Genomic DNA, 121,896 nt, shown 5'->3' with positions numbered 1-121,896 from the left:
CTTGGCACAGATCTGGCTGTTGTGGCCATGTGGGAACTGAATAAGCAGGTAGATCTCTCTCTCTCTCTCTCTCTCTCTCTCTCTCTCTCATTCTCCCTCCCTCCCCCAACCCCTCCTCTCTCCCTCTGCCTGTCGTTCTGCCTTTCAAATAAACAAATCAATAAAAGGTCCAGATGCTTCATAGTCCTTAGGGCAACAGGATTAGAAGCAAATGAAATTGTGCTAATTTTAAGCAGAATGATCATTAACTATGTTAATGACCCCCACAAGCAGAGAGGGTGGGATGGAAGGTGAGTGGACAGATGAGACCCACCAGGCTACATATTTCATCCAAAAGAGTCTTTTGAAGAAAATAATTACAAACAGGGGAAAACAGAGCAGGGGCCTGGCACCTGGTTACCTGACCTCCACAATGGCCCCCAGGGATCTGACCCTGGAGGCCTATGGGTTCTTTAGAAGGCAACTGGGGAATGTACTGGGTCCAGGTGTGGTCAACAACACCGACCACCGCTTACTACCTACCTGCTACCCCCAGGTACTTTTCTTATCACTTCTAAGGCTCAAAGCAGTGTTTGAAGTGAGCTATCAGCAGCCTCATTTCACAGGGGAGGACACGGAAGCTCGGGACGCTTCACGACCAACTCAGGTTCACACAGTCTAAGTTGGTGGCCGAGCCGGGATTTGAGCCAAGACGGTGTGACTCAGAGAGCCGACTCCTTTGCAAATATATCGGCTGCTTGCTGTACATTACCCCCATGGAAATTGGAGTCATCGGTTTCCTCTCGTACACACATGACTCCCGCCTTGGGCCACAGAAGACTCTAGCACAGCCGTCAAGTGTGATTTCTCTGGACAGCACCTGTGTGGCTGCTCTCGCTCCCACACCCATTCATTCCCCGCCCGGTGGATTATTTTTTATGTCCGCAGCCACCCGCTGGATGCAGATGGAGGCTGAGAGCTGGCTCAGCTGAGCTGTAATTCCCCAGTCCCCTCTGTGGCGCTCACACGGCCGGGGTCACATCTGTGAGCCGACATCCACTCCAGCGCAGCGGCTGTTCGCGCTGACAGGTCCCACACTCCTGCCAAGCAACCGTCCGCATTTCATCCATGAGCTCCTGCCACTCTCTCAGGTGGACGCCATCTGCTCACAGAGACTGATCTGCACTTACTTCTTTCCAATCTGGCCTAGAACACCCTGCTATTGACCAAGGCTTGATCTAGTACCTGTCTGCCAGAGAAGCTACTCCAATAATCTCTGTGGACCAAGGCGAGGCAGCCATTCAGTCCATTAGTTCTTCACTGCTGGTCCTTGCCTCCGCAGGGCACATCTGCTAGCCAGGCCATCCTTTTCAAAAACAAAGCAAGCCCCCAGGAGGAGCTGGGCTTTGCTCTTGCGGTAGGATGCTGACCTCTCACTCTGCTTTGTGGTCAGGGTATCAGACTCAGGGCTGAAGTCCTGGCTCTACCACACCCACCTGGAGAGCTTGCCTGGCCAGTGCTACTTTCTCCCTCTTTGGGCAAGGCAAGCAGACCGCCCATCATGGAGATCGGGCCACAGCGACTGGCATGAGTGTTTTTCAAGCGGAGCCTGGAGGGGAGACTCTGTCATCTTACACACCATCCCAGGTCCTTTCTGGTCTTTTCTCGCTTCTGCAATAGAGACGGCATGTTTGGAGCAGGTAAGACTGACGCACAGAGAATGAGAATCGGCAGCTGTCACCCCTGCAGCTCCACCGCCGGCCTCTCTGGTTACATGAACCAATGCATCCTCTCTGTTGGCTTGGGCTAGTGTGACTGCAACCAGGCCAGTTCAGCCCAGCCCCGAGTTGAGTTTCCTGCTGAGTCTCTCCTCTGTGGTATCATGAAAGGGTCTCTTCTCATGAGATTGGTTTGAGAGGCTCTTGAAGGCTACACAGCAAAGTGTTGGCAGCCCAGTTATGTCTGGCTGTGCCTCAGAGGATTCTCTGCTTCTGTTTGGACAATGCTTTTCCTTTCTTTCAGTGATTCAAACTATTCACAAAGAACTTTCACACCCTGTGCCTGCTTCTCTAAGTGCTGTCAGCCACCCTTTAAGACAGGATTCTGTTCATTCAGTGAACAGCCCCACTACGTGCCAGTTACTGGTTTTGGTGCTGGGAACACGCCAGTGATAAGACAGCTCTTGCTATATGACTTCATGTTCCAGTGGGGGATGTGGAGTGGATAAGTCCCTGCTGTAAGTGTGGGAAGTGGCAGGGCTTAGGAAGGGCAAATGGAATGTCCAGGGGCTCAGGAACCATTTTCGACAGGTGACAGGTGCGGGTGGAAGTCTTTTCTGGAGGGTTGACATTCAACCAGAGAGCTGAATGAAGTCAGGGAGAAAGGCGATGGGAAGAGTATTCCAGGGAGATGCTGCAAGTCCAGAGACCCTGAGCAGGAAACACCTTGGCATAAGCTAAGGAGGCGAGGCCAGTTGGATCATGAGACATGAAGGTGAGTCTGGGCAGCCACCAGCCCGTTCGGAGCCTTCAAGTTAATTAGAAGAAGACGCACCTCTGGCAGACTAATCACCACGGAACATCATTGTTTGGGAAACACCTGGACAGCTGTACAGGTAATCATTAGCCATGGCTTAGCAGACACAGTGAGAGAGAAGAACCAGTTCCTAAAGGGAACATTGGATGGAACTCTAAGTCAGTGATGTCTATGAGAAACAGAACATGGGCCGTGTTTGTACTTAAAAATTTTCTAACGGCTACTTTTAAAAAACAGTAAAAGGGAATGGATGTCTTAAATAATTTTTTTAGCTAATATGTCCAGAATGTCAACATTTATTTATTTATTTTTTTTTTTTTTTTTGACAGGCAGAGTGGACAGTGAGAGAGAGAGAGACAGAGAGAAAGGTCTTCCTTTTGCCGTTGGTTCACTCTCTAATGGCCGCCGCAGCCGGCGCGCTGCAGCTGGCACACAGCGCTGATCCAATGGCAGGAGCCAGGTGCTTCTCCTGGTCTTCCATGGGGTGCAGGGCCCAAGCACCTGGGCCATCCTCCACTGCACTCCCTGGCCACAGCAGAGAGCTGGCCTGGAAGAGGGGCAACCGGGACAGAATCCGGTGCCCTGACCGGGACTAGAACCCGGTGTGCTGGCGCCGCAAGGCGGAGGATTAGCCTAGTGAGCCACGGCGCCGGCCCAGAATGTCAACATTTCAACATATGATCAATGTAAAAAAATATGAGATGTTTTAAATTCTTCTTTTGGGGTACTATTTTTTCTTTTCTTCTCAGAATTATTTCTTTATTGAAAGTGGGGGGGGGGAGAGGGAGAGAGAGAGAGAATCTTCTATCCAGTGGCTCACTCTCCAGATGGCTGTAACAGCCAGAGCTGTACCAAGCTGAAGCCAGCAGCCAGGAGCTTCATCCAGGTCTCCCACATGCGTGCAAAGGCCCAAGCATTTGGGCCATCTTTCACTGCTTTTCCCAGGTCATTAGCAGGGAGCTAGATTGGAAGTGGAGCAGCTGGGACTCAAACTGGCACCCCTATGGGATGCCAGTGTCAAAGGCAGCAGCTTTTTTTTTTTTTTTAGATTTATTTTTATTTATTTGAAAGACAGAGTTACAGAGAGAGAGGTAGAAACAGAGAGAGAGGTCTTTCATCTGCTGGTTCACTCCCCAGATGGCTGCAATGGCCGGAGCTGCGTCAATCCGAAGCCAGGAGCCAGGAGCTTCTTCTGGGTCTCCCACACGGGTTCAGGGTCCCAAGGACTTGGGTCATCTTCTGCTTTTCCAGGCCACATCAGAGAGCTGGATCAGAAGAGGAGCAGCCGGGACTAGAACCGGCGCCCATATGGGATGCTGGCGCTTCAGGCCAGGGCTTTAACTCGCTGTGCCACAGTGCTGGCCCCAAAGACAGCAGCTTTACCCACTGTGCCATAGTGCTGGCCCCTGGGTATTATTTCTTCACAATCTGGTGCATATTTTACACTTACAGATTTTTCAACTCAAGTACTAAGTTTTTATCAGAAATACCCGAGCAGTATTTAGATTTCTTCAATGTGTGGTGAAACCATAGCTTTACATAACCAGGTTGTTCCAAACATACTTAAAAGTTTGCCAGTAACACACTTAGTCATCAGTATTTGAGTTAATGAAAATTAAGTTAAAAGTGCTTTCCTTCGGTGCATGAGACAGATTTCAAGCGCTCAGCAGTCATGTGCAGCCAGTGGCTTCCGGAGTGGACAGAGGAGGTCTGAGAGCCGCTGGATGGCTGAGAACAGGGAATGGCATAATCTCGTTACCTCCTTTATTGGGAAGATCTTTATGGAACCTGTGTGAAGAACAGACTTGTGAAGGGGCCAGGAGGGAAGCGAGGAGGCCAGCTGCAACTGGCCGGGTGGGAGACATGGCCCTTGTAGGTGGTGGGACAGCTGATAAGGAGGGTGGTCCGGTGCACAGACTTTGTTGCTGGAATGGGCACCTCACCTGAGAGCGAGATCACAAGCTGGACTCTTGGCTGTCGGTGGGCTTCCTGAGAGGCTAACAGAGATGAGGCCTCAAGATCCCTTACTTGGGTCGATGCTGTGGCACTGTGGGTTAAAGCCACGGCCTGCAGTGCCAGTACCCTGTGTGGTGCTGGTTCGAGTCCCAGCTGCTCCAGTTCTGATCCACTCCCTGCTGATGTGCATGGGAAAGCAGCAGAGGATGGTTCTAAGTGCTTGGGCCCCTGTGCCCATGTGAGAAAACCAGAGGCAGCTTCTGACTTTGGCCTGGCTGTTGTGGCCATTTGGGTGGTGAACCAGCAGACAGCAGATCTCTCTTTCTTTGTCTCTGTCTCTCCCTCTCTCTATCTGTAACTAAGACTTTCAAATAAATAAACAAATTTTACAAAAAAAAATCCTTTACTTGCATGGACGGCTCCCCCTGGCTTGGATTTTGTGATGAATCAATTTTTAAAATGCTATTTACGGTGGGTTTTTCTCATTCTAAATAAATATTCACTTTTGTATCTGATTGTATTAATAATGCTCCCCCAACAGAGGCCACCAGATTGAATAAGCTTCAAGTCCCATAAGACCCTGGATTAGCATCTGCCCTGAGGTTCGATAAGCCATATGAAAAATGAGAAACTGAGGCTCCAGGTTAAAAATGACTTGACTAAAGCAAATCAATAAGTTCCGCACGTTTTTCTGTAATGAGGCACTGTTCATCCAGTAAGTTGTCTTCAGATAATCCTCTTTCTCCTGGGGTGATCCACTCTTTTTCACGCCTTCTTCACGTATTTCTAAAGCCAGCCTTGAACTGTATTATCCTTCTAAACGCAGCAGGGTAACTAGGAGAGCTGCACCCTGGGTGTGCTTTCCTCTGAGACACTGCACTTGTTCTGTGGTTAGGAGGGGTGTAACCTGATGCTAAAAAAGTCAAATATCTGGGCTTGGGATGCTGGCTGTGCCACCAACTCACCACGTGACCCTGATCAGTAAAACATGGAGAATAGCACCCACGAACAGGGTAGCTGTCTGGATTAAGGGAGATACTCCATGCAATAATGAACCAAGTCCCTTGCAGACAGTAGGCACTCACCTCTTGTTGTTATTGTTACCTTGTTGGCTTTTTGGTGCCTTTTCTTCAAGGCTCCCTGGTCCGCTCATCAATCCTTCGTCAAGGCCAGGGTCTTGGCCCATCTACCTGTCTGGAAAGAGTGAGAGAATCAGCCCAGCATGACCTTTATGCCACCTTACCCAAGTGATCAAATTCCTTCTCCCAGGGGTGAGAGAACTGGACACTGTGTGTCCCCTCCCTCATCAATACGATGCACTGAGAAGGTTGTATCCACCTCGTTCTTAACAAGTATTTAACCTGAACTAATCAGCCAATCCAGAGAGTGGGGCATTCTACTCTTAAAAAACAATGTCATGAAAACAAACAAGCAAAAAGAGGTGGGGAACTATTCTAGAATAAAGGGGTCTAACAAGCTCGGAAACCTAACACTACAAGGAAACCTTGATTGTAGCTGGGTTCAAGTAAAACATTTGAGAGGCTATATTAGAGGACTGGGTTAATTAAAGTTCACGCTAATAGGTGTGATATTGACATCACAGCTATTATCAGTCAGACGTGAACAGCAACGCCCTGTATAGCATAAAAGAGAAGAAGGTCCCTAGTTTTAGGGGATGCCTGATGAAGTAGTTAACGGTGATGGAGTCATTAAGAAGCAAGAGAGGGAGAGGGAAAGTGGTGAGCTGTCAACACTGTTCACCACAGAGTTGATGCCAGTGCGGCTACACTGCTAACACTGGGGGAAAGGTAGAAGAGGGCTTTGAGAAATTCATAGAAAAACTGAATTAAAAGATAATGAATATTTTGCAATGAACGTTTAGAAGCTCACATGTGTGTGTGTGTGTATGTGGTACCTTTCTCTCAACTGCTCTGTAAATTTGAAAATTAAATTTAAAAAGCCATTGTTCTTCACAGCCACTGGGCCCTTTCTGCTCAGTGAATTGTTGGTCCTGCCGTGGCCAGGTAGTGGGTAATGGACGGCTTCCATCAACAGCAATGCCAGGACTCATTTGATCACTTCACTGGTGCCAATCAATGTTTCTCTGCACTCTGTCATCTCCCTGTGGGCCACGGCAGCACGGGGAGAGGCACGGGTGGTGAATGCAACAAAGGTTTTTATTACATGAGATGGAGTTTCCAATCCTGGGATTCCCAGATCACCCTGTTGAGGGGTAAAGCCAGGTGCCCCACTGCTATTTTCTCCATCCCTCTCCAGGCAGGTTCCTCCCTCCATGACCCTGGCCTCCTTGTGTAGTTCTTGTCCTAGGAGCCCATCACACAGTTACCTGGCCACCAGGTCTCTGAGCTGCCAACTATATTAGGCTTCTACATGTTACCCCGGGCTCCTGGCATTGGGGTATACTCGGGTAATCCAGCTTTGTCCGACTTGTCTGTTCTCTGCCTACCTAATGTCCCATTGGATGGGGGAGATTCTGTTATTCCAATTGTTTTCTTAAAACTGCAAGACTTTCTTGCTGGCCTCCGTAACAGGAGACTCATCAATCCTCATCACATACTCAGCCCACACCAGCTGGCTTTCTCCCGTTTTACGTTTAGAAAATCTACTGTAATAAATGGTTCCTTTTAAACTCTTCTAGTGTAACCTTTCTTGGTTGAGTGGTGATAGCAGAAAGATCATCCGTATTATAATCCATTGTTTCTCTGTGTGTCTTCTCGTTTCACCTCCAAATTCTCTGGGAAAAGGGACTTACCCTCTGACACTCAAACTCTCTCTGATGCACAGAATAGTAGGAACTCAATAAATGTTCAGTGAGCAAAAGACTCATCCATTGCTATAACAACAGCCCCTTGCTAACTGGACAGTGGTGCGGAAGGAACAAGCATGTCCTCTGACATATCACACGGCTGACATTTCATACGGACCTGCCTGGCGTCTTGAGCCTTCCATATCAATGTGATGCAAAAGAAGTGTTGGGAGGGGACCTCCTTTGCTCAAGGCACAATGCAGCCTGTACTTCTTGAGCTTCTACAGGTCAAACCCTCATGCCCTCATGTAACAATCATCCCTGGGAGCCAGCGAGCCAGGAACCCCATTGGTGCCAAGGTTGAAGGCTTACTGATTGCTTGTAAGCAATTCCCCACGTCTTAGGGGAAGCTGACCCAGGTACGCAAGTCACCACCAGGTGAGGCAAGAAAACTAAGTGCTCCAAGAAGAAAGGCGAAAACATTGTCCCGAGTCCTGCTTCTGGAACGAAATGGACAAGCTCTCAGGTTAGGAAATCTACAACAGATCAGGAACAAGGAGGAGATGTGTAGAGCTTGCTCCCATCACAAAACATTCTGGCCAGTGTTGAGCTCCGCACCCTTGAAGCATACAGCATACCCCTCAGCTCCTCATTTGTAGAGGAGGAACCAACAAGGGGACTTGAAATTTGTGGGAAAATAGAATTACAAGGTAAGCTTGTGTTGGTACAAAACTTGTTTGAAATCCACGCATAGCTTTTTTCATGACTCACATTTTCCGTGGACTTTTTCAAGACCCCTTATTAAGGATCGTGGTGGGGAAGTTACTGGCCCAGGTCCCACAGCAGGTGGTAGCTGAGCCAGGACCCCCTTCGTCAGTTCCTCACTGCTGGGTTTGTCTATGGAGCTGGTGTGAGGCACAACTCTCGGTACTAAATATCAGACTCCCAACTGCTGACTCAACTGGCCAAGGGTCCCTGCTTCTAAAGCTCCCCATGTGATACTAAGGAGAACCACATGTCTTCCCATCCTGTGTTTTTGATGATTTGACATTGGCAGGTTTTGTGCAAGACCGGGCTCTGTAGACCATCAGGAGTCTGGATCACATCACTGATGGCACCCCCTTCCTCTTCCCTTCAAATGGTGGGCTTCCCTGTCACCTTGTAGACACAGTGGATGATTTAATGCATCATTTGGCTCCTGGCACTCCCTCACTCAAATCATCACCACGTTCTGCTGAGGCCAAAGTCCTTATTGTGGCCTGGAAAGCATTCCTCCCGGGGACTTGTGGTCTTCAACCTCTTGCTTGCTCTCTCCCACCACCTCCTGTTGCTCCTGGAACCTTCTGGAAAAGGCTCAATTTTCAGTGCTATTTCCTCTGCCTGGAACAACCCTACCTGCCACTGATCTGCCCTGTGGCTCAACCCCATGCCTCACCCAGTGCAGACAACCTGCCTGCCTTGTTCAACCATTTTCCCCCATCACCCATACCTCCCTTGACTGTCATGTATTTATTAGGTGTACTTCTTTGTCTCTCCCCAGCCTGGGAGCTTTGTTTGCTTCATTGATAGCGTCTAAGGAGCTGAAAAAGCCTGGTAAGAGTAGGTATTATAATAAATACTTGTGGGGGCTGGCACTGGGGCACAGTGGGTTAAGCTGCCTTCCACTTGTAACATCTGTCTTCCCTATCCCCTTTTCAGGGTGCCAGCAGCTCTGCTTATGATCTGGCTCCCTGCTAATGTGCCTGGGAAGGCAGTGGCTGATGGCCCAAGTACTTGGGTCCTTGCCACCCACATGGAAGACTCTGAAGGAGTCCTGGCTCCTGGCTTCAGCCTGGCCCAGATCTGACCGTTACAGACATTGGGCAAGTAAACCAGCAGATGGAATCAATTTCTGTGTGTCTCTCTGATTTTCAAATAAATAAATACTTGTGGAATTAATTTGCAAGAAAGGGTTTGTTGATCAAAATACCCTCAATCAAGTGAGCAACTTGGCTGGACCTATGTGGTCCTTGTCATGCTGCAGATGTTCAGTGCCTGCAGAGATCCATGGTGAGGACAGAGGGCATTGGTAACTGTGGGCCCCCTGCACCAGAGGATGGTTAAGGGGAGGTCTTCCGGCAGGAACCCTGGGAACAGCCGAGGGAAGGTTGCTTCTGCCCTTGGCGAGGTGGTGACGGACGAATACACACAGATGCCATGCAACACCCAGGGATGTGAAGGATTCTGGGAGAAAGGCATCATTATTTTGGTAAGGGTGGATGACAGGTCTTTTAGGGAGTAAACCATGGTCCAGAGGAAACATACAGAAATCATATTTTAGATGTTCAAAGAGCCCTGACAAATTCCTGCACCCGGATCCATTTTTAAAGCTTTAGTTGGCATGGTATGGGGCAGACAGTGTGGGCTGATGAAGTGGATGAGAAAATGCCACAGATGCAGGGAGAACAGGAAGAAAGGGGCAGCTCTGGAAGGAGCGGCCTCGGCTTGGGGACCCCCGCCAGGAACCCCAGAAATGGTCCCTCGTAAGGATTTTGCAAATGATCCAGAAGAAAGTGTATCCAGCAGAGTCTGCAACTGAACACTGACCTTGCACCTTCCTGGCTGGTGGGACGCCAGGGCAGTGGAGACAGACATCGGAGGTCATCAGGGCTGAGCATGTGGTGGGGAAGCAGCAGACGAGCTTCACTGGGCAAACTCTGGACATACATACAAGGGAAAATGGCCTGGAGACGTCAGCAGGACCCAAGGGAAGGTCAGAAGAGGCACTGGCACTCCCGCTGGACCACCTCAGCCAGGTTAACAGTGGATGCCGGACCCTTCCGGAAATGGGCATTGGTCATTAAGGGATGGAGTTCATTTTCCCACTGCTTTTTGAAGTTGGGAAATGTCTGCCATTCTCTCCCTATCTCCTGTCCTGAGGGTGCCTCTTAACTTCCCCCATCCCACTTCACACCTCTGGGCTTTCGATTGTGTCTTTCCCACCACCTTGTGAGCCCCCAGCACCCCTTCTTTTCTATCTTCCCCAACCACACTCACCCCTCACTGCCCTGGGCTCCCTGCTCAGATCTCTGTGGAACGCTTTAATATTTGCAAAAGGTATCTTCCAGGCGGGCACTCACTCACGATTAATGGGATGCATGATTGGATCAAGTCTGTGTGTTTCAAAACAGACACAGGGAGATGGAAAGACGCCAAGTCAGCCAGGGGAGGGGACGCCATGGCCAGAAAGCTGGGCTCCTCAGTCTGGAGTGAGGACCAGCGAAACAGGCAAAGGAGCACATGGAAACCCTTGAAGTGGAGAGGTGAACAGGACCTGGCTCACTGAATCAGAACACTGGAAAGACGAAGCCGCCAATTGTGTTTAAAAAATCCTTTCAAGCGAATGGAAGCCTCCTTGAATCTTTCTGAGTATGAAGCGTGATATTCTTAAAAATCAGCTGTTTGGGTAAGATTTACATACTGTTAAATACACCTGTGGTGAGTACAGTTCCATGAGCCTTGACAAATGTATACATCCGTGTAGCCAACATCGTTATTAAGATGTAGACCGTGTCCATCAACCCATGAACGTTCCTTCATGCCCCTCTAAAGTTAATCACTCTGACCCAATTCCTTGAGGAGCCACTGACTTGCATTTAAACAAATTTTTTTTTGTGTGAAGCACACACACACAGATGCACACACACACACAAAGACAGTAGATAAATATAGAGAGAGTTCCTATCTACTGCTCGCTGTTGAAGTGCCCACATGGACAGACTGGGCCAGGCCAAAGCCAGGAACTAGGAATGCAATCCAGGCCTCTCAAGGGAGAGGCAGGAGCCCAATTACTTGAGCCACCACTGCTTCCAAAGTCTCCATTGGTAGCAAGCTGGAATCAGGAGTGAGAGCCCAGAATCCAGCAGTCACTCCCACCTGGGATTCAGGCATCCAACCGCAGGCCAACAGCTGCTACGCAGTGGTCTGCTTTTCATCACTACGGATTAACTTGCTGCTCCAGCACTGGTACCCAATTTTCATGTCTGGCTTGTTTGTTTGTTTGGTTTTTGCTCAGTGTCGTATTTTTGAGGTTCATTCCTGGTGCTGTACATATCAGAAGTTACATCTTTTTCATTACTGTATATTACCTCATTTTGGCCATGGTACAATTTGTTTATTCATTTATCTATTATTATCTACTATTCCAGTTGTTTTCAGTTCGGGTCTATTATGAATAAAACTACTGTGGACATTTGTGTACAAGTCTTTTTTATGGATAAGACACAGTACTGATAAGTAAAATTAAAAAATCTCAGAGCTAGACAGAACACAAAAGAGGGATCCTAATGTGCTGAGTTCAGTCTTCTGCCTCCAGCCCTCTGCTTTCTCCCCGCCACCACAGTCCTGAGAGAACTGGATGTTTGGTCTCTGTTTGCCCCCTGCTAGGGAACTCACGGCCTTTTTTTTTTTTTTTTTACAGGCAGAGTGGACAGTGAGAGAGAGAGACAGAGAGAAAGCCTTCCTTCTGTTGGTTCACCCTCCAATGGCCGCTGTGGCCGGCACGCTGCGTTGATCTGAAGGCAGCAGCCAGGTGCTTCTCCTGGTCTCCCATGGGGTGCAGGGCCCAAGCACTTGGGCCATCCTCCACTGCACTCCCGGGCCACAGCAGAGAGCTGGCCTGGAAGAGAGGCAACCAGGACAGAATCCGGCACCCCGACGGGGACTAGAACCCGGTGTGCCGGTGCCACAAGGCAGATGATTAGCCTAGTGAGCCATGGCACCTGCCTAAGCCATGGCGCCAGTTTCACTGCCTTTCAGAGCTGCTTATCAGACACTCCTTCAATTGCTAGAAAGTTCTCCATGACACTGAACTGCAGATGGCCACTGGATAGGGCCCTGGTGTGGTGCTGCAATGAAGCCTGGTAGCATCCACACAGCTGGGTATTTTACAAAGGTCCCCCGAGTGACTTCAGGTCTTCCCCGTTTCAGTCCACATACCCTTTGTTCTGCCATCCACTCCACTTGAGACTCGCTTGAGCTGTGGTCAATGCCTCTTCAGCTGCCTCATAACAAACTGGACGCATTGCTCCAGCAACTGAACACCTGCCCAGCACTGGCCAGCAAAGCCCACGTCTGCACACAGCATTGCCTGAGGTTAGCTGGGGCTCTCCATCACCCATTGCTAACCCCACAGAGCTCACAGGCAGCCAGGCAGCCGCCCGCAGGCTCTGCTCACACGTGCTGCTGTTAAACCCTATCCCCCCATCCTGTGCTTCATGCAGTGGGCAGCAGATTTATGGAAATGGCACAGACCTGAAAATACAAATTGCTTCAGAAATGAATCAGACAACTTCATGGTTGAAAGACCCATAATGGCTTATTATGGCAAACTGGGATGTGTTGTGCTGCCCGTGCCTTGCTTTTCTAGCTGACAGCGGGATCAACAGCTATGTTGAACTCAATGGTTCTGGAAGCCCCTAATAGCTCCTAAAGTTTGTGATGCCTTCTCCTCCCACCAAATGTTCTTTGGTGCCACTGTCAGCAGCATGCAAAGCCAGCTGGGCCAGGGGCTGCCTCAGCTGTAATGTCATCTTAGAGGAGAAGTAGTAGAAGAAAGAGAAAGGTAAGGAAGGGTAGGGAGATGCGGCATTCCTGAAAATCCCAAATGTCACTCTGCAGGAGACGGGCAAGGTGTGTCACCCGCACCTGGGGGAAGACGGCTGCTAGTGCCACCCACATGTTAAGATGTTACTTTTTATAGTTTACTTTTTATTTTTGACAATGTGAAATGCATTCATCTTTGAATTCTTAGAAGTGCAGAAAAATTTTAAAGAAAGAATTCACCTACAATTCTGTACAGCAACAACTACCATTAATATTAGTGTTTCCTTTTAGTCACTTTTTATTTCTTTGCTCCTTAAAAAAGAGTCTTGAGAGACACATAATTTTTTTGACAGGCAGAGAGACAGTGAGAGAGAGAGACAGAGAGAAAGGTCTTCCTTTTGTCGCTGGTTCACCCTCCAATGGCCACCGCGGCCGGTGCACTGCGCTGATCCGAAGGCAGGAGCCAGGTGCTTCTCCTGGTCTCCCATGGGGTGCAGGGCCCAAGCACTTGGGCCATCCTCCACTGCACTCCCGGGCCACAGCAGAGAGCTGGACTGGAAGGGGGGTAACCAGGACAGAATCCGGCACTCCGACTGGGACTAGAACCCGGTGTGCCGGTGCCGCTAGGTGGAAGATTAGCCTAGTGAGCCGTGGCGCGGGCCTTTTTTTTCACATAATTGTTTTCATCTCTCCTTTGACCCATCCCTCCTTCCAATGTATGCCCACGTACTCCATGTTTTGTAAGAGAAAGGGGCATAAACACATCCCCCTACTTTAACACTCTCTTGACCATTTTCCCATGCAACTAAGAATCCTTTAAAAACACAAAGTTAATGATAGTGTAGTATTCTTCCATGATACACATAAACTGTGAAGCGTAATCATTCCTAATCTTACATACTTAGCTTGCTTCTAGTATTTTCCCATTACTGCCACTCGGAGACAACCGTTCCTATACTCAGAACTTTCACATTCTCAGTTATTTTTCAGTTATTTTAAGGATATACTTTTACCACTAAAATATATTTGAAATGTACTTTCTTGAGACTTTTCATTCACATATGTATACATAAGTATGTGTATATAGATCGATCGATCGATCAACAAATCACTCTCCACAGTCCTGATGTGGTCCTGCCATCCTACTTCAATCAGAAATTTCCAAAAGCAATGGCATGGATCAGCTGTCAGCATCACTTCCTAACTGAATACGACATAGAAGAGAAAAAGTAGAAAAACCCTAAATTTCTCTCCAAGGATCCTAAGCCCCAGAGGTGAGTGGAACATGAACTATTAGACAGAAAATAGGTGGTTAATTGCTATAAAGTAAACAGCCACACAACCCTGGAAAGCCAGAGGCACGGGGATGTCACTCAGTGAGACTGGCAGGTGCTGCACCCTTCACCCTGGCAGTAGCTGGGATTGGGCCTGTGTGATTAGCGGGCTCCCGGCCGCTAGTCTGCTAGGCCTGCCATGACTAAACACCACAGACTGGGTGACATAAACATTGGCCGTGGACTTTCTCAGCAATCTGGAGGGTGAGCAGGGCTGGTCTCCACTGACGCCTCTTTCCTGGACTTGGGGATGGCGTCTTCTCCCTGTGTCCTTACATGGTCATCTCTCTGGGTCATCTGTGTTCTGATCTCTTCTGATAAGAACACAGATTGCGTGAGGACCCAACCCAGTGGCATTATTTGGATGTGATCATCTTTATAAAGGCCCCATCTCCAAATGCAATTGTATATCGAGACTTAGGACTTCAACATGTGAGTTTTGGGGGGACACAGTTCAGCCCGTAGCCCTGACCTAATGGAAGTACTGGTGTATGAGGCGGGCTTTGGTTTGTAATCTGGACTCATCAGCCTCCAATGCAGGGATCCGGGGCTCTGCAGGTGTCCCTTCCTCCGAGTGGTTCTCCAAGTCCTCAGGGAATTCCTCGTTCCTCATCATGTTGTATGGAAGCTCAAGCCACTCGGAGAAGCCACATAAACGCACTCTGGTTAACAGTCCCCGCTGAGCCCCGTCTGAAGCCATCCCAGCCCAGCTACCTGACACGTGAGTGAAGAAGTTCCAGGTGAGTTCAGCCTTCAACCCTTTCCTAGCTGTGTTCTGGTTGAATTTCTGATTCCTGGAACCTGTGAGCATAGTAAGATGATGTTTTATGTCACGTTTTGGATGGGATTCTGGGTTAATCAATGTTATTCCACTGGGTAACGAAGACCGCACACGTTTCCATCTATACTTGCAACAACTGTTCTGAACAGCATCCTACATGCTCTCTGGGGCACTGGGGTGGCATTGGCATGTGACTCACAGTGCAGTCTAAGTGATGAGTGCTTCGCCAGAGGAAATGACCTGGAGCGATGGCACAGAAGCACCAGGTTCTCACACAGGTGACAGTGCGGAGTCAGATGGGTTAACAAGCACGTTGGTCCCTGTGGAAAATGCGAAAGCAGAGTCCCTCTAAGAGGGTACACAATGCTTGCTTCCCTCAAAAGTTGCCTTCAGCAGGATCAAGGTGCTAAATCCTGCTGCATGTTTTCCCCCAAAAGCTGCCTTTACCAAAAACCAAAGAGCCTGCCCACTCCTTAGGAGCTTCCAATCCTATCATGAGAATAGCAAGGGAGTGGGGATTCCACTCTTCTGAGCCCCCAGGTTACTGTAGAAACAAGTTGCCCACCCCACAAACACACTTCTGATGGCTCTTCCACGTGAGACAACTCTTTCATGTGAGACAAAGGACCGAGATCATCTTTCTCTGCTACCTTTTCACCCATAACAATAGCAGGAACAGTGTGCTGAGGTCAACCCCAGCCCTCCTCTCCAGCCGTGGGCATCCCTATGTCCACGGCCTGTTCCCAAAGGAATTGAAGGCAGTTTTGTTTTATTTTACATCAAACTTCCTCTTTAAAACAAGATGCTCTTTAAGATCCCCTCTACTAAGTTTTCGTGACGCAGCTTGGACAATCTTTGTCTCACCTACCCCTAAAGCAGAAGCAACGCTTTGCATCAGGGGACGCAGGTTCAAACCCCAGCCCGCCACTCACTGGCCAGGCAGCCTGGGCAAATCATTTAAATCATCTGAGCCTCGCCTCAGTCAAATGGAAAAACATGTGCTTTACCACATGGGGACTGTTGTGAAGATTAAAGGCTTATGTGAAAGTCAGGTGGAGAGATGTCTGCTGAATCCCTTGTTAAAGTCTCTCTCTTTCTCCAAACATCTCAAGCCATCTGCATTTTGCTCTGCCCTAAAGGATGCCAAGTCTCCCCTCAGTTGAGGTCTCCTCTCTCTCTCTCTCCCTCCCTCCTTCCCTGGCCACTCCTGAGCTGCACGCTGTCCTCCCTGACCGAGGCTAAAGCCCATGCAGAAATGCACGAGACATGCCCAGAGGCCGGCCTCCTGAGCTGTTACTCACCCCCTGGTTCCTGTCAGCAGGAAACAACCTCGTCTCAGTTCCGTCACCACTTTATCGTCTTCTGCAGCACCTTCGTGCTCAACTGCTTGGAAACATCCTCTCTCCTTGTCACTAATTTCTCTACCAGGGCTGTCACAGGGCCTGTGAGGATATCCTCATTGTGAAATCTAGAGGTCACTTAGCCCTGACGTCCTGACACTGGCTGCAGATGCCTTGAAGTCATTTCCTCTGTTTCTGCCATTCGGCATCCACTAAACATCCGTAGGTGACGTCTTATCTGCAAGTGATGCCCCAGCGGTGCATCACGGTTAGGAAGTTCAAATCCAAACCTCCCACCAACTCTGCATCTCCACCTGTGTTCCCTCTCTTTGGAAACCAGATGGACATTCCCCCAACCTCCCAAGCCAGAAAACAGGCTGCCAGCCTGGATGCCCCCTTAGCTCAGAGCTCCTTAGCCTGTCGCCTCTCCCCCGTCCCAGCCGCTGTTATTTCCTGTTTAAATTGCTCCCATGGTCTCCTAGCAGGTCTCCTGGCTTCCAGTCTTGCCCCATCTCGATCCATGGCATGGCCTGAATGATTATGTCTGAAAGCATTTTTCATTGCACAATCCCTGTATTGAAAACCCTCTTGGTTCTCCACTGTTCTCAAGCTGAGTTTCAAACTTGGCTTTGCACGTGCTGTTCCCTCCGCCTGGAACAGCCTCTGTCCACCCTTGTGTCTCCGTTTAGATGTTACTTCTGGAATACTACCTCCCTTATGCAGTATTCCCTTTGGAGCCTTTGCTTATCACACAATTGCTGTTTCTCTATTGCCTAGCACTGGGGCTGGTGCTAATTGAGTGTTCACTGGCTGAAAAGCAGGGATGGGAGGGATGACTACCTGCCAATGGCTTTTGAACTTGCCACAGAATCACCTGGGGGCCTTGTGAAACCGCAGGCTGGGCTCCCACCTGACTTCCTGATTCATGCCGCCCGGGGGAGGCACCTGCGGCTGCTTGTCAGGGGTTACGAACCCCCGCTTCCTGCAACATCAAGGTGCCTGAGGGTGAGGGATACTTTCAAAGAAAACCGGAGGTTCCGTAAAGTTCTGTACCTCTCTTCTCCATAGCTTCCTTAACGGTATTTTATGAGATTTTAGCTTCTGAAAATATTTTCAGGAAACTAGTTGGGCTCTAAGGTAACCAGAGCACATGCCCCATTAGGGCTCAAAGGCAGCACCTGGAGGCTCATTAATGGGTTGCCAGGCAACGGAACAAAGGTGAGGCTGAGGCTGGGCTTAGCAGTTGGCAGGGATCTGAGTGAAGGGCTGAGGCCTCCAGTCGGGAGAGTTCTCGGGGGACAGGGCCCAGGGACCGCTCTCAGGCTTGCCCTGCATGTGCAGTGGTGGGGCGTGATTGGCACACGGAAGGGCACAGCATCCCTGGTGGACAAGTTCTTGTTGTAACTTGGCCTCTGAGGGTTGGGGATTATTTTTCTCAGAAGCACTGAGAACCCATTGGGGATGTTTCTTAATGAGGTATAGGTAAGAAAGGACTTCTTTCTGCTCAACATCTGCTTTTTAAAAATAAGCTTTATTAGTTTATCTTCATTATAAAAAACAAACTTGGAAATTTAAAAAGCAAAAGAAAAGCATGTAATTCTATGTCCCCTGAAGGAAATCCTGTTTTGAATTTGACATCTATGCTCTAAGAAAAAAAAAAGGATTATTCCACATTATAGACATGCTCTTTTATAAGACAATACTTACCTGTTTAACTTGTTGATTTTATAAAAAAATACCTCCATAGAGCAAATATTTATCAATGTTTCTAACTATTCTTTTAATACTCATTAAATCTGCTCTATGTACTGTACTGTCTTTATGCCTTTGTGAGAATCAAAGACAATACCTATTTAAAATTTAGCAACTCCAGCATGGCTGTTTAATTTATATATTCACCAAGAATACATGAGTGCATCTCCACAAACCCTCTGCAGCTCTGGCCATTGTCTGTTCACATTTTTTATTGGCCCTATTGCTTGGGTCTTTTCATGTTTGGGATCCATTTCTTTGTGTCTCTTCAAATGTTTATTTTCCTTTGTATTTCTCTGAGATGTGCCTGTTCCTGTACTCTGTTTGTCATTCCATGGGCCTTGCTTGTGTTTTTCCCATTGATGTATAAAAGCTACCTATATGGCAAAATAGTACTGCTTTCTCTAGTTGTTTTTTCCACACGGACACAAAGATGCCTCTGATCTGTAATATATATACAGCTGAACTGTTGATGTTCTAGGAAGTTGCAAGCTTTCCTTTTAAAATCGAAAAATAAAATTAAAATCCTATCATTTTTGGAAGTTTCCTTTTTATCTCCTGGCCCATAAGAGGGAGGAGAGAACACAGAAGGAAGCCAAAGAGAAATGAGTGCAGAGAGGAGGAGAACACGAGCGAGGGTTCCAGTCCTCACATTACATTCCCAGGAGACTGGACTTACACAGGAATCACCTGGAGACTTGCTAAATGCAGGTATGATGCGGGAGGTCCAGGCTGCCTTGCTCACGGGCTCCCAGGTGAGGCTGATTGTCAGGCCAGCACCCGTGGGCTCAGGGACCACTCTGATTCCCCGGAAATTATCATAAGTTTTGAAAACTCTCTCCTCTCTCTTTTTAAAGCAGAGAGAATCCTAACTGCTTGCTGTGGACAGCCACAGGTCTTTTTTTTTTTTTTTTTCTTTCGAAAAGAAAAATATGTCCGCTTTCCTGGAGTAACATCCCTGTGCCTCCTAGCCTTGTAGAACATCCCACTAAAGACTTTCCAAGGCCAACGTGCAAGCATAACACGTCCTCTTCTCGGGTCTTCTTGTTGGGCTGGGTAGAATTAAGTTGAGGGGCCAGTATGGAGGTGCAGAGGGTTAAGCTGCCACTTTCGATGCTCGCCTCCCCTATCTGACTGCTGGTTTGATTCCCTGCTGCTCTGCCCACAGTCCAGCTCCCTGCCGATGCAGAGACAGCCGCAGAAAACGAACCAGGTTCTTGGGTCCCTGCTGCCTGGATGGAGTTCCTGGCTCTTGGCTTTAGCCTGGCCCAGCCCTGGCTATTGTAGCCACTGGGAGAGTGACCCAATGGATGCAGGTGCTTGCTCTCTCTCTGTCCTTCTGCATGTCCAATAAATCTTTTTTAAAAAAATTGAGTTAGAGATTAATTGGCCTTTTGGACAGAAGCAGGTTTTTTTTTTTTTTTTAAGAAGGAACAGCTGTCATTTAAGCTGCCCCTCCCCCTATAATGACCTAATGAATCTGGAAGCAGCAACACAGTCTGAGGACAGGGGCTCAGGAGAGGTGGATTCTGGTCCTGGCTCTAACACAGTTGTTTTGCATCTATTAAACTTTCTTGGCTCGACTTCTTCAACTGCAGAACGGAGATGATAATAGAGCCTTGCTCCGCGGGAAGATTTGGAATAAGAATTTCCCAGAGGGGTCCCTGGACTTTCTCTAGGAGCAGTGACGTCATCCATCTCTTACAACCACCCCTGCACCGCCTGGGCTTTCCAATCTCCAAGCAAGTTTCCACAAAGCTTTTGGCTAACTGCAGAATACATCACAGCAAACGAGGCTCCGGGCACTTCTGCAGGGTCCTGAAGCCAAGAAGTGGCCCGAGCCCTGCTCATGCCGGCACTGTACGGCTGGGGATACGGGCTCCAGCTCCGATTCGAAAGCACACTCATGGACATAGGGCTGCTGACCGAACACAACCAGTGGCTCTAGCAAGGCCACACCGGCACGAGGGAGGGGATGGAAAAGCAGCATTTATGGAGTGTGTTAGCTCACTTTCCTGCAACAATCCCGGGAGATAGGGAGTGTCCTTCACTCTGGGCAGCAATGGAGTCAACAACTGTCCCAAGGTCACAAGTAGGAAGACCTCAAAGCCCCGATCTGCTCCAGGGGTGTAGCCCAAACCTCAGTCTCACAGCAAAGCAGAGGTGCTCAGAGCAATGGAGACTGGGCAGCGGGGGGAGGGGACCTGCTGACCTTGGGCAGGTCATGCCACTTGGTTAAGGCTGAGGTTTCTCCTGCCAGCACCTCTCACACACAGGCAGTGAGACGGCGCCACTGCTCAGGGCTGGCCCACAGAGAGCCCACTGAGTAGCTCAGGGCTGCCGGCAATACCGACAAACAAACGACAGCCCACCCGTGCCCCCGTCTCATCTGAGGACAGCAAGGCGGGAAGACACAGCCCGTTTCGAAGCTCCACGATGTTGTCAGAGAACAGAGCATCCATCTGTGCCTGCCTTTTTTTGGTGTGTGTGTGTGTGTGTCCCTTCTAGCACGGCGTCGGAAGGGGGCAAGGGGCAGGTCGAGGGGGTCCCACCTGGTCCCACGTCTGCCTCCTCCACGTGGCAGCTGCCCCGGGTCTCGGTTGCCCCATGCTGGCCAGCACCCACAGGTGCTCTGCAGGCTCCGACTCCTTGGCCTGCTGCTCCCCACTCTCCCGCCCGGGGTCCAGATGCGGACCCCACCAGACGCGGCTGTCTCTCGGGGCGCACACCCGGGCCCCTGGCCCTTCCCCACTGGGTGATCTCACCCGGTCACCATCACGTGCCCCCGGGCTCCTCCCGGCTGACTCCCAGCAGCAGCAGGCTGGGTGTCACCTTCCAGCCCTCCTCCCGCCACGCGCGGGCCTCTCCGCTCCGGAGCGCTTACTTCACCCCATAAACTCGGCTAATGCTTACCACATGCTCGCCGGGCGGCCGGCCCGCCCTGGCGGGCGCTGAGAAACCCCTCCCATGACGGACCCTTACTCCAGACCCGGGAGCGGCGGAGGCGGCCTGTGCTGCCGGCCCCCAGGACAAACATGACCTTGGACGCCTCTACGAAGCCATGTCCACTCCTCTGAGCAGGCGGCGGCTTTGAACCAAACGGTGCCTTTTGTCCCTAGCGTTTAGGAAACCGATGGCGCCCGTTTCTCGTTTGCAATTACGGCAACTTGGCGCGGAACCCCCACGCCCCCTTCCACTGCGCCCCAAGCGCAGAGCCCCGGGCGGGGAGCAGGGCGGCTCCCAGGGCGCTCGCAGCGGCGAACCCACCCGCCCGCCGCTCCCGCAGGTCTGCGAGGCCCGCCACACCTGCACGTGCCGCACCTGGGCGCCCGCTCCGCCACGGGGCTCGGACGGGCGGCGCCGCCCTGCCCGCGCGCCCGGCCGTGGGGAGCGCGTGCCGTAGACGCGCCGCCTGCAGTCCCCGCCGCGGGTCCCTAGGGGGCGCAGCCGGCGCGGGAAGTCGCCCGAGTCCAGCGCCGCTGCCGGCGCGAAATTGCAGGCGGGCGGGCGCGTCGAGTTTGAAAACAAGCGAGGGCCGTGGGGGCGGGCCCCGGGAGCGGAGCCGCCTCCCTCGGCCAATCAGCGGCGGGCGGCGGGCGCGGGCGGCGCGTGCGGCCGGGCTGTGAATGGGGAGCGGCGGCGGCGGCGGCGGAGGGCGAGAGCCGGCGCGCGGGCGGGCGCACTTTCTCCTCAGCGCCGGGTGGGGGCGGCGGCGGCGGCGGTGCCTCAGCGCCCGGCTGGCCCCTCTCGGACAGCGCGGCGGAGCCCCGCGTTCCGGCCTGGCGGCGGCGGCGGTCGCCCCGGAAAGCTCCGGGCGTCGCGACGAGCGCTGCCCCCGCTGACAACTTCTCCTCCGCCTCGCTCGACCCCCGCCGCGCCCCTCTCGCGGGCACCCGGGACGCCGCCCCTCGGCGCTGGGCGCCGCGTCCACCCGGGGCCGTCCCGGCCGTCCGGTGCGGCGTGGCGCTCCGGGGGGCAGCTCCTCGGCATGGTCCGGGGTGCCCGGCCCTCGGTGACCGCCGGCGGCCCGCCGCCCCCGGAGCGCGCGGGGTCCTGGCCGGGCCCCCGCCTCGGCCGCGAGCGCCCGGGACCCCGCGCGGCGCCAGGCACCGCCGGGCGGCGGGCGGCAAAGTTCAGCCCGGGCCGCGGGCGGTGGGCGCTGCTGCTGCTCCAGCTGCACTTGCTGCGGGCGCTGGCTCAAGGTAGGCGCGGGCCGGGGCCGGGAGTGGGCTCCGGGGAGACGGGCGCCGCCCCGGGGGCGGGCTGCGGAGGTCGCGCGCCGCTTCGGGGTGCAGCGCGGCGAACTTCGCGAGCGCGGGTGCGCGGTGTCCCCTGCCGCCCCCCGCGAGCCGCCGGGCCAGGACTGCGGCGCGCGGGGTGCCCGCTAGACCCACCCGGGGCGGAGGAGGGGCAGGGGAGCGCCTCGAAGCCCACCCTGCAAAAGGAAAGCCTTGCAAGGGGGGGAGCCCCAGGCACCCGCTCCTGGAGAGGCTGCCCGAGTCCGACCCAGCGCGCCGAGCTGGAGCCGCTGGACGGGCGTCGCTCTGTGCCCCCGCGGAGTCTGGGCGGCGGTGCGGGGCTCGCCCCCGCGGACCCCCGACCCCCACCCCCCCACCAGCGTCAGGTGCAGCCGCGCCAGCTGCAGGGCGCCCCCCTCCCGGGCAACCCCGGCCTCCCGCAGCGCCCGCCTGCCCCGAGCCCGACCCCCAGGTGGGACCGAGCGGTCGGTGGAGCAAAACTTTCCGTGCCCACAGCTGTGCGGCTTGGCTTTGTTTCCCTCGCCCCGTGGGCCTCGGTTTGGAACACAGGGGTGATCACTGCAATAGGAAGCGGCGAGCTGCCGGTTCCAGATGACCTCTGGCACGGCGAGGAGGGGTCTCCGTGAAAGGAGCTGTCCCCGGCCGGCCCGAGCCCTTCGCCCGCCCCTCGGCCGGCACCCTGTCCGCTGCAGTTCGCTGTCTTACAAGAGGCGGTGGGGGAGAAACAGCCGCCGACATACCACCCATTTCGGATGAGGTCTGTAGGTTAGCCAGGCTCTTCTGCTGTTGGCAGCGCTAGTCCTATTAACTTTGGGCTGTGTTCATTAGCTGTATCCTGGAAAGCCATCGCGGTGAGGAACTGGGTGCTCGGAGGCTGACTGACGTGGGACAGCCTTGAACTCCAGTTCTGCGTCACGTGCGGATGATTTAGCTTACTGCACAGGAAAGGGTTCAAACGCACCAGCATGTTGAGGGTCCGAATTCAAAGCCCGCATGCCACAGTTTAGAAGCGAACTCAACATTTTTAAACTGCTTATCTAATAGTATCTGAATTGTGCCTCCCCCAGGGGTTCATAATGGGTTCCGTGAGGTCTTACTACGTGAAAACAAAACGTCCTGCTTATGCTCAATTTAACTCCAGCATTAGTTGTACAGTTTTCATTTCTATTTGTGCTTCTTGTTTAATATCTTAGTCTGGAAGCAAGGCGTCTGTTAAGTCATTTTGTAAAATGGGATCTGGATTGCCAGAGAAGCCAGGTTTAACTGAAGAAATTGAAATCACTTGATTTGACCTTTAGAATAGAAATGGTGTTTTATTATTGAGTTTCTTTTAAAAAGTGACTTTTTTTTAAAAAAAAAGTGACTTGCACTTTACAGTAAGATATTTGCATTTATGTGTTTGAAGATGTGCACAGATTGAAACAGTGGGGAAAATCGGTGGCTTTGTTTTGAAGTTTATTACATGGATGTAAAGTTTTGGTCATTGGCACTCTGAAGGCTGTTTGAAGTATTTTTACAGCTGAAAAATGAATGAAAATACGTTAATTAAAATACTAAGGCAACTGCTAAACTTTCTTAGGGAGGAATATTTTATTCCTTGTCAGTAAAAACATTGGTATCTGTTTTACATTTATATGGTTTGTAAAAGTGTACAGATCTTTTAGTGTAGAATTTCAAATAGATTGTCACAAATTTTAAATTCATTGACAGGTTTCTGTTCTCTGTGCTCTGTGAAATGTGTAATATATCCATCATTTTTTATATCATATTGAAAATTCATATTACAGAGGAGATGTCACCGTTTGACAAAAGCTCATGTATCTTGAAAATGAAAATTCTGGTGCTGCTATAGCGATTTCTGATGGGATGATGAGCCGGTCATATGCAAGGAGTGTGATCTCTTGAATCTTATCAGATACAATGTAATATTCTAAATGGGGTAGTTACCAGTAAGTTGCAACTGGTCATAAGCACCATGTTGTTACTATGTAGCGAGGTGAAGCTATTGGGTAGGCTGGGTCATATCATCCTGGGGGAGAATAAATGCATCCTTTATCAGTATAAGTTACATATAATCAGCAGAAGTTGCAAAAGAAGATATTGTTGACCCTGGAGGCAGTTCAGATCTTACCAAAAACAAAAACAAAAACCACCTTTTTAATGTTCTGGAGTAACTCTGTTCTACATGGTAATAAGGAGTTGCACACAGATTATTGGTGATTATTTAATTGCTTGTGACTTTTCTAGATACTTAGAAAGCCAAATCTTTAACTCTGAAAGGCAGGTGGCAATACACACTCTCTTTATACTTTCTGCTGAGAAGATAGGAGTGGCTTGGGAGAAGGATGGATCCTAAGTATCGCATGTGGTCAGTGGTACCTTTAGCTTGACTGCTGATGTATTGGTTCTGGTGGTTTTCAGGACACATCATAGATGGAGTTTGTACTCATCAGTCCCAGAGGGATAGGAGTGCTCTTGTCAGTTACGGTCCCTGGTTGTTCATAGCATGCAGTTTCTCCCTGCAGTTGTTTCCAGTCTCTGAGGCCAGTGGTTATCAAACTTGGAGCACACACTCTCCCCCACCCACCGGCTCCCTGGGGGATTGGTAAAACTTTAAGGGACCACCTCCTTCTGTGCTAACTTGAGCTGCAGCTTGCTTTCTCTGGAATTGTGGCATACACTTGAGTTTCAGAACCGCTGATGTGCACTGCTTTGTTTCTCCTCACTCCAGTCTGCTGATTTCCCCAGAACTCTCTAAGCTGGTGTTTCTCAAGCGTGGGTGCACATTGGAAGCACTTGGGAGCTTTCAGTGTTGCGCCTCCATCTCTCTTCTAGACTTTGTTGAATGGATTTGAGGTTTGACCTGGGTGTCGAGAGAGCCAGGCTGTCCAGGTGATTAGAATGTGTAGCCAAGTCTAAGAACCGCAGCGCTTAGCCTTTAAGTGAGATCACAGGATTCAGTTTTCCTTCAGACATTGTCCTGGGCGTCCAGTCATCCCCCAAGTCATTCCAGCAGCTTATGGACCTTAAACCTGTCTTTACTAACACCTGTCCCAGGTTCATGATCTCTCTGAGCTACTTGCTTTTAAGCTGCGAGTTCTGTTTATTCCTGTGCAGACTGCTGAGCTCCTACTTGGGTGCTCATCTGGAGCATGCATCATAGTCACCGGTGAAATCCTAAAAATAATTGAAAATTTGAGCTCCACTTGAGGTCTGTTGACTCTCAGAATTGGGCATTTTTTAGAAGTTTGACAAGTGATTCTTGTCTCTCTTGTTACATTTTTATTCTTGTGATGGTTGATCTCATAATCTCTGGGTTCTCTGCCACCCTAGCATGCTTTCCTGTGGCCAGGATCACTGTGTTAAGTCAGTTCCCAGCCCTGGGTGGTCTCCTAATTAGGCTTTTCTGTCAGTTGTTTGCTGGGGAAATTACAGCACAGTGTTAATCGAGGTCACTGCAAGTCTGGTTTCCTTTGAGCCCGCACTGCCTTCTGTGAATCGACAAGTGATTCGTTGCCCCTCTTCCTCTTATCCCTGGCCCCTTCCCCTCACAACTTTAACTTGAGTTTCTAGGAGTCCCAGGCTACCTTGCTTGGGCTGTTGCATATTTAACAGGTGGTTGTTGGCTACCTTGTTGGCCTTGCAAATCCAGTAATAGCCATTATCACCCTGTACATCCAGGAAGCTTCCTGTGCTCTCAAATATTTAGGTGAAACAAAGTGGAAAGACTGCAAGTTAAATGGGTAATTAAGTGATGAATGATAAGTCTTTCTAGTTAAATGTACCAACTGCCTTGTACAAGGGCACTTCAAAAAATTCCTGGAAAAAATGGAAGTATGTTGGCCAGAAAAGTTGTGAAATTCATGCATTTTTTTTCACCATACCCATAGCCATGGGCTTTTTGAGGAGCCCTTGGGTGGTTTTTGCTGCCTAGGATGGGGTGTGTGAGATGGCGTTGGTCTGTGGCAGGCAGTGTCATTCTGCTTGCTCTCTGTCCTTCCTCAAGGTGTCCAGGAGCCGGGAGACTAGGGATATTGCCTGACTACACATAGAGAAGGGAATGCACATAGCAGCAGGAGGAAACAAGCTGGATTGTGATGGCTCATGGCTTCAGTTTCTCTAAGCAACTTAGAAAATGGTAATTCTGAAAGTAGGCCCTTGAAGTCCAATTCATGAAAGCAGAGGGTGGGAATGAAAATCTGGGTGAAAGGGATAGTATGAAGAAGAGGAACACTTAGGTTAGAAAATGCAATACTGTTGATTTCAGTTTTATTGTTTAAATACTCTTGGTATACAATGATACATTGTGTGTAATGTAGCTGAGTATCTTAGTTCATGTAGTCCTTTTATTCTGATTTGACTTCAGTGGTTCTGTAACACATTTTCTTAGTTTCCCCTGAATTTGTACACTTCCCAATTAAAAAGTCATGAACAACTGTACCCATAATCCTGAGGGAGAATATACGGTTAGTTGAGCCTGCAAGTGGCACCTTCTGCCATCCTCTGGTGGCACATAGAAATTACAGTTAAAATTTTTAGTGAATTCCTGAAATGCAAATCCATCATAGTTTGACCATACCTGAGACCTGTTGTGAAGAAGTTTATTGCAATTAATCTTGGAACTTCATTATATTAACACTAGTTTTACTGTATCCAAACATACACACCCACAAATATTTGGGATCATTGCTTCAGGAATCTGTTTATGCATTTGCTGTGTTGGTATTTAGGTGATCTGGCTTCCTGACAGTTCTAAAGCCAGAGACTCATTGCATTAGGCTGGCCCCATTCCCCTGTGGTTATTGTGGGAATGAGAATATTTTTAATAAAGCTTTCCTAGAAACACGATGTAGTGAATGGAGAAGGCATTGGGCTAAGCGCCGGTAGCTCTGGTTTTATTTCGTCTGTGACTGCCTTGCAGTGTGAGCAAGTCGGGTAGCCTCTCTCGCTCTGTTTGCTCGTCTATAAAGAGGGAGGCGGTTAGACTCACTGTTCAAATCTGTTCTGCTCTGATTCTCTGATCTTCTGTATGTTGTCACATCCTTTCTGCCCTCACCAGACTCTCTAAGTGTGTCTCCTCTTTGGGGATTCTGTAATTCCATATGTCTTAGTCCCTGGAATTTAACTCTCTTCATTTTAGTTTGCCAGGTATGTTCAGTGTTGAAGACAGCATTTCTCCTGAGATGCTGCTAACACATGATGCACTTACTCTAGCCTTACAATGGTTCATGCTCAAAATTTTAGGTTCTCTAAAGCAAAGTAGTGGCATAATTTATCAATGTAAGCTGTAAATTTGGAGAATTAAATAAGCATCTTATTTTAAGAAAATTTATCTAAGTGGTCAGAAGAAGAAAGAGTAATGAGATTAATAGAAACCTACCAAAGGTAATTGATGCTCTGAGAGATATAACAAGATATGGGATAGGAATTGGTTGTAAGTGTTGCTGTTTACTGGACAGTGACCATAAGTAATGAAAGAGATTAGTAGTTGGTGTTTGAGTTTTCTGTGCTCAACCTCATGTTGTTTTGGCTTAATTGTCTTCATTATGGACTTTTAGTAAAGCAGAGAGTCCTTAAAATTAACACAAGAATTATTTTTCACTTTAATAGGCTTAGTTGACACTAATGCTCAGGCAATATCTAGTGAAGATACAGCTATCAATCCAGTTTCTTGACAACTGATATGATTTATTTATTTACTGATCTTTGGAGATTAGCTTGTTGAATGGGGCTAAGAAGGTACTTCTTGATGTTTTTGGCTTTGTTATATTTTAAAAAATATTATGATTTTTAATCGAGTAGTCTTTGCAGATGTGAGCTTTAGAAAATGGGCTAGACCCTGGAACTCATATTATGATGCAGAAAAAAAATCAGGTTTTGGTGCAGTGGTGTGCTGCTTTTTCTGAACTCTGTATTCTGGATTTGATTCTTTAGCATGTGAGATTTGCAGTGCTCTGTAAGTTTGATTTAACACAGGTGATGTTTTCAAGAAAAGAATATGGGGAAGTAACCAAAGAGTGACTGTGGTGGCCTAGGGGAGGAATATGAATCCTACTATTGTCTCTGTGACTATTGATAATAATTGGGGATGGGAACTTGAGTACCCCAAGAAATCTGAGTATTTCAGACATGAAATAAGGAATTTTTTTTTATGTCATTGTTGTAACCTAGTCACATTTACACAAGGTGGTCACTTCCAGGGGTGGTAGTGTCTGTGGGTTTGTTTTTTTTTTTTTTCAATGTAGTCATAAATTTATTTGTGGTATGTTTCTGATTGTCAGGGTTTTTTTTCAGAGTGAGGTTCAGTTCTGCCTTGACTTCTCCCTAGATGTTGGAGATGATGCAGAAAGAACAAGATAGTGTGTGACCAAGCCCCTCTGTACGATGGAAGTCAGTGTTGATTTTATATACAAACCACCAGATGGCAACAGAAAAAGTCTTCGCATAGAATATAATCTGTGGTTTCCACAACTCCATTGTTTCTTCTGTGGCACACTACTTTACAACATATTTATGCAATAGGTAAAATTTTTGGTTAAGAACAAGATGAGTTTATAATACTTGATGATGCAATATCACAACTAGGAAAGAGGATGGTGGGGAAGGATCAGTCACCTAGATAGAGTTGGCATTTATGCTGTGTTGTGTGGGCTGTACCCAAAGAAACAGGGACATAACATGATGTGTATTTGTTTAAATGATTATTTATTTGAAAGTCAGTTGAACAGAGAGGGGCAGAGAGAGAGAGAGAGAGAGATACCTACCTGCCATTCGCTGCTGGTTCACTCCCCTACCGGCTGCAACAGATGGAGCTGTGCTGATCTGAAGCCCGGAGCCAGGATCTTTGTCCGGGTCTCTCACGTGGGTACAGGGGCCCAAGGACTTGGGCCATCCTCTACTGCCTTCTCAGGTCTGCCATCCTCCACAGCAGAGAACTGGATCAGAAGTGGAACAGCTTTGACTTGAACTAGCACCCATATGGGATGCCAGCACTGCAGGCAGTGGCATTACCGCTTTGCCACAATGCGGGCCCTGATTTGTATTGTATAGTTATGCTTTTACTTCTGATGTAAATTGTTAGTACTTTAAATTTGAGAGGCAGGGAGAGACAGCTTGTGCTCCAATCTACTGTTCAGTCTTCAGATACCTGCTGTGTTTGGACCAAGACTGAAACCAGCCACCAGGAACTTTTTTTTTTTTTTTTTTTTTTTGACAGAGTGGACAGTGAGAGAGAGACAAAGGTCTTCCTTTGCCATTGGTTCACCCTCCAATAGCCGCCGCGGTCGGCATGCTGCGGCCGGCGCACCGCGCCTATCCAAAGGCAAGAGCCAGGTACTTCTCCTGGTCTCCCATGGGGTGCAGGGCCCAAGCACTTGGGCCATCCTCCACTGCACTCCCGGGCCACAGCAGAGAGCTGGCCTGGAAGAGGGGCAACCTGGACAGAATCTGGCACCCTGACCGGGACTAGAACCCGGTGTGCCGGCGCCGCAAGGCGGAGAATTAGCCTACTGAGCTACGGCCACCAGGAACTTGATCTGGGTCTCGCGTGTGAGTGGCAGGGACCCAATTACTTGAGCCATCATTGCTACTTCTAGGATTTGGATTAGCAGAAGCTGGGCTCTGGAGCCAGAGCTGAGCATTGAGCCCCAGTACTCTAATAGGGACACAGGTGTCTTAACTGGAAGGGCAAATGCCTGCCCCTGATTTTTTTTTTTTTTTCCAGATTTCATCCAGCCCTTACTGTGATGGTTTGGAGAACATAAAGGAAAGCATGGGCTTGACCTAAAGCATTTTATGTAACATCTTTAAATGGAAGAGGTGCATGAGTTTACAAACATAGACTGTATGTATATATATGCTAGGCAAAGGTATTTTTTACTTTATGTGGAATTTCAGTTTTTGCTTTGTAGGTATACTATAAGTGTGTTACCATAGTTCTTTCAAAGCCTTTTTCTTAGCAAAGAATCTTGGTTGCAAGCTAGAAACTTAGTCTGAACTACTTTAGAGAAAAAGGGTTTTTCTGGAAGGGTCCTGGGGTATCACAGTGTAATGAGAAAAATACCTTGAAATGTGGGCAGGTTTAGGTTTCTGCTCTGCTTCAGGAGTCACTGGAGCCAAGTGCTGAAAACCTCAGGTGCTGTCCTTTTAGTCATCATCTCTCAGTTTGCTCCTCTTTCTGTCCTGGCATCATTTTTGGCTCACTGCAAATTGCTTTGTTACTGAAACCCAGATGTCACCAATACTTGCATTCCTATAGTTTCAGACTCTGGAATAAAGATGGACTTAAAGCTATGATTTTGAGTCTCAAATTGATGAAAAAATAAGATTTGTATTTTTAAATCATCTTTTGGGGAGGATGTGCTTTTTTGGTTTGTTTTGCACAGTGGAGAATGGGTTAAAAATCATCAATTATTTTTCACTTTATGTTTCTGTGTGGGAGCAAACTGTTGAAATCTTAATGTGTACTAAACTGATCTTCTGTATATAAAGAGAATCGAAAATGAATCCTCATGTGAATGGAAGGGGAGAGGGGATGGGAAAGGGGAGGGTTGCGGGTGGGAGGGACGTTATGGGGGGGAAGCCATTGTAATCCATAAGCCGTACTTTGGAAATTTATATTCATTAAATAAAAGTTAAAAAAAAAAGGGAATATCATTATGTTCTTAGACCTGTAAATACAAATCATGTTAACCTGTTAAAAAATTAATTAAAATTAATATAAAAATAAAAAAAAGAAATGAGAATGCAGATGAGTTAGGCTGTAGCAGCTGGGCAAGGGTGGTTCTTGGGCTGGAGGAAGGTGGATGCCATAGAGGTTAGAGAGGAAGAAGATGGTCAGAATTTGGTCATAGGTTGCAGATGTAGGTGAGTGAGAAAATAAGAGTGATTTCTGGTTTCTGACTTGCATGACTGGTTGGTTAGTAAGTTTTTCACTGTGATTGGACCACCACAGCATGGGCAGTGTGATCCTGATTTTGGTTTTGAGTGCATTAGTGTGAGGTCCCTGTAGAAGAAACCAGGCAGAGCTTTTAAGAGGCTGTTTGGGGCTGGCGCCGTGGCTCACTGGGCTAATCCTCCGCCTTGCGGTGCCGGCACACCGGGTTCTAGTCCCGGTCGGGGCACCGGATTCTGTCCCGGTTGCCCCTCTTCCAGGCCAGCTCTCTGCTGTGGCCAGGGAGTGCAGTGGAGGATGGCCCAAGTGCTTGGGCCCTGCACCCCATGGGAGACCAGGAGAAGTACCTGGCTCCTGATTTCGGATCAGCACGGTGCGCCGGCTGCAGCGCGCTGGCCGCGGCGGCCATTGGAGGGTGAACCAACGGCAAAGGAAGACCTTTCTCTCTCTCTCTCTCTCACTGTCCACTCTGCCTGTTAAAAAATAAAAATAATAAAAAAAAAAAGAGGCTGTTTGGATGGATGGTTTTTACAATCACAGGAAGGGTAGGGGCTTTGGGTACAAGTGCTTGTGGAGATAATATACACTGTTTAAGAGGCTGGACTTGGTATAACATAAAACTGACTCAGCCTCTTGCTAGCTGTGTTTTCTTGAGTTGGCTACTTAATCTTCGCGCTTTATTTTCCTCATCCCTGAAGAATTGTGTAGTAGTTGAACCTTCTTCATACAGGTATTGTGAGGATCAACTGATAACAGGTGAGGTGTTTCGCACCTTATCAAGTACATAGTATGCAGTTAGTACTTGTGAGGTGGTGTTACTGTTTACACGTTGGTGGCAAGAAATCCACAAAATGTCTTCTCATAGTATTAGTGAATAATGAGTCACTGTATTGGAGATGGAGAATGTGAATGCTTCATATAAGGAGAGAGATTATAGGAATATTAATCTGATTATGGTTTACTGGAAGAATTATAGAGGGGAGAGTTAAGGGCATATATTAGGAAGTGATTGATAACATAGCGATAACAAATATATGACCGGGGCTGGTGCTGTGGTGGAGTGGGCTAAGCCACCGCCTTCAGTGCTGGTATCCCACATGGGCGATGGTTGAGTCCCAGCTGCTCCACTTCCAATCCAGCTCTCTGCTGTGTCCTGGGAAATCAGTAGAAGATGGCCCAGTGCTTGGGCCCCTGCACCCCCGTAGGAGATTTGGCAGAAGCTCCTGGCTTCTGCTGTTGCTACCATCTGGGGAGTGAACAAGCAGATGGAAGACCCCTCTCTCTCTCTCTCCCTCCCTCCCTCCCTCCCTCCAACTCTGCCTTTCAAATAAATAAATAAATCTTAAAAAAATAAATTGAACAGTAAAGAAAAAATGAGGTAGTGTTGGAATAGAAAAACTGGAATGATCAAAAAATATTGCTGCAGAGAGGTGAATGAGATGAGTACTAAAAAGACCATTGGATTCATTGATTAGATGGGAAATGGTGATCTTTTCCAGTCTTCTGATTTCACTAAAATTCTAGGAGTGAGATATAAGATGAATTAGAATTATTAAATGAGTAGACAGGCATTTGAAATAGTGACAAAATGATTTTAGTATGTCTTGGGAATTTTTTTTTACCCCAAATTTGAAAGTTGTTGTCAAGGCTGAAAAAAATGTAGGCCATTGTCATTGGCAAAATGGAAGTAATCATCACAATTCTCTGAAGTTAATGTTCCAGCTTCGTATGTTCTAACTACTGGAGGCTTCCAGCGACATTGCCAACACAGCTCATATGGAGACTGCCCATCTTACTCTCCTATAAGCACCGAAATTGCTGACAAAATATAGCAACAATAGTCCGAAGCATTTGCGAGCTTGACTTGTGCCAGAGGTGAAAACTGACAGCTGGGAGGGTACAAGTGCCACATCTTGGTCTGGAGGGTCTCTTGAAGGAGCAGAGGAGGTGTGAGGCCTGCATACAGTAGGAGGGTGGAGTGGAGGTCCTTCAGCACAGACTCATGGTGGGCTGTTGCATCTGTGAGAGAAGGCTGAGAACAACTTGACTGCTAGTCTGAGAAAGTGCAGAGAACCTTGTCCTTCAGGGCTGGTGGTAATTGGGATTAATAATAAACAGTAAACCAACAAGACATCTAAATTCCAAAGCTGCAGCTCACAATGGGAGTGAGTTCAAATCCACAGTTTCTTAAAATCTAACCGTCAAGCTGAGAAATTAGCACAGAACCTAGCCCACAACTGTGGACACTAGTAGAGCCCTTAGAAGGAACTGTGATGCTGTCCTGCAGAGCCAGGTCATTGTGTCTACTGAAGAAACAGCTCATGCCGAAGCTGAGCTCACAGTACACAACTGTCCAGCCACACAATGAAGTGAATTACTGTGAAAGAGAGCAGAGTATCAATAGGATAATTAGTACTTCAGTAGGTAGAGATGCTAGGACATGTGAAAGAGATTATTTATTTAAAATGATTGGAGATAAGAGGGAAGACCCCAGTGAAAGAGTGCAGATGAGAAAAAGAACATGGAAAAGAACCAAATTGAATTCTTAGAAATGGAAATTATAGTCATTAAATTTTAAAAAGTAACCTCAATGGGCAGGTTAAATAGTTGAGTAGATATAATCGAAGAGAAAACTATTGATTTTAAAGGAGATTGGATCAGACTGCTTGGAATACAGTACTGAGGAATAAAGAATGGAAAATGAGAAGTTAAAGCTCATGAACTTTAGAATGAGAGGTTCAGTATTACCTTCTGTGAATTTCCAGAAGTAGGGAGTAGGGGAGGAACTATTAGAGATAAATGGGTGAGAAATCTTTCACATTCATTGCAAGGCCCGAGTTCTTAGGGTCCAGAAGCGTAGTGAACATCAAGCAGGATTGAAACAAAGTCAAGCCTAGACACAGCGTAGGTGCAACACTAGGAAACAAACACCTGAGGACAGTGGATGTCTGCATCGGCAGGTGACTGTAGGAAATGACAGTGTATTTTGTTCTTGTAATTTGCTGATGGTGGATTCTAAGTGTTCCTGCTACAAAAAAGTTTGTGAACTACTGGGCATTGTAATTGACTTTAGCCATTCTGCAGTGTATATTTATTTCAAAACAACATAGTATACATGATAAGTGTGGTTTTTGTCAATTAAGGAGAGCATAGGTAATTCAGTTTGCTTTAGCAAGTAAGGTGTATAAGGCAGTAAAAGCATAATGATAAATAAAATTGTTTGTTACTTCATGGGGCTTACATTTGATTAGGGCAGAGATGCACTGATACTTAGATACTGCAGTGCAGTTCACCCTGGCTGGTGGAGGGGTTGGGGTGAGGTGGAAGCTTTAAAGCCACAGAGAGTCTGAGAGATCAGCTTTTGGGACATGAATGGGGTAGAAGTAGCAGGCCCTGCTTGAGGTGCAGCGATTTGGAGAACAGAGATGAAAGAGGAAGAAAGACTGAGCCAGAGGACTTGAACTTGGTGCTTATATAATAGGATTCTTGCTGAACAGGTGCCAAACATCAAGCCCTCCATGTTTAGGCAGTGAATTTCAAGTTACATTCTGAACTGGGGTTTTGCTGCCATGGATAGGGGAAGACAAAACTTGGGTCTTCTTGGCTTTCAGCTACTTTAAATGCCAAAAGGATAAGGTATTTTTAGCAACAATTCAAAGAAGCATATACATGGAAAAGTACATGGTTAAGATAACCTTAGTGCTTGAGAGTTAAGGACAGTTGAGAATGCAGTCATTTTCATTGATGAGGTCACTTGATATTTAGTTGGCTAATGGTTGCTCACCAACAACTCCTTAACTTTGAAAGTTACTTATGTCTAATGTGGAGGATTACAGTTCGTCAAAAATTGTCTACATTTCTAACTGCTGTTTTCTGTGCAACCAGAAGCATGAAACAAGGTGTGGTATGCTTCTATGTAGATAAATTCTTCACAGCACATAAAAAATTTAGCATTTATTAGCTGTGACTAAAACTTAGAAAAAAATTCCCAAGTACTTGGCCTTCAAAGTTTTTGTTTCTTGGATGAATAAACTGAGTTTCATTTTAGATACCCTTGGCAACAAAAGAGATTTTTAAAAAACAATGCCAACCTCATTTGGCATGTGAATAAATTATCCCAAATCAGTTAGTGAGGACACATTGGGCGACCTAACCTGCTCTGTGATTTTGCTTTTATGGTATAGGCAGGGTTGGCTTGAGTCCTCTGTCTCTTGTGTTCCAGTCAACACCAGGTGATCCTGGCCAAAATGAAGAGGATCTGAATCTTTCTGGCTGCTTTTTTAGTGGATCATATAGCATGTATGAGGACTACAGTACTGTGTAGGTTTTAGGAAGGGTGCTGTAGAGTGGCTCCAGTTGACACGAAAAGTGTTCAGCATATATGAGAGGTCTTGGAGATGTTCATGGAAAATGTATACTATGAAAAAACTGCATGGATTTCTCATTTTCTTTGTGTCAAAGAGCTCATCTTTTAAATTTGATTTTCCATGAACTTTTGAAGTGCCTCTGTACAGTGGAAAAGGATCTGGAGCCAGAACACTGAGATGGCAGTTGCCTCTTGGTGAGTAGGATTGTGGGTCTTTCCTTTTATTTGTCTCTGTTTTCTGATCTTCTTTGATGAGCATCTGTTGCTTTTTAAAGAAGGAATGATGTAAAATCTCAGAAAAACAAAGTAATGGGGATATAACATTAGGTAAACAGCAAGTAAGAAATTACTTGGCTTTTTATAGTGTAATGAGTATGGTTGAAGGAGTAGGCCAGCCTGCTTGACACAGTTATCTCTGTGTTGTAGAGGGGGAGGAATATTCTTTTCTTTTTCAATAGTCTGTTTCAAACAGTAAACATTTGTAACCTTTTTAAATTATGAAAGCAATTAAAATTGAATGCAATGTGGTGTTAGTGGATTTTAGGAGGAATCGGGAATTAAGGAGTTAATTGGTTCATCCTGAGAGCATGTGAGTGGACATTGGATTTTAGTGCTTGTTTTCTATTTGAGCTTAAATTAAATTCTGTTTGAACTTAAATTATTGTTTGGGGCCTTATTTTGTTCATGTATTTGAAAAAGGCATGCCATGCCGTTTCTTAAGTTACAGGCTCATTGTAAGAACAAAAAATTCCTTTGAAAGATGAATTGATAAACATATTTGTACCATTGATTTCTGGTTAGTGCTGTTTAATCTTTATGATTCTACTGTCAGATTCTCCCAATAACAACTCTGATATGGAATCTATGTAGTACATTGACTTTTTTTATGGTGGTATGCACAGTAATATTTGAAACATGTAGTTGTAAGTGAAAATTTTTGAATTTAAATGTTCATGAATTTAGTATGTAGAGTATTTGAGTTTTTTAAATATACAAATGTAAATTAGAGCATTTTTTTGTGAATGCTGTAGTGTAGTAGGCAACTACTGGGTGGCACCTGACTCACTACAATAGACCAGTTTCTGAGAGTGCACTAACACATGTCGGGGACCCACTGGCCATCTCTGCCCTTCATGACTTGCCTTGTTTCTATGGAGCTCTACAAATCCCTATAGCCTGGAGCTGGTCTGGTTCTTGTCTATACTGAGGTTTGGATGTTAGGTTTTTACTGAAGTTTGTTTTCCAGTGAATTCCCTCTTTATGCTTAAACTGTCCAGAGTTTCTGCTCTTTAAGCAAATAGTATTCAGACCTTTTAAAAATGGGTGGGGAGGGCACTAATAAGCATTGCCAACAATTTTGAATGAACATAAAATTACAGCAGTTCTAAAAGGTGAGTAGAGAAATGATTTTTTTCACAGCAACTTCTTTATTTTACATATATAAACTTCATGCATTTCATAAGTACAAATTTAGTAACATGATTCTTCCCTCCACCCTCCCTCCCTCCCTCCCAAATTCCCACCCCTCTTCAAGAGTATCATTCATTTCAACAGATGAAATTAGTCTTCAAGTGTTAGGGGTTTTGTTTGCATCTGGAAAATTCCATGTCCTAACCTTGCTTAGATGGTTCCATGCTTCATCTTCCTTATTAATTTCTAAATGTTAGCTTTGTTCAGTGACCATATTTCCCTGGGTCTGTCCTCTACCCATTCCTCTCTGCTTTGTTGACTATGTTAGAGTGGCCTTTCTTCTTTCCACGCCTCTGTCTAGGTTTCTGCAATGTCTTCTCTGGGGTCATAGGAACAGCCTTTTCCTTTCCATGGGTAGAAGCTGGTTTGGTCCATACTTAGGATGTGAGCAGTGTTGATGATGAAGACATCTAAAAAGGATGCTGGATTAAAATGGGCATTCCTTTGTTCTTTAGATTGTTCAGATTTTGTGAGCAGAGGCTGCCAAAGTGTCTTTTCATTACAGGATCTTGGTTTTAGCAGTTATTTTATTATGTATTTATTTATGAAAAATGACATGAGTTGGTTAAATTCTTACCATAGCAAAATGCAGTAGTAAAAGTATGTACTTTGCGGATTCTCAAACCCACAGTTGCCTTTATTTAAGGCTGCCACTGTTCCAGTCTCGGAAATGTTGGTTATTCTATGTGTATTCCCTCCAGTCCTTTGTCTTATACACCTGGTAGTATACTAGAGTGTGACTGGAGCACACTTACCTGTTTAGACTTACTGTATCTTAGACGTTACTTCATATTAGCACATACTGATTGTCGCTCCCCCTCTTCGCGGAGGAACGACACAGGACCCTGCGCTGTTCTTTTGTCTGCTCAGCCCTCCCCGGGTTTGCTGCTGGTCCTTCCCGGGTTGGCTGCCGATCCTTCCACCTCCATGGAGGGGCGGCTCCCCCTGCCACTTTCCCCACTTCCGCGGGGGAGCGGCACACCGCCGGCCGGCTCTCTCGGGGGCTGCTCAGATGTTATCTGGATGTTCCTGGTGCATGTTGTCTCTCTCCTCCTTTATAGTCCTCTTCCACCAATCCCAACTCTGCTACCCACACGCCGAGCATGCTGCTCTCCTCCAATTAGGAGCAAGATCAGCTCCTGCAGCTCAGTCAAATTGGCGAGAGGCAGCTGTGTAAAAGTTGTTTACTCCTCTCCCAGCGCCATATTGTGGGAGAGCAGATGCATAGAATAAGTCTTAATTCCAGTAACTTAGTCTAGTCTGAGTTGCTCCCCACACTGATACCTTGTTAACCTATGTACAAGGGCTGGCACTGTAGCATAGTGGGTAAAGCTGCTGTCTACAGTGCCGGCAACCCATATGGGTGTCGTTTCGAGTCCCGACTGCTCCACTTCTGATCTAGCTCTCTGCTATGGCCTGGAAAAGCAGTAGAAGATGGTCCAGTGCTTGGGTCCCTGCACCTGCGTGCAAGATCCAGAAGAAGCTGCTGGCTTCTGCCGTTGCTACCAACCGGGGAGTGAATGAGCAGATGGAAGACTTTGTCTCTTTCTCTCTCTCTCTGCCTCTGCCTCTCTCTGCCTTTCAAGTAAATAAATAAATCTTAAAAAACCTATGCACATAGAAACTGTGGTTTAAGTCAGGTTTTAAGTCATGTACTGTAGTGTGGTGTCATGAGTCTTAGAGCTGAATTCAGATTCTGACTCTGCCATTCATGAACTGTGTGACCTTGAGCAAGTTATGTAATCTGTGTTTCAGCTGCTCATTTATAAGACAGAGTTACTCTCTTTCACAAGGTTTTTCTAAGGATTAGAAGACATAATGTATGTAGAACACTTAGCACTGTGTCTTGCTTAATAAATCATAACCATTATTGTAGTCATTAATTTATCAGATCAAATGAGCCCCTAATACATTTCTCCTTCATCAACTAAAATAGAATACACAGGAGTCATTCTTTGTTACTTGTTTTGTGACCTTTTGACTGTGTTGGTTGTCCTTTTCTTCTAGTCTTTTGTTGATAGTCTCTTCCTCTAGCCTTCTGGCACTTTCTCCAACAAATGTTGGATATTTCTTTGACTTTTTGGAGTGTTTTGGGCTTGTTGGTGACTTTACTGACCTGTTGTTTCAGCCCTGCCGTTGCATTAGGTGGTTTAGTTAAACAAAGCAGAGAAGGAATAGTTCTGTTGACGAGGCTCTAGAGTGAGTTTAATATTGGCAATCAAATTTATTCAAGTCACTAGACAGTGTGATTCTTCCTGTGATTGGGAGTTCAGCTGGGATAGAAGAGAGATTTTGACCAGATGGCATCTGGCAGCAAGTAATAAATGTGGGCTGAGATGCCACAGAAGCCCTTCAACAGTGGAGGCCTGTCTGGGGTGGCCCCTGAGACAGATCCACAGGGGCCACTCACGAAGTGGGGTGGAGAATCGGCAGCCCATTGTTGAATACAAATTGGCATGATAAGTCAGGCTTTGGGGCCTCCCAGGAAATGGTAAGCATAGTATAGTATGTGTGTGTATGTGTGAAAAACAGAAATTTGTGGTGTATGAAACACAAGAGCTACCTCCCTAGCTGCTTGAGTGTGTTGTTGTTTTTTTTTTTTTTTTTTTTTTTGACAGGCAGAGTGGACAGTGAGAGAGAGAGAGAGAGAGAATGGTCTTCCTTTGCCGTTGGTTCACCCTCCAATGGCCACTGCGGCCGGCGCACCGCGCTGATCCGATGGCAGGAGCCAGGTGCTTCTCCTGGTCTCCCGTGGGGTGCAGGGCCCAAGCACTTGGGCCATCCTCCACTGCACTCCCTGGCCACAGCAGAGAGCTGGACTGGAAGGGGGGCAACCGGGACAGAATCCGGCGCCCCGACCGGGACTAGAACCCGGTGTGCTGGCACCGCAAGGTGGAGGATTAGCCTAGTGAGCCGCGGCGCCAGCCTTGAGTGTTGTTAATCATAGTGCAAGCAGTCTAGCTGTGGGCAGCCCCCACCTTTCTTCAGAGAAGGGTCTTCACAGGGGAGGGATGGGTCTTTCTTGACAGGGGTCTGCCAGGTGTTGTGCTTGAAGGAGATGAGACAGCTGCTCCCAGAATGGTTTGTGGAGGACCCTGTAGTGGCTGAGTGCCTGTGAGAATGACTGGATTTGATTGACATCAGTGTGATCTATCCACACCCACCAGCTGGTGGCTTAGATTTTAGAGGTGATTTTGAATCCTGTGGAGTGTGTTCTCTGGCGTCTTGGCCTGATGGGTTTTCACTACTTGGATGACCTATCTATGTGTGTTTGATAGTATTTTTGTCCATTTTGAGTTTCTGTCATTGTCTGCTGCAGTGATGGAGAAGGGTCTGTTACCTACTCCCAAAGGCATCTAGTGTTAGTCTGTTAGTCTGTTGACTGCTGATTCTAATGCCCTTTCTGCCATTCAGTTGCAGTCAGTGGAGGAAATGTAGTGCTTGAAACACATTTGTAGTGTCCTGTTGGAGGATTTCAATTTGATTGTTCTGGTTTCTTGTTTATATTGAAAATCTGTTTTCTTTTTCTGTTCAAGTTTAGCCCTTTCTTCATCCTTTGTTTTTGCATATGCTTTTCTTAAAATTTGAACATTTAAAGAGATGACAGCTTGTCTTGGTACCAGGGCTTTTCTGAGAGAGAAAGAACAAGTTCGATTTTGCCTAATAGAATTGCCCAGAAGTGGTGGAAGATGCCCACATGGGCTTCAGAAACTCCAGCCTCATGTTCACAGCCACTCTTCTCCCTCCCAACACAGGCACTCCAGTAATTAGGTCTATGAGAGACTCCAGTTTCCAGACATCTTTGCTCTTCTCTGAAGTTAGATTTTTTTGCTATTTCTCCTGTCCTTTGTTTACAAGTTCTCTTTTTATACACACCTTGGACTCTGGAGAAAGCTGCAAGTAGAGTGCATTTACTTTTTGAATAAGAACTCATGTTATTATAAATTGCTGTTTAGCATTAGCCTTATTTTACATTGATTTCAACCCCTCCAGATCCCTAAAAATAGGGCTAAAATCCCTAAAAATAGATGAAACATTCAGACTAATTTTTGTTCTTTACAAATAAGTAAAGATTTCTGAATCAAAGTATGATCTTTGAGATTTTAGCCAAAGAACTTCTGTATTTTAAGCAGTTGTTCTTGTTCTGTTTCAGTAATATTAAATATGGCCAGAAAAAGTCCCACTTGAGGTATGGGATTTGTCATTTTTCTTTAAAAAAAAATCTGTCATCTGTCTTGCACTGCTTCTAGAATGAAAGCAAATTGAGGCCAGTGTTGTGGCGTAGCAGGTAAAAAGTACGACCTATGGCTCCAGGCCCAGCTGCTCCACTTCCCATCCAGCTCCCTGCTACCTGGGAAAGCAGCAGAAGACGGCCCAAGTGCTTGGACCCCTGCACCCATGTAGGAGACCCAGAAGAAGCTCCTGGCTCCAGGATTTTGATCAGAAAGCAAGCAGGCCTTATACTGTTTATCCAAAAAAGTTGAAGGTAGTTATTTTTGTTGGAGCTTAAGAATTAGAGAAGCTATTACATTGATACTGTCAGAGAAAGTGTATTTAAAAAAAAAAAAAAAAAGGAAGACCAAGCAGTCTTAATTTAAACTTTGTACTCTATAAAAATTGAATGTTGCCCATAGACTTTGACAGAGACAAGCACAAAGCTCTTGAAGTTGGTGTATTTTTTTCTGAAATTTAACTCTTCATAATATACCATAGTATTTCATGATATCTCTTAGTTCTAAAATTTTAAGATATTTCAGAGCTTATCTACTGAAGGCTCTTGAAATGAAAACTAAAAAGTGTATTAATTGTATGTGAAAGAAAATATCTTTCTAGAACCCCCAAAGCCTTTAAAAAACCTGGAGGCAAGATGGTACTGTGGAATTTTTTGTCAAATTGTTTCGAAGCCTCGAAATCAAAGTAAAAGGAATTAGAAAGTCATCTTTGATTTTCTTGGGTCATTTAATTTGAGCTGATTTCTTCAGAGCATGTACGTTTCTTCCAGTGCAGTACTAAGGACACAGTTGTGGGTGGTCAGCCTTTGAGCAGTGTTCTTTGGCCTGTCCTGCTACCGCTGGCTGTGGGGGCCGAGCCGAGGAACATGAGAAGGTATCAGAACCTGTCTTGACGTCCTGAGAGTAACTCAAGGCACACAACTGATTGATGCTGAATCAGTGTGATGATAGACTGACAGGCTACATGAATGACAAACCATGCTTCTTTTCTAAATAGTTAAAGATGTTGTATGGATCTTACAATAACTGGGGTTACTTTCCAAAGAAACATTCTTTATATGAGAAAGGGACAGTTACTTTAAATTCATTAGTGGGAATGTAGTTTTTTTTTTTTTTTTTAAATTCTTTGAGTATTTTATAAACACATTTGCAGGACTCAAAGGCTAAACTGTGTAGGAAAATGTGCTTGGAAGTCTTGCATACATCCTTGCCCCTCCAGCCCACTTGTCTCTTCCCCTCACAGGTTACTATTTTTATTAGCTTGCTTCTTTTAAGAATTGTTTTGTTGGGGTACAATTCATACAGCATAGAATTACCCGTCCTGAGGTGAGTAATGAAGTGACATTTGATATGGTCACAATGTTGTGCTCTCACTACCTCTGTCTAGTTCCAGAATACACTCATCACCCCCATAGGAAACCCCATACCCATTAAGTAGTCATTCCTCATTCTCCCCTCCCTTCAGTCCTTGAGAACCCTTAACCTGCATTGTGTTTGTATAGCTTTGCCTTCTGAGATTGCACAGAAATGGAACAATACAGGACCTTTGGTGTCTAGCTTCTTTGTCCTGGTGTCTTGATTCATGTGTCATACTTCCTCATTTTTGTGGCTGAGTAGTATTCCATTATGGTGAGTGTGCCACAGTTTATCTCTTGAGTCCTACATTGATGGGCATTTGCGTTGTTTCCACCCTTTGGTGGTTTTGAGTAGTGCTGTCATGAACGTTCATGTTAATGTATTTGAGTTTCTGATTCAAATGCTTTTGGGTAAATACTTAAGAGCAAAATTGTTGGGTTTTACAGTACTTTTTAGTTTAAATTTTGGAGTAATGGCCAAACTGCTTTCTAGAGTGGCCGAACCACTTTATATTCCCATTGTCAATATGTGAGAATTCCAGTGTCTTTGTATTGTTGCAACATTGATGTTCTTTCTTCTTTTATTGTAGTTAACCTAATAGATGTGAAATGTAATATCATTCTGGTTTTGATTTTTACCTAATTCAAAAAATATTTGAGAAAGATACTAATCTGCCAATTCATTTCCCCAAATGCCTGGCAACTAGGAACTCAATCCAGGTCTCCTACATGGGTGGCAGGTACCCAACTATTTAAGCCATTTCCTGCCTCCCAGGATGCACGATAGCAGGAAGCTAAAATGGGGTAGCATAGCCGGTACTGAAACCCATCACTGGCTGGGCCATGGCTCACTTGGCTAACCCTCCGACTGCGGTGCCGGCACCCCAGGTTCTAGTCCTGGTTGGGGTGCCGGGTACTAGTCCTGGTTGCTCCTCTTCCAGTCCAGCTCTCTGCTGTGGCCCAGGAGGGCAGCAGAGGATGGCCCAAGTGCTTGGGTCCCTGCAGCCACATGGGAGACCAGGAAGAAGTACCCGGCTCCTGGCTTCAGATCAGCGTAGCACCGGCCATAGCGGCCATTAGGGGAGTGAACCAATGGAAGGAAGACCTTTCTGTCTCTCTCTCTCTCACTGTCTAACTCTGCCTGGCAAAAAAACAAACAAACAAAAAAAACCAAAAAACAAAAAAACCATCACTCCCATATGGGATGAGGCTATAATGAGTGGCTTCTTAACTGATATTCCAAATGTATGCCCCATCTTTCCCTCTAATATTTAGTGATGATAATCTTTTCATATGGTTGCTGGCCATTTGAATATCATCTTTAAAGAAATGCCTGTTCAAGTCATTTGCCTATTTTTATTGCATTGTCTTTGTTCTGGAGTTGTAGCAGTTTTTTATACAGTCTGAGCACTAAACCATTATCAGGTGCATGATAGTTTCTCCCATTCTGTTTCTTGTTTATTCATGTATTCTTTTTGTAAATACACATATTTTAATTTCCCCTAGTCTTATATAAATGGTAGCATTTCAAGCACAAAGTTTTCTGTACCTGATCCCCCCCCCCCCCCCCGCCGGACTTAACAATGTAGTATGGAAATCTCTCCAATTAGTACATAGGGAATGCCTCCCTTCCCCCCAGTCATATCCTGTTGTATGGATATACCATGGTTTATTGAGCCCAGTTGCATGGGTTATCTCCAGTATTTTGCTATTCTAGCAGCTGGTGCTCTGTATCTGTGCTACAGATTTCTAAATGTGGGATTGCTGTAGCAAAGCTGTGTATGTAGCCCATTAAACAGTGTCCTTAAGAAAACCTCATTCCTACCTGACTTTTATTCTATACTTCTTCCATTACATTTTTTTAAAAGATTTATTTATTTGAAAGGCAGAGTTACGAGAGGTCTTCTACCCACTGGTTCACTCCCCAGATGGCCGCAATGGATGTAGCTTGTGCCGATCCAGAGCCATGAGCTTCTTCTGGGTTTCCCACGTGGGTGCAGGGGCCCAAGGACTTGGGCCGTCTTCTGCTGCTTTCCTAGGCCATAGCAGAGAGCTGGATCAGAAGTGGAGCAGCGGGACTCGAACAACGCCCATATGGGATGCTGGCACTGCAGGCGGTGGCTTTACTCACTACACCACGGCACGGGCCCCTCTTCCATTACATTTTATCATCCTTGTATTTTTCTGGTAAGAATTACTATATAATGTCAGAACATTGGCTACCCTGAAGAGCATTCTGTGGAAAGCTTTGCTACATTTCATAGTCTGAAGCTCCACATGTAACAGATACGGGTCCTTCAAAAATAATTTTTACTTCCAAATGGATCTTTTATCTTCAACTAGAAATCTAAGCCTTTAAGTGAATGTTCATTTTGGATTTAGATTTTTGGTCATAGGAAAATGAGAAGGATCTGCATCAAAGTGAGCAAGTGCCCCTCTTTGTTGCCACAGCCAGTCTCTTACCTGCACTCAACTATCTGATCATTTTCTTTTATCCAGTGAGAGAAATTGCAAAGACGGGCTAAAATTATGGAAAACTCCACATAGTGTTCTTGGTTATTTCCTGTGATTCTATTCTCTTCTCCTTTGCTTACACCCCAATATCCCTTGGAGGGATCAACTCAGATATATTCTCCTTCACAAATCTCTCAAAACCAGAACATTTCCCTATGTCCCATAGCATTTGTTGGCATTATGTACTCAGAAGTTGCTGTGTAGTGTTAAGTTATGTATGTAGAAACTCTCCCATTGTACTAAAGGATCTTTGAGGCCAGAGATTCTTTCTTAATGCCTCAGTATGTTGTGTGCTTAGTCAGTTATAGCTGAGCTTTTGGAGTGAATTGTTTTTTAGGGTTTTATACTGATTTCTCTTCGTTTTTACCTCCTAAGTTTAGATGTTCCCTAGGTATCATCTTTGGTCTTAGCTTTCTTTTCTCATCTAGTCTTGTCAGCTTTCATAGCCTAAGCACATAGGTTCATCTGTATGTCCTTATTCTAGCCCCTAATCTGGACTTTGTGTCTGATTCACCCGCTATAACTCAAATGTAATACATCCTCAGCTGAAGTCACCATTGTGCCATCTAGAATTGCATCTGATCTTTGGTAGGAATTTGTTTCTGGGGTGATTGAATACATCTTAAGAAGTCTAACTCCTTTTCCTGACTTTGTTTTTGTTTTTTACGTAGACTAACTCAATCACTTCTTGGCCTTTTGGCTAAGATCAAATATAAGTAGAATGACTCGGATGCTGTCTTGTCCACCCATCTGATCAGCTGTTGGATATTCTTGTTTCTAGATGGGAATGTTTCATGTACAGTAATGTTGTGTACAGGGCCTGAGACGTATCACTAGGAAGTATTGTCATGTATACATCATAGAGTACAGTTACACAAACATAAATGGCATAGTATATTAAACACCTATGCTGTGTAGGATAGCCTGTTGATCTGAGGTTACAGTTCTATACAACATGGTACTATGTGTGGTGTGTTACTATGCTGCATACTGTAGATAATTGTGACAAAGTGGTACATATTTATACAGCTGAATATGGGAAAAAGTGTAAAATATATTATAAAAGATGATAAATGCTATACCTTTATAGGGCACTTATCAAGAATGGAGCTTGTAGGACTGGAAGTTGCTCAGTATGAGAGAGAAGTGAAAGTAAAGAACTAAGATTATTTAACTACCACAGACTTCGTAAACACTGTATATTAAGGATGCACTACATTAGTAAAATTTTTCTCCAACAAATTAATTTGAAAGCTTTTAAAAACTTTTAAACTCTTTCATAATAACATTTAGCTTAAAACACATTATGCACAAATACTTTCTTCATATCCTTATTCTATAAGATTTTTTTCCATTTAAAATTTTTAAAATTTGTAAACATTTTGTTAAGACAAATATACTAGACTGCACCAACACAGGGTCACTTCTTGACTGAAGGGAAGGTCTTCAGGTGCAATAACACATGGAGCTGTTGTCTCCTGTGGTAGGAATGCTGCCTTCTGCAGCCCCTGCAAAGGACCTGCTTGAGGTTCTTCCTGAGATGTTGGCCTTTTCATACATAAGTTCATAGGTGTTTGCTTGGGTCCTTTTTTCATCATAGATTTGCTAGCAAGCAGCAAATACACCACGAACACTGCTCTCTATTAATGAACACCTTTGGGTGTTGGGTTTTCAAACATTTTTTTTCTCAACCATTTGTGTGACAGCAATCATAGTAACACCAGACTGAGTGAGTCCTGTTCTCTCTCAGAAGGAAGCTGACCACTGACCGCCTGTCTCACTGGCACCACTCTTAGTCATAGAGTTTAAGTGTTATTACAGAAGGATCAGCAAGATGCCTGATAACTCCCAAAGAACAGTAAGAGACACGGGTTCCAACCTCCAGCTCCCCATTACTTTGTAAAAGTATAAAACCTTGTCTCTTCAGCTGTCTGCCCAGGTTAATCCTTGCTGTACCTGTGCCTGAACTGCTGGTCACCCTGGTCTGTAATCATATACATATATATATATATATATATATGATATACACACACATGCATATATATACATACATACATATATAAATTTAAACATATATATTTGAAAGAGAAGGGGTGGGAAGATAGATAGGTCTTCCATCTGCTGGTTCACTCCCCAAATGACCCCAAAAGGCTGGGGTTGGGGCTGAGCCAGGCCAGAGCCAGGAGCCAGGAGCTTTCTCTGGGTCTTCCATGTGGGTGCAGCAGCCTATCCTCTGCTGCTTTTTGAAGTGGATTAGCAGGGACCTGGATTGGATGTGGAGCAGCCAGGACTTGAACTTCTACCCATATGGGATACTGGCATTGCAGGTGAAAGCTTAATATTCTATGCTACAATGTTGACCCCTAGAATCCCTTATGTACATTGCACTAATTGCACTAATCCTTTCTTAGTTTCTTCTGTGGCACTTTATTTACATTTTCTATCTAAGGATTCCTGTTCACTTCAAGTTGTAGTGGACCTGGTGCTACACCTGTGACTTATGCTCTGCTCCCAGCAACTACATTTAGCATTACAAGGTGATGGGAATTGTTCAGCTCTATTGTAATCTTAAAGGGCCACTGTTACTTAGGGAGTCTGTTGTTGACCACAGTGTTGGTTTGTGGTTCATGACTGTACATGTCTTGTTTTCTGATGCTACCACCTGAATGTAGTCCCACCTATTGTCTGCATTATTTTGATGACAGATTTTTCTGAAGAATATCTTGGACTCCCTTTTTAGTCCTAGCAACTTTATTTGATTCTACAACGTTGACCGGGTTGAACCTAGCACTAAAAGTTCTCCACCAGTCTGTAGACATTGCTAAACACATTTCCCATTTTTTCTCTCAATCTTTCCCAGTTTCAGCCAGTATTTTTCATCTCTTGGTGCTGCCACTGTCAGCATCCATACTAGAAACCCAATATGTATTTGTGGCTTCCTTCTGATCTTCCCCTACACACCCAGCACCTCTGGTTAGCTTTGATATCCTGTGGGTTTCACTCCTCTTAAATAGTTCTCACATCTGTCCTCCTCATCCCAAGTTGGCTTTCTGCTCAGATCCTTGGGCAGGTTCACTCACATAACTTCCAAAATGTAAATCTCACCACAAATCTCGACTTGTAATAGCCCTTCCTGCAGCATTGCAGGTTCCTCGTGATCTGAGCCAGTTCGCTTCTGTGGTGTAGTCTCTTCAGGATGTCACTTCACACTCTCATGGTACTGATTGATAGCAGTTACACTGTTTGGCTCCCTTCCTCTCTACTATGCCGTGATTCTGAGATGCCTTTGTTGAATGCTGACTCCACATCCCCTCCGCAACTTCACCTTTGGTCAGGCAAATTTCAACTCATTTGTTGAGTTTCAGTTTAGGCATCACTGCCTCCTTTTAGCCTTTTTAAATTTTTTGTGTCCTCTACATCAAGAATTGCCTTGGTTTCCACAGTACTCTGTGTATCTGTGCCTTACTCATTATAGGTCCAGTCTATTTTTACAGTTTGTGAAATTCAAAAGACAAGATTATTTTATTCATTGTTACATTCTGTGCACCTGGCACAATGGCTGATACATAATTGGAACCCAGTACCTGTCTGAATGAATGAATGCGTTGAATGATTCCTTTTTCTGTCACCATTTTTGCCTGTGATTCCTGAATTTGCAGAGCTTGCTGTGAAGAACTGGAAGGCATGATACATGGTTACTCACTGGCCAGTGTTGGGGTAGGTTGTGAGATACCTGCAGATTCTAGGGGGAAGTCCACTTCAAGTTCATTGTGGTTGTAAGACTGAGGTCTCTGCTTCCCTGCTGGTCGTTAGCTGGGGTCACTCTGTGTTTGAGAGGCCACTCCATCTTCAGATCAGTAAAGGCAAGGTCAGTTCCTTCTCATACTTCAGTATGCCTGTCCTCTGCCTTTGGCTGGAGAAATTTTGTTTGAAAGAGCTTGTGTGCCTGCTTCAGGGCCGCTGAGATAATTTCTCTGTCTTTGGGCCAGATGTGCCATAGGACATGACAACATGGGAGTGAGATGTTGTCAGAGTCATGGGTTCCAGAGTTGGGGTGGGATGTTTTTGATTTCTGCCTTCTACAGTGCTCATGGTGTAGTAATGTGTTAATAGATTAAGTAAAGTTTTTGCTTTGCCAGTAAAGTGTCTCTTCCCTGCCTTTTGATTGCAGGGTTTATATCGCCTGCTTTCATTTCTTTAAACTCATTGCTCTTTCATTTCTCTATGTGACAAGAATGAAACTGTGCGGTTTATCGTATACTGTAGAGATAAGCTTGGGAGAGAAGAATGGAAGTGGACTGTTGACCCTAAGCGAAATCTTCTATGTATTGTTCTAGGGAATCATCTTCCATGTTTCCCTTTTAACAGTGCAGTTTTAGGTTCAGGTGGTTTTTCTTGTCATTTGCCTGATCCACTTTTAGTGTAGCATTTAAAATAATTGTAGATTGTTTGTAAACAGATATTTAAATAAAAGTGGACTTTTTATTGAAAGATACATAGAACTAATATAAATTTATCATTTGACAAATTTTCATAAAGGAACATATACATGCAGTTAATACCCAAGTCAAAGCATAGTGTGTCTATCAGTGCTCTAAAAGTTGGTCTGTTGTATGGCCGTTGGAAAACAGTGTTTCACTTTGCTATTAATTTGAGCCTTCAGCCTATTTGCTACTGCTATATTTTTTTCTTTTGAGACTGTTTGGAGCCTGGAATTAGTATAGTTGGGAGGGAGCTTGTAGAAATCTGTCGGATGCTAAGTATGGGATTCGGTACAAATAATCAAAGATGATGTGGAGCCGGATGCCTTCACAGTACTAGGAAATAACTGTTAATTATAAAAATGGGTTTTGTACCCAAAGCAATAGAAGGCTCTTCCTTTTGCTGTTAAAATAGAACCAGAGAAGCTGGTCTTCAGGAAAGCCAACCTAATGGGGTCAGTTTCAAATGGATGTTGCTTTTTATATTTTTATGGCCAACATTTCTAGTTTTTCTCTTATAATTTCATTAAACTTGAGTTCAGAAAATGTACAAGATTACAGAACCTGTATTTGGGGTTCTTATGGCCAAACATTTGCAAGAGACTCTCTTTCTGGCTTTTCTCTTTAAATTGGGGTTAAGCTCTTCATGCTGAACTTTTTTTTCTCAGAGAATAAACTTTGGAAAAATTTTTTTCAAGCCTGTGTAGAGTGGTGGACTCTGCCAGTGAGATGTCCTTGGAACCGTATCCCTGACCCTGAAGGATTCCTGCACCATCTGGGTCAGTTGGTTTCTTAAAGTTCCTGACCCAAACAGTTCTTGGTGGTGCTTTTGATTGACAGGTGATTATAATGTAGCACTCTAATGTAGACATTGTAGATTTATAGACAAATACTATATGGTAAGTATTGAATTACAGAAGGACTCCTGATCCCAGCATTAATAGCTATTTTTTTCTTTTTCTTTTCCTTTTTTTTTTAGACAGGCAGAGTGGACAGTCAGAGACAGGGAGAAAGGTCTTCCTTTGCCGTTGGTTCACCCTCCAATGGCCGGCACAGCCAGTGCACCGCGCTGATCCGAAGCCAGGAGCCAGGTGCTTCCTCCTGGTCTCCCATGGGGTGCAGGGCCCAAGGACCCGGGCTATCCTCCACTGCACTCCTGGGCCACAGCAGAGAGCTGGCCTGGAAGAGGGGCCACCGGGACAGAATCTGGTGCCCTGACCGGGACTAGAACCCGGTGTGCAGGCGTCTGCGGCGCCTGATTAGCCTATTGAGCTGCAGCGCCAGCCATCTTAATTTCATATAGCAATTCTAACCTACTAACATTCTGACTTTATATATAACATGTTAACCTGCTCTGTTTCTTTAATCTCCTAGGTTATTGCTTGTAATTATAAATGATATAAGAAATCTTACTATATATTCTCATGAGTTTTCAAAGAATGCCAACTTAAAAAGGAAAATGTAATACTTTTAAAAGTGAGAATTTAGGCATTGCACTTAAAATCCTTTTTATTATAACAAGCATTTGAAGAGTTCTTAAATAATTCTGGTCACATGACCGGTGCCTCAGCTCACTTTCACTTGGCTAATCCTCTGCCTGCGGCATCAGCACCCCAGGTTCTAGTCCCGGTTGGGGCGCCAAATTCTGTCCCGGTGGCTCCTCTTCCAGTCCAGCTCTCTGCTGTGGCCCGGGAAGGCAGTGGAGGATGGCCCAAGTGCTTGGGCCCTGCACCCGCATGGGAGACCAGGAGAAGCACCTGGCTCCTGGTTATGGATCAGTGCGGTGAGCTGGCTGCAGCATGCTGGCCATAGCGGCCATTTGGGGGTGAACCAACGGAAGGAAGACCTTTCTTTCTGTCTGTCTGTCTGTCTGGCTCTCTCTCTAACACTGCCTGTCAAAAAATAAAAAAAAAATTCTGGTCCCAGGAACCAAAATGATTTTAATTCAAACAATAGAGTGTGAACGTAACTGTTGGCATTGTAGATCTGTCATAAAAAATTAAAGGGCATAACAACAAAATAAACCAGCTTCTTGGGTGGAATTATTGATATTGCTAAGCAATACAGTTTTATAGATTTGTCTATAAAAGAGTACCAGAACAATTGCTAAGTAATGTCTTAACAGTTGTTTAAAACGGACACAGACCTCTTTGAGTTTCCCTGATGCGTTGTTCATCTCATGTTTGATGGGCAGGAAAACTGCACAGGTTATTGTTGTAATAGAATTGGCAGAATTTTAGATGTCGGGTAGGCTGCACAAATCAAATGGACTCTTTGAGAGACCTAGGAAAGTCCATCTTACTTGGTTGTAACCAGTATATAACATGTTGGGGAAAAAGAGCCAACCAGATGAAAGAGCACAATTAGACATTCATCTTTTAAAGATACTGTAAGGTATTTTAAAAAATAACTTTAAGATGATTAGTTTTTGCCTCCTATGGCTTTTTGTGTAAGCAGTACTTGCTCATTGTGAATTGTATGGAAACTACAGAAAGTACAAGTCAAGCGCAATCCTTTTAGATAACCACTTTTAACAGTTTTTGAACACATTGCTAGTATTGCTGTTCATTTAAATTCATATGTAAAGGTATGTATATCTGTAGGTTTAAATTTTATGCTGTTTTGTGTTCTTTTTTTTTTTTTTATTTTTTGACAGGCAGAGTGGACAGTGAGAGAGAGACAGACAGAGAGAAAGGTCTTCCTTTGCCGTTGGTTCACCCTCCAATGGCCGCCACGGCCGGCACACCGCGCTGATCCGATGGCAGGAGCCAGGTGCTTCTCCTGGTCTCCCATGGGGTGCAGGGCCCAAGCACTTGGGCCATCCTCCACTGCCTTCCCGGGCCACAGCAGAGAGCTGGCCTGGAAGAGGGGCAACCGGGACAGAATCCGGCGCCCCGACCGGGACTAGAACCTGGTGTTGTGCCGGCGCCGCAAGGCGGAGGATTAGCCTAGTGAGCCGCGGCGCTGGCCCTGTTTTGTATTCTTAACAGTATATTTTCAAATCTGTAAATAGTTATGCTCTACTATTTTCAATGAATTACATACTCTTACTATGAGTTACCTTTTATTTGACTCTACTGTTAAATAGAAACTGAAGTTGTTTTAGTTCTCCATTATAAATCAGGATGTGATCCACAAGCTTAGGTATACATCTTATCCTGTTTGTCTCAAAATCACCTTAGGAAATACTCTATGACCAGCAGTACTACAATAAGTATGTCCATGTTGTTCCGTATCACCAAGCTGCCTGTCAGAAAGGTAGTGTTAATTTATACTTCCACGAAGTCCTCACATACCTGCATCTTCTCCACAGCGATGCTTTAACAATGTTTCTATTACTACAAATTAGAAAAATGCAAACTGAGCTTTTTGTTCTTCACTTTACATTTCCTGTTTTTAAAAGAATAGTTTTAGATTTTTGTTTGGGGGGAAAGTGGTTGAGCACTTGCATCCACTGGGAGAATGGCTGAGGTAGGGCTGAAGTCAGGAACCAAGAACTCAGTCCAGGTCTGCCGTAATGTGTCAGGAATACAGCTGCTTGAGCCCATGACTTTCGGCCTTCAAGAGCACGCATTAGCAGGAAACTGGAGTCAGGAGCTGGAGCGAGGTATTGAAACTGGACACTCTGATATGGGACACGAGCATCTTAGCTCTTTCATTTGTTTTTGTAGCTTTTACTGCATTATGGAAAATGTAAGCATGTGTGCCAGTAGAGGCGTACCCATCACCCACCCAGCTTCAGTAATTGCAACTAAGATCTAACCTGGTGTCATCTCCATCCCACCTGTTTTCCCTTCCTTTGATTTTGTGAAGCAAATTCCAGACATAGCATTATGTAATTTGTGCTATCTCATTTTTATTTACATGTCTTCATTTACTACTGAGACTGAGTATCTTTTTATATACCTATTGGGTACAAACTGTATATATATTTTAATTTAATAGTGAGTTAATTGATTTTCTTGCTCTGAGTTTAAACCAATTGCATTAGTGTGACTGAGTGCTTAGTGCTTTAATAATGTTAAGCTATTAGATGGAAAGATAATGTTCAGTTCCAGGAAAGCAGCCGGACTTTGTGTTGGTCAGATATCATCTGCAGCCTTTGGTCCTTGGTGTGACATTTCTAGAGGGTCACAGACAGACTAGCGTAGTTAGAGAGTGACCAGTATGGTGCAAACAGGGGACAGCACCATTTAGAGAATGATAAGAGGAGCTTACGGGGGTGGGGTGAGGTGGGGGGGTGTTGCTCTTTAGAGAAGACAAAATTGAGGGCAGGGGATGATAGTGGAAACAACTGTGAAGATGTGAGGTGTGGAAGAGCTTCGGGACGAACTGCCACTTGAGTAGAAATCAATTTCCTCTCCTTTGGCTCCTCGGGATACTTGGCTTTTACTGATTCTGTGTATGTAGGACTGATGAAAGCAAGATGCTTTTGGGTTTCCAGGGAACCTCTAGTGGATCTTTGTCAGATTTTACTCTAAATACCTGTTTTGTGCAAGAATTTAACTTCCAGGCTTGAAGTGATTTTTCCATATGAGAAAATACCTTCCAGAAGTGAAAAATAGTTTTCCAACACAGAGCTGCCCCGTGTTGGCCCAGAACTCCATTTAAAAAATAAGTTGTCAGTAAAGTGTTTCATAATTCATTTGGAGGCAAAAATTGACCTGTACAGCAAGTGTCTTTATCCCATTTGCTGTGAATATTCATACATTTCTTTGCGGAGATAGTAAAGTGTTTGATAGTGTGCCTTTCCATACTGGAGAGAGCATTATGTAATGGTATAATTATCCTCATAAAACTCAAGTCTGGATTCTAAACACTTTGGGCCCAAGGGGTATTCGTACCTATAGTTGCTGTTTTTCTTGTGCTGAATGATATGCAGTGTGTTTTGGTAGTTGATCACCATGTACATGTAAAATAAAGATGATGATGTTTCCCATTTGTCCCTTTGGAGGATGTGGAAATGAGATTACCGTAGAGCATGTTTTCAGAACAGGGTTGCTGAAAAGGCGTTTTTCCTCTATACAGGTCTAACTTCTTGAAAATAATGCACAGTTTTGTAGTTCAAACTTTTTTTTTTTTTAAGATTTGCTTATTAATTTGAAAGTCAGAGTTACATAGAGAGAAAAAGCAGAGGGAGAGGGAAAGAGGTCTTCCATCTGTTCACTCCCCAACTGGCTGCAATGGCCGAAGCTACACCAGTCTGGAGCCAGGAGCTTCTTCCGGGTCTCCCACGCAGGTGCAGAGGCCCAAGGATTTGGGCCATCTTCTACTGCTTTTCTAGGCCATAGCAGAGAGCTGGATTGAAAGTAGAGCACCTGGGACTCGAACTGGCACCCATATGAGATGCTGGCACTGCAGGCGGCAGCTTTATCCGCTGTGCCACAGCACTGGCCCCAAAATTTTGTGTTCAAAAAAAATTTTTTTTATTTGAAAGTCAGAATTGGAGAAAGAATTATCAGTCTTTTGTCTGCTGGTTCTCTCCCTAAATGGCTGCAACAGCCAAGTCCTGACCAGGCCAAAGACAGGAGCCTGTAACTCCATCCTGGACTCCCAAGCAGGTGGCAGTGGCCAAAAGCATCTGTTTTTTGTTGCTTTCCTAGATGAAATAGCAGGGAAGTGGGTTGGAAGTGGACCAGCCAGGACTTCAACCAGAGTTCCTATGTGATGTCGGCATCCCAGGTGGTGGCTTAAACTGCTGTGCCATAATACCGGCCCATGTAATTGAAATTTTGTAACTATTAAACAAAGATGTCTTTCAGAGGCAAATGATAAATTATATTTTAAAATATTATTGCTTTATCCAATCTGATTAGTGCATTACAGTGTTATTCTGAATTATTTGGAATGAAGTAATGTGTCATAAAACAGAATCAGGCCTCTTTTAAGGTCTACTTTTATGAGCTCTTTGAGTTTGCTTTTAGGCATATATATTGAAGTTACTTGAAAATGATGATTTCATTTTAGATCATGCTAACAAGGGATTTAGGTTGCTTTATAAAGCAAGAGCCTAACTTCATATACAAATGAAGTCAATAGGGTTTTAAATATATTTATTTACAAAGATAATCTTATTTGGCTAAAAATTAGTAGTAGAAAAATGTATTATATAAACAAGTATCCTCCCAATTCTTCTGTCCGAAGATAACTAATACTACACTTGTATATGTTTTTCAAAGAATCATACAAAAAGAAAAACTATTCCCCCCCCCCCCCTTTTTTTTCTGTATGCAGGAAATCTTTCTGGGACTGAACATATAGATGTCCTTTATTTTTAATGACCAGGTAATGTTACTTTGACAAGCAGCTTTTCCACCCTGGAGACATGAGTTTTTTTTTTTTTTAAATTAGTATAAATGATTATGTAGTAAATGTCTTTATGGTTAGTTTGATACTTTTAAGAAAATCCACAAGGTGGATTCCTGGCATGCAAATGCTGGATGTACACATGTAAACATATCAAAGATGCCAAATTAACCCAAGCCTAAGATGTCATCAGCTTACCTATTTATTGTGCTCATGGCCCCTGAACATCCCTCCATTCCTGATAATCGGCGTTATTTAGGTAGGTGTGTTTTTAAACATATGCAGCATTACCTTTTCCCATTTAAATTAACTTACATCTTGTTAATAAAAACAAATTTATGTTTGAAAAAATAGTTTATACATGTATGAGACGTGCTACTTTTCATTTTGCATACAACGATTGGTACCCATATAGGCTCCCAGTTTGAAGGCCTTTGAATTACCTCCTTGAGGTGCTGTCATGGCTGTAGAAAGTAACACGTTTCTTTTCTTTCTCTTCATTTTTGACTCCTTGGGAGGAAGAAAACTGCTTTTTCATTTATATAAGCACTCTTTTAAAAGATTTTTCAGAAACTTTAAAAAAGTCTTTTCAAATTTTTAAAGATTCTTACATCATAAAATTCATTTATTCCATGTGTACAATTAAGCAATTTTTAGTATATTCAGAATGGCGCAACTGGCATTTCACTTTGTATCTCCCCTGAAAGAAACCTTAGGTATAGTCATTCCACATTGCCCTATCCTCACTCTAGATAATCACTAAGCTACTTTCTGACTCTGTAGTTGTGCCTGTTTTGGACATGTCTCATAAATGGAATCATACAACATGTATTTTTTTTTTACTTGTTATACTCTTTTTTTTTTTTTTTAAAGATTTACTTATTTGAAAGACAGAATTACAGAGAGATCATCCATCTGCTGGTTCACTCCCCAAATGGCTACAATAGCAAGGGCTGGACCAGGTTGAAGCCAGGAGTTTCATCTGGGTTTCCCACATGAATGCAGGGGCCCAAGCACTTGGACCATCTTCGACTGCTTTCTCATATGCATTGGCAGGGAGCTGGATTGGAAGTGGAGCAGCCAGGACTTGAACTGGCTCCCACATGGAATGCCTGCACTGCAGTCATTGACTTAACCTGCTGTGCCATAGTACTAGCCCCTCAGTTTTTAAACAAGATTTATTTATTTATTTTAAAAAGGAAGAGACACACAGAGAAAGCAGTCTTCTAGCTGCTGGCTCACTCCCCAGATGGTTGCAGTCACCAGGGCTGTGCCAGGTGGAAGCTAGGAGCTTTTCCCAGGTCTCCCACATGGGTGGCAGGGGTCCAGCACTTGGACTGTATTGCACTGCTTTTCTCAGGCCTTCAACAGAGAGCTAGATTGGAGAGGAGCAGCTGGGACACGAACCGTTGCACACGGGGAATGCTGGGGTGGCCATTAAGTGGTGGTGGCTTTATCCATTAAGTGGCAACACCGACCATGTTTCTTTGACCTGTTTTTTTGTTGTATGTGTGCTCAAGAGTAATTTTTTAGTGTTTTTTTATTTATATAAGTTGAACAAATTGCATATATTTCATAAATACAAAATTTTGAACATAGTGATAGTTCCCACACTCCCTCCTCTTTCCTATCTTTTAACTTTTACAATGATATGCTTTTAGTTTATTTTATAATCATAAGCTTGCCCCTCCACTAAGTAAAGAATTCAACAAGTAGAAGAAAAAAACCACTGTTCCTCAAAGCAAGAGACAAAGGCAGTAACAATAATCAAATCTCAAAACGTTAATTTCTCTCATATACATTACAGTTTTTTGTACTCAGTTACTATAGATCAGGGGAAACATGGTATTTGTCTTTTTGGGACTAGCGTGTTTCACTAAGTATAATGGTTTCCTATCTAATCCATTTTGTTGCAAAAAACAGGATTTAATTCTGTTGTACATCTGAGTAGTATTCCATAGTGTATATATACCTCACATTTTCCTTTAATTTTTATTTGACAGGTAGAGTTATAGACAGAGAGAAAGGTCTTCCTTCTGTTGGTTCACTCCCCAAATGGCCGCCACAGCTGGCACTGTGCTGATCCAAAGCCAGGACCCAGGTGCTCCTTCCTGGTCTCATGTGGATGCAGGGGCCCAAGCACTTGGGCCATCCTCCACTGCCCTCCCAGGCCACAGCAGAGAGCTGCACTGGAAGAGAAGCAACCGGGACTAGAACCCGGCGCCTATATGGGATGCTGGCGCCGCAGGCAGAGGATTAACCAAGTGAGCTATGGCACCGGCCCCCCTAATATGCTGTTTTTAAGCCTCCAATCACATAGTCTGTACCTCCCTTATTTTAGGTCACAATTTAAGACTCATACTTCAACTAATATTAGAAAATAATATTTTGTAAGTCATAAATATAAATTTTTGACAGAATCAGGGGGAAGGAATCAGGGTGCAGTGTTTAAGATGCCACTTGGGAGAACTCTTCCTACAATATAAGTGTCCTTTTCTATCCACATCCTTGCTACATGTCTTTTTTTTTTTAAAGATTTATTTATTTGAGATGTAGAGTTACAGAGACAGACAGACAGACACACAGAAAGGGGTTTATTCTGTTGGTTTACTCCCCAAATGGCTACAAGTGAGCCACAGCGCTTGCCTGATATTTTCTATATCTAGTCATTGTTGATGGACATTTTGGTTGGTTCCATGTCTTAGCTATTGTGAATTGAGCTGCAGTGAACATAGGGGTGCACATAACTTTAATAAGCTGATTTCATTTCATTTGGGTAAACTCCCAGTAGTGGGGTAGCTGGGTCCATGCGTCCTGTTCTCAGATCTTTGAGGAATCTCCATACTGTCTTCCACAGTGGCTGTACTTGTTCACATTCCAACTAAAAGTGTATTAGGGTACCCTTTCCCTCATATCCTTGCCAGCTTTTATTGTTTGTTTGCTGTGTGAGAGCCATTCTGACAAGGGTGATTTGAAACCTCATTGTGATTTTTGTTTTGCATTTCCCTGATGGCTAGTGATCCTAAGTATTTTTTCTTAGGTCTGTTGGCCATTTCAGTTTTCTCTCTTGAAAAATGCCTGTTCGGGTCCTTTGCCCATTTCTTTTTTTCCCCCAATGAAACCTTTTATTTAAGCAATACAGATTTCATAAGTACAACTTAAGGAATATAGTGATTCTTACCACCATACCCACCCTCCCACCCAAACTGCCACCCCTGCTCCTCCCTCTCCTGTTCCCAGCCCCATTTTCCATTAATACTCATTTTCAATTAACTTTACACACAGAAGACCAACTCTATACTAAGTAAAGATTTCAATAATTTGCATGAACACACACACACATATACACACACACAAAAGTGAGAACAAGTTTGAGTTTACTCTCATAATACAACTCATTGAGGACAGAGGTCCTGTGTGGAAAGTTAGCGGACAGTGACTCTTGTTATTAATTTAAGAATTAACACTGTCATGTATGACATCAGTGACCACCCAAGGCTCTTGACATGAGCTGCCTAGGCTATGGAAGCCTTTTAAATCCCAAACTCCATCAGTATTTAGACAAGGCCATAAGCAAAGTAGAACTTCTCTCCTCCCTTCAAAGAAAGGTATATCCTTCTTTGATGGTTACTTCTTTACGCTAGGGTTTTTTGTTTGTTTGTTTGTTTTTAAGATTTTTTTATTTCTTTGAAAGGCAGAACTACAGAGAGAGAGAAAGAGATATTTTCCATCCTCTGGTTCACTACCCAAATGGCTGCAATGGCTAGGGTTGGGCCAGGCCGGAGTCAGGAGCTTTCTGCAGGTCTCCCACGGGGGTGCAGGGTCCCAAGGACTGGGGCCATCCTCCGCTGCTTTCCCGGGCACATTAGCAGGCATACAGATGAGAACTGGGGCAGCTGGGACTTGATTTGTTGTCCATGTTGGATGGTAGCACTGCACCACAGCGGCTGGCCCCCTGTAGCTATTTCTTAATTGGATTGATTGTTGCTGTTGAGTTTATTGAGCTCTTTATAGATTCTGTATATTAACCCTTTATCTGTAGCATGGTTTGCAAATACTTTCTCCTGTCCATTGCCTCTTTACTTTGAGTGCTTCTTTTTTTTTTTTTTTTTTTTTTTTTTTGACAGGCAGAGCAGACAGTGAGAGAAAGAGAGACAGAGAGAAAGGTCTTCCTTTTGCCGTTGGTTCACCCTCCAATGGCCGCCGCGGCCGGCGCACTGCACTGATCCGATGGCAGGAGCCAGGAGCCAGGTGCTTTTCCTGGTCTCCCTGAGTGCTTCTTTTGTGGTACAGAAACTTCTCACCTTGATGTAATTCCAATTGTCTAGTTTTTGCTTTTAAGTCCTGTGCTCCTGGAGTATTTTCCAAGAAGTTTTTTTCTATGCCTTTCTATGTCTCAGAGTTTCTCTAATGTTCTCCTCTAGTAATGTGATGGTATGAGGTCATACCATCCATGTGCACATGGATCCTGGATCCATTTCGAGTTGATTTTTTTATTTTATATATATATATATATATATATATATTTGACAGGCAGAGTGGACAGTGAGAGAGAGACAGACAGAGAGAAAGGTCTTCCTTTGCCGTTGGTTCACCCTTCAATGGCCGCCGCAGCCGGCGCGCTGCGGCCAGCGCACCGCGCTGATCCGATGGCAGGAGCCCGGTGCTTCTCCTGGTCTCCCATGGGGTGCAGGGCCCAAGCACTTGGGCCATCCTCCACTGCACTCCCTGGCCACAGCAGAGAGCTGGCCTGGAAGAGGGGCAACCGGGACAGAATCTGGCACTCCGACTGGGACTAGAACCTGGTGTGCCGGCGCTGCAAGGCGGAGGATTAGCCTAGTGAGCCGTGGCGCCGGCCCCTCGAGTTGATTTTTTTAAAGATTTTATTTATTTGAGAGGTAGAGTTATAGACAGTGAGAGAAAGACAGAGAAAGGTCTTCCTTCCATCTGGTTCACTCCTCAGATGGCCACAACAGCTCGAGCTGCATCAATCTGAAGCCAGAAGCTTCTTCCAGGTCTCCCATGTTGGTGCAGGGGCCCAAGCACTTGTACCATCTTCCACTGCTTTCCTAGGCCATTAGCAGAGAGCTGGATTGAAAGAGGGGCAGCTGGGACTAGAACCTGTGGCCATATGGGATGCCAGCGCCACAGGTGGAAGATTAACCTATTGCGCCACGGCACCGGCTCTCTAGTTGATTTTTGTATAGGCGTTTTATTTCATACTTCAGTCATGGAGATCCATTTTCCCAGCACCACTTTTTGAAGAAACTGTTCTGTCTCCAGGGATGGATTTTAGCTCCTTTGCCAAAGGTTAGTTGTTTGTAGTGCATAAATTGACTTTGTGGTTTCTGTTCTGTTCCGCTGAACTACATGTCTGTTTTTGTGCCAGTATGAAGCTGTTTTGATTATAACTAGCCTTAGTATGTCTTAAAATCTGGTATTGTGATGCCTCTGGTATTGTGATGCCTCAGGTATCTGATGTTTGAAACTGCTTTAGCTATTCAGGTCTCTTGTGCTTCCATTTGCATTAGTGTCATTTTTTTCTAGATCTGAGAAGAATGTCATTGGTATTTTGATTGGGATCACATTGAATCTGTAAATTGCTTTTGGTAGTATGGACATTTAATGAGATTAATTCTTAAAATACACAAACATGGAAGCTTTTTTTGTCTTCTATTTTGTTCCTTAATGTGTTGTAATTTTCATTATAGGAATCTTGCAGCTCCTTGACTAAGTTTATTAGAAAATATTTAAATTTTTTGTAGCTATTGTGAATGGTAGCTGTTGTGACTGATTTTAGTTCTTTCTTAGCCAAGGCATTATCTGTACATACAAAGGTTACTGATTTTTATATATTGAATTTATATCTTGCCACCAAATTTTACCAAACTCTTAGGAATTCCAATAATCTTAGTCTGGAGTCTTTTGGTGCCCCTAGAGAGTCCTGTCATCTGCAAACAGGGATAATTTGACTTCCACCTTTCCAATTTGTATTCCTTTAATTTCTTTTTCTTGCATAATGGCTGTTGCTAAAACATAAAGAACTGTATTAAATAGCGATAGTGGGGCCAGTGCCATGGCTCACTTTTTTAATCCTCCGCCTGTGGTGCTGGCATCCCATATGGGCGCCAGGTTCTTGTCCCGGTTGCCCCTCTTCCAGTGCAGCTCTCTGCTGTGGCCTGGGAGGGCAGTGGAGGATGGCCCAAGTGCTTGGGCCCTGCACCCCATGGGAGACCAGGAGAAGCACCTGTCTCCTTTGGCACAGCGCTGGCCATAGCGGCCATTGGGGGAGTGAACCAACGGAAGGAAGACCTTTCTCTGTCTCTCTCTATCTCACTGTCTATAACTCTACTTGTCAAATAAAAAAAATAGCGATAGGAGAAGTGGAAATCCTTACCTAGTTACAGATCTTAGGGGGAATTCGTTCAGCTCTTCCCTATTCTATGTGATGCTGGTTGTGGGTTTGTCATATGTTGCCTTGATTGTGTTGAGAAATGTTCCTTCTATACCAATTTGCTTAAGGTATTTATTGTGAAAGAATGTGTGCTTTATCAAATGCTTTATATGCATGTATTGAGATATTCATACATTTTTATTCTTCAACTTGTTAATGTGATGTAGCACATTTATCGATTGGCATATATTGAACCATCCCTGCATACCAGTAATAAATTCCACTTGGTCTGGGTGAACGATCTTTCTGATATGTTGTTGGATTTGATTTGCTCATATTTTGTTGATTTTTGCATCTGTGCTCATCAGGAATATTGGTTTATAGTTCTTTCTTTGTGTCTTTTTTTTTTTCTCCTGGATTAGGGATATAGGTGATGCTCAAAGGAGTCTGGGAGGATTGTTCTGAATAGTTTGAGAGTTTGAGAAGAATTGGAGTGAGTTCTTCTTTGAAAATCTGGTAGAATTCAGTGGTGAAGCCATCCTGTCCTGGGCTTTTCTTTGTTGGGAGAGTCTTTATTACTGGTTCAAACTCTTTCTTGGTAATTGATCTAAGTTTTCTGTGTCTTCATGTCTCAATTTTGCTAGATTCTATATGTCTGGGAGTCTGTCCATTTCTTCGAGATTTTCGAATTTGTTGTCATGTAGTCCTTTGTAGTAATTTCTGATGATTATTGTTATGGTATCCATTTTTACATCTTTCTCATCTGTGATTTTATTGACTTAGATCTTTTTCCTCTTTTTTTGGTTAGTTGAGCCAATGGTGCATCAATTTTTATTTTTCCAAAACACTAGCTTTTCATTTCACTGATACTTTGTATTTCTTTGTTTTAAATTCTGTTTATTCTCTGGTTTTAATAATTTCTTTTCTCCTAATTTTGGGTGTGGTTTGTTTTTCTGGGTCCTTGAGATGCATTAATATCTACTTTATTTGATGCCTTTCCAATTTCGTGATGTAGGCACTAATTGCTATAGACCTTCCTGTTAAGACTGCTTTTGCTCTATCCTGTAAGTTTTGATATGTTGTGTTGTCATTTTCGTTCATTTCCTGGAATTTTTTGATTTCCCTTTTGATGTCTTCTTTGACCCACTGTTCATTCAAGAGTGTATTGTTCAGTCTCCATGTGTCTGCATATTTTCTAGAGATTGTTGTTAATTTGCAGCTTCATTCCGTTGTGGTCAGAAAGATAAATGGTATGATTTCAATTTGTTTGAATTTGCTCAGACTTGCTTTATAGCCTGGCATATGGTCATTCTATCCTAGAGAAAGTTTGATGCACTGATGAAAAGAATGTGTATTTTGCAACTGTGAGGTGAAATATTCTGAAGATATCAGGTCCATTTGGTCCATAGTGTTAACTGCTGTTTTCTTCATAGATTTTCTGTGTAGTTGATCTGTCCCTTAATGCAAGTGGGGTGTTAAAGTCCCCTGTTACTGTTGTCTTGGAGGCTGTGTCTCCCTTTAGATCAATTAAAAAAAATTTTTTTTTTGACAGAGTGGACAGTGAGAGAGAGAGAGACAGACAGACAGAAAGGTCTTCCTTTGCCATTGGTTCACCCTCCAATGGCCGCCACGGCCGGCGCACCACGTTGATCCGAAGGCAGGAGCCAGGTGCTTCCTCCTGGTCTCCCATGGGGTGCAGGGCCCAAGCGCTTGGGCCATCCTCCACTGCCTTCCCGGGCCACAGCAGAGAGCTGGCCTGGAAGAGGGTCCGGTGCCCCGACCGGACTAGAACCTGGTGTGCCGGCGCCGCTAGGCGGAGGATTAGCCTGTTGAGCTGCGGCGCCGGCCCTAAAATTTGTTTTAAATAGCAAATGCTTTGGCATTGGGTACATATGTTTGTTACAGTCACATCTTCTTGTTGGATCTATGCCTTAATCATTACATAATGCCCTTCTTTGTCTCTTATAACAGATTTTATGTTAAAGTGTATTTTGTCTTTTATTAAGATGGTTACACCTGCTTGTTTTTGCTTTCCATTACCATGGAATATCTTTTTCCATGCTTTCACTTTGAGTCTGTGTTTCTTTGTTGGTGAGGTGTGTTTCTTGTAGATAGAAAATAGATGGGTTTGTTTTTTAATTCACTTATCCAATCTGTATCTTTAAATTGGAGAATTTACACCATTTACATTCAAGGTTATTATTGATAAGTTAGGATTTGGCCCTACTGTTTTTACATGAATACTCATATTGTTTGCTTTGGATTTCATTTGTACTTCTACTAGGAGATTTTCTGCCTTTATATTCTTTCATAATGATGACAGTTCTCTGTTTCTGTGTGTATCACATCCTTAAGAACCATTTGTAAGGCTGGATAAATGGTGACATTTTTTTTTTTTAATTTCTGTTTCAGAAGGTCTTTATTTCACCTTCATTTATAAATGAGAGCTTTGCTGGACACAGTATTCCGGGATGACAGTTTCTTTTAGTGTTTGGACTGTGTCTCTGCATTCTCCTCTAGTATGTAGGATTTTGATAAGAAATCAGGTGTCAGTTTCATTGGGGATCCTCTGGAGGTAATCTGAGATTTCTGTCATGCACATTTTAGAATTTTTTCTTTATGTTTTACTGTTGAAAGTTAGTCAAACTTTGAACAGTAAAACAAATATAATGTTGTACTGAAGATCTTTTTACATCATGTCTGTTAGTTCTATGTGCTTCCTGTACTCAGATGTTCCTTTCTTTCTCCAAATTAGGGAAGTTTTCTACCGAATGAATAGGTCTTCTTTTTTTTTTTTTTTTTTTTTTTCTTTTTTCTTTTTTTTTTTTTATTTTGACAGGCAGAGTGGACAGTGAGAGAGACAGAGAGAAAGGTCTTCCTTTGCCGTTGGTTCACTCTCCAATGGCTGCTGCAGCCGGCACACCCTGCTGATCCGATGGCAGGAGCCCGGTGCTTCTCCTGGTCTCCCATGGGGTGCAGGGCCCAAGCACTTGGGCCATCCTCCACTGCACTCCCGGGCCACAGCAGAGAGCTGGCCTGGAAGAGGGGCAACTGGGACAGAATCCAGCGCCCCAACAGGGGCTAGAACCCGGTGTGCCGGCGCCACAGGCATAGGGTTAGCCTAGTGAGCTGTGGCGCCGGCCCTGAATGAATAGGTCTTCTAATCCATTCTCTATTTCCACACCTTCAGAAACTCCTAAGACTCCTATGTTTGGTTTTTTGATATTATCCCATAAATCTTGAACACTGTTACTTTTTCTAATTTCTTCTTATTTATTTTGTTGGTCTGAGATACATCCCAAAATTTGTCTTCTAGCTTGGATATTGTTTATTCTGCCTCATTAGTCCATTGTTGAGGCTTTACACTGTGTTTTCTATTTGACATATTGAATTCTTCATTTCTAGTATTTTTTTAAAGATTTATTTGAAAGTCTGAGAGAGGTCTTCCATCCAATGGTTCACTCCCCAATTAGCCGCAACGGCTGGAGCTGCACTGATCAGGAGCCAGGAGCTTCCTCTGGGTCTCCCACGCGGGTGCAGGGGCCCAAGGACTTGGGCCATCTTCCACTGCTTTCCCAGGCCATAGCAGAGAGTTGGATCGGAAATGGAACAGGCGGGTCTCAAACCAGTGCCCATATGTGATGCCGGCGCTTCAGGCCAGGGTGTTACCCTGCTGTGCCACAGCGCTGGCCCTCGCACGTAAGTTTTTAATTTTGATAATGCCTAATTTATATTTTGTTTTTGTGTGCTTTGGTATTGATTCTGAACACAAATCTTGTATGAATTTGCTTTTGTATGCTGGGTTCATGAGATTGATGAGATTGGGTACTTTTTTTTTTTTTTAATTTAAAATAAACCTCAGCCACTCATTCATAGGAGATGATACTAATTTTAAGGGAGTTTGTTTTTTTTTTTTGTATTGCATATTTTTGGTGCAATGTTTGGTATTGCTTTCTAGGTCTAAAAAATCAATTTATCAGCCTTTGCAAATTCATAATGTAATTTTCTCATGCTCTATTTTATTAGCATTAAGCCTTTCTTCATGCTAAGTAGGTGGTGATCAATTTATTGAAGATTTAAAAGTACTGTTTTCAGACTATTTTTTTATTACATGTTAATGTTTCTGAAATTTCTAAATGAAACATTGATAATTGAAATTTTTATAGATTTAAAATAATTCACTTTTGGTCATCTACAGAGAAGTAAAATATTTCCTTTTCATTGAATTGTAATTTTAGGTCTCCTTATTTTTCTGGATAATTAATGTACCGGGCATGACTTACTGATAAGTATGACTAAAGTTCTACAAATTAATCCTAACAAGTTTCCATCATTTAATGTCTGTGCTGTAAATTGTTCTCAAATTGTTCCTGTTATTCTGGCATTATATCTTATGTGGATATGAATTCTCACTTTGTGTGTAAAAAGGAATATGGTTCAACAGGATTCAAGAACTTAAAAATCATTGCCCTTCAAAAGGAAGACCTTTCTGTCTCTCTTTCACTATCCACTCTGCCTGTCAAAAAAAAAAAAAAAAAATCATTGCCCTTCTTCACATTTGTAATAACTCTTTTAATGTGAAGTCAAAGTAATTTTAAAGGAATGTTATGGAATCTGTTATCTATTGGAAAAACACATTTTATTGTCATTTTCCTATACGTAAATGGCCTGCCATTTATTTTAGAGTTATTATATTTCTGGGCCCCGGAATGTTTCTACATTTTATAATTAAAGTTTGGTGGGAGCTGGAATGGTTTCTTGGAATGTTATAATATGCTGTTTGGAACAGTGAGCCTTTAGAAGGTTTCGACTTTGAGCCAACAAGGTGTTTTTATATCCAAATAACTATTTTTTTTTTATGGAATAGATACAGGAAGTATTTTTGGTAATTTCCAGGTTTTTTTTTGTGTGTGTGTGAATCTAATATTATTGAAATTACCTAAATAATAACATTTTAAGTTAAACAGTTATGCAGCTTACCACAGTGCTGTTGCCCCTGATCAGAGTTGAGCCTGGGGTGTGTCTCTCATTTCAGTCCAGAAAAGGGCTCTGTGTTTCTCCCTGCAGTGTGTCATGACCTTTCACTAGGGCAGTGCCAATAAGGGAGGAGGACACTGCTTCAGGCAGCGCATTTGACTTTGGCATTCTCCTGGGTTTGTTGTGAGTGATTGCAGGTCTGTTCAAAAAAAATGGAACCAGGTTGCTTTCTCCAGTTATGTTGCCCTGAGTATACCTGATCCCCAGTAAAGGCAAAAATACAGAGTTGCTGGGGCAAGTTCCTGGCAAAAGGTATGATGTTGAGAAACTTTAGGGCTATCTGAAATGCTGTCTAGGCCTTCTGGGGGAGCCCACATGGGCGCCTAGAGAACACACATGTGGTGTGTAAGAGGAGTGTTGTGTTGCTGGGGAAAGTGCTCATTCTATTTGATAACAATGCATTATCATTTAGTGAGGCCAAAGAAATTTCTTTGCAGCTGTGGAATGCTCATTTTTGTTCTGCCCTTTTTTTTTTTTTTTAAGATTCATGTATTTATTTGAAAGTCAGAGTTAGAGAGAGGAGAGGCAAAAAGAGAGGGGGAGGAGGGGAGAGGGAGAGGGAGAGTGGAGCCCTTAACTGCTTCACTGTGTTTTAAAATCTGTTACGTCATGCACACTCCCATCCCAGCTTAAATGCCTTACCTTCTCTGTTCTAGTACCCACATAGCGGAGCACTTTAGGATACATTGGGTCGACTTTGAAGATTCTCTATTGGTTAGGGTTCAGTTGCTAAGCACCAAAACTAATTCTTGGTGTTTTAAGCAGAAAGGGATTTATTGTGGGGAATCAAATGTCTTGTTGAAACGTTGAAGGAGCTTAAAGAGAAGCTGGCATGAGTCACTCAGAGCTCCTCCCAGATGGGCTCTGCAGAGCTGGACCATAAGGGTGGCCCACAGGCTTGCTTAGTTCGGAAGCTGACTGCTGATGTGGCAGCTGCTGCCCACTTCTTGGACCAGGACCACATTGTCCTTGAGAGCAGGATGGGTCGGTCATTTACTCAGGGTCAGCCTTATCTCGGTTGGAGAGACAGAATCACATGTGGCATGATTCACGTTTGTCACAGTCTGACAGAACTTAAGTCCAGTCTAGAACACCAGAGGCAAGCGATTTGGGGAATGTGGTGCTTAGCTTTCCAGGCCCTGCAGTTCATGGTAATCTACATTGTTCGCTACAGATTTATGATTTTAAACTGTAGCTGGTCCTTCAGAATTGTCCTGCAGTCCTTTAACTTCTCCTTTTTTTTTTTAATTAAAAAAAATTTATTTATTATTTTTTTGACAGAGAGAGTGGACAGTGAGAGAGAGAGAAAGGTCTTCCTTTGCCGTCGGTTCACCCTCCAATGGGCCGCGGCGAGCCGGTGCACCGCGCTGATCTGATGGCAGGAGCCAGGTGCTTCTCCTGGTCTCCCATGGGGTGCAGGGCCCAAGCACCTGGGCCATCCTCCACTGCACTCCCGGGCCACAGCAGAGAGCTGGCCTGGAAGAGGGGCAACCGGGACAGAATCCGGCGCCCCGACCGGGACTAGAACCGGTGTGCCGGCGCCGCAAGGTGGAGGATTAGCCTAGTGAGCCGCGGCGCCGGCCCTTTAACTTCTCCTTGATGGATTTATTGTTTTGACCCTTAAAGCACCAATTACCGCACCACTCTGGCCCTTTTCCTCTTAGCAGGTGACTAGAGCCTAGCAGCTCTTTTGGTGTTACCTGCTCTTAATTCTTCCTGCCTGTCCCTTTCAGATTACCACAGATGGCCCTAACACCCCTCTGTGGACTGTAGGCAAGAGATGGCAGGAGTCAGTGAAGCCCCTGGGAAGTTGAGAGGCTCTGGAGTGAGGTCTGCAAGGTGAGGGCAGCACATGTGAGGAGGGGCGTGAAAATCCTACAAGTTCTGTGTGATTTTTGTCATCTTTGAACATCATCAAATTGCTCTAAACTCAAGGCTGTCTTGTCTCGCCGATGGTATTATGTTCTGATACCTTCGTGGTATCCTCTCTCCTTTTGGGCCTCAGGTCGGGCCATACTCGGTTCTGTATTTCTGCTGTTTAGGCACTGTACTCCCTAATTTATCCCTGGCTTTAAGAAATGGAGTTTTGTTTCCATTGGTTTACTTTTATGTCCTCTTGGATATCTAATAGGTTTCTCAATTTCGATTTGTTTAAATCCAAACTCTTTTTTTTTTTTTCTCCTCCAAACATACCTCTAATCCGTTGTGCCCCACTTTGGTAAATAGCTTTGTAATTTACCCGGTAACTCGGGCTTCAAACCTTGGAGTTAGCCTTCATCCTTTGCTTTTCTCATTTTTCACATTCCATCCATTAGCAGATTCCAGTCTCTGCCTTCCAAATATACCCTGACGCTAACAACTTGTAATCGCCTTCCTGCTGCCGTCCAGGCCACCGTCGTCTTCCACAGCCTTTCTGAATGAGGGTCCGACTATTCTTCTGTACCCAGGGGCCAGAGTGACCTAAATCTTATCCTTTTTGCTGCTTGTTTAAGATATACATTCCATTGCATTTTGAAGACCGTTTATAGTACTTACAGTGGCCCACCGGGGTCTATGTGTACTCCCCCTTTTTTTTGAAAGCTTGATATTTTTTAAAAAAATTATTTATTTGAAAGTCAGAGTTAGAGAGGTCTTCCATCTGCTGGTTCATTTCCCAAATGGCCGTAACTACTGGAGCTGTGCCGATCCAAAGCCAGGAGCCTCTTCTAGGTCTCCCATGTGGATGTAGGGGCCCAAGGATTTCGGCCATCTTCTGATGCTTTTTCAGGCCATAGCAGAGAGCTGGATTGGAAGTGAAGCAGCCGGGACTTCAACCATATGGGTTGCTGGCACTGCAGGCGGAGGCTTTACCCGTTAGGCCAGGGCCCTGGCCCCTATGTGTACCTTTTTAACTTTTCCTCCTACCATTGTCTCTCTGACTTGTTAAGCTGCTTCCACACACCTCCTATTACCTATTTAAAACAACTGCCTTCCCAGTTTATTGGGCTAGATACCTATCTTTCCCGCTATCCCCCTACCCGATCCCTCTACACTATAAACTTCAGGAGGGAAGGAACTTTATTTTGCTTCTGTTTTGTCAATTCTTTGCTTGGTACATAGTAGGTAATAAATGCTTGCTGAATGGAAACAGTGAAATTATTCTTAAGGCTTTAATTGGAATAATTTTTTTTTTCTGAAGGGAGCCTCTTGTAAGAGGAGTAAAACGTGTGAGGACTGACTACTGCAGGGAAAGGGACAACAGGCATGCAGGAGTAGAGCAAGTACGAACTTTGAGATTAACTAGAGGAAAATGGAATGGATAGCAACCTGACCAAACAAGTGGGAGCTGGGAAAGGAAATGTGAAAATGGCATAAAACAACAAAGGTGGAAGAAATGGAATGCATCATAGGCTCTCTGTGTAGCTAAGACGGAGCAGCCCCATCCCTCTCAGTTCTACTGTCTTGTAACTCCATCTCTGGACTTAGTAAGTATATGGAAGATGGTAAAAGATAGAAAAGAAGTCGATGGGCAGTCTACAGACCCCGAGGCCTGGAGAATGACACGGGAATGAATTTCTTGGATTTCCTTATTGCCCTCTGTATGTCCAGTGCAGGGTGCTGCAGAAGCCTACGAAGTTGACTGACCAGTAGGCACAGATGAAAAAAATCTCCAAGAGCAATCTGTTTCCCCCTGGCCAAAGGCTGGGGCCGTGTGTGTGTGTGTGGTGCTATTTCAGTACCCTACCAGATTATGTTGACAGTCTTATTGGGGAGCCAGTCTTGTACCCTCTGCCTGGTAAAAGAAAGTGGGGCTCTGCCTTTTTATTTTTTCTTCCCATGGTGGAGTTAGCAAGGGCCAGTGTAGCTGAATACACCTCTGACCAGCCGCAGGGAGGTGGTTCAAGCAGGGGCTAATTGCTACCAGACTTAACACCTCCCCTCCAACCCTCATTGTCTGATTGTGAGCAGGTGAGCGTCAGTATACACTGGCATCAAAATAGAGGGGGATGGAGTCAGCTTTCTGTTCTCTGTCTCTGCCACCATCCCAACCCTCCTGTTAAAAGTGGCCCACTGGGTGATGAGCTTCTTAGCCCCTTGGGTTTTCATCTCTCTGGTGGTAGCTTGGCCCAAGTGGGATCTTGTCTCCTCCCATGGAGCAACAGAACAGTGAGCTGAAGCCACACTTGTGCTGGGAAGGTGTCATTCCATCAGCTGAATGTCTGCCCTGTCTGTCTGCAACAAGGCAGTGCCTCACTTTGTCACTGTGGTGGTTGCTGGGGGTGGGAGGTATGACAGATGGCTAAGCACACATACCTGCCTATCCCTGGTCTTAATGTCATTTAGCTAGGGATCTGCCTGCTGAAAGAAAGATTAAATAGAATCCAGGATCTCTTAGTATCAAAGATGTGCAGGTTACAATTAAACACTCATGGTACTAAGAACCAGGAAAATCACTCCTAAATTAGAACAATTGACGGGTGCCACACTGAATTTATCTGACAAGGATTGAGAGCAGGCATGATAAAAATGTTTTAACAAGCTTGTACAAATTCTCTTGAAATGAAAAATTAGAAAACCTTAGTCAACAAAAGGAGTTTAATATAAAAATTACAGAACTGAAAAATGAAAATGAAAAAGAATGTTGTATGGGGTTAATAGTAGAGTGGAGGTGACTGAGGACAGTGAACTTGGAGACAAATGATTAGACTTTTGTCTTGGATAAAGAAAAATGGAACATTTATTGCTAAACAAAATCTTAGAGATGAGATCCAGGGATAAAGACCCTAGATAATAAACAGACAGTTAATTGTATGGGGACAAGCTGAATGCCTTTTCTCTAAGAACCACAAGAAAACAAGCATACCAACTTTTACCTCTTTTATTCAAGATATACTGGGAGTCCTAGCCAGGGCAGTTAGGCAAGAGAAAGAGAGGGCATCCAAACTGCAAAAGAGGAAGTCAAATTGTCATTGTTTGCAGATGGCATGTTCATATGGAAAATCCCCAAAGACTGACTTATAAGCTATTGGAACTAATACATTCTAGCAGTGTTTCAGGATACAAGGTCATGAGCAGAAATCAGTAGTGTTTTAGTCTGTTGGAGAATTATCTGAGAAAGAAATCAGGAAAACAATATTCCCGATAGCTTTAAAAAAACAAAAAAAGAAAAAATCCTGGGAATAAATTTAACCAAAGAGGCAAAAGATCACTGCAGTCAAAACTGTCAATGGTGAAGGAAGTTGAAGAGGACATGAAGAAATGAGAAGGCATTCTGGCCGGTGCCGTGGCTCACTAGGCTAATCCTCCGCCTTCCGGTGCCGGCACACCAGGTTCTAGTCCCGGTCGGGGTGCCGGATTCTGTCCCTGCTGCCCCCCTTCCAGGCCAGCTCTCTGCTGTGGCATGGGAAGGCAGTAGAGGATGGCCCAAGTGCTTGGGTCCCTGCACCCGCATGGGAGACAGGAGGAAGCACCTGACTCCTGGCTTCGGATCGGCACAGTGCCGGCCGTGGCGGCCATTTGGGGGTGAACCAATGGAAGGAAGACCTTTCTCTGTCTCTCTCTCACTGTCTATAACTCTACCTGTCAAATAAATTAAAAAAAAAAAGGAATTAATGTTTTTTAAATGTCCACACTGCTCAAAGTGATTTGGAGAGTCAGTGTAGTCCTTATAAAAATACCAATGAGTACCCAGTGATTTGTAGATTGAATGTAGTTTCTATTATTATTATTTATTTGACAGGTAGAGTTAGACAGTGAGAGAGAGAAAGTTCTTCCTTCCATTGGTTCACTCCCCTAATGGCCGCTGGGTGCCTCCTCCTGGTCTCCCATGCGGGTGCAGGGACCCAAGCACTTGGGCCATCCTCCACTGCACTCCCGGGCCACAGCAGAGAGCTGGACTGGAAGAGGAGCAATCGGGACTAGAACCCGGCACCACATCCGGGACTAGAACTCAGGGTGCCGGTGCCTCAGCTGGAGGATTAGCCAAGTGAGCCACGGCACCAGCCAAATGTAGTTTCTATTAAAATACCCAGAACTAGGAAAAACAGTACTACAATTTGTGTGGAACTACAAAAGACCCTGGATACCTAAAGCAATCTTGAGCAAAAAGAACAAAGAAGGCAGTGTTATACTCCCTGACTTTAAAATATGTTACAAAGCCATAGAAGTTAAAACAGCATAGTGTAGGAGTAAAAAGGTTTTTAGACCAGTGAAAGAGAACAGAGACCCTAGAAATAATCCTATGCATCTGTACCCAACTGGTTTTTGACATAAGTGCTAAGAATATGCACTAGAAATAAGTGGTGATAAATAAACCCAGCTATGGCTATAAAACAAACTTCAAAATTTAAGAGAATTGAAATCCCACAAATGATGTTCTGTGGCAATGATGGAATCAAACTAAAAATAACAAAGACAACAGTAAAATCTCAAAATGAAAATTAAACATAATTATAAATGACCTTTGTGTCAGTCTCTGAAGGAAAAATTTAAAGTATGAAAATACAATACTTTAAATATATGGAATGTAGTTTAAAAGCAGTCCAGATTTACAATTTACAATTCTAAATGATTACATTTGACAAGGGGAAAGGTCTCAGGTCAATTATGTAAACTCCTGCCCTGAGAAACTAGAACAAGATGGGCAAAATAAATTCAAAGGAACATAGGAGTCAATGAAATTGAAAGTAGTAAAACAAGACAAATGAAAAATTGTAAGAAGCTAGTTCTTGGAAAAGTTGAATAAAATTGATAAACTATGACCACATCACAATGACCAGGCATAGAGGACATCACTACAGGGCTATGGCTGTCAAAAGAATAGGATGGAGGAATCTGGAAAATATTATGCTGAGTGAATTAAGCCAGTCCCAAAGGGACAAATATCATATGTTCTCCCTGATTGGCAACAACTAACTGAGCACCAAAGGGGAAACCTGTTGAAGTGAAATGGACACTGTGAGAAACAGTGACTTGATCAGCTCTTGTCCTGACTGTTGATGTACAATGTAATACTTTATCCATTTTAGTATTTTTTTTGTTTTGTTCTAGTACTATTGGTTGAACTCTGTAATTAACACACAATTATTCTTAGGTGTTTACATTTTAACTGAAAAATGATCCCTGTTAAATATAAGAGTGGGAATAAGAGAGGGAGGAAATGTACAATTTGGGACATGCTCAGTCGGACTTGCCCAAATGGTGGAGTTAGAAATGTGCCAGGGGATTCCAGTACAATCCCATCAAGGTGGCATGTACCAATGCCATCTCACTAGTCCATGTGATCAATTTCAGTTCACAATTGATCGCATGGTAGGTCTAAGAGTCAAAGGGATCACACAAACAAGACTGGCGTCTGCTAATACTAACTGATAGAATCAAAAAGGGAGAGAATGATCCATCATGGAAGCGGGATACACAGTAGACTCATAGAATGGCAGATGTCCTAAACAGTACTCTGGCCTCAGAATCAGCCCTTAAGGCATTTGAATATAGCTGGAGAGCCCATGAGAGTATTTCAGGCATGGAAAGCCAAAACACTCTGGCAAAAAAAAAAAAAAAAAAAAAAAAAAAAAAAAAAAAAAAAAAAAAAAAAATCTCTGTGAGTGAGATCCCAGTGGAAAGAACGGGGCCATCAAAGGAGGAGGTACCTTTCTCTGAAGGGAGGAGAGAACTTCCACTTTGACTATGACCCTGTTGGATAAGATCGAAGTTGGCGAACTCAAGGCTTCCATAGCCTTGGAACTCATGACTAGAGCCTAGGGAGATTACTGACGCCATAAACAAGTATGTCAAATTGTTAAGTCAACAACAGGAGTCATTGTGTACTTACTTCTCATGTGGGATCTGTCCTTAGTGTATTGTCCAAAGTGAATTAATGCTATAACTAGTACTGAAACAGTATTTTACACTTCGTGTTTCTGTGTGGGTGCAAAATGATGAAATCTTTACTTAACATATACTAAATCGATCTTCTGTATATAAAGATAATTGAAAATGAATCTTGATGTGAATGGAATGGGAGAGGGAGCGGGAGATGGGAGGGGTGCGAGTGGGAGGGAAATTATGGGGTGGGGAAAGCCATTGTAATCCATTAACTGTACTTTGGAAATTTCTATTTACTAAATTAAAGTTAAAAAAAATAGGAAGGTTCCATATACAAAGGAAATGGCAAAATAAAGAAAGACTGGTTTAAGTTAGGTACATTATGTTAAAAGTTTGCACTGTACCCTTAAAAATGTTAATCCAGGGGCCAGTGTTGTGGCTTAGTGGGTAAAGCTACCACAGGGGATGCAAACATTCCATATAGTTGCTGGTTCAAGGCCTGGCTGATCCACTTTTGATCCAGCTCCCTGTTCATGGCCTGGGAGAAGCAGTAGAAGGTGGTCCAAGTGTTTGGGCCCCTGCCAACCATGTGGGAAACCCAGATGAAGCTCCTTGCTCAGCTCTGGCTATTGTGTCGATCTGAGGAGTGAACTAGCAAATGAACCCCTCCCCCTCTTCTCTAACTCTGACTTAAAATAAGTAAATCTTTAAAAAATGTTAATCCAAAAATTTAAAAAGCTTGATATATTAAAGGAAATCAGATACCATGCTGCAGAACAGTATCTAGTGATTTCAGTTTACAAATAAAAATTAGAGGAGCCAGCATTATGGCACAGTGGATTAAGCCACTGCCTGTGATGCTGATATCACATGTGGTACTGCTTTCAGTCCTGGGTGCTCCATTTCTGATCCCATCCAAGTTCATGGGCCCGTACCACACCCACATGAGAGATCTGGATGAAGCTCCTGGCTTTGGGCTGATCCAGCCCCATTGGTTGTGGCCATTTAGAGAGTGAACCAGTGGATGGAAGAGCTCTGTCTCTCCTCCTCTCTGGGTACTTTGTAACTCTGCCTTTCAAATGAAAAACTAAATATTCTTAAAAAAAATTAGGGGCACAAAGCATTAAAACTAGTATATTACAATATTAAAAACTCAAAAGTATGAAAGTACTTGAAAACACTGCTATTGCTACATTTAAATAATTTCCTCTTACAGCTATTTAATGTGTAGTTATTAATCTTTAAAACTTCATCTTGGGGCCGGTGCTGTGGCGCAGTGGGTTAACGCCTTAGCCTGAAGCGCTGGTATCCCATATGGGCGCGGATTCTAGTCCCGGCTGCTCCTCTTCCAATCCAGCTCTCTGCTATGGCTTAGGATAGCAGTGGAGGATGGCCCAAGTCCTTGGGCCCCTGCACCTGCGTGGGAGACCTGGAAGAAGCTCCTGGCTTAAGATCGGCGCGGTTCCGGCCGTCGCGGCCAATTGGGGAGTGAACAATCGGATGGAAGACCTCTCTCTCTCTTCCTCTCCTCTCTCTGTGTAACTTTCAAATAAATAAGAAATAAATCTTAAAAACTCACTTCATCTTAAAATATGCAAGTTTAATAACAAAAAGAAAAACTTCATAAATTCTCTGCTTTCCAAGATGATGTATAACCTACTCCCTTTTTGGTTGAAGATTGTTTTCAAGATAATTTTCTTGGGAGATAGCAGTGTTCTTTATCTGATTTGGGGTGGTGGTTTGTGAATGCTTGCATTTGTCAAAAGTAATGAAACGTATTTGCTTAAAAGATATAGATTATCCTATTTGTAAATTATGTCTTGGTAAAGTTGACTTTTTAAATTCAACAAAAGAATAAGGTAATATTACAGACAACTTTGTGCTCAGAAATTCAACAGTTTAGAGGAAATTCCTGGAGTTTTAGTTTTTTTTTTTTTTTTTTTTTTTAGATTTATTTATTTTCTTATTTGAAAGTCGGAATTAAAGAGAGGGAGAGACAGATCTTCCATCCGCTGGTTCATTCCCCAGATGGCAACAATGGCCCAGGGCTGGGCCAGGCTGAAGCCAGAACCTTCTTCTGGGTCTCAAACATGGGGCACAGGCATCCGTGCTGTCTTCTGCTGCTTTCACAAATTAGCAGAGAGCTGGATCAAAAGTGGAGCAGCCGGGACTCGATTTGGTGCCCATATGGAATGCCAGCACTGAAAATGGCAGCTTAACCTGCTGCACCACAATGCCAGCCTTGATTTTTAGTTTTATCAAAGATTAAAAGCTCAACCAACATAAACAGGAAATCTGAATATTGTATAGTCAGGTAAGAAACCGCACCCTTAATTTAAAATCTGAAAAATAAATCTCTGGGCCCAAATGGTTTTACTGGAGAATTTACAAACATTTAAAGAAACAATACCAATCTTATTAAATGTCTCCCAGAAAATGGAAGATAAGGGAAGTTAAAAAGTTCATTTTGAGTCTCATTTTTTCCTGACAGCAAAATCAAAGTAAAAAAAAAAAAAAATGTCAGTATCTCCATGGACGTTAAGGGTAATAATCTTCAAAAGATAGTTGAGTTGAATCCAGTAATGTATTAAATATTTCACATAACCTGAGTGGGATTTGTTCCAGACATACAAGTCAAGTTTAGCAATTGAAAATCATTGTAATTTACCATACAGGATAAAGAAGAAACATTGTGATGTATCCACTGACTCTAGAATTGATGAAATTCAGTATTCATTTATGAATAAAAACTCAGTAAATCAGAAATAAAGGAGAAATTTCTCAACTAGATATCTGCCAGAAACTTCCAACTAAGATCACATTTAATGAAGGAAGATGGAATGTTTTTCTTCTCCGGGTGGGAACAAGGCCAGAGTTTGTGTTCCTACCTTTGCGGTCCTAAATAGCACTACAATAGTGTTTATTCTCACATGACTTGAGTACATTTGTTAGAAAATGAAGTATTTGCCATTTTGTCACATAACAGTGTCATTTTGGAAAGGTTTTGCAGTATTCCCCTCTGATTATTGCTTGTAGAAATTAGATGTTCTCTTTTTCTAGAGTGAAGCAAAACCCCCAACCAAAATGGAACTGGAAGTTCTATCCACTGCATTAAACCACACCAATTTACAAAACTGCTGTGGTGCAGTTGGTTGAAGCCATGGCCTGTGGTGCTGGCATCCCATGTGGGTGCCAGTTTGGGTCCTGGTTGCTCCACTTCTGGTCCAGCTCTCTGCTGATGTGCCTGGGAGTACAGTGGAGGATGACCCGATTCTTGGGCCCCTGTGTCCACATGGGAGACTTGAAAGGGGCTCCTAGCTTTGGCCTGGCCCAGTGGATAGAGAATCTTCTGCCTCTCCTTCTCTCTGTAACTGTCTTTCAAGACAATAAATAAATCTTTAAAAAAAAAAGAAAAACAAGAATGTACTTGTTTAGATTATACAAATGTTTGCATAGAAAATCCTAGGGAATTTTATTAAAAACACCTTGAACTAATAAATGAATTAAACAGTTCTGATATGCCATATCAACATAAAAATCGGTCACATTTGTATAGCACAAAAACTAAAATGTGACAACTGAAATTAAAACACAATGAATGCCCTTTACAGTTCTTCCCAAGACTGAAGTGCTTAGGTATCAATGTGTGTAGGGAAGGGTCTTTTGTGCTGAAAATGCTGATGAAACAAATCCAAGCACCTAAATAAATGTTGACATATACCATGTTAAATATGGGAAGATGTAATTCTCTTTAACATAATTTTAATGCAACTCCTATGAAAACTTCAAAGCTTCTATTTTAAGAAACTGGCAAGATTACTAAAAAAAAAACAAAAAACAAAAAAACTTCTACGGAAGGGCTATGGCCCTAGAATAGCTAAACAATGTTTAAGAGGAGTAGTAGTTGGAATCACTGTACTGGTATTCAGACCTTCCCTTAAGTTATGTTAATCAAGACAGTATGCTGTTGGCTGGCAGCAGGGTAGAAGTATAGTTCAGTGTGGCAGAATAGACAATTAACAAATACATTCACACAACTAGGCCATACTAATTTCTGACAAAGATTCAAAAGCGAGTCAGTCATAGGAGGATGGCTTTTTCAAACATGGTGGTGGAGAAACTGGACATCCATAGGCAAAATGACAACCCTCAATCTGAACTGTATACTGTTTACAGAACTGAAAGTAGATTATGGACTTAATGTAAAATAAACTTCTAGGAAAAAAATTAGAAATTAGAAAGTGTTTAGGAACCAGAACTAGGCAATGTTTTTAGTTTTGATACCAAAAGTACAGTCTACAAATTTTTGATAAATGGGGAGCTACTGAATTTAAACAATTCTGCTCTATGAAAGACCATATAATTTCAGACAGGTATAAAATACTTAAAACCAGTATACCTGGTACTAAACCAAAGACTAGTACATCAAAAATAGAAAGACTTCTCAAACATCCATAGTAAACAGTCCAGTTATAAAGTAGACAAATGACATTAATAGGCATTTCATTGGCGAGGGCGTGTAATTGACAAATAAGCACAGAAAAAGCCAGCAGGAAAATAAAAATTAAAGCATGTAGAGCAACCACTTTTAAACAGCTAAAATGAAAAGTGGCAATGGCACCAATACTGTTGAGGATGTAGAAAAACAACATCACTCGATGGTGGGCATGTATAATGTGGTTGGTTTCTTGTAAGACCAAGCAGGCATCTACCATACAACCTGGCAGTTGCACTCCTGAATATTTATTCCAGAGAAAGTCGTGTAAACAAATCTGTACACAGATGTTCACAGAGCCTTTATTATTCTAATATCCCAACCCAGATACCCTTCGGCAGGTGAATGATTAAACCACAGTGCAGTGTATTGTGATTATTTCTCACAATAATATCAAGGAATTGATTCCTTTTGATAATGTGGATGAATTTCTATGTTGAGTGATTAAAAACTGATTTGAAAAGTAACACATGGTATGATTCCATTCATATCATATTTGTGACATGAAAAAATGGTAAAAATGGAGAAATGATTGGTGGTTTCCAGTGGTTAAAGAGTCAATGAGTGTGTCAAGGAATCAAAATGAAGTGTTTTCAAAACAGCACATGAAGATGGCTAACAGCAAAGTGAGGGATGCTGTGGTAATGGAAGTGTTCTGTGTCTTGGTGACTGTGTGCTGTATGCTGTATGTGGTATTGTACTACAGCTGTTGATGATGTTGCTACTGTGGGAAACTTGGTCAAGGGTGAATGGGATTTCTTTGTAGTGTTTGCTAAAAATGCATGTGAAGCTACAGTTATAACAAAAAGTGCAATTAAAAAACGTGACAGAATGAATTCTATTAGATTGGAAATTGGCTTAAAAATACAGCTGATTACAAGTAACACTTCAGTTGTGAAAGGGAAGATAGAAGTACAGAGATAGGAAAAAAAAGATACCATTCAAACAGAAAATATTGTTACTAGATCAGGTGAAACTTCTAGTTGAAAGCCCTAAAGATTATTACAGGAGTTTTTGATTGAGAAAAACACTGTTTCTGAAGAGGTAAAGTAGCAGTAAGGATGTGTAGACATCAAATCACATAGCTGCTAAACACAAAAAACCAAGAAACAAAACTGGCAATGCAAGCAAATTTTAATAAAAAAATGTAAATTGGATCAAACAAAGCAATAAAAGGTAAGTCTCCTTCCAAAGCCTGTGGAGAATAATGCAAGTCACATGCAGGGAGTCTGTGGAGTCAGAACAAAGGCACAACAACTGCCCTTTATCCCCTGTGTGTCCAATTTTAAAAATGGTTTTAAAATGGTGATAATGTATAGAATGTCATAATTTACCATCTTAACCAATTTTTAGAGTACGGTTCAGTAGAGTTGACGTAATTGTGCAGTCAGTCTCCAGAACTGCTATCTTGCAGAAACTGAAGCTCATGCTGCAGCTTAGGATCCATTTTTTCTCCTATATTTTAGTTATATGCTAGCTGAGAGAATTCTGATTTACTTAAGTTTGGCAGTTAATGGCTTTTAAAAACAGTTTCCCATGCAATTTCAAGACGTGCTTTAGTTACACTGATATATGAGTAGAAGCTTAAAAGAGGAATTGTGGAAAGTTTTTATTTCCAAGCTGAATAAAAATGTGACAGCTGCTCTTGTTATTATCATAAATAGAAAGGAAAGCTCCACAAATTTGCAACAAACATTAAAACTGCATTATGATCTCAGAATAGATGGATATTGTGTCCTGGGTTGTTGCTGGACTGAATATGATGGTGTGCTGGAAGCATGGCTCCATCAGATGTGCCTGGGCCCTGTCTGGTGTATTATTTGGCACATATGTGTTGCATAAGTCTGCTTGGTACTATCGTTTTGTGAGAGTGAACATAAAAATTCAGCAGTCCGGAATTCAGAAAATGATGAGTGGTGAGCATTTGTAGTTAATGACATGATTACTGCAAGTCATTCCCTTTCACAGTAATATCAAGAGACACTTTATTTCAAGGTCTACACAAGCACAAATTAACCTGATCATACAGGGTATTGTTTTGGGGGAACTTGCATAATACATACAAACTTGAAATAATACCCATCTGATTATGACCATGGTACTTTATTACAGCTGTGAAAATATATTGCAAAGTGTCAGATGTTCATGTGGGCCTTGAAGTGTTGCTGCAGAACCTTGGGCTCCACAGAATAGAGTTGGATCGCTGCTACTCTGGAGTATATGGGAAGAATGTCCTTAGGAATTATGTTTTGGAATCAGAGGCTTTTATTAAGAGATGAGTTACTGGTTATGCAATGAAAGTGCTTATGCTAATATGGTCAATTTTCTGGTTTCTCTGGCACCTGACTTGTTCCAGATTAGCAGTGTTTCCACACTCTAAGTATTATAACTTGAAAAGAATATCACTGATTGCAAGATAATTGGATACAACATATTTGAGAAACAATGAAGATTTAAATGAGCAAACCTCCTAATTTAATAAAATGTGTCATGTGAACAAAATGAAGTAACTTATTTTTTAAGGGATCCAAGTTTTCTGAAAAGGATTACTTGCTAAATATTAAGTGGTATAATTGCATTCAGTATATTGTACTGAAATCTTTTCATAATAAGAAATATGATTTATAGTACATTTTTTAAATGGCAAAAATTCCTATTCAATAACATGAGTTCATTTTTCTGGAAAGTTCTTGATTTGAAGGTAGGAATATGGTAACGTCATTCACTGGAACATGTGACATGAGCCTGGTGTTGTGGTGCAGTGGGTTAAGCCATTGCCTATGACACCGGCATTTCACATGAGCACCGGATCAGCTGCTCCACTTCCATCCAGCTTCCTGCTAAGATACCTGGGAAAGCAGCGGAAGACGGCCAAGTTCTTGAGCTGTGCCACGCAGGAGAGGAGACCCAGGTGAGCGCCAGGCCACTTAGGGAATGAATCAGCAGGTAGAAGGTGTCTCCCCGTAACTCTGCCTTTCAGATAAATACATCTTAGGAAAAAGAAAAAAACAAGGCATGTGACATGTTTCAGAAACCCAAATTCCAGGATGGGCTGTAGATCTCCTGAAAGATGATTCGATGTTGTCTGTTTACCCTGGTCATGTCTTTGCCTTGCAGTCTTCTGGTCCGGTGTCTGCCAGGAGCATTTCCTGTGTAGTAGTGAATTATTTTGTACCATGAAATCTGAGATCTGTTTCCTGTTAGATTCTGGCTGTAATTTTTTGTCTTGGGAAGTACCTCACCCTTGTCTAGATTATACAGCTTGGGCGGCTGTGACACCAGTGATCAACCATTGCCAGCCTCAGGGACTCTCAGTGTCTTCACATGCTGTAGTCATTCAGTTCTTGTTATCTCCCTGTTATGTGTAATTAAATTATTAATAATAATTAAAATTATAATTATTAATGTGTAATAATTAAAATGAACAATCTCATTGTTAAATGTTTGTACTGCTAGATAAACCTTTTTTGTGTCTCAATTGCAACTTTCAATAACTCCTACTCTTAAAATCTTTGAGGGGGAGGTGGGGCTGGTGTTTTTGTGTAGTGGGTAAAGTAGCAGCCTGTCAGGCTCACATCCCATTGGGCACCGGTTTGAGACCTGTCTGTTCCACTTTCATTCCAGATCCCTGATAATGGCCTGGGAAAAGCAGAGAAGATGGCCTACAAGGGAGAGCTGGAAGAGAAACTCCTGGCTTTGGCCTAGTCCTTCCTTGGCTGTTGCAGCCAGTTTGGGGAATAAACCAGCAGATGGAAGATCTCTTTCTATCTCTGTCTCTCCTCTCTCTCTCTCTCTGTAACATTGCCTTTTAAATAAATAAATAAATTAAATCTTAAAAAACAATGCTGCAAATCAAGAATCCAGAATGGACTGTGTTGTACATGTGGTTTCCAGTGAAGAAGGTGAGTCCCATTGACTTCCCTGTTACCCGAGTTCGGGCTAGTTGGTGACTTGTCCAGTTCAAGGATAGCACACCTGGGCTGGTGGAACTCCTGTTGATATAGCAGGCGGATTGGATTAGATCGATTAGATTTGTGATCTGGAGACCACGCCTTCACCATGCCTCCTGTGATTTTACACCCTTACCTGCCAGACTATGTAACCACTCCCCTTTGGAAGTGAATAAAAGGCCTGGAGCATGGTGGGCCCTTTGCTTATTGTCCGGCACTTCCAGGCATGCTGCCTTCTAGCCACCCACTCTCTGCTTTCCTGCCCTTGTTTTGTTACCTGTGTCTACTGCTAACTGTAGACTTGATCCAGGTGGCTCCTGGCCTGGTCTCTAACCTAATATGGACCCAACTTAATTAGTAGACTTCCGTCTACCCTAAGCATCTCTCTCCCCTACATAAAGCCCTCACTTTCCTGTGTATTTCTCACTGAATAAATACTTAAAAAACTGTACCATGTTGCCTGTTTCATTTATAAGTAGCCAATATTTAGAATTCTTATCTTAAATTTATGGCAAGAACCCTTGAAATTTGGAGTAAATGTACCCGACTTCACTATGAGCCTTCCTGTAGGGCTATTGGTCTGCTCTCGGATTTTTCCCAGGCTCCACCTTGCGCGCTCATTCTGCCGGCATCGCAGACACAGGTCTGTGGTCCTGATATATGCAACTACTTGAAGTTCTATGAATGTACTTTGCTCACTGTTACCTTAGTAGCAATAACAGTAATTAGAGCTAACATTTATTAAACACTTACTTTGCCAGACACTTTACATGCATTATCTTATTTAATCCTCACAGCAAGAGCATGAGGGTAGGTGCCATTATTGCCCTCATTAAATAGAAATGAGAAAGTTGGGGCATGGAGTGCTTAAGTGATTTGTCTAGGATCACACCGCTATAAAGTAGAGGAGCAAGGATCCAACCTTAATCTCTGGTGTTTTAAAAGTTGCAATTGTTAATACTTGCAGATGTTTTTTTGCCTTTATAGAATTGGAACCTAACGTCACCTTTGAGGGCAAACTTATTGTTTGAAGGGTCACTAGGTAGGTTTTTTGTTAATCTGAATTATGACAAGATCTTACTCTGGAAGTGGAAGTCAGATTTACATGTGTAAAAATCCAGATCTCTCCCCCACTTTGGGTAGTATTTTATTTTTACATTTTAAAAGCTTTTTAAGGTTTAAAGAAAATTATACTCCATGTATTTAAAGATTTATTTATTTGGAAGGTGGCATTATAGAGGCAGAGAAAAAGAGGGGGGTCTTCCATCCACTTGTTCACCCCCCACTGGTCACAGCAGCCGGAGTTGAGCTGATTTGAAGCCAGAAGCCTCTTCTGGGTTTCCCAAGTGGGTACAGGGGCCCAAGCACTTGGGCCATCTTCTGCTGCTTTCCCAGGCACATTAGCAGAGAGCTGGATCGGAAGTGGAGCAGGTGGGACCCAAACCGGTGCTCATATGGGATTGCTAGTGTTGCAGGCAGCTTCACCTGCTACACCACCGTGCCAGTGCTAAACTCCATATTTAACTTGGAATTCTATAAATTCATTCTTCTTAGCAAATATTTAAAAAATTGTGCTAGATTTCTAGTTTAAAATTTGAAATTGAAGGATAGCAATTCATCTTATTTGATCAGTTTCTGTCAGTGCTAATTTAAGGAATGTAGATAACTTTGGTTGATAAAAAGACTCAACACTAACCAACAATCCAATTTATCTGTTATTTCTATGAGTTTTATTTTTTTTTGCTAGCCCGACATCTTATTTTAATCCTTTAAAAATTTTATTTAAGGTATACAAATTTCATGCATTTCATGTAAACAGATTTAGGAACATAGTGATACTTCCCACCCCACCACACCCCCTTTCCCACCCATATTCCCACTTCTTTTTCAGTGAAAAAATGAAAAGTCTGTAGGCATTTAGAGGTGTTAAAGACGTGGGTTTCCGGAAGATTGATCTTTGGGTTGTGGGATGTCCTGTGACCAGGTGGAATGGAGAATTGGAGCAGGTAGATATCTATGGCCGCACTCCAGTCTTTAAATGGGAGATGAATTAAAATCACACCAGGTAGAGGACAGCACTTTTTTTTTTTTTAAATTGTATTTAATGTATACAGGTTTCATGTATCTGATAAAAACAGATTTAGGAGCATAGTAATACTTCCTACCCTACCTCCCTCCCGCCCATGCTCCAGTTCTTCTCCTCCTCCCTTTCCTGCTTCCACTCTTAATTTTTTTTAAAGATATATTTATTTACTTGAAAGGCAGAGTTACAGACAGAGAGGTCTTCTATCCACTGATTCAACTCCTCAAAGGGCTGCAGTGGCTGGGGCTGGAGTAGGCTGAAGCCAGGAGCCTAGAATTCCATCTTGGTCACCCATGGGTGACAGTGGCCCAAGCACTTGAGCCATCTTCTGCTTTCCCAGGCCATCAGCAGGGAGCTGGATCGGAAGTGGAGCAACCAGGAATTTAGTGCTCATATGGGATGCTGGTGCTGCAGGCGGATGCTTAACCTACTGTACTACAGCGCTGGCCCCCCAACTCTTGAATTTTACAAAGATCTATTTTCAGTATTCTTTACACTTAATAAAGTTAACCCTACACTAATTACAGAGTTGAAAAATAGTATTAAGAAACAACAATGTTCCCCATCAGTAGAGACAAAGGCTGTAAAAAATCAGCTAATATCAAAAGACAACTCTGTTATTGAAGTAAAGGGCTACTTTAAGAAAGAGGAACTTAAAGTGAACACTGGAAAAGAAGAATTAAGCCATACCAAATAAGGCTGGTTATATATCTTTTAAAAATTACTTTTGTTTAGAGGCATAGAGACAGACCTTACATCCACTAGTTAATTCCCCAAATTCCTGCAACAGCTGGGGCTGGGACAGGCCTAAGCCAGAACCCAGAACTCAAGCCAGATCTCTCCTGTGAATGACAGGGACTCAAATAACTTGATCCTTTACTGCTGCCTTGTAGGATGTTCCTTAGCAGGAAGTTGGAATTGGAAGCAAAGCCAGGACTCAAACCTAGGCATTCTGAAATGGGATGTGGGTCCTGTAAGGTGTGTCTTAACCACTGTGCCAGAGGCCGCCTCCTTAGCTAGTTGTGTCTTTGTTAAAAAGCATAGCAAAAATATTAATGGAGAACATTAATAAGAACATTAGAATTAGTAAGAAGAAAGCCAGTGACGACACATATGAAAAGTTTAGTAAATTGAGAAAATTCTTCATTTTCCTTGTTTACAAAATAAATTGGAGGGGCCGCCACTGTGGCATAGCTGGTAAAGCCGCTGCCTGCAGTTCTGACATCCCTTATGAGTGCTGGTTCGAATCCCGGCTGCTTTACTTCCCATCCAGCTCTCTGCTATGGCCTGGGAAAACAGTAGAAGATGGCCCAAGTCCTTGGGCCCCTGCACCCATGTGGGAGACCTGGAAAAGTCTCCTGTCTCCTGGCTTCAGATCGACACATTTCTGGCCATTGTAGCCAAATGGGGAGTGAACCAACGGATGGAAGACACCTCTCTCTAACTCTGACTTTCAAATAAATAAATCTTTAAAAAAAAGAAATTGTAGTTTTGCTTCATTACCAAAGTCTGCAGTTGAATTCTTCCTGTTCCCCCAAAGACCTATGGTCTCCCTTGTGTTCCTGCCCATGAAGTTGCTCTCTGTTTCCTGCATATAGAAGTCAGCCTGCTAAGATCTGTTTGTCCCTACACACTCCAGTTAAATGCCACTTCCTCCAAGAATTCCTCCCCAGTTGACAAGCTAGAAATATTTGTTCTTAGAATAATGTTGTACTATTCTGGACAGTACTTTATGTAGGTCTTGGGATAGTTTGTCGTATGTGAAACAGCAGTTGATAGGTAAAAGAGCATGACTGATTCACATTAGTGGTGTTCATATTGTCTTGAGTGTGTAGCATATAGAGGGAGGTTCAGATTCCTGGAGACTTGTGAATGCTGAGGTGCTGCCACTGTGAGACCGTGAGGGGTGGGATGTTTTTGACAGATGGGCTGGTAGGGAGGTTAGAATTCCAAGTGAGGAGGCTTCGCAATGAATGAGAGGAGGTTGGGTATTAGAGGAGACCTGGTGTGTCCTTCTAAAGCCATGACTGTCTGCCTACACCACCTGATGGAGCAGGAGCAGAGCAGATTTGCCTGCTCTCACCTACTCTCTGATTATACAAGCAAGCTTGTTCTGCAGACATTGGACCCAAAGCTCTGTCCAAGGTGGTTTTGTTTTTTCTTTGTTTCTCTCTCTTTTTAAATAAATATTTATTTACTTGTTATTTATTTGCAAGGCTGAGTTACAGAGAGAGGGAGAGAAAGAGTAAAGTCTTCCATCTACTACTTTACTCCCTAAAAGGCTGCAAAGACTGGGGCTAGGCCAGGCTGATTGATGCCAGGAGCTTATTCTGGGTCTTCAACATGGGTACAAGGGTCCAAGCATTTGGGCCATCTTCCACTAGTTTCCCAGGCACATTAGCAGGGAGCCAGATACAGCACCAGCCTCCAGGGTGGTTTTCTATCTAGACGACCTAGTTATCTCTAGTCTCCCTGGAGTTTAGTTTTTCCTAATATTTGAGGGCCAGGGGCTAATTCACTAGGACAGGATTTCCCTGTAGTTGGTTTTCAATTTTGTTCTGAATTTAGTTTATATTCCTAAACAGTTTTATAAGTTTTTTCTCCCAGTGCCCTTAGAGGAAGTTACTTGCTTCTGAACCTCTGGGGTACCATTTTAGTAAATTAAGAATTCAGTCCATTGAATGGACCCATGTGGCCTGAAAGAGTTAATACAGTTTCTTAAGTACTTCATTAATACCCAGGGAATAATTTATACGTTAGAGCGTGGCTTAATATCTAGCCAGTTACACAGTATTGATTTTTTTCTTCTGTAAAGTAAGCCCCCAAATACAACTATAGGTTGAAATTTAAGGATCCTGCTCCATAAATATGTAAATATATGTAATGTTTAAGAGAGGAATATTATTACTATAATAAAGTTGAGGTAGATTAAATTCCAGCTCAGCCTTACTCTTCTGTGGGACTTGGTAAGCATACCTTTCTACATTTTTCTCTTCTCTAACATGAGGGGATGATGTTTATAGCAGAGAGCATAGCACAGAGAGTTTAGGGCAGAACCCAGGTGCGCTGTTTAGGTTTAATTTTTGGCTTCACTCCTTGATACTGATCTTAGGCAATTTAATTAGCATCTTTGACTCAGCTAGCTTTTCTGACCTGTAAACTGGAATATTTTAAGTGCCTACCTTATAAAACTGTTTTGGAGGTAAGTACTGAATGCATGTGGGCTTTTAACTTGCTATTACTGATTGTTAGGACTTTTTGAGCAGATCAAATGAAATGAATGACAAAAACTGCCCACTGCTGTTTCTGGAACACGGTAACAAATGCTGCATGAAGGATGGCCTTTACTGTTATGCATTACCTAGGGTTCATCTCTGGAGAATCGCAGTTTCCAGGTGTAGCTGTTGTAAGCCACTCACTATGTAAAATAGTTTGATGCTTCGCACCTTGATTATCCTGTTGTAAGGCTCAGTCCAATCTCTGGACACACATGTGTGTGTGTTACTGTGGAGTTTTTATGACTGGCCTGCCTTTTTTTTTTTTTTTTTTTTTTTAATGCCTTAGGCAGCAGTACCTTGAAGTGACCTTCAGTTTTGTCACTTTATTTCCTTCCTGCTGTATCCCAAAGCGCTCTCCTGCCTTTGCTGCTGCTTTGTGTAGTCCTCCATTGCCCTCAGATGCCTGTGGCTGTGGTCATCAACCTGACTTTATGGGGACTGTGGTTTTGTGATAAGAGCAGAGTCTCAACCTTATTAGATTATGGATCATTATCACTTAAGGGGAAAATCACTCTTGATGTTGTCACCACTGAAAGAGGCCAGCTTCTCAGACTGGAAAGGGCCTTGGATGGAAGGGTGTAAGAGGAACGTGGGGTTCGTGTAGGAGGACTGCCGGCTCAATTCATGGACCTGAGTGTGACAGGCCGTGATGTTCAGGAAGGGACTTCCCCACATCTGTTCCTAAGGGCTTGCTTTGTGGAGGCAGGGAACAAAGAAATGAAGACTATGGACAAGGAGCCTGTGAAGTTAAACCTGCCTTTTGGGATCAGAGTGCATGGATCTTAAGACAGCAACTTGGGTAGATATGAGGGATTTAAGTCCCTTGATAGAGAGCAGGAAGAGGCCTGCTCTCCAGCCCTGTGCTAGCTTTTGTGTAGCACAATAATGAAAGTTCATGCTATTGATTGTCATGTGGTGAGGTACCCAGTTGAGTCAATCAGTATACAATGGCTCAAAGGGGAGAGAGACACACACACACCCAGCTCAGCAAAAAACACAACAGAATGAATATGCCGCAGAGAAGGGTTTTCATTTAGCAGTGAGCTCAGAAAAGTGAGACTTGAACAAAATGTTTGTCAGTGCCTACGCTATCGCAGAGAGGGTACTGTGGGGCAGGCATATTCCCATAGTGGAGCTGGGAGCAACGTGATATCTTGAACGTGGGAAACCAGCCAATTCTTTCCTTTATTGTGATTCCACGTTTCCTGAGCATTTTTCTGATTATTATTGGTAGTTTAGTGGGACGGATTACATGGAGCAGAAAGGTTTAGTGTTTTTGGCAGTTACTGTCTTGTAAATTACAGCTAACATTGAAAGTTGGCCATTTTGCTTTATATAATTGATTGTCTTTGACTGTGTTTATCCTAATGTATTATTCCTAAGTCTGCTTACCTCCAGGCCAATGACAAGGTCTTTGGGTAGCAAGAGTGACCTGTCCTATTCTCCAAGTGTTGGTAGTAGCTGGTAACCTTTTATCAAGGCTGTCTGTTCACCTCTCGTGATTGATCATATACAATGATAATTTTTTTGAGATTTATTTATTTATTGAGGGGCACAGTTACAGATGGAGAGAGACAGAGGTCTTCTATCTGCTGGTTCACTCCCCAAATGGCTGCAATGGCCAGAGCTGGGCTGATCTGAAGCCAGGAGCCAGGAGCTTCCTCTGGGTCTCCCATGTGGGTGCAGAAGCTCAAGTGCTTTGACCATCCTCCACTGACTTGCTAGGCTGTTAGTAGAGAGCTGGATCAGAAAAGGAGTGGCCCGGGACACAAGCTGGTGGCCATATAAGATTCTGGCACCTCGGGAGGAGGCTTAACCTACTACTCTGCAGTGCCGGCCTCATGTACCATGATAATTTGCACAAAACAAAAATAACACCATTGTAAGTTTTTTTCCTCCATTAAAAGTGAAATAATACTGCTTTTGTTTCTGAGGAATTTGGCTTCAACTGGTTTTTATTTTCGGCTAGGTGTTAAAAGAGAGTTATGATAGGGTAAACACAGTTAGTGACATCTGGCTGCCACAAGGATCAATAACTTTTGATACATAGATATCTATTTTGTGATAATATACTGAGGTTTCCTTGGATAAAACCAGAAGAATAAAAACTAATTTGGAAGCAGCTGATTACTGCCTAACAGCAGTAGTTCTGAGAGCCTGTTGCCGTTGTTTTTAATGGGCAGCCTTGTACTTCCATAGATTGGTTAATCTTAAAGACCAGATGGCAGTTGTTTCAAAATTTCATCAAGATTTTATGTCTTGTGTTTTGCTATCAGCTAAAAGCATGAGAATTTATTAACTAAGAATGTTATATATATATATATTCATATAAAAGAAAGAATAAAATTGATGGATCATTTTATTTACCTAATAATTTATTGTCATTACTCAAAAAAATCCAATGAAAAAAAGAAAAAGAGATGTTAACATCATTGTTTACCATGAAGAGAAGAAACATACAATAGGGAGGGAAAACAAAGCACAAAATAAAATGAGTTACACATCCACATGTCAATAATTAGAATGAATGTAAATAGATGGGATCATTCAATGGTAAGACACAGGTGGGCAGATTAGATGTAAAAACAGAATCTGAGATGCTAGGTTTACAAGCATGTCTGAAACAGAGAAAGCAGAAGAAAGGAAACGTTTTCAGGTTTGCTCAAAGGAAAGCTGACGTTGCTACGGTGATATGAGACAGAATAGACGTTTAGGCAGAAGCATTAGTAGAGTGAAGCTCCAACACTAGATAGAAGTATGGTCCAAGAATCCTGAGTGCAATGTAGTGAAGATCTAGAGGAGAGGAAGGTAAACTGCTGAATGACAATGCTGAGGGGACAGTGTGCGTGTCTTTCAGAACAATCATGATGAAACTGGTAGAAAATTCAGAAGCTTCCGGGAAATGTCAGTAGTACAGTTAGCAAATATGACCTCACAGATGAAAACAGACCTTTGCATTTTCTGTAGAACGTGTTCTTTTCGAGTACATGTGGAACATAGGACGTTTAGTACGCGTAGGACAGCAAAGCAAGTCTTAACAGCTTTAAAATGATTGAAATCACATTTTGCCAGACCATTGTAGAATTACGCAAGAAACCAATAAAAGATAGCAGTAACATCCCTGCATGTCTAGAAGTTGAGAAATACATTTTATAAACAAAGTCTTATTTTAAAAAGTTTATAAAAATTACTTAAAAATGTGAAATGACACCACTGAGTTGCTGAACCTCATAATTGTATAGTTGTCAGTATTTGAAAGTATTGTTTTTGAAATCCAAATATTTGATATTTACGTATTCTAGGGATGCCTAGTACTTTTTTTTTTTTTTTTTTTTTTTTTTTTTGACAGGCAGAGTTAGTGAGAGAGAGAGACAGAAAGGTCTTCCTTTTTCCGTTGGTTCACCCCTCAAGTGGCTGCTGTGGCCGGTGCGCTGCACCGATCTGAAGCCAGGAGCCAGGTGCTTATTCCTGGTCTCCCATGCAGGTGCAGGCCCAAGTACTTGGGCCATCCTCCATTGCACTCCCGGGCCACATCAGAGAGCTGGACTGGAAGAGGAGCAACTGGGACAGAATCCGGCGCCCCAACCGGGACTAGAACCTGGGGTGCCAGCGCCACAGGTGGAGGATTAGCCTAGTGAGCCATGGCACCAGCCTGGGATAAATTTCTGAAAGCCTCTGGGGTTTCCCACCATGCGCAGGCCTGTTGCAAGGGATGATATTTCCCCTCTGTCATAGATGAAGACGCACAGATTAATAGGTGTAGGGAGTGTGTGTGTCATCGTTGGGTTCCTAGAGCAGATGAACAGGAGTACAAGTGTTGCATATTTGAGCGTGTCCTCTTTGTCTGCCTCCATATAAAGTGCTCTTCCATGTTCTCTCATCCATTGGGACATAGGTGGGAATCCAGAGCGCAGTGCAGTTAGCTTGCCTAGGTAATGCATTCCATGGCAGAACTGAGCTCTGAATCTACATTAGTATTATTTAAGACAAATAATAAAACCAGGGCTGTGCACCATTTGGAAGACAATGTGACTTGTACGTGTGAAACTGGTTTACTTTATGGGGAAGCTCTAGTTATATGATGATAACTAAGCTGCAGTTGATTTTCTCATGTTCTTTAAATCGGTGTGGGATAGCACTTGCCAAATACAGTCCTTTTTATTCATGTAATTTGCTAATTCTATAGAAATATTTTACGAAAATTAGCAGCAAGGTTTTTTTTCATAGCTGGAGGCTTTAGAATAGGTCTAAAAATTGTGAATAGCCTCTGAAATAGGATTACTCTGTTAAAATATAAATAAGTTATTCACATAGATAATAGTTACTTTTAAGTTGTAGCTGTCCACTCTGGCCTCAGAATCAGCCCTTAAGGCATTCAGATCTGGCTAAAAAGCCCATGAGAGTTTCTCAGGCATGGAAAGCCAAGACACTGTGGCAAAAAATGACCTAAATGAAAGATCTCGGTGAGTGAGATCTCAGTGGAAGGAGGGACCATCAAAGAAGGCAGTACCTTTCTCTGAAGGGAGGAGAGAACTTGTACTTTGATTCTGGACTTGTCTAAATAAGGCTGGAGTTTGAACTCAAGAGACTTCCATAGCCTTGGCAGCTTATAACAAGAGCCTCGGGTGATTACTGATGTCATAAATAAGATGTCAATTGTGAAATCAACAATGGGAGTCACTGTGCACTTACTCCTCATGTAGGATCTCTGTCCATAGAGTGTTGTACTATGCAAATTAACAGTAAAAGTAATCTTCAAACAGTACTTTATCCTTTGTGTGTCTGTGTGGGTGCAAACTGTTGAAATCTTTACTCAGTATAGAGTTGATCTTTCTGTATATAAAGATAATTAAAAATGAATCTTTTTTTTTTTATTTTTTGACAGAGTGGACAGTGAGAGAGATAGAGAGAAAGGTGTTCCTTTGCCATTGGTTCACCCTTCAATGGCCGCCACGGCTGGCGCGCTACGGCCGGTGCACTGCGCTGATCCGATGGCAGGAGCCAGGTACTTATCCTGGTCTCCCATGGGGTGCAGGGTCCAAGCACTTGGCCCATCCTCCACTGCACTCCCTGGCCACAGCAGAGAGCTGGCCTGGAAGAGGGGCAACCAGGACAGAATCCGGCACCCCAACCAGGACTAGAACCCGGTGTGCCGGCGCCTAGTGAAAATGAATCTTAATGAAGAATGGGACAAGAGAGGGAGTAGGAGATAGGATTGTTTGCGGGTGGGAGGGTGGTTATGGGGGGAAGAACTGCCATAATCCAAAAGTTGTACTTTTGAAATTTATATTTATTAAATAAAATTTTTCTATTAAAAATAAAATAATAAAAATTATAGCTTTCCATGTGAGAGAAATGTCCAGATGTATTGTTTGCCATTTGTAAATTTAAATATCAATTCTGCTATGTTTCCAGTCTGACTTCTTGACCTTTCTTTGCTATCAACTCTGGAAATCTTCGCTGTTCTTCTCAGTGTCTTCTTCACTTCCTCTTCATAGAGGAAATAGAAGCTATCAGTGGGAACCTGCTTCTACTTGCTGTCGACTAATCTGCAGATTTGTTCCTGTAGGTACCCATCTGTATCACTTATATTTAAGGGCCTTTCCTTAAATATACTTTGATAATTTCAGAAAGTACCCTTAATTATTATTCCCAAGTTTGTCTTCCATTAAATCTGATTTTTCATGCCTTCTGTATTCTTATACTAAATACTGAGAAGGCAGGGCGCATAGAATTTAGGAGCACAACCTGAGCGTCCCTCTAATGTGAATTTGATATTCGCTAATTAAGTGCTGTTACTTTCCCAAAGTTGAGAACTCGGATAACTGGTCCAGCATCCTTGGCATTTCCCCGTCTTGTCCTCTGCTCCCACTCCAGTGTCGTGAAGACTGTACTGTGGAAATGGGACACATCCCAGCTTTAACAAGCTATCACTGCTCACCACATTGTTGAGAAAGGTGGTTTTTTTGGCCTTGAATCTAATGAATTCCCACGTCATTAGCTTTTATTTATTTGAAAGAGTTACAGAGAGGTAGAGACGGAGAGAGAGAAGTCTTCTGTCCGTTGGTTCACTCCCCAGATGGCTGCAACGGCCAGAGCTGCACTGATCTGAAGCCAGGAGCTTCCTCCAGGTCTCCCACGTGGGTGCAAGGGCCCAAGGACCTGGGCCATCTTCTGTGGCTTTCCCAGGCCATAGCAGAGAGCCGGATAGGAAGTGGAGAAGCTGGGTGTTGAACCGGCGCCCACATGGGATGCGGCACTGCAGGTGGCGGCTTATCTGCCACGCCACAGCGCCAGCCTCTTGGTTAACTCTGACACACCAACTTCTTGGTTTGTTAGAATCTTGCTGGTGACTAATACTAAATATAAATGCCTGTACTTTTAGAACAATGAATGATATTTTCCCTTCTCCAGTTACTCCTGCACCTTCTATGTTTTAAGCCGTTTTTTGGGGAGGGGTAACATGTAACATAAAGGGCCTAAGAAAGGTGTACAGTTCAGTCAGCTGTAAAATAGAAACAGAGCAGTGACCACTCAGACCAAGAAGTGTCAGACATTGTGAGGTCTCAGAGCCCTTGTGTGTATTAACTCTTTAAACATTAAGGAGGTGGGGCCAGCGCTGTGGCGCAGTGGGTTAACGCCCTGGCATGAAGTGCCAGCATCCCATATGAGCGCCGGTTCAAGACCCAGCTGCTCCACTTCCAGTCCAGCTCCCTGCTATGCCCTGGGAAAGCAGTGGAAGATGGCCCAAGTCTTTGGGCCCCTTCACCTGCGTGGGAGACTGAGAGGAGGCTCCTGGCTGCTGGCTTCAGATTGGCACAGCTCCAGCCATTGTGGCCAATTGGGGAATGAACCAGTGGATGGAACCCTCTCTCTGCCTCTCCCTGCCTCTCCTTCTCTCTCTGTGTAACTCTGACTTTCAAATAAATACATCTTTAAAAAAAGATTAAGGCAGGTCATTGTGAACTTAACCACAAGTTCCTGTAGTATAGTCCATGCAAATGAGGATGCCACAGTTTGTATTGAATATCTAGGATTCACTCCTTTAATACCTTCAGTGAGGTCTGAATTTTATTTTCATCTTTCCAGTGTTTAATTTTTTATGTGTATTCTTTTTTTTTTTTTTTTTTGACAGGCAGAGTGGACAGTGAGAGAGAGAGGGAGAGAGAGAAAGGTCTTCCTTTGCCGTTGGTTTACCCTCCAATGGCCGCCGCGGCCAGCGCGCTGCGGCCGGCACACCGCGCTGATCCGATGGCAGGAGCCAGGTATTTATCCTGGTCTCCCATGGGGTGCAGGGCCCAAGTACTTGGGCTATCCTCCACTGCACTCCCTGGCCACAGCAGAGAGCTGGCCTGGAAGAGGGGCAACCGGGACAGAATCCGGCACCCCGACCGGGACTAGAACCCGGTGTGCCGGCGCCGCAAGGTGGAGGATTAGCCTAGTGAGCCACGGCGCCGGCCTTTATGTGTATTCTGAAGACTACTTTCTTGAACCAAGAAAGGTGTAGAGTTAAATACACTGTCTGTGATTACTTAATTTAAGCTTGTAAAATTTTTTGCAAACCTCATTATGAGATTGTTTTCTTGATGTTAATTTTAGAGATTCATTTTTTATACACATAATTTTTCTGTCTTTAAACATTTTCATTTAAAATATCTCATAGCAACACCTGCTTGGCCACATTAATCTCTTAAGCATCTCCTCCGTTTCTAACTTGGTGTCATGTGTTTGTAGATTCAGAATTTTTCCTCTGAGAGACTTTGGACACTCCTGTAGTTGATGTGCATGTTTATATTCATGGTTGTAGAGAATGGGATGGTGTCTGTTTTGTTGTCTTTATATGTTGTTCCCCTTTTCATCAGTCATTTCTTTTACTTGAACGTGATATAGAAACCAAACTCCAGAAAATCAAGTTCATAAGTGAGATGTAGTGGTGCTGAGATTATCTAGCTGTTACCTATAGTACTGAAGAGAAAGGGCAAGAAAGTTTGATGTATATAGCTAGGAACCCCTTTTTAGGATTTAGTTACACATGGCATAATGTGATCACCAAGTATATCTTCTGTGGTAACACTATCTTTTTAAAAAAATTAGTTTGAGAGGCAGAAATACAGAGGTCTCATCTTGCTGGTTCACTCCCTTAGAGCCCCTAGTGCCTGGAGATGCACCAGGATTGGAGCTGGGAACTCAGTCCAGATCTCCCACATAGAAACCCGAACCCAGTTACTTGAGCCATCACTTTTACCTCCTGGGGTCTGCATTGGCAGGAAGCTGAAGTCAGGAATCCAGGTGGAATGTGGGTGTTTTCACTGCTGAGCTATAGCCCCACTGCAAACAGTATTTTTTTTTAAAGGTTTATTTATTCATTTGGAAGTCAGAGTTAAACAGAGAAGGAGAGGCAGAGAAAGAGGTCTTCCATCCACTGGTTCACTACCCAGATGGCCGCAAAGTCAGAGCTGCACTGATCTGAAGCCAGGAGCGTTTTCCGGGTCTCCCACGTGAGTGCAGGGGCCCAAGGACTTGGACCATCTTCTACTGCTTTCCTAGGCCAGAACAGAGAGCTGGATCGGAAGCAGAGCAGCCAGGATTCGAACTGGCACCCAAATGGGATGCTGGCACTGCAGTTGGCAACCTCACCCGCTATGCAACAGCGGCAGCCCCAGAGACAGTATTTTAAAAACAAAAACATTAACCTTTCTTTGCTATTGGATTTGTGGTTTGTGATTGTGCATATCTTTTTCCCTCTGGTGTATGCTTAGTTATGCATAGTCGATATATTTCTCAATTAAACTTACTTAAAAGGTATATTATTAGGCTACACAAGAAATGTAGCATAATTAAACTTTAAACCATTAATGATATTTATAGATTGATGTATAAGTTGTTCCTTTTCATTTCTTGTTCTAGAAGTGGTAATATGTGACAATTTGTTTCGATAGTAATTTTAATGAAGGGGCAATATCTGGAACAATTAGCTAATCTAATCATCACACTGTTCTTTTACAACATAAGGTATGACTCATAAGAGTTTTTCTCTAAGAGCAATCTCAAAATAGAATTAAGTGCTTTGGAATCACTATGCAGCTAGAATGTTCTGTGGGATTGAAGGGTGTAGCAGTTCTGAGCATTGATAATGATTCTGAAAATTCATCCAGTTGGCAGTCATGCCCTGGAAGACTTGATTTCTTAGAGCTTTCTATGTACTTGCACTGTAGTAAATAAGAATGGATCCTAGATACAGTTAGAGTGTAGTGGGGTTTAAGTGTTTAATAAAAGGATTACACGTTTTAACTATTTGTTTTTTTAGTTGCAGGTAAGGGTTAAATGATTGTTACAGATAGCTAATGCTATGTACCATAACTGGTACACCCATTTCTAGGCATGGGTTGCAGCTTTCCCCCAAGAACATGTAAATGAGAGCCCTGGTTTTCAGATTTTGTTCCTGAGAATTGTGGAATTCGTGGGAGCTTCCTCAGGAATCTTCTTCGGTGTTTCTGCTGTTCCTAGCTTCATCCTAGAGGGGCAGAGTTAATGCAAGGGAAGGGCATCTGGTCAGCCAGGCCAACTGGAGCCCCATGTGGTGTCCTCTGCTGGAGGTTGTTGGTGTGCTGGCTGTGTGTGTGCAGAGTGTGGCACACGGAGGGAGCAGAGCCAGGAGGCTGCAGCCCTGAAAACACGCAAGGAATGCGGGTCCTGCGAAAGCAGGGACGTCTTCATACCTTGCACAGTGAATGTATTTTCTTTTCATCTAAGCTGCTTTTCCCTGAACATACTTGAGAAATATGTTCAGTGTGTATTGTAAGAGGCAAATTAGGAGCTACAGTAGTTTAAAAAAATCATGTAGTTTTGTTTTTAATGTGCAGATTATTCTACTTTTGTGTATTGGTGGTGATTCTGTACCTGGCCAGGATACCTTCTCTATACAGTGTTCCAGGAACAGGATTGTGATCCCTTAGTGCTGTGTTCTACTCCAGAGATCTTGGCTCTACTCTAAGGAGGCTAGAGCTGACCTGGGGAGTCCAGCAGTCTGATTACCAGCTCCACTTTTTTTTTTTTTTTTTTTTTTTTAACAGAGTGGACAGTGAGAGAGGGAGAGAGAGAGAGAGAAAGGTCTTCCTTTTGCCATTGGTTCACCCTCCAATGGCCGCCGTGGCCGGCGCACCGCACCTATCCAAAGGCAGGAGCCAGGAGCCAGGTGCTTCTTCTGGTCTCCCGTGGGGTGCAGGGCCCAAGCACTTGGGCCATCCTCCACTGCACTCCCTGGCCACAGCAGAGAGCTGGCCTGGAAGAGGGGCAACCGGGACAGAATCCGGCACCCCAACCGGGACTAGAATCCGGTGTGCCGGCGCCGCCTACCAGCTCCACTTTCAAGAGTTGAGCGACTTGAAGTATGTTCAGACCATGTTGGCATTTTTGGGAGATTCTGCCATCCGGGGTGTTGTGGAAATCACCAAAGAAATGAATACTGTTCAATAATTAAGCTCTAGCGGTAGGATTTCTTCCTGTAGCGATGGCCCTTGGAGTCTTAGGGCAAATTGAAGAATGCTCTTTGCCTTGCCCTGGAGTGACTGTCCTCATTGATTGCAGTAGATGCTCTGACAAATTTAATGAGGAACATTTCAAAACACTTTGACTTGTGGTTCTGCTCTTTTGCTTTGTAAGTGAGAGGACCCCAGGGAGAGGAGGAAAAGTGGGTCCTTATCGCTTTCATAGTGTGGCCTTCCGCATTCTCAGACTAGAGTACCCTTCCTTTAACAGTCTAGCCACCTCTGTGAGTTTGTTATTAGTGTTGTAATGTAAACTCCAGCAGGTCAGAGGTAACTCTCCTTTTGTTCACCATTGTATTTTTTGGCTAGGCTCAGCCAAAATCTGAATCAGTAGGCGCTTAATGTACAAGCTTTTGAGTGAGTGAAGCTCCTAAAGTTACCTGAATTTCACTAACTGGTGGATTCATTCTCATCAGACAGGTGCAGTGCAGAGATCTATAGGTATTTTAAAGCAATTGGTCTTTACTAGAACATCATTATGCAAATGTGCAACTTTCAAGTAGCCTAACCAGCTGCCAGGTCGGTTAATTTATGGGGGGAGAGAGAGAGAGAGAGAGAGACAGACACACTATGTCAAAAGACAAATTGATAGAGACCTTGTACTTTGAATTCTTCTAATATTAAGCCTCCTTCGGTGTATGTTGGTATCTTCCATAGACATCACTAGGCGGCTAAAGATTGCTGTTTGAAGAATGAATTTTTCTTTGCTGTGCATTTTCAAACTTGTTAGAAATGTGTCTTGTGTTGACTGTTACAGGTTTTGTAACCCTGTTCGTTTGCTGCCACCACCTTCCCAATCATCTGATTCACCTAATCCCAGAGCAGTGGAGAGAAGCTGTTCTTTCTGTCCAAGGCAGGCCATATTAAGCCAGAGGACCCCACCCTCTGCCACCAGAGGCCAGAGGAAGGGGTGGGATTCTTGGTGGTGGGGGAGTTTTAATTTGGGGAATTTCCGTATTGGAAGTGGTATGCATTCTGGGATTGTTGGACCCTGATTAGCAGTGTCTTATTCCACAGGTTTGAATAGTCATGACTCCAGTTGGCATTGAGTGAGTGTGCTGAAGAAACCAAGTGGTGAATTGGCCGTTGTATCCATCATCTTTATACTTTGGTTGAATTTTAAGGTGATAAATTTGTTATAACTTTGAGAGATCGAATGAGCAAATGATCTTAAATGTGTACCAAATTCATAGAAAAATGTGAGTTTTAACGTAGTTTTTTTCTATGTTAAATCATTCAAAACCCTTAATTGGAATTAGTACTACTTTTGTAAACATTTATGGTGGGATTGTTTGTGCTTCCCTGAAGTACCTGTTTATTACTTGTTCTTTGGTTCTGCTTTCTTGCCCCACCTACAGTGAGTTCTCTCCTCATGTTTTTGGTTCTGTGTGCTTCCTTGCACCTTCTTGTGTCTCCTTGTTCTTTGAGCTTTTCTCTGTGCTGCCATCTGCATTTCCCACATTTTCTCTGATCATCCTCTGTCTGCCTTTGATTCATTTCCTTTAAATCTGCATTTTGGCCATGTCTCATCTGTTTATTTTTTAAATTATTTATAAATCCCGGAAGGCAGTTTTATATAGGATAAGAACCAGGCACTTGTCTGCTTCCTGATGAATTACTCTGTAGCTGCCACCTTTTTAGAACCCTGAGCTAGAATTTTTCTCTTGTTATGCAAAGTAAATGAGGCACTAACTGCAGGTTTATTAGTTGGTAGGGGTGGGGGGAATAGTACTGTAGTTGATTCATGACCCATGTAGCACGGCAAGTTTCTAATTTCAAAAATAACTAGCAGATTTTTTAAGAGTGATATTTAAAGTGCTGTAGCAATAATAGATGCTGAAAAGTAAGCCTTGTGTATAGCCTAGTGATTTTAAAAAACCTTCTTTAAGTGTTCAAGACCTATACCTTAGAGTAGAATAATTTTCAGTGACAACTCTTACTTTTCTCTACATGGAGTTATGTCTTTGAACCATACTTTATTGCAAAACTCACAAACCTAAAGGATTTAAAGTTTATTATTGTGATTTTAGAGCAGGGTGGAAAGGAAGGGGAAGAAAGATTATTTTCCTGAGTGAAGGGACCTAGTGCTTATAATAACATTTTGATCTGGGGACTATGCTGTGATAAATAACTTGCATTGTTGAATCTGGATGGAATTAACCTCAGGGGAGCCCTGTCTATCTCTGAAGCATTAGGAACCGATTATGGCTGCGTGTGATCTGTTTTCACATGGTGTAGTACACATGTGCACAAGTGCACTGAGTGTCAGTGCAGTCAACCAGCTATTTTCCCCCTAGCTTTTTGAAGGCTCCTTTTGGAGAGGATTTATGTGACAACTACTTGATTCTTCTTTGTTGTGTCTTCTGATAATCTTATTACTTGAATTAATTTTGATGATTATGTTTGAACATAAAAATAAAGCAGCTGAAAATTTATGAAACATGTTTCATAAATACTTTTTAATTTACTATATTCAAAGATATGCCATTGTTTTATAGTTTGTCCAATACCTGTCCAAGATCTGTTTGAAGTGTTAAGATCTCAGGGGCTGGCACGGGCATCCCATATGAGCACCTGTTCAAGTCCCAGCTGCTCTGCTTCCTATCCAGCTACCTGCCACAGCCCCTAGGAAGGCAGCAGAGGATGGCTCAAGTGCTTGGGTCCATGTACCCACATGGGAGTCGTGGATGGAATTCCTGGGTCTTACCTTCAACTTGGCCCAGCCTCAGCGGTTGCAGCCATTTGGGGGAATAACCAGCGAGTTACGTAAACTAATATTCCACAACATGAAATAGTGTTGAAATGTATAATTAAGGAACACGATGTTTACTGAGGATTATGTGAATATACAACCAGTTTTTTTCCTAGAAAAAATTTTCATGTGCCATCTGAAACTTTTTAGGTTTATTTAATTTTTACTTTTCTTTTATAGTTCTTCATGCTTGTTTTACTATATTTTGAAGGAAACCTTGGGTAATTTTAAAATGGTTCTCGCATCTCATTTCACTGTAGTTCAATTAAAGTATTGACTCATTTTGAGAGAACTATAGCTTCACATGCAGTTGTAAGAAACAAGGATCAGGCTGGCGCCACGGCTCACTAGGCTAATCCTCCGCCTGCAGCGCCAGCACACCGGATTCTAGTCCCGGTCGGGGCACCAGATTCTGTCCCGGTTGCCCCTCTTCCAGGCCAGCTCTCTGCTGTGGCCCGGGAGTGCAGTGGAGGATGGCCCAAGTGCTTGGGCCCTGCACCCCATGGGAGACCAGGAGAAGCACCTGGCTCCTGGCTTCGGATCAGCGCGGTGTGCTGGCTGCAGTGCGCAGGCCGCGGCGGCCATTGGAGGGTGAACCAACGGCAAAGGAAGACCTTTCTCTCTCTGTCTCTCTCTCTCACTGTCCACTCTGCCTGTCAAAAAAAAAAAAAAAAAAAAAAAAAGGAAACAAGAATCATCCTCTTTACTGAGTTTCCCCAAATGCTGGTAATACAGTATCACACCCAGGATGTTGACATTGTAGGCAGTAGAAAACAGCCAGTGTCAGAAGGGTCACTGGGTGTTGACCTGTTGCAGCCGGACCCTCTCCTTCCTGCTGCCTTCTGCACTTCTTCTGTCGAACACCACTCTGCTCTTCATTTCTAGAATTTAATCATCTCAAGAATGTTATTTAAATAGAATTGTGTTGGGATGGCATTTATTTTCTCAGGGGAACTGTGGTGATTTGCCCAGGTTGTTGTGTGTCTTAATAGTTGTTCCTTTTATCGTTGAGTATTCCATGGAACCTCACAGTGCATTCCGTGTGCTGTGGTTTAATCATTCATCCAGCAGGGGCATGTGGCTTGCATGTTTCAGTTGTTACAAATAAAGCTGCTACAGTTGTATACTGTCTTTTATTTTGGTAAAAACAAGTATCCATTTCTGTGTGGTGAATACCCAGGAGGGTCGTGTGTTGATTGTGTGTCTAATGTCTAAGCTGTTCTGAAGTGGATATACCGTTTTACATTGTCAGCAGTAATGTGTGAATGACCATTGTCTGCACATCCTCATCAGCATTTGGTGTTGGCATTGCTGTTCTTCCTCCCCCCGACCCTGGTAACTGTGGAAGAATGTTCAAATCCCCCAGTGGATACTGAAACTACAGATTGTACTCAAACTAAAATGAATCTTTTCTATACGTGCATATGCACCTATAATAAAATTTAATTGAGGGACAGAAGTTGTGGCATGGGTAAAGCCGCTGCCTGAGACACTGACATTCCTTATAGGAACTGGTTCAAGTCCTGCCTGCTCCACTTTCAGTCTAGCTCCCTGCTAATGGCCTGAGAAAAGCAGAGAAGATGGCCCAAATGGTTGGGCCCCTGATGCCCACATGGGAGATTTGTCTTGTCCCAAACTCTGGTTGTATGGCTGTCTGGAGAAGTGAGGCAGCAGATGGGAGACTTCTCTTGTTTCCTGTCTCTCTCTATATCTCTGTAACTCTTTTTTTTTTTTTTTAATTATTTGAAAAAAGGCACAGTTACAGAGACACAGAGGCAGGGAGGGAGGGAGGGAGGAGAGAGGTCTTTCATATGTTGGTTCACTTCCCAGGTGTCTGCAATGGCCAGAGCTGAGCCAATCTGAAGCCAGGTGCCAAGAGTTTCTTCTGGGTCTCCCATGTGGGTGCAGGGGCCCAAGGACTTGGGCCATCTTGTATTGATTTCCCAGACCATAGCAGAGAGCCGGATTGGAAGTGGAGAAGCTGGGTCTTGAACCAGCGCCCATGTGGAGTGCTGGCACTGCAGGTGGCAGCTTTACCCACTACATCACAGTGACAGCCCCTGTAACTCTTTTAAATAAATCTTTTCTTTTGTAACAGTTATAGACAGAGTAAGATTAAAAACAATTGATAAAATAATTGTAACATGTATTGTAATAAGATTTATTTAACTTATTTAAGATTATGAACTGATTATTTCTGGAAACTTCCATGTACTATTTTCAGACCATGGTTGACTAGGGCTAACTGAAACCATGGAAAACAGAGCTATGAATAAGGGGGACTACTGTATCTTTTATTAGTAGCCATTCCGATAGGTGTGTTGAGATACTTTATCTTGGTTTTCATTAGCAACCCCTTAACACTGAGCATTTTTCATGTGCCTGTTTATCATCTGTATGTCCTCTTCGGTGACATGTCTCTGCTCCATTTTTAAAGTGGATTATTTTTTGAGGTTGAATTTTGAGATTTCTTTATATATTTGATATACTTGTTTTTTTTTTCTAGAATATATGATTTAGAAATACTTGATTCTGTAGACTGTCTTCATTGTCTTAGCAGGGTCTTTTGCAGAGGAAAAAATTTTGTTTTGAAAAAGCCAAATCAGTTTTCCTTTTATGGATCATATAATTTTTTATTGTCAGGTCTCAGGATATTGCATAACCGTGGATCTTGAAGATTTTTTTTATATATTTCTAAATTTTAGTTTGATGTTTCACATTGAAGTCCGTGATCCAAGTTCAGGTCATCTGTTTTTAACTTCTACATATAGAACATGAGGTATTGGTCTTCTGTGCCTGGCTTATTTCACAACATAATGACCTCTGGTACCATTCATTTTGATGCAAACATCAAGGCTCCATTACTTTCTGTGACTGAATAATTTTAATGATTTTCTTTATGTTGATTTCTTGAAGCTGGGAAGGGTGCAGAGGGATAATGGTTACCAAACAGTTAGATAGAAGTTGTATTGTTACACAGCACAGTGGTGTGGACTGTTGTTTACAACATGCATTATATGCCATGTGAAGAACCAAAAGAAGAAAGCTTGGAGACTCCACAAGTAAAGAAAATTTGTGAAAATACTGGCTACCTGACTTGATCAGTTTATGATGTGTGCATCTGTTGAAATAATGCAAGGTATTCCATAAAATATAATAGAGAGTATCCGGTCTGCTGAAAGAAGAAAAAAATCAAGCACTGCCAGTTTCTAGTTGTATGAATTTGGACACAGCACATCACCTTATTTTCTCTAAAATCATATTAGCCGTCTTTGTTAAGCAGGAAGAAATGAGTGTATATGTGATGTGTTTCAGGTAGAGTCCTACACACAGTGCTTGGTATGTATGTTATTACTATTATCCTTTAAATCAAGAAGAATGGTTGACGTTAAAAGAAAAAGTCCCTTTTTCATGTGGAGTTAACTTATGTATTTAGTTGAGTTTTTCTCTTTCTTTTTTTAACCTGTGGGTAAGCAGTTGTCCTGTATTATTTGTGGGGAAGGCTATTCTTTCTCCATTGAATGGCTTTTGCACCTTTGTTTAAAAAAAAAAAAAACAGTTGGGTGTATTGGTGAGTTTTATTGATCACTGTGGCTATCCTCCAGTCAGTATCACAGAATCTTGATTATTATAGCTATATAATTTTTGAAATGAGACTGTTTTATCTTTAAATCTGTTTCAAATGTTTTAAACTATTCTAGTTCTTCTGTCTTTCCTTATATACATTTAAACATTTTTTGTCTACAGTGAATATTGGGGAATTTTGATAGGAATTGCGTTGTGCCTTTACATTAATTTTGGGAGAAGTGACATCTTTGTTGAGTCTCTCAGTCCATGAACATGGCATATTTCCTCATTTGTTTACATCTTAGATTTCCTTCCTCAGTACTTTATGGCTTTCAGCATACAAGTCCTGTACGGATTTTGTTAGCTTTACACCTAAGTATTTAGTTTTCTTTGGGGTGATTGTAAGTAGTACTGTGTTTTTCATTTTGATACTCATTCTTAGGAGTTTTGTATGTTCACCTTGCATCCTGTATCAAAAGCCTGTGTGCAGTAGGTTGTTGGGTAGACATGATGGTACAAACCAGCAGTAAACATTCTGGGTTTCTCAAGCTCTGTGGCCTCTGTCATAATTACCTATCCTATTTTTGTAGTGTAAAAGCAGCTATGGGCAATATATATGTGAATGGACGGAGCTGTGTTTTAGTACAGCTTTATTTGCCAAAACAGATGGGGTAAGGGCTAGAGGTGCAAGAGTGGACAGATGTGGTCCAGGGGCTGTAGTCTGCTGACCTGAAGTCTAGACTAATATAATTTAACTCTGCTTTGACTTGTTGAGCTGCTCGCTTGCTTTCTGTTTAAGCAAAAGCTCTATTTCCTAAGTATAAATTCAGATGTTAGAATAAGGCACCAAGGTATTTCAGTAGATTGTTTGGATGATGATAATGATGTTTTACTTATATTTTGATATCAACTGTTGTAACAAGATTGCAGTACAAATGAATAGACCGTATAACGTTTTTCTTATAAAATTAGAATAGAACATATTTAAAATTTCTATTTATTGCATACTGATACTGCTCAAAATATTCTCTTCAAGGATGAATATTGCAGAAGGACTGTTAAAAAGTGTCAGAACTCTAAACCTTGCAGAAGTCCAAGAGAAAATGAACTGCAACAGGAAAAAGTCTTGTTTGATTTTTACAAGTGCATTATTGTTCTCCAACGAAAATTAACCCTAGTAATAATGGTATTTGTGGGTAAAAAAATCTGAAACAGATAAAATATTTTGGGTTGAGTTTAATACTGCTGTGTCACTTACACAAGTCATGTTCATTTCTGGGTGTTAAAGAGAAGAAAGTGTTCTCAAGCTTCTCCTTTTGTGAAAGGCAGAACATGCTGCGTGCTTGCTTACCTACAGCAAAGGCACTTGTCACTCCGTTAGGCTGCTGTGTAAGTGAGCATTTAGAAATCACTTTTGCCCGACTCACTTTTATGGGAAACGTTTATTCACTTGCAGAGTTTATCAGAGGGATTGCAAACAGATTATCTCTTACTACTGTATTTCTATCCAGTTTTCATGGTTTTAGAGCAGAGCAGTTTGGGTAAATGGGAATTGAGTGAAGAAAATGGTTTGAGAACTAAAACCAGCATCTAAGGGTTTGGGTCATGAGATGGCTGGACTGGAGACTCACCAGGACGTGGAGAGCCTGGTGGGTTAGTGGGTGCCCTTGGGTCTCTGTGTGCCCATTTGTCATTTTCACCTGATGAGGTTGCAGTCTTCCCATTCAATTCCACACCTCCTGGGCTCTTAGGAGAATGGACTGAGATAAATAACACATAGCATTTTAAACACTGTTTGTGGCACAAAATTAATTTGCACTTTTATTGTGATGCATAATTTTTGACTGTTTTTTGAAAATACATTGTTTTCTGTTTTCTCTATACAAGAGTCAGTAAATATGTGTAATTGTGTTGTCTTAAGTTTGAATCCCTGCCTGATTTAATAGTGTAAGTAATATTGTGGCTGAAGTTTTCTTGAAATACAGTCATGCTCATTTGTTTTTGCTCTGTTTATGGTCACTATTGCTCTGTAGTGACAAGCAGAGCAGATGTGACAGAGATTACAGTTGGCCCTCTGTATCTATGGATTCCACACCCATGGGTTCTGCATCTGTGGATTCAACGAATTGTCGACTGAAAATCCTCAACAATAAAAACGTTATGAGTACTGAACTTTTGCAGACTATACTTGCCATTATTCCCTAAAACAATACAAAATAGCAAGAGTTTACATAGTATTTTACATTGGGTAAGTCATTATAAGTAATCTAGATATGGCAAGATGTAGAATCTTCAGAAAGTTCTTAACAATGTATATTAGAAAAGAATGATGCATAAATTTCAAAAAAATTTATATCAGAGTAGTTTAATTCTGTTTTTCCATAAAGTACCCTTGTATGGGAGGGTATAGACGATGTACAAACACGTCACATTATATAAAATAGAGATGCACATTGGCAGAGTTTTATATTGGGGGTCCTGGGACTAATCCTCCATTGATACTGAAGAATGACTGTGTATAACCAGCAAAACAAAATATTAGTACCTGACAGTTTATAGGGCAAGCTTGTCAACCCTGAAACTCACATACAAGGTCTCTTGATGAAGTGTAAAAGTGAATGAAAAGCACTCAGTCATAAAAGAGCTTCTGAAACCAGTGAGCCTTTGTTTATTTTACAGCTCGTGTTAAAGCAAATGATGTATTAAAAAGGGCAGTATAAAAAAAGTTTCCTGGGCCGACGCTATGGTGCAGAGGGTTAAGCTGCCGTTAGCAGTGCTGTATCCTATACAGACACCGGTTCGAGTCCTGGCTCTTCTGTTTCCAATCCAGCTCCCTGATTTTGTGCTTGGGAAAGCAGAGGAGGATAGCCTGAGTGCTTTGGCTCCTGCACCCATGTGGGAGACCTGGAAGAAGCACCTGAGTTTTGGCCTGGCCCAACCCTGGCCATTTGGAGAGTGAACCAGTGGATGAAAGATTGATTCTGTCTGTCTCTGTGTGTCTCACTGTCTCACTGTAATTCTGACTTAAATAAATAAATCTTTAAAAATATTTCCTCAGGTTTTCATTTATGTTGCTACTAAGGAGCTGATTTTGAAGTATTATAAATTAATAATACATTACCATCTGCAATAACTGAATTCATTAGAAGGTTTGAAATTATTTCTTTTCTTTCATAATGAAACTCTAATGCTGTAAAATTTGTGGTGCATTTCTGTTCATTAGGAATAAGTCTTTGTCATTTTATGGTTTGCACTTAATCTCAGAGAGTGAGTATCATAGGGCAGTGCTGAGCCAAGGCAGCCTAGCGCCATCCCACAGTCCAGTACTCCCAGCACTGTGAACCGCTGACATTGCCTTCATGGACACAGCTTGTTAACATCACAGGGAAAGGACTTCAGCAATCCTGCTGTTAAAACGTGGTGTTCCTGCTGCCAGAATTACTTTGATTCAAAGCCATAGCCAGTAATATGCACATAGAGGCCAGCATTGTGGTGGAGTAGGTTGAGTTGCTGCCTGTGACACTGGCATCCCACATGGGCTCTGGTTCCAGTCCTGGCTTCTCACTTCTGATCCAGCTCCCCGCTAATGCTTCTGGAAAGCTGGGGAAGATGGCCCAAGTGTTTGGGCCCCTGCATGCATGTAGAAGACCCAGATGATGTTCCGGGCTTCAGCCTAGACCAGTCGTTGTAGCCATTTTGGGAGTGAACCAGCAGATAGAAGATCTCTCTCTGTCTCTCCCCCATCTCTTGAAGTTATCCTTTCAGATAAGTCTTTTTTTTTTTTTAAAGTAATATGCATATAGGACACAGTTAGCATGTAGACCTGATTTTAAATGGAAATATGTCTATGGCTCGGCGAATGCAGTTTTGGTAGAGTGATTGTTGACGTCTAGGTAGCAAAGCAGCCTCACGAGTGTGTGACTATTCAGTCCTGTCTCCTCACTGGCAGGGGAGTTCCGTACAAGTGGTAGTTTTCAGACAACAGAGCAGATGGCTCCTTCCACTTAGTACAGGGCGTGCCAACCCGAAGAGATGGCTGAGCAAGTGTTAACCCCTAAGGGACAGCAAGAACAATTGCCATCAGTTGTTTGCAAGTCTGTCTCCTGACCTGAGAATGATGTGAAAACGTAATTCTGTCTTTTAAATTAGCGTGCATTAAATGCACAAATTTAGCCTATAATCTCTAAGTTCTCACTACAAACGGTGGTAGATGATACAATTACTTATAAAAGGAAGCAAACTGTTATGTTTGACATTTATGGGATAATGTGATGACAGACTACTACAGTGCTTCCAAGTTTCCAGTAAATATCCATGAAGATGGCAAACACAGGCAAATGCCATATGACAACCTTGGGTAGAATCTTCTTCAGTAGGATTAGGGGAATGGATTGAGAATAGCCATGAACTCTAGAGAACACGTTTTATTTCCTCAACCTGAACAGAACAGATGGTCACACACACAAGGCAGAGCACATTTCACGAAGTGCCTAACTTCTGGGAGCCTGCGGGTCATGCTGAGTAGCTAAAGTTTTGTCATCCGTAGACTCTGGAACCACTCATGAGAGGTCAGTTCACCTGCCACTTCTTTACATCTCGATTGTTTCTTTTATCTCTTTGCTATAAAGACCTCAGGTCCTGACCCAGCTCAGCAGTGGGGGTGGGTGTGGGTGCTGGGAATGGGTCAGGGTGCTCCACAGCCCTGGGTAGAAGTCATTTACAGAACACCGTTTGAAGCATGTAGAGACAGAAAAAAGAGCTTTGTGTCTGTGTATATTACATCTGGTTGCTTATGACGGCAGCCAGGAGGGGTCTCAGAGCAGCAAACTGTACTCTTTCCACATTCGTTAGAAGGAATTTCTGTCAAACGTTACCTGTTGGATTTAGGGTGGAGCGCATCCCTATTTCCAAGTTTAAATCTGAGGAGAAGGACCTGTAAGCATGTGGGGAGTGCTGAGTCAGAAGACATGGCAGACACTAATGTCTGTGTAAGAACTACGGGTCTGGCTACAGCTCTTGCCAAAGGCAAGTGTTCACAAGAAGCTTAGCATGTGGCTTATGGAAAAAATTCTATAAAGGAGGTGGAGAGAATGACTCTGAAGACAGAATGTGTCTTTCAGAAAGTGATGACATGTGAAAAACATATTTAGTACAAATCTGTTAGTCTCAAACATCATGACCTTGAGGGGGTCAGTGTTGTGGCTCAGCGAGTTGAGCACTGCCTGCAATGTCCATCTTCCATATCGGATTGCCTGATTCTGATCCAGCTTCTCTGCTTATGTGCCTGGGAAGTCCTCGGATGATGGCCCAAGTGCTTGAGCCCCTGACACCCATGTGGGTGGAGTTCCAGCCCCTTAACTTTGACCTGGCCCAGCCCTAGGTGTGAGCTTTTGAGGAGTGAACCAGTGGGTGGAGGATCCCTCTCACTCTGTGCTTTTCTCTGCTAGTCTTGAGAATAAATCAGAGGTCCTTAAGGAGGAAGGGGTTGAGATCAGAGAAATGCCAAAAAATGAGCAAGAACAATAAAAATAACAAGAAACCCAAAACCCCAGAACTGGCCTCGATAAAAGAATTCAAGGAAACTGAAATTGCAGTGTTTTAAAACTTAAATTAAAGCAATCAAAGACAACTTTGTTTCCCAAAATGGGAGAGTATGAATGACAAACTTGAGAACCTTGGGATGCAGTTGCATTTTCTATTCTACCCTGAATGTTAGGCAAAGATACACAAATGTTGAGAGAGGACATAGAAGGCAGGAAATCAGAACTTAGATAAGGATATCACAAAATTCCTGTGTCAGAGAAGCATGTGAAGTGGAAGGACTTGAGAAACAGCTAAAATGAGTGGAAAAGTTCCTACTTAGACCCATCCTGGAAAAATATTGGAATTCTAAGGATGAGACAATCCAGAAGACAGAAAAGAAAAAATTTATCTCCAATATCTTGTCTATTAAATGTTAGAAATTTCTGTGTGAGGCTGTGGCCTGATAGTTATATTCAACTATGTTGTTAATACAAGTTAGTGATGATTTTATATAATCTTGTATTTTTTTTTTTTAACAGGCAGAGTTAGAGACAGAGCGAAAGGTCTTCCTTCCGTTGGTTCACCCCCCAAATGGCCGCTACAGCCGGCACACTATGCCGGTCCAAAGACAGGAGCCAGGTGCTTCTTCCTGGTCTCCCATGCGGGTGCAGGGGCCCAAGCACTTGGGCCATCCTCCACTGCCTTCCCGGGCCACAGCAGAGAGCTGGCCTGGAAGAGGAGCAACTGGGACTAGAACCCGGCGCCCATATGGGATGCCAGCGCTGTAGGCGGAGGATTAACCAAGTGAGCCACGGCGCCGGCCCTTGGATTTTTTAAAAAGATTTTTTTATTTAATTGAAAGGCAGAGTGACAGAGGCAGAGAGAGGGAGAGAGGTCTTTTGTTAAACTGGGGTATATTTTTGTGCTGTCCTGTGATTGATTGGTGGTTAGTAGAACAGGCCAGGCTCATCCAACTCAACTGATGAGAAAGTTGGGTGAACAAAAGGAAAATGTAGCCAAAGTTACAGTTAGTTCCTAAAAAGCCACCGATCAAACACAGAAAGTCTTATACAATGTTTTCTGTAGAAGGTACATTCAAAATTAAATGACAAAGGCTTAAATAAATTGATAAATCCAAACAAGAGAATATTAGAGTTTTATTAATATGAGAAATCACTAAAATGGGCTAAAATTATGACAAAAGGTATAAACTACAGTAAAGACATAATATGGATTTTTGTGAGGTAGGTTATATCACAATAAGCATTAATTACTGGGAATGGAAAGAAACATAGTAATGAGACAGCAACTCCTCTTTCTTGCAGATGAGACAGTGTGGAAGGATAATAGAGGTGCAAATATCCTGATAATTTAGGGCAACCATAGAGGGTGGGCCACACATGAAGAACTCTGCTCTCTAGAGGATCCCTTTTCTTTAGGACCTCAAGAAATCACTCCCCTCCTCCAAGCATCATTTTTGTAGGCCATAAAACTAAAATTTTGACAGTTTTTAAATAATGTAAAATGCATTCTCTACCATAAAGAGATTTCCAAACATGTTACACAGGGAAATTGAAAAAATCCAGGTCCTTCCCCATCTCCCAAGCTGTCTCCTAAATAATTCAAGTGGGTCAAAGAGAAAAATGTAAAATTACAAATCTTCAAGAAGAGTTATGATGGAAAATACATATTAACACTATTGGATATGATCAGAATGCTTCATAGAGAAAAACATATAGTCAAATACTCATTTTTAGCAAAAGGGAATAAAAAATTGAGCAAGTCAGCTTGGGTATTACAAAAGGAAATGGAGAAAATTATTAAAGATACAGGAATGTGAAAAGATACATAAAACAACAGTTGATAAGTCTTGTTTCTTTTGATGAAAAAATCCAATATTATAGATTCAATTGTACCAAATTGAAATAGCACAATATGAAAAATTAGGAATGAAATGGAAAACTAAGAAAATGTAAATGTATTATGTAATTAAATGTTCATAAATTTGAAACAGATGAAAATAGATACTTTCATAGAACGAGTTATACTACTACCCAAATTAAGTACAGAGGAAAAAATATGTGAGGTAACAGCACTAACAGCAGAGAATGAGAGAACTTGAAGAACAATCCTTCCATAAAGAGTTTTGTGGGTGAATTCTTTCAAACAAGTCGTGCCTACTATGAAATTGCTCCTAAGCACAGAGAGATGAGAAATTGTTTTATGTTTCACTATTTTTTTTGGTGATTTCTTCCTGTAAAGTTTCATAATTTTATCAAGGAATCCATTCTATTCTCTGCTTCATGGGTGGGCTCTTAGACTTGAGAGACAGTAAGAAAGAAACTGTTCTGGCACCACTTTTTGAAAGATAGTATTCAGTGGGGAAGAAAGTCTTTTTAATGAGAGGTGCTGGGACAACTCGTTATTAACATGTGAAGAAATTACTCTGGAACTCTACCTTATATCATGAATAAAAATTAACTCAAAGGGTACCATAGACTTCAATCTAAGGGCTAAAACAGGACAATTTTTGGAAGAAAACCTAAGGTCAAGCAAATGCTGTCTTAGATATGAGATGAACAGCATAAGTGATCAAAGAAAAAGGGGTGAAGTGAAGTTACAATGGGAAACTTTGTGCTAGAACACACTCAGTTGGCTCTGACACAGTTTTGCAGTGATGGAGTCTATTTGAGGACAGATCTCATACTCTGAGGGTGACAGTGTAGAGAGGGCAAGAACCTGAATTTTGGGGGGATATCATTGGCTTCCCTGAGCTGAAGAACCCAAGACTCTGTTCTGCTTCTGGGCATATCTTTTTGTGGTTAGGTCATTGTTGTCTTATGATACTTGGTGTCTGTTTCTTGTGGTTGAAAATGTCTCAGTGATATTTGGTGACATGAAAAGATAAGCCAACCTAGGCAAATAGCATATTATGTAGGATAGCAATGATGTGGACTATGTCGGCAAAATTGCAGGTGTGTGAAGATGATGGATTTTATTTCAAAATCTAGAATTACATGAACCCTAACATCTTAGAAATTTCAAAATACATTATATTTCTGATTTAAACATAGAACATAAAAAAATACAGAATTTTGATGTAGAAAGTAAATTTTTCAAGTAGAATCCAGTACTTCATTTGAAAAAAAAAAAAAAAAGATCAAGTAGAAGTTCCTGTGTTTGCTCAGTATCAAGAATCATTCATTATTAAGAAATTTTGTGTAATTCAATTTATGAACAAGCCAGTGAAGGAAGAACCCATGCTTTGGTAGCTGTTAGGAAGTTACTTGATAAAATCCTTAATAGGAATAGAAGAATGAGAGCGTTTTCCATATTAACATAGTCAAAGTTGCAATTTTCTGGAGAGATTTATTTGAAAGGCAGATTGGCACAGAGAGACAGAGATCTTCTGTCTTCTGGTTCACTTGCCAAACTGCCTCAACGGCCAGGTGTGGGTCAGGTGAAAGCAAGAGCCAGGAACGCCATCTGGGTCTCCAAAGCACTTGGGAGATCTGCTGCTGCTTTTCTTGGGCACGTCAGCATAGAGCTGAATCGGAAGATTCACCCTTAACTTGAGACAGGCAGTGGCTTAACCCCCTATGCCAAAACGGTGACCCCAAAGATGTGTTTCAAATTAATTACATTATTTGTAGTGCAATCCTGAAAACATTTATTTTAGAGTCCCTGGATAAGTTTTTTTTAATAAGTATGACACATTTTGATTTGAAACTTCAGTAAATGACAGGACCAAACAAAATTATTATAATTTGGAGATAGAATTGGATAAACAAATATACAAACTTAGGAACAATGTAATCAAGTGGTTGTTTTCAAGTTGTACAACATTTTGTAGCTTTATAAAAGATTTTTATTTGTTTGAAAGGCTGAGTTGACAGGTGTTCCATCCACTGGTTCACTCTCCAAATGGCCACAATTGTCAGGGCTGGCCTAGACCAAGGCGGAAGTCAGGGACTCCATCCAACTCTCCCACTTAAGTGGCAGGGGTCCAAGTACTTGGGCCACATTCTACTGCCTTCCCAGGTGCGTTACAGAGCTGGAATGGAAGTGAAACAGGCCTCCAAACTCTTCTCTGATACGGCATACCTAGCAGGTATTTTTTTTTTTAAATACCAACAATAAACATTTATAATTAGTAATAGAAAAACCTGAATTCAGACAACAGCGGGGAGACTTGGGACGCTCCACACATCGGCGCTGGAAGGGGAGGTGAGCTCAATAACCCGAGACATTGGTGGGGAAACGGGGGTCAGAATCTAGAGGGGGTCCGGAAAGTGCAGCAAACTCACTACCTGAAAGAAGGAAAAAAAAAAGCTTCGGGGTTTCTCTTCCCCCTAACCTTGCAAAGGTTACAAGGCTGGAAGGCTAGAATTCCCAAGAGACAAAGAGCAGGCCTGCGCTCTGGATTTACATATCAATGGGGGAGAGCTAAGGAACTGAGTCACTACAATTCAGTAGCCTAGGCAACCCAGTGGGAGTCCAGAGGAGCCAAAGACTGGAAGCTAAATACCATCAATTCTGCACAGCCTTGCCCTGCGGTGTTACTTACCCCCTGAATAAATAAAATAAATAAATAAATAAAAAGAGAGAGATTTACCACGCATAACCTGAGGGTGTCACCTTTGCACACCCTTAACCTGGAAGAACCAGGCAGAGCTCTCAGGCCGCACCCATCTCAAGCCTCCAAGGCTCCTCCAACAGCAGGCAGTCCACTTAACACGGACACAGTATAAATAAAAAAAAAAAAAATAAAAAAAAAAAAAAAAGAAAAGAAAAAAAAAAAAAAACGCACAGTGACGCAAGAAGAATTAACTATGCCGAGTAACAAACACAGAAATAGAGGGAGCAAGATCAACGATGACACTATGATGCCTCCAAATAAGCAAAACACCCCAAGCCAAGAGTATGAAGATGATGAGATAGAAGAAATGCAAGATACGGATTTCAAAAAATTTATGATAAGAACATTTAGAAGTTTTCAAAAGCAAATCCTTGAACTACAGAAATCCTTAATGGACAAGATTGAAAATCTCTCTCGTGAAAACGAAATTTTAAGGAAGAGTCAAAATGAAACTCAGAAACTAGTAGAACAGGAAAGTGTGATAGTGAAGAGAAATCAAAATGAAATGAAGAGCTCAATAGATCAAATGACAAACACATTAGAAAGCCTTAAAAACAGAATGGGTGAAGCAGAAGAGAGAATATCGGACTTAGAAGATAGAGCACAGGAAAACATACAGTCAAACCAAAGAAAAGAAGAGGAAATTAGAAACCTAAAAAATATTGTTGGGAATCTACAGGATACTATCAAAAAAACCAACATTCGAGTTCTAGGAGTTCCTGAAGGCATGGAGAGAGAGAAAGGATTGGAAGGCCTTTTTAGTGAGATACTAGCAGAGAACTTTCCAGGTTTGGAGAAGGACAGAGATATCCTAGTACAGGAAGCTCATAGAACCCCCAATAAACATGACCAAAAGAGATCCTCACCACGACACGTGGTAATTAAACTTACCACAGTGAAACATAAAGAAAAGATCCTAAAATGTGCAAGAGAGAAACGTCAGATTACTCTCAGAGGATCTCCAATCAGACTCACAGCTGACTTCTCATCAGAAACCCTACAAGCTAGGAGGGAATGGCGAGACATAGCACAGGTGCTAAGAGAGAAAAATTGCCAGCCCAGAATATTATATCCTGCCAAGCTCTCATTTGTGAATGAAGGTGAAATAAAGACCTTTCATAGCAAACAGAAATTGAAAGACTTTGTGGCCACTCGTCCGGCCCTGCAAAAGATACTTAAAGATGTGCTACACTCAGAAACACAGAAACACGGCCATCAATATGAAAGAAGGGAAGGGAAGAACACCTACCAGTAAAAGAGCATGGGAAGCTCAAAGCATATACTAGAAAATATTTCCGGGAAAATGGCAGGGCAAAGTCACTACGTATCAATAGTCACATTGAACATTAATGGTCTGAATTCTTCAGTTAAAAGACACCGTTTAGCTGACTGGCTCACAGAACACAACCCAACTATTTGTTGCCTACAAGAAACACATCTCTCTAACAAAGAGGCATGCAGACTGAAAGTGAAAGGTTGGAAAAAGATATTCCATGCCAACAGAAACCAAAAAAAAGCAGGTGTAGCCATATTAATATCAGACAAAATAAACTTTAATACAAAAACTGTTAAGAGAGACAAAGAGGGACACTATATAATGATTAAGGGTTCAATTCAACAGGAAGATGTAACTATTATAAATGTATATGCACCTAATTACAGGGCACCGGTCTATTTAAAAGATATGTTAAGGGACTTAAAGGGAGATTTAGATTCCAATACAATAGTACTGGGAGACTTCAATACTCCACTCTCAGAAATAGACAGATCATCCGGACAGAAGATCAACAAGGAAACAGCAGATTTAAATGACACTATAGCCCAAATGGATCTAACAGATATATACAGAACTTTCAACCCTACATCTACAGACTTCACATTCTTCTCAGCAGCGCATGGAACCTTCTCTAGGATTGACCACATACTAGGCCATAAAGCAAGTCTCAGCAAATTTAAAAGAATTAGAATCATACCATGCAGCTTCTCAGACCACAGCGGGATGAAGCTGGAAATTAGCAACTCAGGAAACCCCAGAAAGTATGCAAACACATGGAGACTGAACAACATGCTCCTGAATGAACACTGGGTCATTCAAGAAATCAAAAGAGAAATCAAAAACTTTCTGGAAGTAAATGAAGACAACAACACAACATATCAAAACTTATGGGATACAGCAAAAGCAGTATTGAGAGGCAAATTTATAGCAATAGGTGCCTATACCAAGAAATTGGAAAGGTACCAAATAAATGAGCTTTCAGCGCACCTCAAGGACCTAGAAAAACTGCAGCAAACCAAACCCAAATCTAGTAGGAGAAGAGAAATAATTAAAACCAGAGAAGAAATTAATAGGATTGAATCCAAAAAAACATTACAAAAAATCAGCCAAGCGAGAAGCTGGTTTTTTGAAAAAATAAACAAAATTGACACCCCATTGGCCCAACTAACTAAAAAAAGAAGAGAAAAGACCCAAATCAATAAAATCAGAGATGAAAAAGGAAACGTAACAACAGACACCACAGAAATAAAAAGAATCATCAGAAATTACTACAAGGACCTGTACGCCAGCAAACAGGAAAACCTATCAGAAATGGATAGATTCCTGGACACATGCAACCTACCTAAATTGAACCATGAAGACATCGAAAACCTAAATAGACCCATAACTGAAACAGAAATTGAAACAGTAATAAAGGCCCTCCCAACAAAGAAAAGCCCAGGACCAGATGGATTCACCGCTGAATTCTACCAGACATTTAAAGAAGAACTAATCCCATTTCTTAAACTATTCAGAACAATCGAAAAAGAGGGAATCCTCCCAAATTCTTTCTATGAAGCCAGCATCACCTTAATCCCTAAGCCAGAGAAAGATGCAGCACTGAAAGAAAATTACAGACCAATATCCCTGATGAACATAGACGCAAAAATCCTCAATAAAATTCTGGCCAATAGAATACAACAACACATCAGGAAAATCATCCACCCAGACCAAGTGGGATTCATCCCTGGTATGCAGGGATGGTTCAACATTCGCAAATCAATCAATGTGATTCACCACATTAACAGACTGCAGAAGAAAAACCATATGATTATCTCAATTGATGCAGAGAAAGCATTTGATAAAATTCAACACCCTTTCATGATGAAAACTCTAAGCAAATTGGGTATAGAAGGAACATTCCTCAATATAATCAAAGCAATTTATAAAAAACCCACAGCCAGCATCCTATTGAATGGGGAAAAGTTGGAAGCATTTCCACTGAAATCTGGCACCAGGCAGGGATGCCCACTCTCACCACTGCTATTTAACATAGTTCTGGAAGTTTTAGCCAGAGCCATCAGACAAGAAAAAGAAATCAAAGGAATACAAATCAAGAAGGAAGAAGTCAAACTATCCCTCTTTGCAGACGATATGATTCTGTACTTAGAGGATCCAAAGAACTCTACTAAGAGACTATTGGAACTCATAGAGGAGTTTGGCAAAGTGGCAGGATATAAAATCAATGCACAAAAATCAACAGCCTTTGTATACACAAGCAATGCCATGACTGAGAAAGAGCTGCTAAGGTCAATCCCATTCACAATAGCTACAAAAACAATCAAATACCTTGGAATAAACTTAACCAAGGACGTTAAAGATCTCTACGATGAAAATTACAAAACCTTAAAGAAAGAAATAGAAGAGGATACCAAAAAATGGAAAAATCTTCCATGCTCATGGATTGGAAGAATCAACATCATCAAAATGTCCATTCTCCCAAAAGCAATTTATAGATTCAATGCAATCCCAATCAAGATACCAAAGACATTCTTCGCAGATCTAGAAAAAATGATGCTGAAATTCATATGGAGGCACAAGAGACCTCGAATAGCTAAAGCAATCTTGTACAACAAAAACAAAGCTGGAGGCATCACAATACCAGACTTCAGGACATACTACAGGGCAGTTGTAATCAAAACAGCATGGTACTGGTACAGAAACAGAAGGATAGACCAATGGAACAGAATTGAAACACCAGAAATCAACCCAAACATCTACAGCCAACTTATATTTGATCAAGGATCTAAAACTAATTCCTGGAGCAAGGACAGTCTATTCAATAAATGGTGCTGGGAAAACTGGATTTCCACGTGCAGAATCATGAAGCAAGACCCCTACCTTACACCTTACACAAAAATCCACTCAACGTGGATTAAAGACCTAAATCTTCGTCCTGACACCATTAAGTTATTAGAGAACATTGGAGAAACCCTTCAAGATATTGGCACAGGCAAAGAATTTCTGGAAAAGACCCGGGAGGCACAGACAGTCAAAGCCAAAATCAACTATTGGGATTGCATCAAATTGAGAAGTTTCTGTACTGCAAAAGAAACAGTCAGGAGAGTGAAGAGACAACCGACAGAATGGGAAAAAATATTTGCAAACTATGCAACAGATAAAGGGTTAATAACCAGAATCTACAAAGAGATCAAGAAACTCCACAAAAACAAAACCAACAACCCACTTAAGAGATGGGCCAAGGACTTCAATAGACATTTTTCAAAAGAGGAAATCCAAATGGCCAACAGGCACATGAAAAAATGTTCAAGGTCACTAGCAATCAGGGAAATGCAAATCAAAACCACAATGAGGTTTCACCTCACCCCGGTTAGAATGGCTCACATACAGAAATCTACCAACAACAGATGCTGGCGAGGATGTGGGGAAAAAGGGACACTAACCCACTGTTGGTGGGAATGCAAACTGGTCAAGCCACTATGGAAATCAGTCTGGAGATTCCTCAGAAACCTGAATATAACCCTACCATTCGACCCAGCCATCCCACTCCTTGGAATTTACCCAAAGGAGTTTAAATTGATAAACAAAAAAGCGGTCTGCAGCCTAATGTTTATTGCAGCACAATTCACAATAGCCAAGACCTGGAACCAACCTAAATGCCCATCAACGGTAGACTGGATAAAGAAATTATGGGATATGTATTCTTTAGAGTACTATACCGCAGTAAGAAACAACGAAATCCAGTCATTTGCAACAAAATGGAGGAATCTGGAACACATCATGCTGAGTGAAGTAAGCCAGTCCCAAAGGGACAAATACCATATGTTCTCCCTGATCGGTGACAACTGACTCAACACCAAAAAGGAAACCTCCTGAAGTGAAATGGACACTATGAGAAATGGTGACTTGATCAGCATAGCTCTGACTGCTAATGGACAACTTAATACATTATCCCTCATAGTATTTTTTTTTGTCTGTTCTACTTAATATGACTGGTTTAATTCTGTAATTATCACACAGTTATTCTTAAGTGTTGAAAATTAACCGAAATGTGATCCCTGTTAAACATAAGAGTGGGAATAAGAGAGGGAAGAGATGTATAATTTGGGACATGCTCGGGCTGACTTGCCCCAATTGGTAGAGTTGGAAACATACCAGGGGATTCCAATTCAATCCCATCAAGGTGGCATGTGCCAATGCCATCTCACTACTCCAAGTGATCAATTTCAGTTCACAATTGATCATAATGAAAGGACTAAGAGTCAAAGGGAGCACATAAGCAAGTCTAGTACCTGCTAACACTAACTGATAGAATAAATAAAGGGGAGAGTGATCCAACATGGGAAGTGAGATACTCAGCAGACTCATAGAATGGCGGATGTCCTAAATAGCACTCTGGCCTCAGAATCAGCCCTAAAGGCACTCGGATCTGGCTGAAAAGCCCATGAGAGTATTTCAGGCATGGAAAGCCAAGACACTCTGGCAAAAAGATCTCTGTGAGTGAGATCCCAGTGGAAAGAACAGGTCTTCAAAGAGGGAGGTGCCTTTCTCTGAAGGGAGGAGAGAACCTCCACTTTGACTATGACCGTGTCTAAACAAGATAAGAGTCGGAGAACTCAAGGGGCTTCCATAGCCTTGGAAACTCATAA

The 121,896-nt window shown here is 43.0% G+C and overlaps 2 long non-coding RNA genes across 3 annotated transcripts; one reads left to right on the top strand and one right to left on the bottom strand.

Annotated features, from left to right (window-relative positions):
- Nucleotides 1-13,895: 13,895 nt before the first annotated feature.
- On the bottom strand, nucleotides 13,896-16,230 carry LOC149123177 (uncharacterized). Of its 2 annotated transcripts, XR_016218583.1 has the most exons (4): nucleotides 15,804-16,230; nucleotides 15,135-15,255; nucleotides 14,869-14,955; nucleotides 13,896-14,791 (listed from the first exon to the last, which is right to left on the bottom strand). It is a non-coding gene; the product is annotated as an uncharacterized LOC149123177 (long non-coding RNA). The 2 variants fall into 2 exon arrangements; XR_016218582.1 differs by having other exon boundaries at nucleotides 13,896-14,955.
- A 6,559-nt stretch (nucleotides 16,231-22,789) lies between these two features.
- On the top strand, nucleotides 22,790-84,000 carry LOC138848296 (uncharacterized). Its single transcript, XR_016218308.1, has 3 exons — nucleotides 22,790-23,043; nucleotides 82,320-82,543; nucleotides 83,257-84,000. It is a non-coding gene; the product is annotated as an uncharacterized LOC138848296 (long non-coding RNA).
- Nucleotides 84,001-121,896: the final 37,896 nt, after the last annotated feature.

This window comes from Oryctolagus cuniculus, chromosome 12 (genome assembly GCF_051225735.1).
Source record: "Oryctolagus cuniculus isolate XC-2025 breed Fujian yellow rabbit chromosome 12, ASM5122573v1, whole genome shotgun sequence".
Taxonomy (NCBI): domain Eukaryota; kingdom Metazoa; phylum Chordata; class Mammalia; order Lagomorpha; family Leporidae; genus Oryctolagus; species Oryctolagus cuniculus.
This window is presented reverse-complemented; position numbering and strand designations above follow the sequence as displayed.